Source organism: Daucus carota, chromosome 2 (assembly GCF_001625215.2).
Source record: "Daucus carota subsp. sativus chromosome 2, DH1 v3.0, whole genome shotgun sequence".
Classification (NCBI taxonomy): Eukaryota; Viridiplantae; Streptophyta; class Magnoliopsida; order Apiales; family Apiaceae; genus Daucus; species Daucus carota.
Window position 1 is genome coordinate 12,629,067 of NC_030382.2, and position 144,179 is coordinate 12,773,245.

At 35.3% G+C, this 144,179-nt stretch overlaps 7 protein-coding genes and 1 long non-coding RNA gene across 14 annotated transcripts; 2 read left to right on the forward strand and 6 right to left on the reverse strand.

Moving 5' to 3' along the window:
- Positions 1-14,942: 14,942 nt before the first annotated feature.
- On the reverse strand, positions 14,943-17,870 carry LOC108207088 (probable disease resistance RPP8-like protein 2). The gene is made up of 2 exons (XM_017377554.2): positions 17,372-17,870; positions 14,943-17,046 (listed from the first exon to the last, which is right to left on the reverse strand). The coding sequence occupies exons 1-2, from the start codon at positions 17,742-17,744 to the stop codon at positions 15,146-15,148; spliced, it is 2,274 nt and encodes a 757-aa protein (XP_017233043.1). The 5' UTR covers positions 17,745-17,870; the 3' UTR covers positions 14,943-15,145.
- A 2,021-nt stretch (positions 17,871-19,891) lies between these two features.
- LOC108208825 (transcription termination factor MTERF15, mitochondrial-like) lies at positions 19,892-25,273 on the reverse strand. 4 transcript variants are annotated; one of them, XM_064086473.1, is made up of 5 exons: positions 23,152-25,273; positions 22,174-22,301; positions 21,960-22,068; positions 21,530-21,883; positions 19,892-20,747 (listed from the first exon to the last, which is right to left on the reverse strand). In XM_064086473.1, the coding sequence occupies exon 1, from the start codon at positions 25,124-25,126 to the stop codon at positions 23,750-23,752; it is 1,377 nt and encodes a 458-aa protein (XP_063942543.1). In that variant the 5' UTR covers positions 25,127-25,273; the 3' UTR covers positions 19,892-20,747; positions 21,530-21,883; positions 21,960-22,068; positions 22,174-22,301; positions 23,152-23,749. The 4 variants fall into 4 exon arrangements, with proteins under 4 accessions (XP_063942543.1, XP_063942545.1, XP_063942544.1 ...); XM_064086475.1 differs by having other exon boundaries at positions 22,174-22,333; XM_064086474.1 differs by having other exon boundaries at positions 22,174-22,333; positions 22,424-25,273.
- Positions 25,274-27,385: 2,112 nt separating this feature from the next.
- On the reverse strand, positions 27,386-37,622 carry LOC108208824 (protein transport protein SEC16B homolog). Of its 3 annotated transcripts, none has more exons than XM_064086477.1 (14): positions 37,458-37,620; positions 35,458-37,348; positions 35,014-35,334; positions 32,340-32,468; positions 32,140-32,262; positions 31,863-32,009; positions 31,542-31,667; positions 31,317-31,451; positions 30,341-30,468; positions 30,151-30,259; positions 29,760-30,074; positions 29,488-29,631; positions 29,036-29,334; positions 27,386-28,234 (listed from the first exon to the last, which is right to left on the reverse strand). In XM_064086477.1, exons 2-14 carry the CDS (start codon positions 37,237-37,239, stop codon positions 27,727-27,729), a joined length of 4,266 nt encoding a protein of 1,421 aa, XP_063942547.1. In that variant the 5' UTR covers positions 37,240-37,348; positions 37,458-37,620; the 3' UTR covers positions 27,386-27,726. The 3 variants fall into 3 exon arrangements, with proteins under 3 accessions (XP_063942547.1, XP_017234870.1, XP_063942546.1); XM_017379381.2 differs by having other exon boundaries at positions 35,458-37,360; XM_064086476.1 differs by having other exon boundaries at positions 35,458-37,622.
- Positions 37,623-46,031: 8,409 nt separating this feature from the next.
- LOC108208155 (WAT1-related protein At5g47470) lies at positions 46,032-48,584 on the reverse strand. The gene is made up of 7 exons (XM_017378651.2): positions 48,250-48,584; positions 48,101-48,166; positions 47,604-47,720; positions 47,222-47,465; positions 46,948-47,115; positions 46,439-46,593; positions 46,032-46,359 (listed from the first exon to the last, which is right to left on the reverse strand). Exons 1-7 carry the CDS (start codon positions 48,438-48,440, stop codon positions 46,242-46,244), a joined length of 1,059 nt encoding a protein of 352 aa, XP_017234140.1. The 5' UTR covers positions 48,441-48,584; the 3' UTR covers positions 46,032-46,241.
- Positions 48,585-61,922: 13,338 nt separating this feature from the next.
- LOC108210169 (uncharacterized) lies at positions 61,923-76,400 on the reverse strand. The gene is made up of 13 exons (XM_064086632.1): positions 76,113-76,400; positions 75,670-75,999; positions 74,904-75,131; positions 74,458-74,788; positions 72,191-72,284; positions 68,841-68,968; positions 66,843-66,950; positions 65,449-65,855; positions 64,099-64,609; positions 63,816-63,966; positions 63,471-63,693; positions 62,289-62,582; positions 61,923-62,171 (listed from the first exon to the last, which is right to left on the reverse strand). The coding sequence occupies exons 1-7, from the start codon at positions 76,398-76,400 to the stop codon at positions 66,886-66,888; spliced, it is 1,464 nt and encodes a 487-aa protein (XP_063942702.1). The 3' UTR covers positions 61,923-62,171; positions 62,289-62,582; positions 63,471-63,693; positions 63,816-63,966; positions 64,099-64,609; positions 65,449-65,855; positions 66,843-66,885.
- On the forward strand, positions 62,052-62,856 carry LOC108210167 (uncharacterized). The gene is made up of 2 exons (XM_017381446.2): positions 62,052-62,173; positions 62,261-62,856. Exons 1-2 carry the CDS (start codon positions 62,084-62,086, stop codon positions 62,633-62,635), a joined length of 465 nt encoding a protein of 154 aa, XP_017236935.1. The 5' UTR covers positions 62,052-62,083; the 3' UTR covers positions 62,636-62,856.
- Positions 70,053-71,437, forward strand: LOC108210168 (uncharacterized). Its single transcript, XR_010288581.1, has 5 exons — positions 70,053-70,305; positions 70,404-70,487; positions 70,690-70,761; positions 70,850-70,885; positions 70,981-71,437. It is a non-coding gene; the product is annotated as an uncharacterized LOC108210168 (long non-coding RNA).
- Positions 75,161-85,744, reverse strand: LOC108208672 (uncharacterized). 2 transcript variants are annotated; one of them, XM_064086478.1, is made up of 5 exons: positions 85,243-85,739; positions 83,261-83,456; positions 82,199-82,405; positions 79,304-79,396; positions 75,161-78,664 (listed from the first exon to the last, which is right to left on the reverse strand). In XM_064086478.1, exon 5 carries the CDS (start codon positions 77,710-77,712, stop codon positions 76,624-76,626), a length of 1,089 nt encoding a protein of 362 aa, XP_063942548.1. In that variant the 5' UTR covers positions 77,713-78,664; positions 79,304-79,396; positions 82,199-82,405; positions 83,261-83,456; positions 85,243-85,739; the 3' UTR covers positions 75,161-76,623. The 2 variants fall into 2 exon arrangements, with proteins under 2 accessions (XP_063942548.1, XP_063942549.1); XM_064086479.1 differs by lacking the exons at positions 82,199-82,405; positions 83,261-83,456 and having other exon boundaries at positions 85,243-85,744.
- Positions 85,745-144,179: the final 58,435 nt, after the last annotated feature.

Consider the following 144,179-nt stretch of genomic DNA (forward strand, 5'->3'; position numbering starts at 1 on the left):
TGACTGAAAGAATATTCCTATGTAGAATATTTTTTTATTTTAAACTTATGAATTCAGAATTTGATGTGTAACTAAATCTTTTTTTAAAAAAATTATAGATATAAGGATAGTGACAATACATCAAATTTGGTGTCGGAAAATATATCTAAATGATATAATTTTGATGATATATGTATTTGAAATACTATAACTTGTGATATGAAGGTGAATTTAAGGAAATTTTATATTGTTAATCAAAAGTCAACCACATAATAATAAAACGCGTTTACGAGAACTACTAAAAAAATTTGAGTTATAAATTTTACTTTGTTAAATAAAATAACACAGAGAAATAAGTTATATATATTAAAGTCTTAAAACTATAATTTTTAATATGCCATCATCCAATATATAACATACCAGTTAAATAAAATGATTCAAACTACAGTTAAATTAATCATTTACAAATTAAACTAATAAAATATAATTAATTCTGAACCGGATAATCTGATGCGATACGGTGAAACTAATATCTGGTTAAACGGGACTAGAACAAGAATAGTTTTTTCATGATTCAAAATATCGAATATATAACTTGATCTTTAACAATTGAACATGATATGCCACATTGATCACTCCTAATAAATACGAGTATCAAAATATTAAAAATGTGAGTTTGCACAAAGCTAAAAAAGTAACTACACGACTAATTGAACTAAATATTTTATGGTTTTATGAACTTCATGATGCCTAACTCATATCTACTCTCTTTTTGCTATTTGAAATTCCATAAAATCATTTGTTTGAGATCTGTTTTATAACGATTACATGAAAAATCATTAAAAGTCTTAATAGACAAGCTCAAAAAACTAATTATAGAAAATTAAAATTTTATAACAAGATAATGTTATAACATACTGTATCAAAGTAATATTCATCAAATATTTTTAAATTAACAATAAAAATATAATACATTGAAGTACTATATACTCCCTCCGTCCCAAAAAGAGTGAGCTGGTTTGACTTTCACGGAGATTAAGAAAAATGTAGTAAGTTTAGTTGAAAAGTGCGTAAAGTGGTGGGACCTACCAATATTTAATAATAGATTTGAGATAGTGGAGGAAGATAGTGGGTGTAATAGTGTTTATATTATTATAAAAAAGAGATAGTGGAAGAAAGTAGTGGGTGTAATAGTGAAAAGTAGTGTTCAAAAATAGTAAGTATTGTAGGTTCATTCTTTTTGGGACGTCCCAAAAAGGAATAAGGGTCACATAAAATGGGACGGAGGGAGTAATTGATATGAAAAATAAAAGGATAAGACACATCAAAGGTGTCACAAATTTTTGGGGTGCAATTATATGGTTAGTAGTTCAATTGATACTTTTATAATAAAATAAGGTACGTGTCTTTTTACGTACAACACATGTTTCAATTTTTATTTATACAAAATGTGTGCAACATATGCTAAAAAGAATGTGTTGATGATCTGCTCCATCATGTATCACTTTAATAATTATGCAAACGTACGCTCAAAAAAGAAGAAATAAATGTAGGGCAACGCGGACCACACATCTTCATTTAATCATGATTTAGGATATCGTAATTCACATATCAAAAACAGGTTTTTATCAAAATCATGGTATATTAGTTGAAATAATTTAATAATTTCAACAATAAATTGCAGATTCTTTTAATGAGGTATAATATATTTAAAATTTAAAATTTCAGTATTAATTTCGAATATAATTTTGAACATTGATAATATGATGATGGTCTCTATATCCTAACGAATTTGAATATAGAAATATCAGTTCAAATATAGTTTTTGATCTATAATTTTTTTTAAAAATATACTCCCTTCGTCCTATTTTAGGTGACCTTATTTGAATTTCACGGAGATTAAAAAAAAATAGTAAAAAAGAGGAAATTTAGTTGGAAAGTGGGTAAAGTGGTGGAATATATCAAAATTTAATAATAGATTTGAGATAGTGATGGTAAGTAGTGAGTGTAATAGTGTTTATTTGATATAAAAGAGTATAAAATAGAGAAGTAGTATGTGTAATAGTGATAAGTAGTGTTTAAAAATAGTAAGTATAGTAAGTTCATTATTTTAGAGATGTCTCAAAAAAGAATAAGGGTCATATAAAATGGAATGGAGGGAATAGTACTTATTATTACTATTAATGCTATTAGCTTGCATATATTACATTTTTCATGTTTACATATTTTGTCAAAAAGTAAAACGTAATAGTTACGCTCGAATCAATATGATGACACACGGATATTATTTAAAACATAATACAAACTCAAGGTCCGTACAAGAACAATATAATGACATATGAATATTATTTAAAATACAGCAAAAACTAGAGCCCCGTGCCTCGCACGGGCTTTTATGCTAATTTGAAACATATTTCTCATATTCACATCCGCAATGTTATGGCACATAATTGAATTTCGGAGATTCTTGTCATATATTCTATTTTATCTGCATTATCAACACATATCTCATCACTCATCTCATGCAAAAAATCAAAGAGCAAGTGCAAAATGAAGCTTCTCGGAAACTTCATTAACCAGACTCAAGCCCCACTACTAGTTCGTCTTGTTTCACAGTATGATTGCGATGCCTCGTTTGTATTGTTCAAACACATTACACATTGTATCGATACATTTCGCACCTAAAATTCAATGGTAAAGAAATCTAGAGCCACATTTTCGTAATTTGATGATTGAACATGAATTTGGAATGAGGCTGCCTAAAATCAGACTCAATCAGTACCCCGTGACGTATTAATTAACCTTGAGTATGTTAACTTTTCATGATTGCGGTGTAAAATAAGTAACTTATAAGCCGAAAGCATGCAATTGCAATGTGAGCAATGAAAAAAGACACTATAGGCTTACATTCTCTCTTTGTTTTTGAGTGCATTCCGGACCAAAATACAACACAAAAATCGAATACTCCCTCCGTTTCAAATTACATGTCCACTTTTAAGAAATTTTTTTGTTTCATATTACTTGTACACTTCAACTTTCAATACAAAATTATATTTCTAACATATCTCATATTTATATTTCTTAAATCAATCTCACTCCACATATTTTGATCATTTAATGCAATTAATTTATGAACATCCACTTTTCTTAAACTGTGTGATTTTTTTAAAGTGGACATCTAATTTGAAACGGAAGGAGTATCATTTTAATCCTTTAATTCTTTTGGACTTGCATGCACTACACTCTTCTTATCCAAACACAAGAGGGAGTAACAAAATTTGATATTTCATGGTTAATATTAATAGTGTCCCCATTTTTAAAAAAAAAATAGTAAAAAATCGATATAAACTTAAAAGTTTATTTTCTGATTTTTAAAAGTTAATTGAAACTGTAGTCTAGACTGACTCTTAATTCCGCCTTGTATTCATTTTATTACCCAACAGTTCGTGTTTATGAAGTTTATTTATGCTTGTAGTCATTGCCATTTATCTACAATGACTTGTAACAGTTTCTTTAACACTCACAAAACCAAAGAATTTATCTTCTCAACTTCATTAACACTTAAACAATCCATTGTCAAACTCAATCTTCTCCGTTGAAGTTTCTTGATGGGATTACCATTGTTGGCCCTTCTGAAACTCAAGATCCTGGCCTCGACTTCCCAGACTCTCTCTTTCACTCCATTGATCACCTGTCTAGTAGGTCCATTTGTGCTCAAAGTGCTGCTCAATCTGAGAACCATTCCTTCGGTTTACGACGACGTGTCGCATGCCTCGAGGCTGTTCTTGTTCCAGGTGAACCAGATTGTGTTCCATATTAGACGAGAAGATCTCGGGGATCGGAGCAGATGGGAGAGGGCTATTCGGTTGTTGTCTGAAATTCTTGTTAGTAGTCGAAGATCGACACCGGCTGATGAGGCTCGCAGCTTGCATGATCTCTCCATGATAACACTCTGATCATCAAGCAGTAGGCACATTTGTACGTTGTTTTCGTGTTTGTTATGGTGCAAGTACTCGTTTTGATTGCGAATTTTCGGACTTCATGTTCGTCAGTTGATACTTGATATTGCTGGTTCGGTTGTAGTTTTCGAACTTGTTTATTTTTCTGTTCATCTTTGTTTCGAAGTGAAAATTTCTAGTTCGATTTTATTACTGTGTTGTAGTACTAATCGATTCCAAGAAGAAAATTCCACTGAAATTTATATAATCCTTCAGTTCTTAGCAAGAGATATTGAATCCGAGAATTAAAACATTCTGCATATTTACCTATTACTCAAATTCTTTCATTCTGATCGAGGACGAGAGGGGTATCTGCTAGACTAGCTATCACGAAGATCAATATATATATGATGTTTCGGTACTTACTAAAAGAGATCTCAAGTGAAAGTTGATATAGATCAAATTTCGAAAGTATGTAATATGCAAAGTGTTGCATGGTGCTGTACAAGAACAGCAAGAACTTGCGCAAGTTTTTAACGTCAGCAAAGTGCGATTTCTGAACTAAATTCATATGATGTCGAATTGTCGATTACATGATTTTGGACCCTGAGTCCCTGACCATTCAAACAACATTTATAAAAATTATTAAAATACACTCGTGTATCGCATGAGTTGATAATAGCATATTTTATTTATGACAATTAGAATTAATAATAGCATGCTTACTATTTTAAAAATATAATTAATCATTATATTAAATCTCACAGGTGCACAATATACCTTTAAAGTTTAGTTTAAATAATCGGTATTTATATCATTTTAGCTAATCATTATATAATCAGTTTTATAATATTTTAATCGATTGTTTTAATCAGTATCATCGAAGATGCTTTTTTTTAATTTTTTGCTAAATCGTCGAAGATGATTTTAAAACCCATTAATTTGATTTTAACAGCTAATAATCAAATAGTCAGATTAAGTTCCAACTAAAATTTGTTTAGAACTCAAAATTTTGGTTAAATATGACTTCACCAAATTTCATCAACTACTTGAGAATAATTTGTCAATAGTAAACAAACACTTCGCAATTAGCTTGCACATGAAGATGATTCATATCATATAACCTTGCATAATTTTTTATAGCACTGGTTCTCGAATTTGTTTAAAATTTATTACATATCGTGCAGCTAAAGCCTAAATTTGATGCATAAATCATAAATATTTGTAAGCTATGTGTTTATTTGGTAAAAAAACTTCTGTATACGAGCTGTTGTGGGCCTGTGGCCCATTTCCATGATGGGCCTTATGCACGTTCACCGTATCATTGTATTTGTATGTATGGATTAACAAACTACTCCCTCGCTCTTTTTTTTAGCTTTGTAAAAAAAAATTGCCTGTAAATAATTGTCACATTTAGAATTTTAAAGCATCTTTCTAAAGATTTTTCCTAATCTTACTCCTGCACTCCAAATTTCAATATTATACTTTATTACTTACTATCACCCATCTATTCAATAAATATGAGCAAATATAAAAACAAATTTTACAATTTAATACTCCTCAATATATGTGTTTTTTACAAAGTGGACAACTAAAAAAGTACGGAGATAGAATGTGAAATTGGCCTGATATGTGGTTTCAGCAGTGAGGTATTGTGTAGAATCTCCTATTAATTGTGCTTTATAGGGATGGGCACTTCGGGGTCGGCCAATGTTATCCCCGCCCAGGATCTCCGAATTCAATACATATCTCCGCCCCGCCCCGAACCCCGAACGGGGATATTTTTCCTCACCGATCTCTGTCCCGAACGGGAACGGGCATCCCCATGGGAATTCGGTGAATTTTATTTTTTAGAAAAAAATTATAATTTTATAATATATAATATCCTTTTTTTTAAAGATAAACTACTAACTCGTAATATACTAATAAAATGATATTATCTCATATATTCAACATTAAATCATATTAAAAGTGATTTATAATATCAATAAAAGACAATTTTAAAAAATATTATATTACAATATAATTATAATCGACCAAAAAAAATTAAGATTATTATTTTATTTTAATAATATTATAAAGGATATATATTTTTAATAATATTTTTAGTATAATATATATAAATATTATATATATATATATAAATATTATATATATATATATATATATATATATATCCAAACGGGGTCGGGGATCGAGGCGGGGAGACACGAATCCCCGACCCCGCCCCGATCCCCGAATTTTTTATAAAAAATTCCCCATTCCTCGCCCCGCCTTCCGAAAATTCTCTGAATTCCCGATCCAAACGCGACAGGGATCGGATTGGGGTCATCCGATGGGGAACCATGAGTGGGTTTTTGTTGACGGGTATGTTTGCACACATAGGCTGGTAAAGAGAGATTTTCATCGAATCATGAACTCTTATTATCTTTGATTTGGTTTTTTTCCAGCATAGATTAGATATGGGAAAAGGTTATTCTGGGTCTGCTATATTCAATTTGAACAGAAATATTGTTGGAATGCATACGGGGATATCACCTGATGATTACAATGTTTTGGTGAGCGATAAAATGGTTGAGGCTGTTGAGGCAAGAGAAAAACAACTTCTCGACGAATATAATGCATTGAAAGAAGTTGAAAAGGATCTCACTGTTTTGGAGCAAAAGAGGGAAAATACATATATAGATATTAAAAATGGGATACGGTTAGTTCCGCAGATTGGGAATATGGAAGTCAAGCAGAGGCGGATCCTGTTACGGGCAAGAGGGGTCAGTCGACCCTCCCTAAATTTTTGTCCTTAATACTACATAAATCTATAATATTGTGTAATGGTAAAAAATTACATAATCAGAATATTACTTTTTTGTTTTGATGTGCTAAAAATGATTTTGAAATCAATCGCAAGCGCGCCATCAACGTGTTAATATTTGAGATTCGATCCACCAGAGATTATTATTTCATTTTCTCAACCTATTATTTCTAATCTAGGCGAATTAGAAAATAGTTTTGGGATTAGAATTTTTTTCGATACCATTAGTTTTACTTTATAAATCGTGATTTTAGAATTTAAGATAATAAACTTTATTAAATTCAATTTGGTAGTTATTATTATAGAGTTTAAATGAAAGATTAATTATAGTGCACAAGGTCAATTCACTTAGATATTTTTTATTAAAATTAATCAGTAATATTTTTATACAAATGAATTAATTAGAATAATTTTATAAATGGGATATTAATGAGAGGCAAGAACTACAATCAATATAAATATTTATTCTGTACATAATTTATTAATTAGTGCAAATGTAATAATTATTTTAATTGCTGATATTTCTGTAATTATGAATTAGGTAAAGGTATAACTGAAATTTCACGACAAATCGTTTCGCTCATTTTGTCCTCTATTCTCTTTTGATAAATAGGAGTCAATATCTCTTTTAATCATTCACATGCAAAAAATGTCAATATCTATGTATTATATTTTAAAATTATTTTTGAACACACACAACGATGAAAAAACTTGAAAAAACATGTATTTAGATTTAGATCCTACAAATCAATTAAAAATTTAGTGTTCTGCAACAGAACCTTAATGGTTCTATTGTTCTATTTTAAGGACTGGTTCTCTATTGAGCACGACCCTATATATATATATAGGCCAACATTCCAGAGAGGGACTCCTTATATGGAGTTACATAGTGCGCCACTATAAATTATCAATTTTATTATAAATTCTGTTATAGAATACACATAAAACGTGATTCTAATATAGAATACTATAAAATATATCTATTTTAAGTAATTTAACACTTAAAATTTGATTAAAAAAATATATTTTCGAAACTGATTCTACAACAGAATAATTCTGGATGATTATTATTCTGTTATAGAATCATGTTGAGATATTGCATAATTTTGGATGATCTTTGGAATAAAAAAATTGTATAACTTCGTTTTCGGTTTAATAATCAAAATTTGCAATTATATTTCATAAAAAATATAATAGAATATATATTATGTATATATTTATAATAATGTGCTACGTAATTCCATATAGGAGGGTATGCTATGGAGTGCTACCCTATATATATATATATATATATATATATATATATATATATATATATATATATATATATATATATTACATGTTACAGTACAACATCAAAATATACAAATTTAAGATGATTAAGTTATTATATTGGATATTTATTTTATTTAAAAGAGTAATTTACACTTTGCCCTCATAAGTTTAAGCGCTTTTTCGATTTGGTCTTAAACGAAATTTCTTGTCAATATGCACACTAATGTTTAAAAAACACTTCGATATGCACCCCGTTGATCATATTCCGTCAAGTTGACTGTAAAAGTCAACGGCTAAGGGGGTAAAACAATAATTTTGTATGAAAAGAATCAGTAGAAGTAAATCTACAAAATTACTATTTTACCCCTGCAGCCTTTAACTTTAACGGTCAACTTGAAATAACATGGTCAAGGGAGTGCATATCGAAGCGCTTTCAAAACATTAGGGTGCGAATTGACAGGAAATTTTGTTTAAGACCAATTCAAAAAAGCACTTAAACTTATGGGGTGTAAAGTGTAAATTACTCTTTTAAAAACAAACATACTTTTTCAAGTTAGCCAGAGTTTGACTGAAGTTTTGTCAAAGTGAACAGATTTAGACTCAAATAAAGTATGTGACATCCGAATAATGTAAAATCAGTTAAGAGAATGGTCTGAGTTTGGGTATCGATTGAGTCGGCTAAAATTCAAAATATTGATTCATATAAATGAATGATAAATAAATAATTTTCATATGAATTGTCTAAAAATAAATTAGAATGTAATATATAGATAAGTTTCCATCAAATTGATGGTAAGGTAACAATAGAGTAGCAGATGATTGACCAACTGACTATCGATGTATCGTCCAATAGACGAGAGACAAACTGTCAGTAAATATATGTATATATGTATGTATACACATTTATGTATGTATACAAACCTTAGTATCAAGGAGTTGAGTTGTGTGTTAATTGTTCTAAAAGTCGGTGATTATTCACGACTAATCACTGATTAATTCTGTTCCGTAGCTCGTCGTACTGTTAAATCTCCAATTATTCAATTAATTATTCGAATAATCTCGGATCAATCCGATTAATACTTGTTCAGTATTTTTATCGATTAAGTCCGATTCTCGTTTTTTTATAACACTTGTGTCTGTGAATTAGTGGAAATAGTTGATGACTTGATGGGGTGGTGGTTGGAAAAATCTTTTAAATTTTGTATTGCAATTGGGAAGTAGAGAGACTATTTTGGGATTTTTTTTTTTAGACATGTAAAAGAGGACGGACTGAGTATTCGAATAGCTCTTATCAGTTAGAAAAGCAAATTCTGCTAGATTACTATATTCGCTCTGTCTTTGTGCTTCTGCATAACTTAGCTAGACCTGGCAAATCGTTCGTGTCGTGTACTTTCGTGTTTCGTGTATCTGGTGGGTATACACGAACACGACACGAATTCAATTCGTGTACACGATTGTAAACACGAACACGACACGATTTAGAAACAGGTAAAAACGACACGAACTGTAGTACACGAATTTTTTCATGTACACGAAAACGACACGATACGAAATAGTACACGAAAACACGAAATATACACGAAAAAATACACGAAACTGGTAACGAATTAGTACACGAAATATTAATATTTTACAAATATTGTCCAAATTCAGGCTTAAACATAAGCAAAGTTACATAAAATAAAGGATAATTGGGAAATTTTGAATTTGTCCGCGACCAACTCTTAATCTGAAGGGTAAATATATATATATATATAAATATAAATATATAAATATATATATATATATATATATATTTATTTATTTATTTCGTGTACCTCGTGTCGTGTCGTGTACCCGAAGGGTAAACACAAAACCGACACGACTTTTCAGTCGTGTATTTCGTGTCGTGTACTCAAAATGCAAACACAAATACTAAATTTTCGTGTCGTTTTCGTGTCGTGTATTCGTGTCGTATGAAAATTTGCCGGGTCTAAACTTAGCTCAGCTTTCGTACTGTCCTTGGCAGCAGAGATTAGTTTAGATAATTTTCATAGACTTGTACAGAGACTAATGTGAAAATTAAAATACCACTGTTAATTTTTTTCAAAGATGACTGAATTGTTCTTAGCAGTTGGACAAACAAATTGTCCTTGATTACTATTTTTCGCTCTGTCTTTACCCTTCTGCAGAACTTACATCAGAGGTCCATACAGTAATCCTACTAACCATGGGGCCGTTTGGCCGGATTTGAAAGAAGTGACTTATTGCTTAAAATAGAGAAGTGGATTAGAAGTGATAAGTTGGTTTGGATTTATAAGTTAATATAAGTGTTTGGATACCGTGACTTATAAGTTATTTAAGTGTTTAGATAACTTAACTTATAAGTTTGGTATAGTTTTGTAGTTTTGTAATATAATAATTTGTTTGTTTTAAAAAATAAATTACAGTAATATAAGATATTTTATCATTAATACATGAAATATTTACGGATACAAATTTTAAACTGTAGTACTGTACACTAAAAGAAAAAAATTAATAAATGCAGATCATACAAGTAAAAAAATACATCTAGCGAAGTGTTCTTTTCAAGCAGCTACAAGGTTCACAATCATCAATCATCAATATACTTATATAAAGGAGAAGCGAGGGGCATGTAGGTGGCGCTCTTACATCGCTCCGTTCTATTTTTCTAATTTTTTGAAATTTTTGGATGAAAAATATCAAAAATTAGAACTACCATTTTAAGTTTCAGATATATTAGAAGCAAGTTTCAGAATCTGATTTTGTTTCAGATTATTTATGGAATGTAGTAGCTTGAAAGTTTTAATCTGATTTTGTTTCAGATTATTTAATTATGGGAAAGAGTGACACACAAGTCTCTCTGCACCTATAAATACCCCTATAGTTTGTAGGGTTTTAGATCATTTAAACACAACATACTCTCTCAATACCACAACCCTACCTCTTTCTGGTGATAGTTCCCTTACTCGATTTCTAACTCGGTTGTGTCGTTCTTCTGCAACAATAAGTGAAGGCTGTTTATACATTTTTGAAAAAAAAAAAAGGTTGTTGCAAGCAAAGGTATTTATAGACCGCTATGTGAGAGTCGACAAATCCAAACACGGGAGAAGAATATAGTCTTGACATGATATTAATGGATGATATCAATAAATTAATTATTAGTGATGTATGTTTGTTGGTTATTCTTTTATAATATTTGTTTTGTTCATCGAACATGTTTGTTGTTTTTAATTTTTATATGATTTACTTTGTACATAGAAAAATATTATTCATGCATTATCTGTTTGCTCCGTTTAAGCAACTTTTAAGTGAAGACTGTTCATACAATATTAAAAAATAAAGGTTGTTACAAGCAAGGGTCGTTATAGACCGCTATCTCACGGATTTAAGTTAGATATTTTTGTGCACAATCAATCCAAAAAAAATTGAAGGAACGTGACAATGTAAGAACATGATTACTTTTCAAAAAAAAAAACACAAACAAAATTAAGATTCGTCGTGCTTTAAATTGTTAATTACGTGTAGAAATTTATTTTTATTTTTTCAACATGAATTATAGTACAATTTTGTAATTTTATATATTAGTATTGGTATTACATCAAGATTTTTATAATACAAAATTTATTTTATCCTACAAATATTAATTTTTAATCAATAATATACTTTTTATAAACAGCCACAAAATTATTGCATTCTACAAATATTAATATTGAATCATTAATATAATTTTTATAGACTGACGCAACGGGCGGCTTCTCAACTAGTTGTTGATTAAACAAGAATAGAAGAGTATGTGCAATATGAGATGGTGAGATATGAGCCGTTTGTGATCATACCGGAAAATATTTATTAATTATCCTTGGCACATTGTAACACTTCAATAACAACCGAAAGAAGTTGAGTCCCAAAAAAAACCAGGATATGTAGCTAATTTAAGTACTCCCTCCGTCTTATTTTAACTGCTTTTGACTTTTTTACACGTATTTTAAGATGTTAAAAAAATCACATCTAGACATAATTATTCTTTATAAAATTTATATTAAATAAAAGTTTAGATTCTAAACTTTTATTTGATATAAGAATTGAATTTTTTAATTGAGTATAGATATTATTTTTTCACATCTCAATATACGTGTCAGAAAGTCAAACATCAGTTAAAATGGGACAGAGGGAGTACTTCACGGGAGTTGCCAAACGGGCATGAAATGAGAGGAAGTGGGCTTCTCCGGCTTTTAAGTCCAGAAGCACCATACCCAAACACCCACCATGTCCTTTGCAAGACACAGAATTTGCTACGTCGAAAGAACTTAAGTTTTCTTTAAACTAGTGTACTACGTACTGGCTCTTAGCACTTTGAATACATCAGAGCTGTTTTGGTTAAAGAAGAAGATAAAGAATTTCAAATGGTCGAAGCCCGATATATGGAAACAAGTTGTGTTCTTTGTAATTTGTGTTATGATATACTTTTATGTATTAAAAAATTATATAATGTAGTGAGACGATCGACTATGTACTTGTGGCATGTGACGAGACAGATATGTCAGAGTTGGAATGGTGAACTGAATCTACGGGATGTGGGTTTGGGGACGTCACAATGTATTAGTGTTTGGAAGTTATTCTGCTTGAAAGCACTTCCAAAAACAAATAACTCTGGTTCAACAACAGATATCTTAACCATGTTTTTGAGTGCTCCCCGCATTCTGTGTCTTTCACTAGATGAGTCTTTTAGCAGAAAACTTTCAACAAAATTTTCAGCAGCATACAAAAAAACAGCACATATATATTTCCAAAGTAGAGAGCCAGTACAAATTTTTTTATATATTTATCAACTTTGAAGAAAAACCAGGGTAAGTTCCCTGTGCACATATAGCATAAGATTCAAAACAGAACTGTTGATTAGTCTCTTATTACAATTATATAATGCTGCATGTTTCATGCTTCATCATTATAGCTTTTGATTTAGAAATATTCTAGATTACTAACTGGGTAACTGCATTCATTATATTACAGATAAGACTAAGCTGCTGTATGCTTATTTTTAAAAGCTGTTCCAAATTTTTTATCAGAATCCATTTAACCTGTTGTAGCTTTTTGCTACAGAAACCCGAAACACAAGCTAACGACAAATTTGAGGAGCGCAAGTGGATGCTTAATTAAATTTGATGTCCATCTGATGGATCAAGGAAGAAGGGGGAGTTTCACATATAGCTTTATAAGAGATGATACCTGTCGTTGTATGATGCTCAGAATTCCTAGAGATACAACTAGGCCGTGCTATTCGAGTAACTGCAATTATCCCAAGTTATAAGAAGGTTTGAAATACTATTGCATATGGCATGTCAGCTCCATAGCTGTTGAACATGAGGCATAGATTAGAAAAATATCAGATATATTAATCATGAATAATCCATAGAAAAAATCACCAAGGAATTAGTGCATCGGAGAATAGTAACTAGCGGGCTGCTAATATTATTTCTTGGTAGCTGAAAAATAGAAGGAATCTGTTTACAATATAGAACCGCTGTTAGAGTTTGCTAAAAGAATCTCATTTGTTACTCTATAGTACAATCTTGTGACTGTTACAGATGTGATATCGAGAATGTGGTAATTGAGATTAATTGTAGAAGATGCGTTCTGAATTGCTTCCGTCAACCATGTGAAATAGAACCAGCAGAAATTTTCCATATTCAGATATTGAAAAACTGGTTTGACAAATTCAAAGATGATTCTTTCTTGGAGAGAATGGGATATTTAGAACATAAAAATGAGATATGTTATAAGTCGACTTTTACCTAGATAATCTGTTCTTTCAAGCAGAGTGTCTTCACTTTGTTCTGCATTGAGAAGAATGGGTTTGTGAATTAAGCATTTCAAGTTGACATTGGCAGCAACTCATAATCATTCTATTCAAGGGTCTCTTCTATTTTCTCTAGTATAAGATTAAAAAGAATCGGCAAGAGCACAGCTCTAGGTTGCCACTTCTGCGTAATGGTGACCCAAGCCAATCCCTCAAAGGGGCTCTTAATGGAGGAAGATCATATATTTTGTTAACCAGAGTTTCTTCCCTAGTCCGTCCATTCCACATATGAAGACGATTGGGTAGCAATCATGCTGACATGAACCAAATAATGCACCAAACTGGCAACATTGTTTTTGAAATCCAACATATATATCTGGTTCAACAACATAGGAGTAAAGTCACTTTAGTCTACCCTGAAGTGTGTCACTTGATTCTCGTGCTCTTTCTAATGTCGATAGAAATTTTTAATCACAAAAGAAATTTGAGAGGTTTTCCATCCTTGTCTGTAGATGTTTAATCTCCCTACTAAACTTATGACAAATCCGAGCTTACTTAATCCACTATACTGGCCTAGTTGAAAATATTTCTAGCAATTACTCCATTGCAATGTTCTCTTTTGCAATGGAGAAATGTAGATTGTTGCATGAATAATTTTGGAACTAAGACTGCAGAGTCAATTTGAAGAAATGTAAGTGTATGCGTATCAAATGGATATTTACTGAGCAGGTTCTGCTGGATAATGAGAAATTGAGAATTGGTTGGCTCAAAACTAATCAGCTTACACATTCTTTGAGGGCATTTCTCATCTGCCAAAGTTGGCCACCCTTTTTAGGTATAACTTTACAAATATGTGATTAATGTTGTCATTTTTAATGTAAAAGGAGACGGAGGGAGTAGATGTGATTCATATTCTTAAGGTGGTATACGTGGTTCCGGATGTGTGACCTGGGAGAACCCATAGCTGAGCATACCATTTCATCCGCCCTGAAGTGTACTCTAGCCAATTTGAGTTTACGCAACAGGGAAGGTTCTCCAGTACTTGCTTTGGGTCGTCCTCTAGATCAAATCTAGATAAAGTCAGGAAGAGATTATTAATATGATTATGATGCACTAACTCCGGGATTTTGGAAAGATGAAAAAAAAAAAAAAATCAGTATTCAGACACAGATATGGCAAGTTAACCAAGTTACCCAATGCAATTCCAGGATTTACATAGAAAAGAAATGACTGGTGGTTCCTAGTGATTTAAGAAACCACTGGGACACTCTTGGAGCATTATTTTTTTACTCTATTCCCTAAACTATAACTTACCATGTCTATATATTTCTTGGACGTATCCAATCAAATTGGATCTTCTGAAACAGAGTTGATCGGCAAAAGAGTCATGCTCCAATCAGTACAAAATGCGTTTGTTCTTGACCAACCCCTGAACACCGCTGCTCTATCCATATTCCAATAATTTTGGGACATATACAGCAACTCCACCTGTTGAAGGTGCTTGAGGAATTTTAGTCCCTTGGGAAACTCCTCCAACGAGCTTAAACGGCTCAATTTTAAATAGGAAAGATTGGGAATGCTTCCTTTTTCCACCCTCCATTCTTTAAGGGAGTATAAATTACACATTTCTAGATGTGTGAGCTGGAGGAAACCTCTGGCTGTGCATATCATTTTATCCCCCTTGAAGGCCCCTTTTAACATGAGTTTGCGCAACGCAGGAAGCTTTCCCAGTACTGGCATTGGGTCGTCATCCAGTTCAGACTGTAATAAGGTCAGGATGGTGATACGACTTGAAGAGAGATGGTCAATATGAATATGAAGCACCAACTCTGGAATTTTTCCCTCTATTGATAATGAATAAAGGTTGGGACTATAAAACAATTGTCTCAAGGTATGTGCATCATATTGCAGATCACAATAACTGATATCAAGGAACACGTTCAAGAGACATGGGGTAGAACTATCAGAGGATGATGATGAGGGCGGGGCTATGGCTTGAAAGTATTTCATCATTTCTCTTACATCTTCACGACTATACAATACACGAACTGTTAGTTTCCGAAGATTGGTTAACTTGGCCAGATCCTTTACCTCACACGAACTTGTATTAAAGTTCTCAAGTGTCTCCAACTTGCTCAACCCATCAAATCTCAACTTTCTTTCCGTTGGTCCCTCAGAAAGTCTCAATGGAAGATACAGATGCTGCAGTCGTCCCAACTTCCCGAGAACATTTGTTGACGTCCATGGTGCAACACGTGCCCAATCATAATCACCACTAACCTGTAACTTCAGAGTTTGTAGTAGCTCCAGATTTTGTATGGATGGAAAAAACAAAATGGGGGTCTTCAGGCTCAGATATCGCAAGTTCTTCAAGCTACCTAATGCATTTCCAGGATTTGCATAAGAAATACAACCGCTCACACCAGTAAACATTGTTCCTTCCAGAACAAATATCCTCAGGAACCTGGAATGTGCAACATTCCATGCCAATTTTTCTGAATGACGAGGAACCCTCATTGTAGTAGGACTCTTATCATGAAAATACATAAGTGATCTTAAACGTCGTTTACTTGCTTTGTTGACCTGGATACGATTATCTTTGATACTTGTAAATTCTCTTGCGCAACTGTAGACTACAACTTGTCGTGTATAAGCCAACTCCACTGATGAATCATAATGAACATCATTTATTTTTTGAAGATTAATAACTTCAAAAAAATCTTCTCTCTTAGCTATGTGCAAAGAAAGGTCTCTCATAATATCATGAAGCCTACATGATTTAAATTTTCTTAATAAGTCTGTTGCATCTCCAAATTTCACTTGAACCATACTCTTATGGACCAGTTCCCCCAAATACGATTCAGCAACTTCCATCATTGTTTCTTCTCCACTTTTGTCACTCGATAGTACCATGCCTTCTGCTATCCATAACTGATACAGTGTCTCTGCATCTATCTCTTCGTCTTCTTTAAATTTACCCAAATAAAGGAAGCACAATTTTAATTGAGCAGGCAAAGCATTGTAGCTCCAAAAAAAAATGTGAAATACTTCCTTCTGATAACCTTCTCCAAATCCTTTCCCTCGCTTAAGGGAGTATAGACTATCGTAATACACCTTTTGCCACTCTATGAAGGTTGGTTTTGTTACAAGGACTCCCCCCAAAACCATTATAGCCAGTGGAAGACCTGCACAGCTTCGGACCATTTCTCTTCCCCAATTCTCCATCTCTTTTAAGTCTCTACGTGCTATAATATGTAATAGCCACAAAAGAATAAAAAAGATCAATATATGATAACTAAATCCTAAGCCACGTCTGATATCCGAGTTGGTTTCCCTCATCGACTCAGCTATTTGAAATTTAGAAATTTATTTAATGAAATGGATGTTTGTTTTAAAATTTATAATAATTGATGTTGTGTACTACTAAAACTTCGAAGCAGTGAATATAATTTTTTTTATACTCATATCTGATTCTTGCAGGAAAAGTATATTCTAAAAGGAGAAATTTATTTTCAAGTCCATGGTCTGTATAACATAGAAACTGGAATGAAATAAAGAGAAGACCTTTACCTATATGGTCTGAATTTGGAAGTGCTTTAGAGAAGAGTAGTTCCCAACTTTGATCTGCATTAAGAAGTTTCGGTTTGTGAATGAGGCATTTCGTGTTGACATGGGCAGCAAGATCTTCATTACGACTTGTTAGCAACAGTTTGCTTCCGGATGTCTCAGTTGGGAAGGCTGCTCTGATAGAATCCCAGGCATCATTTGTCCAAATGTCATCAAGAACTATCAGACATTTTTTCTGTTGCTGGATTTCTAAAAGATTCTCCACTAGTTTCTCCATACCCCATTTAAGGATCTCTTCTTCATTAAGAAGATGAACTTCTTCATTCAACAAATCAGTTAACCTTCCCACAACCATCGACGCAATTGCTTCAGCCATTTGAATTTTTTTATTTCCACATTCTACAAAAAACAGCTCAGAAGTAATGTTGTTTCTTTTATATAGCAACTTTCAAGAAAATTCATTATAAATTTTGTTAAAAAAACCACTGCAAGTGTCCTATGACACGGCTAACGGCACATATAACATAGGATTAGTCCCTTATCACAATTATATAATACTGCATGTTTCATGCTTCATCATTATAGCTTTTGATTAAAAAAACCTTGATTACTTTAAAAAAAACTACTAATTGCATCTGTTATATGAGGACAGGAAGTGGATGATTATGACAAATTTCCAGTGCTCCCATTATGGCGCTATTAATTTCCAGGAAAATCTTCTCCTTTAGCTACACACAAAGATACTATTCCTCCTTTCTTGAATCCGCAGGAGATACTCCCTCCGTCTCTCCCATTTCTTATCGTTTGGGTTGGGCACGGAGGTTAAGAATTATGTATAAAGTAGCGGAAAAGAGAAAAAAAAAGTGGGTGAAGTGGTGGAACCCATTGATTTTTAATTTTTAATGTATAAAAAAGAAGATAGTGGAGTAAAAGTAGTGTGAAAAGGAAAGAAAAGTGAGGAAGTGGTGGGATCCATTGACTATTTTGGGTAAGTTTTGAAATGTTAAGAAATGGATGGGACATCCAAAAAAGAAAGTGTAAAGAAATGGGAGGGACGGAGGGAGTAGGTCTTTCGTAAGATATATAACTTCGAAAAAATCTTCTCCTTGAGCAGTATTCATAGTCAGAAATATTTTCAGATGATTGTTTATTTAGCTAAAACCTCATTTACCTATGACTGTGTTAGGATCGTCAGTATCTTAGTGATATTTAACGATCGACTCCTTCTTAAAAGCTTCCTTCCGATCATTATTCTATTATTTTTAAACTCCAGCCAACTTTTTGCAAATTTGGAAAACTCCACCACCTACTTGATATTTACTCAGATTTTTATCATGTTTTAGTTAGCAAATAAACAACTAGTCCATTTTTATATTATCAGCAAAATACATGTAAATAAAAATTTTAATTTAAGCCCCGTCAAATTGTGACAAAGACGAAGACGGTGATGGCAACATTGTCCGAATACGCAAGCTCCCTAAGCCTCACTGTTATCATAGAACAATATCGCCATGTTACAACATTAAAATGATCGACACACAAGATATTGTTAGAAAGTTTTGATAATAAATTAATTTTAAATTAGAGTTATTTAACATAAAATTGAGTTATACTTCTATATTAATTTATCAAATAACTATTAAAACAGATCTAGAAGAGCTCCGACGAGAGCGTTATACATAACATTTATCTATTAAACTTCTAAAACAAACACAAATTAAAAAATTTAAATTTACAAACGATTAAAAACTTTAAAAATCAACTTATATGCTAAATATTTTTTCATCGTTTTACAGATCATAAAAAATACAATGATTTTACTAAAAATAAAATATATCATTCTGAAACAAATTCATATCATAACATGTATTTGTATACAATTATTTTAAAAAAATCAAAATTTAAAATAGGATCAAAGGTCAATACATAAAAGTTTTATATCTAAGCAACAATAATATAAATAAGTATATCAAGAAGATGATAACATAATCAAATATAAAGACATTATAATTATGATAAATAAAAAATTTAAAAATTTATTTAAACCCGAGCTTGACACGGGTCATGAGAAAGTGTTAGGCCCGCAACACCCATTAATTCTGCATTACAGGCCAAACAGGTCTGGTACTATCAAGTGACATAAGCCGAGAAGAAACAATGATGGAAGTTGCTGAATCATATATGGGGGAGCTGGTAAATAAGAGTATGGTTCTAAGTTAAATTCGGTGATGCAACAGACTAGCTGAGAAAATTTTAATCATGCGGGCATCATGGCCTTATGAGAGACCTTTCAAAGTTAGTGATCTTCAAAGGCTAAATGATATCAATTATGATCCATCGGTGGAGTTAGAAGAGCATACACAACAGGTACACTCGATTGGGAAAATATACAAGTATCACAGATAATCCTATCCAGATGAACAAAAGAATTAAACGACATCTGAGATCACTTTGGTATTTTCATGAGGAGGCTCGTGGAACAGTGGAAGTTTCTTATTATTCCTCGAGTATTTAAAAATGTACTCATTGAAGAGATCATCCTCACTTTAATAAATGACAAAATTGTGTACTGTACAGCAGAGGGCTAACACTCCTTTGCTATAGTGTATAACCATCAGGCTCTGAGTGCCGATGATGCAGGTATTTCGACAAACAACATAACCTAAATACTAAACATACAAGACGGAACTAAGTAAGCCGTGTGAAGTTATGTATTGCACCAGGGTAAAACGGAAACAAAAATATCTTTTCTTTTGTCTGCTGCTCGTCTTCATAGTTTCAGGGCTTTATTACCATCTGGGATGTCAAGCTGGTATCTGCAGATTTGTTGCAAGGAGCAATACGAGCTATATACATCATCCTGTTTATAGTTCAACTTCATGAAGATCATCCCCGTAGCTGCCACCATTTGCTGACGAGTGTACTAAGGCAGGACTAGGAGGCATGTACAGTGAGGGAGGCACTCCTAGCACCTCTCCTAGAGGTTTTTTTCAGTGTCACTGGGAGGACTATAAGAATCGGCGATGCTGCCACTCCATGATGCTGTTCGTCGGGAATAAGCAGGAAGGAATTCATTGTCAATGCCAGGAGTTGCTGCCCTCCTCTTTGAGAGGTCAACCATACTTGCATTCTTTTGCATGTTCATAAATGATGATGGGGCAGAGGACTGAACTGGGTCGCTGAACGATGCTAAATTACCAGGAGTGGTTTGTTCACTTCCATCAACAGCAGAATCCAGCGTCTGTAACTCTGTCCGGAAACTGGTGCAGGAACAAAAATTTTTGGGCTAGCGTTGCTTTTGGCCTTAACTGAAGGCACAGATGGTGACTGGAACATGTTTGTTTGATTTCCACCACCTTTGTTAAAGGTGTAAACATACCTAAAAAACTCCAAAACCATGAAAGTCAGAAGGTAAATGGAAACTGAAAGAAATAAAAATTTCTGCTGCTTCAAGTTACTCTTTAGAAAAACTTTAATGTAATACTTTCAGGGGGGGTAAGCATTTACCTACCTCAAACTAATTTTTTATTAAACATGAAGCCAAATGTCTTGCCAGATAGTACAATGCAAAAGTCTAACACAAGTTCTAGATACAATGCCATCGTCTACCAGATGTTCTAAATACAGTCTGCAGACTGAATAACTCCTTAACTAACAATTGATGTATCAGCAATTCACAACAATCCACCATATTTGCCAGGACTAGTGATTCCTTAAGCTCATCAAAAAAACACCATGTTAGGCTGTTCTAACTGTGTTTAAGTTACATAAGAATCACTTAATGATACAAATACCTGACACTAATCTCATGCCTATGATCTGATCACTATGTTAGCCTCCTAGCCAGAGAAAACTCCGCAAGTACTTGTATCCAGGACTTATTTACGTCTCCTTAAAGATATTGCTAACTATTTCATATTGTTAATGATACTAACTCATCAATCACGACAGCAAATCCATTAAGGTCAAAAGACTAAAAATGCAGGTGACAATACTGGACTTAAACCATCCAGTCTTACAAAGTTAAGAACTATATTCAGGTCAAAGCCTACTTGAAAGAAATATCTTCTTTAACCGACTGTCTTCTGCTGCTCAACAGTAGCATACTTAATAGGAAAATTTAAAGCATATAACATACATTTCAATTGAACTTTGAGTTACCTTGATCTAACTCCCATCCGTCCGCGAGCTGAAAACTGGTTTGAGGTGGGTGGAATTGGTGGAATTCCTGAACTATGTACCAAAGAAGTAGGGCCTCATTGGTCTGGGCTTCCATTACTGCGGGGTCCTTCATTTTTCAAGGCACTATTCAGGTTGTAATCTGATGTTCCATTTGGGAAGGCTGCAGTGGTAGGTGGAGGTGGTAGTGCAGCTTCCTCTGCTGCCGTAATTGCTACCAGATGTCGATGATGCAGGAGGTGGTAGGGTTCCAACAACACGAGAAGCCGTGCTATCAAATAAATTAAGCAATTTACCTACTAACTTTGCAGGAGCCAAGTTTGTTGAGAAACCACCCTGCACAAAGAAAACCGCTTACTAAGATATGTAAAAGTAAACTACTGATAAAAAAATTGAGAAGACAGAGAGTTGCCTGTTGGTGAGTCTTTATCCTCTCCTCAAGAGATGATGCCAACTGTCTCCACGTTTCCACTTCAGGTGCTCAACCAGTTTTCAGAGATTTCAGTACTGCTTGACAGTACCTAAATTGATATATATATATATATATATATATATATATATATATATATATGAGCTAGAAACCAAAGGAGACTTTAAAGAATCTTTAAAAAAAAATGAGAATGTACTTCAATGAATCTGATACTCTTCCCACTTCGGGCACCATGTGTGCATATACAAGCTTATATGGTTGAAATGGTAGCAGTGTGAATTGGGAGTTCCCAAGCAACCTTGAGTATTCATATATCTCTGTCCTCTGTACATGGAAACAGAGCTAGTATGCTGTCCCTGAAACAGTGATAATCATATATGAATGAGTAAGCAACTCTTCCCTCGAAGAGAAAGAAACTAGAATTTATACAAACATATATCAACAACCTGAAATGTTTGCATATCATTGCAATGGGATCTGAAATTTGTAAATTGGATTCCCATAGCAATCTTTCACTGTAGTCAGTTCATACAGTGGTTCCTTATGGATGTTCTCACACTTTGCTATCTAAACCCTCAATATATTGTCACACTTTGCTATCTAAACCCTCAATATAGTTTTCTAACATATCCTTCAATTTTTATTGCAGAGGGAACCTACCATGATCCTTTAAATTTAGTAGGACCAGTGTTCAAGAAAGCAGAAAAGGTGAATCAGATCTAAAATGCTTCGAATATCCAGTTATCGCTTCATTGGACTGTTAAGCTGTTAAGAAACCTATTAAGCTAATTAAGCAGTCAAAAAAATCTTAAGCAGCACCGACCGCTATTTTTTTACATCTGAAATATAATAGCGATAAAGAACTGTAAATCGGAACGACCTACATTTGTTAAGAAACTGTGTGTTCAGATTGTTGTTAATTACAATTTGACTTTGCTCTTGCATAGATGGTATTATATTTCAAAAATTCCAAGTATGTAGTGATGATCAGATCAAAAATCTGCTTAAGCACTCAAAGGCTCTCCGCTGCTTAGCTCTTTTTAGAGCATTGAGTATGACCAAGTCAAATTCAAAGGCAAGTCAGAAATCCTGATGACAGATGATATCAACTTACAGACGGGAAGAACCTAACAGAGGAAACTGCTGTATACTAGTAAGAGAAAGGAAGATATACCGAGTCAGGGAACTGAATGGAACCTTAATAGCTTCTGGACTAGCATATGTTCATGGGAATTTGAAATGGTCCGCACCAACTATCCTAAAACCATAAACAAAGTAAGACTAATACTAAAATAGCCTAGATAACACCGTATACATATATGACTAAGAAGAGCTATTGTGACTACATCAAAGGAATGTCTCAAACAGGCTTCCACATACTTCTCCTGTCAATTGTTAGCTTGAATCACCCAGCTTGGGAGAACAATCACAAAGTCATCTGTAATCCTCTAAAGAGAAATTTCCTCCTCCATCGATAATCTTTCTTTACAGCTTGCTTGCTTCATCACCAAATAAAAACTATGGATAGGTTGCATTTGTTTAGTACTGAACTAAAGATATGCACTATGCTGTCGAGAGTACTGGATTTCATGATGAATTTTGTTAGCATGCTAATAATGATCACTTGCAATATATGCTAACCGTCACCACTAATTAGCAGAATAGTAGCGGTGGCAAAGCTGCATTTTCCCAGCCACTTCATGCTGTAAACTCCCCTTCAAAATGTTGAACTGAAGCTTCCATGAGGCATTTGTCCCTGGAATTTGGAGAGACTACTTTTCCAGTTTTCCTAGTGGTTCCATGAAAGACCTTATGTTTTTTGCAACTTCCTTAGACTGTGGATACTTCTGTGGTTTAAAAAGTTTCGACAACCCGACAGGATGCTGATTTTTTAGGTTAACTTGTTCTGCAAATCTTCCATATATTTTTTCACACTCAGGGTATGGCTTCACATATAAATTGTGAAACTTTAATCTAGTAAGCTTAATTAAAGACTTCAATCCCACCTCTTCACCAAGCCCGCCTATTGATCTCAAATACTCAATGACATTGTGCCGTGGAACAATCTGTTTCTCAAAACTAATTCCCAGATACTCTGGAACATCCAGCAGCCACTGAACATCAAGTTTCATCTCATTTAACAAAAAATCAATCTTCCTCTCAATTTCCTTTAAATCATATAAAATCATCCTTGGTTCCCTCCAAATAATACTTAAAGCCTCTCTGCGTATCAATCCATATTTGCATAGGCAATCAACCCTCAGTTTCACTTCATACCCGGCCCTAAAAGTTCCTTCCTTCAAAATCTCCTCTTTTACTGAAAGTCGACACTTTAAACTCCTCAGCATCCTCAAACATTGAGAAAGCTCTCCTACTTCTAACCCAATAACTCTCGGGTCTCTCACAATCCCTTTCTTAACCTCACCCCGACTATAACCCAAATCCCTAAATTCACTCATCAACGGTATCAACCTATTTTCCACCCCAAACGACAGAAACTCGGGAAACTTCCCTAAAACCCAATCAATACCCCTCCTCTCGAGTCCCATTCTTTCCAAGAACCTAACTTTATCCAAAATGCTCTCCTCACCTGCCATAATCACCATCGGATTCACCTCCAAAACCTTCTCAACAGTATCACTACCAAACCCGAAATTCCTAAAACTTTCCACGCAACGAAAAAAATCACATGGGCTTAGCTCAAATTTCCTAGAAATCGCAACAACATTCTTAACAGCCAATGAAGAAAAATCAAAAACCCCACTTTCCTTAAACCCCATTTTCCATCTCTCAAGAAACTCAAGTTCAAGAACATTAGGACAACTATATACAACTGAAGCAACAAACTTGGGACATGACTTCAAAGATAACAATATTTTCAGTGACTTCTCAATATCAGAAGAGCTGTAATTCAATAAAAAATGATTCTTTTTCAGAAAATCAGTGAGCTCAGAAGCTTGAAACCCATACCTTTGAAACACATGTAAATGTGATTTCTGTGAGAGTTGCTGAGAACTATGAATTGGGTCATTGGATTCGGTTGAAAACGAGACGGGTTTTGAGTTTGAGAGTAAAAAGATTGAATCTTGAGATGATACTATTAAGCTGTACAAGAATGAATTGGGCTTCTTAAGAACACTTATCGCCATTAATCAGAAAATAGACAGGCACAATATGAAAATTATGGGTGTCTATATATCTTTTTGGTGTTCGATAGGAATAGGAAAATAAGAGAAGAGGGACTTGCAGCAAGTACAGGAGTGTCCCGGTGTCTAGTGATTGCCTTGACACCATTTTCTTCCGACTTCTTTGTTTTATTTCGTATTTTCGTAAGGGAATTGACAAATAAACTTCACATTTTTCTATTTAAGTTCCAATTTCAAATTTTATAGCATGTTTATCAATACATTTTTCACATTTTTCAAAATTAAATTGGAGTTTCAATAATAAAATTTAGAGTTTATTTATCAATTTCCTTTGTTAATTGACTCATGAAATCAGATTTTACTAAGAACAAAGAAAGCGGGAGGTTTTAGTAAAGTCACATGTTTTAGAAAAGAAAACAACAAACAAAAAAAAGCATTCAAAGAAGACAATATTTAGAAAGTATCAAAATTTGGTTGTTATCATATAAATTTTTATTTAATAATAAGGATTGTTATGCTATTTTGTTCAAAAAAAAAAAGATTGTTATACTACTAAAAAAAGATTGTCATATTACTTTATAACGTACCGATTATCCCACTAACGAACTACATTACCAACAAAAGATTTTGTTTTTGTTTTTAAAACTCAAACAATTTAATTTGCAAAACAACTATAAAATTTATATCATTTCAAAATTTCAATAAATAAGAAGTCTACATTAATATTATTAGACAAATCAAGATCAATACAAAATTTAATTTAATCATTACTTTCATAATATTTCGATAAAAAAATAAGATGGAGTAACAAAAACACAAATTTTGTGAGAATGAAATGAGTGTCTTTGATATCATCATCAATTAAAAAAACACAACTCCAAAGAGGATCAAGGTTCGAAGACAAAAACTTCACTTAAAATTGTAGAGAATAATTGTTGATGACTGATGTAACTATTAATTCCACTTAAAACGAGGAAACAACTTAAACACAACAACCCAATCTATTGACAAACTGCCCTCACATGGTCTCCACCTATAACTCCAACAGCCACTGAGCCATTTTTATAAACTCCATTGCAATTAAACTTCTTCTTACTCAGAAGGGGAGGGATAGAGGGATCCACTATAATAAAGAATCGACACTCAAGTTTCTAGACTCTAAACATGATGTTTATAACAAAGATACAAGTTTTGTCTAAACTTTCACACTAGTCTTGATCATCGAAACTGGACAAACTAGTCTTGATCATCGAAACTGGACAAACTAGAACATGTTCTTAAACGAATTTATTTTTAGATACTCACACAGACCATTCCATAAAAGCAATTTTGAAAGAGAATACAACACATTCTTCTTGGACTCAAACAGAGATATCATATCATAGAAGATAACCACTATAATAGAATTTGAAGGTAGGGAAGATCGTAAAAGACTTAAGGGAGATGAAAACCAAACAGGATGTGTCCAATCAGGCAATCACACTCAAAGAGCATGTACTCCACATTTGCATCCTTATTTTTACAAATTGAACATAAACGAGGAGAAATTTTCTTCTAAAAAGATTTTCTTTTGTCGAACAAATTCTCCACAAGAAATATTTCAGTTTTGGCGGAGCAAAGATGGATCATAAAAACTTCCAAAAAGATTTGTTTGGATTCGAAAAAGAAAAAGCATGCTGAGTAAAAGATTCTTTAAGGTTTAGAGTAACATAATGACCAGATTTGACAGTATAGTTTCCATTACAGGAATCTGACTTCATAAGAAACCATGATATGCATATATTTGCTTCTGAAAAATCTTGCACCAAATTAATGTGTGATCCATACATACTAAATACTTGTATGAGCATCATGATTCACGATCAGACTAATGATTCAAAGAACTAACTTATATCCCATCTTTGCAAGGGCATGAAAATGAAAACAAATTCTTCTTTGGCTATGGCCTTGAGAATTTGCTTTAGCTGATACACATCAATCTCTCTGAGTACTAACGCAAACTTCTTCCAATCAAGAATGTCATTCAACGGGGAGATGATAGTAATCAGACAGTATAACAGAAAAGATAGAAGATGAGACACATTAATTAGAACCATGTTAAAAAATGATTATATGTAGTGAATAATAATTCTCCACCTAGATTAAGCAGAAGCAATTTTTAATCTCCCTATTTGTTCATTCCAAGCAGAAATCTAATATAAAACGCAGCAAATGAAGAAAACTCTAGGCAGCTACATTATTCCTCAAGTATTTATGCTGTACTCATTCAAGAGATCATCCTCACTTTAATAGATGACAAAATTGTGTACTGTACAGTGTACAGCAGTGGGCTAACACTCCTTTGCTTTAGTGTATAACCATCAGGCTCTGAGTGCCGATGATGCAAGTATTTCGGCAAATAACAAAACCTAAACACTAAACATACAAGACGGAACTAAGTAAGCCGTGTGAAGTATGTATTGCACAAGGGTAAACAAAAACAAAAATATCTTTTCTTGTCTGCTCGTCTTCATAGTTTCAGGTCTTTATTACTATCTGGGATGTCAAGCTGGTATCTTCAGATTAATTGCATAGAGCAATACGAGCTATATACATCATCCTGTTTATAGTTCAACTTCATGAAGATCATCCCCATAGCTGCCACCATTTGCTGACGAGTGTACTAAGGCAGGACTAGGAGGCATGTACAGTGAGGGAGGCACTCCTAACACCTCTCCTAGAGGTTTTATTTCAGTGGCACTGGGAGGACTATAAGAATCGGCAATGCTGCCACTCCATGATGCTGTTCGTCGGGAATAAGCAGGAAGGAATTCATTGTCAATGCCAGGAGTTGTTGTCCTTCTCTTTGAGAGGTCATCCATACTTGCATTCTTTTGCATGTTCATAGATGATGACGGGGCAAAGGACTGAACTGGGTCGCTGAAGGATGCTAAATTACCAGAAGTGGTTTGTTCACTTCCATCCACAGCAGAATCCAGTGTCTGTCCGGATACTTGTGCGGGAACAAAAAATTTTGGGCTAGCATTGCTTTTGGCCTTAACTGAAGGCACAGATGGTGACTGGAACATGTTTGTTTGATTTACACCGCCTTTGTTAAATGTGTCAACATACCTGAAAAACTCCAAAACCATGAATGTCAGAAGGTAAATGGAAACTGAAAGAAATAAAAATTTCTGCTTCTTCAAGTTACTCTTTAGAAAAACTTTAATGTGATACTTTTAAGGGGGCAAAAAGTAAACATTTAACTACCTCAAACTAATTTTTTATTAAACATGAATGCAAATGTCTTACCAGAAGTTCCAAGTACAATGCAAAAGTCTAACACAAGTTCTAGATACAATGCCATTGTCTACCAGAAGTTCTAAATACAGTGCAGACTGAATTACTCCTTAACTAACAATTGACGTATCAGCAATTCACAACAATTTACCATATTTGCCAGGACTATAAGTGATTCCTTAGGCTCATCAAAAACACCATGTTAGGCTGTTCTAACTGTGGTTAAGTTACATAGGAATCACTTAATGATACCAATACCTGACACTAATCTCATGGGAAAAAACCTATGATCTGATCACTATGTTAGCCTCCTAGCCAGAGAAAACTCTGCAAGTACTTGTATCCAGGACTTATTTAAGTCTCCTTAAAGATATTGCTAACTATTTGATATTGTTAATGATACTAACTCATCAATCACGACAGCAAATCCATTAAGGTCAAAAGACTCAAAATGCAGGTGACAATACTAGACTAAAACCATCCAGTCTCACAAAGTTAAGAACTATAATCAGGTCAAAGCCTACTTGAAACATATATCTTCTCTCACCGACTGTCTTCTGCTGCTCAACAGTAGCATACTCAATAGAAAAATTTAAAGCATATAACAGACATTTCAATTGAACTTTGAGTTACCTTGATCTAACTCCCATCCGTCCGCGAGCTGAGAACTGGTTTGAGGTGGGTGGAATTGGTGGAATTCCAGAACTATGTACCAAAGAAGTAGGGCCCCCTTGGTCTGGGCTTCCATTACTGCGGGGTCCTTCATTTTTCAAGGCACTATTCAGGTTGTAATCTGATGTTCCATTTGGGAAGGCTGCAGTGGTAGGTGGAGGTGGTAGTGCAGCTTCCTCTGCTGGAGGGTCAACGCCTTCCTCTACCCATCGCTTAAGTTTCTCATCATAATAGAACTTATTTGTTTCGCCCAGTTTAGCCTGTACATAAATAATGAAAAAAACAAAGGAACAAGACGACATGAAATCCCAAAAAAAAATGCACACCGGAGTAAAAAAAAATCTAAATTTACTAATCCATATAAAGATGATCACAAAAACATATTTCGAGCCATCAGAACAATATAAATATACCTGTTTTTCTTGCCGGGGTTTCAGTATTTTTTGTATAAACTGGGAGCCAAATCCAAAGCGCCCAAATCGAGATGTTTCCCCAGAAACTGATGCTTTGCCTTGTGTATTGGTAGAAGATTCTTCTTTTGATGAATCAGTCTGGTCCTATATAAAGGTGAGACTAATATTGGATCCATATCATAGATAAAAGAAACACACGGATATAGCTATTGCCTATCGGATGATTACCAATCTTTTTTTCTCTTTGATTTTTACAGGTATAGATAACCAACCTGTCTAGGAGTCCTACTGAAGTCTGGTTCTGAAGCGCTTCTGCTGTGAATTGTCCTTCTATTCCCATCGGCAGTCAATTCATTAATATGCTCCATTGAATCTGAAGGAATTAAAGATGACATTGCCATTGTTGATTGACTTGTCAACACCCTAGGACCCGATGATTGATTATAATGTCCGTTTCCGTAATTGCTACCAGATGTCGATGATGCAGGAGGTGGTAGGGTTCCAACAACACGAGAAGCCGTGCTATCAAATAAATTAAGCAATTTACCTACTAACTTTGCAGGAGCCAAGTTTGTCGAGAAACCACCCTGCACAAAGAAAACCGCTTACTAAGATATGTAAAAGTAAACTACTGATAAAAGAATTGAGAAGACAAAGAGTTGCCTGTTGGTGAGTCTTTATCCTCTCCTCAAGAGATGATGCCAACTGTCTCCACGTTTCCACTTCAGGTGCTCGACCAGTTTTCAGAGATTTCAGTACTGCTTGACAGTACCTGAATTGATATATCTATGAGCTAGAAACCAAAGGAGAATTTAAAGAATCAAAAAAAAAAATTAAAATTCTAAGAATGTACTTCATTGATTCTGATACTCTTCCCACTTCGGCCATCATGTGTGCATATACAAGCTTATATGGTTGAAATGGGAGCAGTGTGAATTGGGAGTTCCCAAGCAACCTTGAGTATTCATATATCTCTGTCCTCTGTACATGGAAACAAAGTTAGTATTTTGTCCCTGAAACAGTTATAATCATATATGAACGAGTAAGCAACTCTTCCCTCGAAGAGAAAGAAACTAGAATTTATTCAAACATATATCAAACGAACTGAAATGTTTGCATATCATTGCAATGGGATCTGAAATTTGCAAGTTAGATTCCCATAGCAATTTTTCAGTGTAGTCAGTTCATACAATGTTCATTGTGGATATTCTCACACTTTGCTATATAAACCCTCAATATATGTTTCTAACATATCCTTCAATTTTTATTGCAAAGGGAACCTACCATGATCCTTTAAGTTTAGTAGGACCAGGGTTCAAGAAAGCAGATAAGGTGAATCAGATCTAAAATGCTTCGAATATCCAGTAATCGCTTCATTGGCCTGTTAAGCTGTTAAGAAACCTATTAAGCAGATTAAGCAGTCAAAAAAAACTTAACCAGCAGTCCAGCACTGACTGCTATTTTCTACATCTGAATAATAATAGCGATAAAAAATTGTAAATCGGAAAGACCTACATTTGTTAAGAAACTGTGTGTTCAGATTGTTGTTAATTACAATTTAACTTTGCTCTTACATAGATGGTATTATATTTGAAAATTTCCAAGTATGTAGTGATGATCAGATCAAAAATCTGCTTAAGCACTCAAAGGCTCTCCGCTGCTTAGCGCTTTTTAGAGCACTGAGTATGACCAAGTCAAATTCAAAGGCAAGTCGGACATCCTGAAGACAGATGATATCAACTTACAGACGGGAAGAACCTATACAGAGGAAACGGTTGTATACTAGTAAGAGAAAGGAGGATATATTGAGTCAGGGAACTGAATGGAACCTGAATAGCTTCTGGACTAGCATATGTTCGTGGGAATTTGAAATGGTCTGCACCAACAAGACAAAGTCGTGCACTGTCTGAATATGGCTCAAAGTTTGCTTCTGCAACTAAGTAACATATATGGGCAGCGACTATCTAAGCCATAATATTAACGGAAACCAATGTCAAGACTACAAAAAATTCGAAATATGAAATATCTTAGAAAGATTATAGTGCTAAACATACTTCGCTTCTTTCTTTCCACAAGCAATCTCCAAGATGAATAAGGACGAGTTCGTCGTCTTTTGTTCTATTTGCAGTTATCACTGCCAAATTCTCTTCCCAGTCATCAAGCATTCCATTAGCACCAAGCTATGGATAATAACAAATAAAAGTGCTGATTAAATAGGAAAACTTTGTTTTAGTCAAAGTTGCAACTATTACGTCTAAGCTTATTCTTATGTTCATCACTTATATGATTGATGAGATCTCATACAAAAGTTATCTCACAAGCTACAAGTGATTGTCAAAGTAGGATTTCCACAGCAGAAAGAATTTAAGAAGTACCTTAGTATTGGAAATATTACCATTGGCGCTACTGTCTGCAGAAAATACCTCTGCTGGTTGACCAGCAATGAGCAGGCACAATGTTCGTAAAGGTGATCCTGGTACTAGCTGGTGGAGAGCCATTTGCTTCACTGTATCAACATAGAACTGCAAACAGATACCATTACCAACACTAGTAATAAACAAACAATATGAGAGTCAAGCATGTGATATGTTTTCTCATAAAGCATGCGTTGCAGCTTGCATCAACAATAAGTGTTACATATATACTAATAACCTGATCGCCAAGTTGTGCAGCAAGTACGAGTGCAGGTCCCCACATATGACCTTCTTGGGCAGAAATCAAAGCCTCTTTTTTTCTTCCAGAAACAAGAAGAGTTTGAACCTCTGAGGCTGTTGCCTGAAAAAGTGCCGGTGGCAATTAGGAGAATAAGGATTTAATTTTAATAGATAAAGAACGTTATTAATGATGAATACCTGCATCTTTGCTTCAGAAGGCAACTTCTGCAAGCAGTGGGCAAGAGCACCATACTTACTGCTGTCTGAACCATGCCCCTTGGCCGATGCAAAAAGTCTGGCAACTGCTGATTCTGGAGTATCGGTTTCCTATTAAAACACAGGACAAACATACTTTAATCAGATAACAGACATGGGACAATAATATATCACATAATTAAAATAACATTTTAATATGATATTAGATCATTCTACTGCATGTCAGACAAATGATAAAGTCATATGTTTTGCCTATTCTGACGCAGACGATACAGAGTTAGGCAGATAGACACTAAAGTCTACAAATATACTACTACAGATGATTAAAAGTAACTTCATTTATGGTCAAGAATGTATGTGAAATACCTAATACTCCTAAATTTTATTTAATCCTCCTATATATTATTACCAGCTTATATCCCTTGCGATGCACAGGTGACTATTAGTATAATTTTATTCTAGAGATGTATTTGTCGTAGAATCGTATTAATTGGCTTATAGATGTCTTTGGATATTGGACTAATATGTTTTTTTAAGACCTGTTCAATATAAGGTTTAGTAGTTAGGTCCGTCAAAACATATTTCAAACATATAGGCCCATCAGATGTATTTAGATAACAATATTTAAAAGTTTTATAAATAAAATCGGTCAGTTAAAATAAGTTTTAAGATAAAAACTCAGTAAATCAGCCCAAATATGATCGACCAACGGACCAGAACTTTTAATATCTCGGATTTAATAGTATAGTAGAATATATGTATCTGTTAAATAAAATTAAAACTAACAAGGCCCAATACATATATTTAAAATTAAAATTTTTAAATGTGCTCTGATTAGAATAAGTAGTCCTTTAAATATGTCTTAAATTGAGGATGCTCATAAGTTAGTCCAAATAATAAAAAGACCTAATACAAAATATATTTTAATTAGAATAGATTAGGGCTGTTAAAATATGTTTTACAGAGACCCGTAGGTTGGCCCAAATACCGACTGACAACCGACCAAAACTTTTAAATGTTTCAGGCTATGTTACTCCGACTCGACAGGTCCTGCAACCGTACTCGTGTCGACACGACACGTGACACACGCGGGACCAGATTCGTGTGTGCGCAATAGGATTCTTCATCATCGTCATTGGAAAACTTCTACAGGTCGCTGGAGAGAGTTTGCAAGTTGTCAATGAAAATTGTATATGTTTTAACATACTCGACAGTGTCCCTATCTCTGAATTTTTTGTAAATGCCGAATCCAACACTCCGATATGTGTCGTGTCCGACTCTCCATACCCGAGTTTGATAACACAGGCATCACGTGTAATAGTATAGTATAGATATAGGCATTAGTTGATTAGCACCTATCTAGTCACCGGAAAAACTCTTGCTTAACTTGGAGAACATGAGCGATAAATGAGATTACATCGAACAATAGAGTGGGTATGCCAACTCAGGTTAATTGATTGTTATAAAATTTCTCATGGTTTTGGAACCATTGTGCAAAATAGTTATGGTTACATAAATAGTGTAGGATAAAAACCATACACATATTTGGGGTAGATAAGAATTTGCATATCAACGAGCATATAAAAGTTAGGTAGCAATGTGTAATACAAATAAGATAAGTATACCTCCCCTTAAATCACATCCATAGCTAATCTCCTCACTTTCTGTACATAACTTCATTCATACATTTCACAGTAATGTCATTACAAAGCAACCACTAAAATAACTCAATTTCGGATATTAAAAAACTTTAGAGGACAAGTACTTTTCTCAAGTATCAACATAAGATCTCTCAATCATCTAAACAGATTAAAGATCACCACATTCAACAAATACAATCAGAGGCCCCTTTATGAACTTACGCACCAAGAGATCCCTACCCTTTGAGCAAGCATCCATTTTGTATTGCAACTTAATTGAACCCGATATAATTCATTTTAGTGTCTTTCTCTATATTGTTTACCATAAATTGTTTTTTCCTGTAAGAAATCCATCATTTTTTTGTATGGACCAAAAATAAGATACCACAATAAATAACTCCCTGTCCCGACCAATTCTTTACATTTCCCATTTTTGGATATCCCTTTTAATCGTTAACATTTCAAAACTTCTATAAATAGCAACCTATCTTAATATAAAAATTAATTAAACCCACTTCTTTCATCCACCCGGCCAAATCTATCAATTAAATATTGATCGGTCTCACAAGTTACCCATTTCTCTTTACTTTCCCACTTCATTATACCATTCACGTAACCTCTGTGCCAAACCCAAAAGTAAACAAATGGGTGCGAAGGAAGGAGTAAAACTTAATATCACTTTGAGAAACGGCGCAGGTCAACATGATACTATTATAGCTCCGCAACACAAAAGCAATTAATACTGTTACCAACTTATAAGTCAGGCAGGACACTTGATATTTAAAACACAAATCAATTGTAAACAAGAATGGGCGATAACATATAACCAGCATAGCAACACATGACCAGGCAACAAGATATAAAGCTCATATATGTGCACGAAGCTTAAAGCATTTTAGGACTATTCTAAACCATGTTACTTTCAAATACAGCCAGAAAAGGTTCAACAATATAATAAAGACACTATGATTTTTATTTTAGCTGTGAACAATATATGTAGAAGACAGGTTACTAACCTTTAACGCCTTATCGGTGCCAAAAGGAGAACGGAGCTTTCCGTAGTGCTGAAGAGATATTTTGAGCAATGAGAGAAGCAGCCTCAAAACTTCTGCTTTCCTATAATCAATATCAGGAGATTCACAATTTGCAATTCTTTCATCAGTCCATCTATACAACTCTTTAGCACTAACATTCCCACCAGTGAGCGGACCGGGAATTGATTGTCTGCAAAGGTTATTAAAGTAATCAAAGACGCCTGATCTGGAGTTTATAGCATCAGGCCTTCCACTTACAACTTCCATCAAGTTGAGAACAGATATTGATCCTCCTACAGTGACCTTCGGACATGAGAGACAAGTAGTTTAGTATTAGTTAAGCGTGACTAGTATAATTAAGATATAAGTACCAAGCAACAATATAAGTTAAAGTTAAATGCTAACTGTCTAAAGCCAAGGAAAAACCTGTCCTGCGGAGGATAAATTTCCAGGTGGACTGTTGCCATCTTTCATAACAATAATTTTTCCTCCAAAGCCAAAAGAAACTAAAGCATGCGGGGGACGTCCATCTGATGATCTCACTGCAGTTGAAGCATTAGAAAACTGGTTTCCACTCTGATACTGTTGCTGAAAATAATTTGATGCAGTCTGATTGTCGTAGTAGTTACTTGAGGTATGCATATGTTCATTTTCCTTGATTTGTGGCTGATTGTAATGCGGAGTGAAGTTTCCCCCAGAAATGAAGCTTTGGTGCTCAGAAATAGTTGAAAAGTCATTAAGACCCTGACTTGCTTTCTCATTGTACGGAACTGATCCTTCATAATCATAAGAATTTTGCTGACTAACCTGGTTGGTTAATGAATGCTTGTGGTCATACTGATTTGCTGATTTTTGGTTCCCTTGGAAACCTGAATTTGCAGAACTAGGTTGCCACGTGTTTGAATCCTGCTGGTTGTAATTAGTGAAAGACCCAGACCAGTTATAATCTTGACTTTGATGACTAAATCCTCCAGCCACATGATTACCAACTTGCCCATATAAGCCCGGTGTTTTCTGATCATCTATCTGGGATGTACAGTTAGAAGAAAAGCCATTTTGATTCAGATGATTTGCAGACTGAACAGCTGACTGAGTGGATGGTACGTATGTGTGCAAAGAACGCCATTCTTGAGCAATAGTGTCATAATACCAACCAGGATATTGAGGATCAAAATACATATGGGAAGGATACCCATTATTACTTGTCGGAACCTGATTCCAATTTGACACACTCTCAGTGCTGTCAATTGTTTGAGATATCTGATTCCACTTAGATGCCATTTCAGTAGCCTCTCCCATACGAGAAGTTTGATTCCAACTAGTAACACTCTCAGTTGTACCGCTTTGCGCTACTGTCCCCACGCCAGACTGAGAAGTTTGTTGCAAGTAAGAAACATCTGTTGTTTCATTAGAAACAGCAGTGTCAAATCTCCCTTCTGCACTTGAGGTTGCATCATAACCATTAACTTGATACCATTGCCCTGTAATATGGTCATACTTCCACCCAGGATACAACTTTTCCCAGTACTCGGTACTATTCACATCCTGCCCATCCGCACTATATACAGCTTCAGCAGCATTAACCTGACCGTCTTGATACTGACTGCAACTCTGACTACCATCCATATATGCAGAACAATGTTCATCGCTACCATATACAACTTTCGACTCACATGCCAAACTCTCTTCCATTTTCTCCCGTTCTCCAAATTCACCAAAAATATCTAAATCATTAACACCATTCTGCACCACAACAGCATTAAACGCACTCCACTGCACCTCCTTGATACCCGAATTCCCCAATTTATCACCCTCACTTGCTGCCAAATCCACCCCCACCACTGTCCGTTTATCACCCTTATCCAATATACCGACATCCTCACTAATTTCCCCTGCCAAATTCGCCTCTACCACACTCCCTTTTTCGTCATTATCCAACTTAATAAGATCATCACTAAATTTTCCCGTCAATTCTACAAACTCCATTGCTGTCAAACCTTTATGTGCACTACTCTCCTCTACTCCTTTACTTAAGTTACGAAACACATTCACCTCATCTACCTCATTCCCACCCCCTACTTTCGCACCTAACCCCAAACCTGATTTCTTCAACGATACGGCATTAAAATCATCATCATCATCAACCAACTTATTGAAAAAATCCTCATCAGTCTGATCCTCCATTCCAAATGGAGGACTCGCTGCCATGGTAACAAACCCTAACTACTCAAATTCAAATCTTCCACGCCAAAATCAACCCAAATATCCTCAAAAACCATCAAAAACTCGAGATCCAAATGAATAATCAATCAATTAACTACGAAATGCACTAATCACACAAAAACACAAACAATCACACAAACAGACAACATCTAGGGTTTCACACAATTTAATTGAGTAAAAACATAATAAAACAAAAATGCTACCTCAATACAGCAATGCACGTGTTGATTCATATGTAAACGAGCAAAAATGAAGATCACAGCGAAAATTTCGGGGGAATTGGGAATCTATAGATACAGATTTTGTGTGTATATGTACTTGTTTGAAACAGAGGCCTGAAGGAATGTGCACAAGCTTTGAGTTTTGATAATTTTGTGTTCATGGTTTTATTAATTATTAATTATTAATTATTAATTACGATAAAGTGTTCATTAGGGGTTTGTTTTGGAAAATAACAGTTGCGTGATTTGGGGGTGTATTGTATTGAGGTTTCATGAGATTTTTTTGGATTCTTGAAATCCGAGGATATTCGATTGGAATTTGAAAAAATGCTTTAAAATCTACAGGTATTCGATTGGGATTTGAAGATATGCTTTAAAATCCACAGGTATTCGATTGGGATTTGAAAAAATGCTTTAAAATCTGCAGGTATTCGATTGGGATTCTTAAAAATAATCAAAATCTCGAGGTATCCAAATATTCATGGATTTTATTGCATCGCTGATTTTGAAGCATTCGGAGAAGATTTTATATGTATAATTTGCATCATCAAATCAGGCATTAGAGCATCTCCAACCATCTAAAACCCTTGGCTAAAAGGTGAGTTGGCATACTTAAAATAAAAAAATTTAGCCAAAAACTCCAAAAACTCAACTCCAACCATGCTCAGCTGTTGTCTATAAATTTAGCCAATCTCCTATGGATGGCTAAATTTGTCGAACCTCTACAGGTCTGTATGAAAATCTGTAGGAAGATTGTACATCATTTATTACCATATTGAACTGATATATTCTATTTTAACAATTTAAAATATTAATAACATACTATTTTTAAATTATAGCCAACCAATATAGCCAGTACCATTGAAACAAAATGTCTTACAGGTTCAGCAAATTTTACATAATATCTTACAGGTCCAATTTAGCTAACGGTTATAGCCAACGCCGTTGGAGATGCTCTTAGGAGGTGAGATTTCGTTGCATTGACAAATTAGAGGGATTTCTAATCAAAAGAAAAATATAATCAAAGTACAGAATCACTATATATATATCATGTGCTTCTCATCACTTTCACTACGGGCTTTTCAACGGCTTTTACTATCTCTCCACCGGCTTTCTTCTTTACAGGTACATGTAAATACCCTACTATCATATCATATGATCGTGTCTTTTTGTATGCTTTTTGTATATATTTGTTATAAATAACCCTCATATACATGTTTGTCTATTTGTTTGGTATTGTTGATAATGCACTAGTGTTATGGATGATGTACAAGATGATGTACAAATTGTTAAAAAACGAAAAGGTTATGGTCAATGGACTCAGGAAGAGAGCAACGCGCTACTATAAATTATGGTTGATGCCGCCAATCGAGGATGGCGTGACAATAGCGGTGTCTTTACCAAACAAATTGTGGAAGATAGAATTCTTCCCGCGCTTAACGCAAAACTTGGCTGTAATAAAACTTATAACCATTATTATAGTCGATTAAAATGGTTTAAAAGCCGATGGATTGCTTATTCAACTCTTTTGAAGTTTAATTCTGGTTTTGGTTTTGGTTATGCATGGTTGTTGGACTTATTTTTAGTCGTTGATTGTAGGTGTCTGCAGGCTGGTGATCTGACTCTGCAAGTTTGAGGCCAATTTTGTTGGCACATAGTTGCTTGCTTGGTCTATTGTCAACCTGTTGCGGCCATCAGGGAGTGAAAAGATGGGTCTGGAGTTTTGGGTGCATTTCCTGGTCTGATGTTGATGTTAGTGCATATTTTGTTGAAAGTAGTCTGGTCATATTTTGTGAAGTTTGCCTTGTTTTTATTGCTTTATTTGCTTGGCTTTGTTTCATTTCTCTGTTAGAAAATCTTATAGAATTCCATAAAATCCACACAATATAATCCAATAGAATCCACATAAAATGAAAAAGAATCCATAAGAAATCCATATGAAATGAAAAAGAATCCATGGATTTTAAAAATCCCATAGAATCCATGTGCTTTTAAGAATCCAAAAAAATCTCATGAAATCCCAATCCAATACACCCCCTAAAAACAATATATTAAAATCTCAATCGAATACATAGATTATTTGTCAACGCTAGTGATTGTATATCTGTAATCAGAGATGACGAAAATCAAATAAAATTGAAATGAAAAACATTAGACATCTTAAAAATAAACTCAAATTCTTTTTTGTATTTAATATTGTTTGATTGATTTCATTCAAAATTAATAAAAATGAGATGTTCTGTGTGCATATTGACAATCCAATAAAATTAATCGATTTGTTTTTATGTGAGGGAAAAAAAATGAGATTTTGAAAATAGGTACAATTATAATTAGAAAAACTCTCTGACATACGGGAGTTACAAATCGAATCTCTTTAGAAAGAGGAATTTTTGTTCTAATTTTTTTTGCAAATCTTAGTTGTTATTATTTAATTGGTTCGACTCATATTAATAACATTAAAATTTATATATATATATAAATCGTTTAATTAAAATCAATCATATTCTAAATGGAAAAAAATTGAGACGAAATTTGGTACACTTAGCATTACTCCCACAATTAAGACAATTAAGATGAGTGTGATATAGCTATTTTGAAAAGTGAATATATATATGATTTTCATTTCAGTTTCACTTAAAAAATTGAATTAGATCGATACATGGTTTTCTTAATTAATGAATGTTTCTAATTACTTTGTTTCTAAATTTATTTATTTTATTTGATTTTTTGTAATTAAATTGATCAAGGTTTATTTCTTAGTCTAAAACGCTACATGAAATTGAAGAATATGAAACTGATTTTTTTAATTCTTGTTGCTCTAGAAAAGAGATTACATCCATATTTATAACAAACGTACTTGACTCCTAACAATACTCTGCTACTTCTAATAAATCTCCTAAAATAAGATAGACTCAATACCTCCTACAAACTCTCTATAACTCCAACAATCATCCAACTACTACAATCTAAAATTAATCCTCAAAATAAATAACTAAACAAATAATAATAATAAATAAATTTAAGATTATTCCACCAATCACCCCCATAATCTTAAATTTACTTAACAGAATTTATGAAGCACTTCTCTTCATTTTGTGATGCACTTCTCACCACCATCAATTTTGTTGATGCACTTCTCATCAACACCAAATTCACTGGAGCACTTCTCTCCCGGTGCACATAATCACCCATCACTCTAAAGCAAAGGTTCTGCCTCCATCAGTTGTGCCATGATTTCTTCATCACCATGAAATCTACAATTCTTTGCCAAGTGTCCATATCTCTTGCATTTGAAGCATTGTGGCTTTCCTTTGTTCCAGCAGTCCTTTTCTTCGTGACCAATCTTATGACAGTGGTTGCATTGAACTTTGTTACTTGTGGCTTTTGAAAAGGAACTTTTCGCTAATAGGAGTCCTTCAGTTTTTCCTCCATTTTCTTCCTCCCTCATTAATCTCCTTTGATCTATGGCACTAAGAGCATTGACTAATTCCACTAGAGTTATTTTGGATAGGTCTTTGGAATCTTCAAGTGAAGATATTTTAGACTCATATTTTTCAGGAACACTCACCAGAATTTTATCAACAACCCTCTCGTTGGCAAATGATTCACCAAACAACCTTATTTGATTAACAATGCTCATAAGCTTACTCACATATTCCTTAATAGTTTCGTTCCCCTTCATCCGCTGCATCTCGAATTCTCGTTTGAGATTCAAAACTTGCATCAACTTTGTTTTAGCATTTCCTTCAAACTCTTCCTTTAACGTGCTCCATGCCTCTTTTGGTGACTCACAAGTCATGATACTTGTAAAGATTCCATCCGACACCGCCGAATGAATACATGAGAGTGCCTTTGCTTCTCTTGCTGCTTCCTCGTCACGTTTTTTGATTTGAGCTGCGGTTGGATTTTGTGGAAGAATGGTTAATTCAACATCACTTTCAATTGTTTCCCACAGACTCATAGCTTTCAAATAGGACTAGCTAATAACCCGTGCAATGCACGGGCGGTTAACATATTTGTTATTTTATTATATATATTTTAAAGTTACCTAATTTTATTGTAAAAATAAAATTATGATAGAATAACATGGTTTAATAAATTTTTTACTTAACAGTTGGATAAATTCTTCATAGTTAAGTCCGTCAAATGGCTAATTGAAAATTAGGTCGAACATATATATTTTAATGAGAGACTTTTGGCACACATCTTTACGTATAAAAATGTCGCCCATGTCCGTATTAATTGTAAAAGATTAATTTTTTAGTTGGAAGATTTATAAAAAGATAATATATTTTAGTTAGAATAGTAATTACCATGTTTCTCAATGTTATAAAAAGATAATATATTTCAATTAAAAGGATTATCTAGTTATATAGATAGGCCCGTATTTTGACCCAAGTACTGACCTACCAAGCTTTTAATGTTTCAGTTTTAAAAGGATTATTATTAATTGGTTATATAGATAGGCCCGTACTTTGACCCTAAGTCCGTCAAATGGCTAATTGAAAATTAGGTCGAACATATATATTTTAATGAGAGACTTTTGGCACACATCTTTACGTATAAATATGTCGCCCATGTCCGTATTAATTGTAAAAGATTAATTTTTTAGTTGGAAGATTTATAAAAAGATAATATATTTTAGTTAGAAAAGTAATTACCATGTTTCTCAATGTTATAAAAAGATAATATATTTCAATTAAAAGGATTATCTGGTTATATAGATAGGCCCGTATTTTGACCCAAGTACTGACCTACCAAACTTTTAATGTTTCAGTTTTAAAAGGACTATTATTAATTGGTTATATAGATAGGCCTGTACTTTGACCCAAATTAAAAGGAATAATTATTTATATAAATAGGCCCAATAATTGGTTATATAGATAAGCCCGTATTTTGGCCCAAGTACCGACCGACCGACCAAACTTTTAATGTTTCGGCTTTAATAGTGGTTATATAGATAGGCCCGTACTTTGACCCAAATTAAAAAGAATAATTATTTATATAAATAGGCCCAGAATAATTGGTTATATAGATAAGCCCGTATTTTGGCCCAAGTACCGACCGACCGACCAAACTTTTAATGTTTCGGCTTTAATAGTATAGTATAGATTTCATTTTGATAGCCCATGAATTATAGTGATCTCCTTTGAATGTAGGTATCGAAAGGGAAAAATTATTTGACGCCATTGAAAAAAAATACAAAGATTGCTTATCTATATATGTATTTTCATAACTTCACAAGCACTTTAAACCTAGCTCTGATGCCAAGTGAAGAATATAAAACTGATTTTTTTAATTCTTGTTGCTCTAGAAAAGAGATTACATCCATATTTATAACAAACGTACTTCACTCCTAACAATACTCTGCTACTTCTAATAAATCTCCTAAAATAAGATAGACTCAATACCTCCTACAAACTCTCTATAACTCCAACAATCATCCAACTACTACAATCTAAAATTAATCCTCAAAATAAATAACTAAACAAATAATAATAATAAATAAATTTAAGATTATTCCAACAGAAATAGCGTTTAGGACTTAGAAAAACTTTAGATGATCTGGACTTAAATACAAGGTTCCATGATCTTGGCATTAAGAACCAAAGAGGGATGAAATGGTGCGCAATGTAACGTTTTAGATCTTAAAATGATATAAATGATGCACGATGAATGATGAACCGATGCTGACATATGATATCGATTTTATGAACACTAATATCAAGTCCAAGAATCGATTTCTGCAAAGAGCTGATTTTCTGAAAAATAAGGAGGATGATATTACACTACTTTGATCTGCTTTATATGTATTAAGAACTGCTGCTGTTATTTTGCTAAACAAAATTGCATGGAACATACAAAAGGCGTAAGATACATGGTTTAATGATGAAGATGGAGTGCGCAAATCTGTTGGTTTACCTTATAAGCCTGCTGGTGGATTCCGAAAAGCTGGAGAGCTACTGGTATGTGGTATATGTGTCGAAACTTATGTTTTTGATGTTAGGTTTGAGAGGTTTGCAGTTGCAGAGTTTTGTGGTCATGGTTTTTGTAATGCATGATTGGAGACTTATGTTAGGACAGCTATCTATGATGGTCGTGGATGCTTGTTTTACGTTGTTCGGAACCAAATTGTAATGCTGTTACTGGAGAAGATATGGTTGAGTTTTTGATGTCTGGTGCATGTAAGAAGAAGTATAGAGAGTTTTTGTTTAGGTCTTATGTTGAAACTAAGAAACTTCAGGTACTAGAGGAAAAACTTTGTCAGAGGAGAGAGCGACTGAAATTTATTACTGAAGCTTGGGAACAAATTGCTGAGTGTAGGCTAGTGTTGAAATGGACGATTGCTGAGAAAGCTTCTCCGAGGAAAGAGCTGTTTGAGTACTTACAGGGTGAGGCTGAAATGGCTTTAGAAAGGCTTCATGATAGCGCTGAAAATACACTTAAACAGTAATTTGAACTTGATGGCGTTACACATAAATTTGATACAGAGTTTGGTACCAAGCTCGCGGATCTGACTCGTGTAACTAGGAATCATTTTGAAACTTTGTACAAATCAGAAACTTTGTAGAAGTCAGGGGCTCTGTGACTAATCAGAAACAAGAACAAGTAGGCTGAACAAAGGCTAGAGCAGGCCTATGGGGCATTTAGGTATCTGCCTGTTAGATTATTAGTGTATGTCGTATATTTATTAATTAAAACTGCAACATACAGAACGCTATCCTGAATTTAGCAATATGTGTGTTCCGTGAGACATGCCTGCGTCTTTTGTTAAAGTTTTACATAATCAGATTTCTCTTATTAGTTGATGGATTAGCCTGAATTATGTACAGGATGGCAATCAGGTTCTCTTCAGGATCAATAGAAGTGCTTAACTAAAGAAACTTATGCCGGAGCCTTGTGTTCATTCTCAGACGATAAATTTATGTGTTTGACTTGGAGGTAAAAAAATTTGAATTCTTTTTATATTGCTATAAGTAACAATTAAGTTCAGAATAATGATTCTGGCTATGGAACTAAGCTTTCAGGTGAAAGTAGACAAAAGGTAACTATATCGACGTAATACCCTATTGATTTGTCTGATAAGTAACTTATAAGTTACTGATCACTTATATAGCCAGCAAAGAGGACCCTGAGTATTAAGGAAATTGGTGAAGCAATCAATTTATGGCTGAAAATTTGGGTCCTCGTTCTGAAAGGCACACTGCTTTTAGCAGCACACCAGACAGAGCTGTATCCTGCTCTTTTATTCTAACACACTTAGTGGCGGAACCTGGAATTGGCATGACTCGAGACTAAAATCTTAAATAACAATTTTGAGCTGATTATTCAAGATTAGTCGGGGCTCAAATGGATAAATTATAATGAAAATAATATAATTCATTGATTTTTCTGGCTTAGTCGGGACTTAAGCATGTGTTAGCCTCATTATTTCCGCCCCTAAACACACTAATGAATTCAAAGTAGTGCTAGTTGTTTATTCAGACTCATCCATTTGTGCCTTGCTACGGTTCAACTGAATGGGACTGGTTGAGGGGCGGTCTTATGTACTGTCAACTGGATTCAAAATAAGGTGTTCCATAACGTGTGAAATGCTCATGTCTATCACCACATTTTCTCCATGATCCTGCATTACCATAGACTTGAAGCAACAGAGGCAATGAAGCCTGCTTTGGGTGATTATTACCAATATGATGGGACCCGATTCTTAAGGCCGTGTACAGAGAAATGAAGGAATGCATATACGTCGAGAAAGATGAAGGCGAGACTAAGGGAGTCTGCTGGTACAGAAAGGAGTTTTAATGTAACGAGCTAAATATTAGTGCTTTGAGGAGAGTTTAACTCTGCACTTGTCTTAAAGCAAGAGAGTTTACAACCAAGAGAGGCAGAAGCCTTGAGTCTTAAAGCAGCATTAGAATGGGTGAGAAATTGGAGGACTCAGAGATGTGTATTTGAGCTGGATGCGAAGCTGGTAGTTGATGCAGTACATGAGAATAGAGGAAACTCTAACTTTCATACCATTATAGAGGAGTGTCAGGAAATTCTTAAACACTTTGAGGAAGTGTTAGCAGTGTTTGAACATCGATCTGCGAATGATGTAGCCCATTTGTTGGCACAGGCTGCTTATTCTGTGTCTGTTCCTACGGAGTGGTTAACTGTTGCTCCGGATTTTATTATTTGTAACCTTATATCGAATGAAGTTTAATATATGCAAGTGCGACATTTTCAAAAAAAAAAAAAAAAACTCTGCACTTGTCACTGCATTCTCTTCCCTTAATTCCTTGTCAATTTGGGTGTTTGTATGTTAATGTTTTATAACAAGGTTTTAAAGAAATTCTGGTCCCTAATAAATCAGGGAATCAGCAGCCCAATCACGAATGAAGGTTCTGATCCGAGATAAAGAAGCAAGGACGATACAGTTAGAGCTTATGGCATCTTGCCCTCTTTTGTGCTGATATGTAGAAATTACTTTGTCTCAATGCCTTCTCTATGCTGGGAGTATTGCATTTCTTTTCTGCACTATTTTTTTTACTAGGTTGATGACAGGATGAGTTTCGAGACATTTAAGATTTGTGACAAATGCCTACGGCACATCAAGACAGTTTCAGACATCATAAAACCTCAGTATAAAAGTATGCATAGTATGTATATCCAGCTAGTGTTTCCTACTGTACAAAGGTTGTGTGCTGCCTAATCATCTTCCATATTTTCCTTGTCTAACTAATTACAAATTTGTACAGATTAAACAACTACAAATTTAAGATGCTAAGACAGCAGAGGCTCAGTTGCTGTCGTAGGGCTGCATAAAGTAACGACATTTTCCTCCCCTTTAGCCCATAGCACAAAGTAGAGGCCGGTGATCATGAGGGACATTCCTATAATGCTGCAAAGATAGAACAGATGAAGCCATGATTTCTGATACAGTAGGCTATGCATCATAGGAACAAGTTTTTTTGAAGTACCTTCCAATTCCAAATGTAACGGGATCTCCAACGATAACTGAGTGTATGACTGAGATTATTGCACTAATTGGACTAAACATAGATACCATCACTGGCCCTCTTTTGTTCATCGCCCAAGCATTGAAGCTTACAGATGCTCCGCTAATCAGGCCTGCCTGTTGAGCAGAAAGTTATTTCTGATTTCATCACTCACTTGTATCAAGTATTACAAAGCTAAAACCTGGGATATGATACATGCTTTAAAATGCATGCCTCAATTTATTGTGTCCGAGGAGAGTCACTACAGATGCATAATAATCGATGCTCAGTGGTGCTAAAGCCTTTACAATTGGATATTGAATATCATAACAGAAACTCCAATTAAGACTACTTGGAAAATTAGACAGTAGAGACTGACAACATTAAAATGGCCATGTATGTAATTTATTTCAGATCCGTAAAACCACAAAATAATATGCAAACAATATTAAATGAAATGGGGAACAAAACTAGGACTGGAGTAGGTATACCAGAAGAGAATAACCGATCAAGTCTGTGGATCTAAGATTCAGCAAGGGCCATTCTTCAAGGATCTGATCGGCTTTAAGCAATTCTCCAGCTACAGTTAGTAAAACCCCTATTAAAGATGTAACTGCACAGAAGGATAATGGTGCTGGAAAGTCACTCAACGTTGTGGCCTACAGAACATGTTGAGAAGGAAAATTTCTTTTAAAATGTATATAAATAATTGAATAACAACTTATCAAGTATTAGAAACCTTGAATATGTATTGTAGGCAGGTACCTGTAACACCACCATGCTTGATAGAACAAGTACTGCAGCCATGAGATAAATGCAGCCGGCTACTTTTTCTTTATCAAATATATTGGTAGTGGATGGAGAAGGCGAAGAGATATCGGTGTCTTCTTCCAAGTATGGACTTGCTGCACTCTGCGAGATGCTCATAGTAACCGCACCAATCACACACATTAATGTTCCTAATATTTTCACTCTGCTGTACATGCAACTTAAGTCTACTTTCTCTAATCTGCACAAAACACAGTAAAGGTAAACTTAACATTCTGCAACAACAGTAATCTCCATTGTGAAGAAGAGATTTTTTCTTTACTGAACTGTATTTATAATGTTTCGGTGAGAAATAATACTGGAAGCAAAAGTTCTCTACCTAAAAATCCAAGCGATCACAAAAATGAGGCCGGGAGCAAGATTTGGCATAGCTGTTGCCATCGTTGGGGAAGTTAGCGTTATACCTTTTAGTAGCAAAGACTGGAACACGGCCACCCTAGGAGGAAAAAACAGAGGGCACTGATTACATATGTTTAATTATGCAGTGATTCTAATCATTCTTATCAAGTCTAAACATAATGCTACAGTATACAAGAGAAATTTATGCAAATGCATCTGCAATATTGGCAAGGAAATGAAGAATTAAACAGACAAATAAAAAACCATACTATTGTGATATTTGACTCTGCAATCCCTACTATAAGAGAGCACAGAATGATAGAAACAGTACTTGCCCCTTGCCTTTCAGACCCGGAAACACAAAAATTAAGACCGTGTCTCAACCCAATCAGACACATACTTTACCAGCAAAATAGTACTAATACATAATAAAAACTACAAGGAATTACTCTAATAAACATATAATTCAATACTTACCCGCCAAACGAAATAATAACCAACTGGAGCAATAATTTTAACTGGAATCTCCTAGGCCATTTGTCCCTGCAAAGCACAAAAATATATTATCAACAACTCCCTCTGTGAATTGCAAAGACAATTATGATTCATCCATGTTTGTGATGTACCTTTCAATGAAAAAAGCAAGAGGAGAAAGAACGACGAATGTGGCGAAGCTAGAGATGATGATAAGAGAGGCAGGATTAAAGCCTGAAGACATAAGAGAACTCAACACAAGATTGTATCCTGCAAATACAAATTGCACAGCAATCAATCCTCCTATTATTGCAATATCTTCAGCAAGTTTCTTGTTTCCCATCTCGACCTTTATTTTCAAGAGAGGTTCTATGTCTTTTGAAACAAAAGACCCTCTCTTTGATTTCTTCCCTCTGTGTTTCCGTGATCCCTCAAGGCCTCTTCTTTACTGTATATATAAACCGTGCACAAGACTCTCGCATCAGCTATGACGGCTTCTCGATAATAAAGTCATGCATGCATGATGCATGTGTGTGACATTTCCTTCCCAATCCAAACCCTTTGTTTATTTGGAACCCAGTGAGTTATAAGTTTTGTAACTGAATTTGCAGTTTTTTTATTATTAGTATCTGCATATATCACATTCTCCATGGTTGTCTGCTGGGCCTGGACATGAAACGCCTTCTTCTCCTGAAAATCAGGGACACTAGACACAGTCACGTATTTTTTGCATATACCGAATGATACTTTTCGACGTCTTTTAGGTGTTGAGTCTATCTCTAAGAAAATAAGAGAGGGACGTTTACGTTGGTATGGACACGTTCGGCGTAAATGTAACTTAGCACCGGTTCGGAGAGTAGAACACATATCGGTTCGGGGTAAGAGAAAGAGGGGTCGGCCTCGTCGAACATGGGCTGATCAATTAAGTTTGGACATGGGAGCCTTAAATCTCACGGGTGATATGACATTAGATAAGAATGATTGGAGACGGCGTATTAGAGTGGTTGAGACTAGGTCTCGTGGCTCACACAGATTATGAGGGTTATGGTGTTATGTTTTAAGGGAAGTGTTCAGCTCAGTCATTCCCAGATGCATTCGTGCCAATCAAAACCGTTTGGGAATCCAACTTATGACAACAATGTTGTTTTGTTAAGAGAAATTTTTTTAACCATTCTAGACTAAAATCTTATCTTCATCCTGATCATGTCCCACAAATATAACTTTTTAAGAGTATTTCTACCAGATTACATATATAATGTCATATATTACAATTTTAAGGAATATGTTACCAAAATTCACTCTCGCAGATTTTTAATCATTCTCTACATTCCCTGTATACAGGTAGGATTGTCAAAAAATTCTGAAAAATCTCATATACATCCGAAATATTTACATTCATATCCGAGATAAAACGAATATTATTTGTATAATGCGAATATCATTCGTTTTGAATCCGAAGATTCAGGATAAGAATACAAATATAGGCATATTCATATTCAATAATATCCAAATCTAAAATTAAATATATATGGGGGCCGTTTGGGCAAACTTAAAAAAAGTGATTTTTTGCTTAAAGTGCAGAGTGGATGAGAAGTGAGAAGTAAATAAGTGAATAAAGTGTTTGGAAAAGAAACAGAAGCTCTGAGAGAAGGTAGCATTCTCAGCTTCTTAAAAGTGCTTTTGCTTATTTACACAAACAGGTCAAGAAAAGCAAAAGTCAAAAGCAGCTTCTACTTCTCGGAAACAAACACCCCCATGTTATTTAGATTTTATGTATATTTATTCTATAAATTTTATAGTGTGTGTATTTATATATTTATTCATAAAACAATATATTTATACATATTTTACATAATTGTAAAAATATTATAGACATATATCATAATATCTATTACTCCCTCCGTCCCCCTGAGTAGTATACATTGGGGGACGGGGACGCGGCACGGACTTTAATGCTCTTATAAAATGTGGTTGTGCAATCTATTTTTAAAATTTTTCTTTTCTGAATTAAAATTTGGATGTTATATTTTTATACAGAAAAAGAAAATCTCAAAAATAAGTTCCGGAACTATATTTTATAAGAGTATTGAAATGCGTGTCGAGCAGTGAAAAAGAAACGTATAGAATTAAATGGGACAGAGGGAGTAATATTTTAAAGATAACAAATTTATATTGAGCGATAAATAAAATGTGACACCCTCAGATCCGCATCCTGCAGATCTGGTCCGTCACTATGCATCTGATTCAAAATGATACTTGCATTATATTAATGTTATACAAGTACAACTCTCGTCCCACAAGTCCACGGTCGAGCGTATTACAACATTACTACCAAGTCTCACTTGATTACACAATAACAAGTCTAATGACAAACTATTATAATTCCTATAGTTGTACTACCAAACGGCATAATCTAGCGGTCTCAGCTTGGGTGATGCGCCTTTTTCTTGCATTTGCCAAACCTGTTTCCGGGCGGTTCCCTTGAGTCGTGCCATACTCACTCTTTACTGCTCAAAAAGGAATAAGTAGATGCAAGAATGAGCTATTGAATGCTCAGCAAGTCCACATGGCACAGAATAACAATTAACAGAATATGCAAATAAAGCATAGAAGACAAATCAAATTAAAGCAACAACATAATTACCATCATAAGACAAAACAATTTTAAGTATAAAAAAATGCTGGTCTTCCACCTCTCGATAACACTACATGGCTCGATCAACATCACTCGTGTTTCCCGTTCTCCTGTGTAGTCTTAGTAGTCTCACCGTTACCACTGAAGACACACTAACCATTCTCTTTGCTAGCAACAGGTTTAACACTTGATAACCCTACTATCTACCATACCAGATAGTAAATTTCAACCCTACCATGAATTTAAATATTCGTGTTGACCAGCTTAAACAGATTCTTCCAGATAGAAAGAATATTCTTCGAACAAACACTTTTCAATCATTAATACTCATCGAAGTGCGAACAATGCACCTTTTCATCATAACAAAGATTACCTGAAGGTATAAGTGAAAGACAAAATAAAAGAATTAGATTCCAAAGGATATAATGATCTCAAAAAGAGAATAAGTTAATTGTGGTGAGGTCATCACTGCAGTGCATTCACGTCAAATTTCGAAGATTCAAAATATCATAGTTATTAGGATTAGCTCATTCCCGAATAATAGGAGGACTCGAATTATAAAAAGTAATATATGAACAATATTTTTAAAGTTTTCAAAATGAAACGTAGATATCTTCTCAAATTCACAATGGTACTGAATGTAATATATTCACAATCAACACTTTTCACAAAATTATTAAATAGGCACAAAAACTACACATTAAGAGAGGGATAGTGAACTTGTCTGTCGTCCTTAGCTTGATAAGACTTTCCAAATTTAATACTTATAAACTGGTTCCGCTTTTCCCAGATATTATATTCTAAGTCATGCTAAATAACTTAGTTTTCTCAAAATAAAAATCCCAAAATAATTTATAATTATTTATTTCTGATAAATAGTGACAAGGACTTTGATCGGATGACTCTCCTCTTTTAATTTGAATTCAGATATTATATCCACTATTTTCATTCTTTAATCAACCCATAACTTCACACTATTGTACTTGTACAAATTTTGAATTATAAATTACATAAGGCCGGATAATAATCGATTCCTTTTTATTATTCAAATAATTATATCCGCTTAACTCATACGTCATTTCTAATAATATCCTTTTATTATGTTAATATTGATTATTCACACATAATAAATTCAAATTATTAAATTGTCTCTAAATTCTAAATCTCCTTTAAATATTTTACCCAAATTTGTTACTAAATTCTTAAATCCCTAAAACTTTACCACCCCAACAATTAATATTTAACTCCTTCTCTTTCTAAATAATTCTAACTCCTATCAATATTAGCCTCACTTCCTTCTTCAATTTCATTTATTCAAATAAAAATTTACTCACTTAATACGAGATCCTACTTTCCCTAAATTTTCCTTTTTTTTTTTTTGAAACAAAAGTGTTAATCTAATAATAGAAAGCCATATCTACACCAATGATCGAGTCGAACAAACTGTAAATTGCAATCGCCTGTTCTCATGAATAGACAGTTAAACAATATTTTGAAGCTAAAATATATACAAATACAAATACCCACTTCATGCATCCTCGTTGAATCACAGGTACCCTCTTCATCATGCCCCAATAGAGCTATTGTTTGAGCTATCGACCTGAACTGTGATTCCATGCAAACTTTCATCATCAAATCAAGAGACCCGCTTACAATGAAGAAGCGAAAACAAAACTCTCTCGAGGGAGAGAAAACAACAGAACCACAAAAATAAGAGAAATCAGACTAAAAATCCACCCGATTGAAACAGAGAGGAAAGACAGCGAAATTTCCGATGGATTTAGATCAAAGAATCTTCCCGAGAATAGATCTGGAACACGACCACAAAAATAACAGAAATCGGACTGAAAACCCACCCACTTGGAAGAGAAACAGCGAAATCTCCGATGGTTTTCAATCTAAGTTTTCAGAGAAGAAGTATTATTCGAAAACTATAAAGAAAACAAAGTAATTAACTGATTTGGAGTTTTACATCGGTGAAAACCGATAGAAGCCCCAGGCGGCTACGACAAAGCTTCTAGAGACAATTAGGGTTAGATGAGGGAGGTCACAAAGCTCCTAAATTTTCCATTTAATCAATAACTAATGAATACTCATAAATTATTAACTAATCTAATTATGAAATATTCTCTAAATTCCGTAAGTTACTACCAAATCACAATCTTCGCTAACTCCAAATCTTTATAAATCCATCTTTTTATATATTCTTACCTCGAAATATTATTTTATTAACCATATCATTTCTAAATTAACCTTCATGCACTACATTCTCAATTAAAGTCTTATCACCAAATTCAATATTTTTTTTATAACCCCAATCTTTTATTTTTATATATTTATTATTATCTATTTTTTTCTTTATTAATATTACCATCTCTAATAAATTTACCATTCCACCCTTATCCCTCCCAATTCTCCTTTCTCCCTCAGCCCCTTTCTCTTTCTTCCTCAACCCTTCACTACCACCGCCGCCCGGAGAAGGCTCCCGCGGCTCCCCAGCTTCTCCTCCCTTACCATCATCTCTCTCTCTCGCTCCACCAAACTCACACACACCAAACTCACACATTCAACACACGCAACCCGCTCTCTCACTCGCGTTCCGATCCTCTCTCTCCTTCTTCCCTTGCGGCGGTCGCCGGCGACAGCCGCCGGACTACGCTCCGCCCTTCCTCCTGCCAACACCTCACTTCAATTACCCCATTTCAATCTCTCACAAAACAACACAATCCAATTACAAACTTATTTAAAATCACAAATTTAAGTATATCTATACATGGAACCCTAGTTTATAGCAATTTTAGGCGAAACTCCCAATTGTTTGTATGTAAATGTTTATGAGTCTATGAGTCTAGTGCTTGTATGTAAACTCCCATTGCGTTCAACCACTTTTCAAAACAACCAATTTTTTTTCGAGTTTTTAAAATTAATTAGCCTAATTGTTTTGACCCAAACGAAAATTTTGACGCGCTACACACGGGCGACCCATACTTCATGTTTTGGCAGTATGATCACCCTACACACGGGCGACCCATACACTATAAAGCATGAGACTGATTGTGAATTGTGATGCAGCAGCAGGAGGATAAGTGCTGCTAGTAAGATAAACATCGTGTATGTATGCAATAGTTACATCAGTTGTATCCCACGGGCTACATCGTCCGTTAAGAAACATGACCTGCTCATTTTTTTATAATTACACGCACAGTAAAAGATTAGTCATTTTAATTTTTGTACGTGAGTACAATATGGTTTTAATAATTATGTTTTATGATTTTTTTAATAAAATTAAAATGATCAGTGTTTTTTGTTCGAGTAATTATTTTCGAAACATAACATATTTGTATAAAAGTGATTGATATATTAAATTAAATGATTAAATTTTATATTCATAAATCAAAACACATATAGTTATATAAATTATTTTTATTTCAAAAAATATAAGATATATAATTATTTCTAAATTTTTACCAACTCAAAATTAATTTATATATATAATCAATAAGATATATTTTTTTTAAGGTATAAGTTGGCCCGGTTTTTGTACCAAATATAACATACGTTCTTCCGTGCAAGGAAAAACCAATTTTGTATCAGTCCAGGGCCTCAGGCACGGACCGCCCGTGTAAGTGACGACCCTTACTTGTTACCAAACAAGTTTGGGTCGCTCTTACAAGAGGCGCCTCTCACTTCTCCAAAAATATAGTTTGGGTCGCCCAAACACGAAACAATTGGACTGGTTAGTTTTGAAAACTCGAAAAAAAACTGGTTGTTTTTGAAAAGTGGTTGAACGTATTGGTTAGCAATGAAAGGAAGCCAAATAAACACAGACCCAGTAATATATACATGACTTTGACCCAATAATATATACATGGATTTAGTGTTATAGAATTCGGAAATCGGACATAATCGGTGAAATTACACACCTAGAGGAGAGGGTGAATAGGTGTTATGACTAATATGACCGATTTTTAATAGTTACCGAATAGTTAAACTGTCACAAACAGCTTGCTGTTAAATTTCAGAGTAAACTGTCAGCTAGATAACAATGCAGATGCAATGCAAAACAGATATAATCATTAAGCTAGCAACACATAGAATTTTAGCCAAGTTCGACCCCTAACCCTATTGGTCTACGTCCTGGTCCCCTACCAACTGGTAAGAGATTATATTATTAATCAATAATGTCAACAATTACAAGATTCAATAATATAACTCCCTTTAACCCTTGTTCCTGTTATCAGCTTGCTGAAACCCCTGAACCACGAACCAAAAGCTCTCCAAGACCTATACTTCCCAAGTATACTCTTCTAGCTAACTAGTCCCCTTATTCCCTTGTTTCACAAGCTCGACACACAACAACAAAACTTTACACTTTGAACAATACAATGTATGAGTGTAATACAACCAAAACTATAAACTCAATATAGATATATGAATATAAGTACTAGAGCTCAAGTAAAGATTTTGCAATGAAAGTGTTGTATTTCTAGAAAACTTGAAGTGTGTTCTTGTTTTTAAAAACCGCAACCTCACTTCAATATTTATACCATTGTTCCAAACAGTCATAATTCAACAAATCTCCAACGTTCTTGATTTAACAATCTCACGTTTCATTTGCTTGAAAGATGAACGTTTGAACAACGTACTTTTACTGAGTAAAGTCATAAAGAACGTTGTGAAAAGTCTCAGTAAAACCGTTTATATAAAACCTGTAGTTTGAAACTGACTAGGAGTCTATAGGATAAGAACGGTTTGAAATATCAACTCCTATTAATTAGGAAAACGTTGTTAGATAAAATTCTTGATAAAAACTGAGCTGTAATATTTATATACGTCATATATAAACATTAAAGTCTTTACATATCGTTTCCTAACAAATCTCCTTGATTTTAGGACTTGATCTTTATCTGTTTGCTTTCCTGTCAGTACACTGTAAGCTTGCTGATAGTCTGTGAATTTTCATGTAAGCTTGCTGACAGCTGAATATATAACTGAATCCCTGTAAACTGTTAGCACAGATATAATAACCTTTGATAGCTAGCTAACATGCATTAGTTTTATGCTATAAGCTTGCTGACAATGTGATCATCAAAATCTTAAGAGTATCAATCGGTTGGGTTACCGATTCAGGGATTAATCGAAAATTAGGGATTAATCGGAGTGAAAATCGAATTTCTTTAATATCAAAATGTTATTTAATATTTAGTTATTACTCCCTCCGTCCCTCCCATTTCTTATCGAATGGGTTGGGCACGGAGGTTAAGAAATACGAATAAAGTAGTTGAAAAGAGAAAGAAAAGTGAGTAAAGTGGTGGGACCCACTGATTTTTAATGTATAAAAGGGAGATAGTGGAGTAAAAGTAGTGTGAAAAGGAAAGAAAAGTGGAGAAGTGGTGGGACCCATTGACTATATTTGGTAAGTTTTGAAATGTAAAGAATTGGATGGGACACCCCAAAAAGGAAAGTGTAAAGAAATGGAAGGGACGGAGGTAGTATTATATTAGCTATTTAGTAACTAATATATTTACTATATTAATAAACTCTATAATTATTCATATTTAAAGTAATATAGTATTTTTATTTTAATAATTAACCATATATACTTCGATTAAGAAATATATATAAAGATTAATCGAATTTCAAAAATCGAATTGGTGATCGATCTTGCATGGGGATTAATCGATTAAATCAGAGATTTTTAGAACAATATTACTCCCTCCGTCCCACCAGGTACTTTACGTTACTTTTTGGCACGCATTTTAAGCTCCTATAAAATATACTTACATTATATATTTATTTTTATAAAAAATCCTGAAAAAAAGTTTGAGATTGAAATTTTTATTCAAAAAAAAATTAAAAAAATCATTATTGAACTATTTTTTATAAGAGCTCCAAAATGCGTGCAAACAGTGAACGTAAACATCCTGTGAGACGGGGAGTATATAATCAAAAAGTTAAAACATATAAAGGAGCGCGGGAGGTATATTCATCTCCCTGCTATTAGCCACGTGTAGCGCAGAAGACAAAGTATATTCAAATATTTGTGGGTTCCATTTTCGGGCATGCGACTGTTTTCATCATTCATTAATATTATTGATTTTTTTTTAGAATTTAATATTATTGATTTTATTTTTCATTAATTTTAATAACACATGTATTATATTAATCAGTTGGGGATAACATTTTAATCGGAAAACATTAATATACGGGATTAATAGAATTAACCGGAAGTAAATATTTTCCTGAATAATAAATATATTTTAGTGAAAGAAATTATTATTAACAACATATAATATATCAAATATACTGATAAAAATATGTTCCGATTTCATTTATTTATGTGAAAGAAAAATACTATAATTTGATTCCACCTTTTTGGATTGTACACACATTTAGTTAGCACACACATTATTTGTATTTATGTAAATATTTGTTACTAAAACGATATTACCGACTTTCAAATCTAAACTATATTATCAAAGTTGAATTTGAACTGTCGGTTGGTATGTACGTGACCGAATTATTGGTGTACATATATAATATATTCGATCCGATTCAAACTCATATACACATCATATTTTAATATTTTATATTTGTAAATAAATAACCATCATTTAATAAAATTTAATATCTTATCTAAGTTTAAATATCCACAAACATGATTTATTCATAGTGATAATGCATGTTATCTTCGTATATATTTTTTTAACAAATTATATATAAATGCATATGTTATAATTTATAATTATATTTTTGTATTATTATGTTTATTTAGATTATAGGACAATTATTTGAATTACTGAAATAAAAATGATATTTAATATTAGTGGATCATATACGACTCATATTTAGTGAATTATAAATTATCCAGTTAGAGAATATAAAATATGATACTTGCTGATGTTCAGTTTAGATTCTGATCCCAATTCTGAATTTGTTTATATCTTAATAAAATAATTCTGACCCAAATCTGAACAACCTAAAAATAATATTATCTGATACTTGAATAGAAAAGTGTTTGGAATTATTTAAATCATTTTACATCCGTAATTAACACCGGCATATTATTACATGTATGTAGAAATTCATGATTTTTCTACTTAGAGATGGTTTATCCTGGTTTAAAGTCGGGACTTAAAACTGTTTACAACTTTAAATTGAAAAATATCTACGTAATAAATAAGAAGCCGACTTAAAATCAATAAGCTGGAAACTGTTTTAACGCCAGAAATTAGTTTGAGTTATTTTTTTTGAGTGAATTACTTTTTCTAAAACATTTTATAAAAAAAACTACTTATAAGATATAAATTACCTATAAATTATTTTTATTTTTATATTTTTAATGACTTATAAGCCACTAATAAGTCTCAAACATAGTGGGTGTTTGGTTAAACTTCTTATAAGTGCTTCTGAGCTTTTTTTAGCACTTTAAGCAGCTTCTACTTTTTACGTGGTGTTTGGCAAAAATAAGCAGAAGTGCTTATTTTGGGTTTTTAAGCCAGAAGCTGGAAGCTAGACATGCTAGCTTTTTTTGAGCTTTTCCCGTGATTTGCATTTATTATGCAGTTTTAAAAATTTTAATATATAATAAACTTTATTTATTAATAAAGTTTTTAATATTTTAATAATTTGATTTTTTTTAAAATTTATACATTTAAATTACCAAACACTCAATTGACTTATAAGAAAAAGTTATCCAAACACTTTTAATAACTTATAAGTCAAGTTCACTTATCAATTATAATCCACTTCTTTATTTTAAGCAATAAGTCACACTTTTAAGTTAAGCCAAACGCCCCCATAAATTTGAAACTATAAGCTTATCACATAAATTTTGTTCAGTCATAAGAGTATCGCGGAAGCCCAAGTCATGCATCGATCCACGTAAAGAGGACATGGCCAGAGAAAATAACATTGGAATAATATTAAAAAAGTGTCCAGGCCCTCTACGGTGTCCCCGGCCACTTCGATCAGTACTGCAGTTTTTATATTAATTTATTAACATTTCAACCAAAACAAGCTGTGGTATATGTGGAGCGGGTCCCACTCAAATGGAAGAAGTGTCCTCACCCGCTGGAGTAAAGAAACCACTTACCATCTTCTGCTTATGTGGCATGATATTGGATCCCAAGAAAATGAGGTAAACGGGCTCTTGTTGTGGATGCTCTAACGTCACGTTAAGTCAAAAAATGTAAACGTAGCCAAACAGGCTCTTAATCTTCGGTAATTATTGGACCGATTTCATTTTCTACATCCCATTAATCGCTATGTATTACTGTTTCTGTCTCTTTTTACATGTTACTTTGACTTTTTGTACGTAATTTAATGTGATTAAAAATATAATTCCGCTCATTTTTTAAAATTTTTTTGAATAAAAATATAAACTATAAATTTTAGTTCAGAGAAAAAAATTCTAAGATAATAAATAGAAGTATGTTTTATAATCATCTTAAATTACGTGCAAAAATCAAAATGAGAAGTAAAAAAAGCCGAAAGTAGTATATTTTAATGTATTATATAATCAAAAGTCAAACATATAAAGCAGCGCGGGGAGGTATATTCATCCCCCTGCTATTAGCCACGTGTTAATCGCGCAGAAGACAAAGTATATTCCAATATTTGTGGGTTCCATTTTCGGGCATGCGACTGTTTTCATCATTTCATTAATATTATTGTTTTTTTAGAATTTAATATTATTGATTTTATTTTTAATTAATTTTAATAACACATGTATTATATTAATCAGTTGGGGATGACATTTTAATTGGAAAACATTAATATACGGGATTAATAGATTTAACCGCAAGTAAATATTCTCCTGAATTATAATATGTTTTAGTGAAAAAAATTATTATAAAAACATATAATATATCAAATATACTGATAAAAAATATGTTACGAATTCATTATTTTATGTGAAAGAAAAATACTATAATTTGATTTCACTTTTTTGGATTTACACACATTTAGTTAGCACACACATTATTTGTATTTATGTAAATATTTGTTACTAAAATGATATTACCGACTTTCAAATTTAAGCTACACTATTAAAGCCGAATTTAGATAATCAGTCGTATGTAAGTGACCGAATTATTGGTGTATATATATTATATATACAATTTGATTCAAACACATATACATATCATATTTTACCATTTTATATTTGTAAATAAATAACCATCATTTAATAAAATTTAATATCTTATCTAAGTTTAAATATCCACAAATATGATTTATTCATAGTGATAATGCATGTTATCTTCACATATATTTTTTTGACAAATTATATATAAATGCATATGTTATAATTTATAATTATATTTTTGTATTATTATGTTTATTTAGATTATAGGACAATTATTTGATTAACTGAAATAAAAATAATTTTTAATATTAGTGGATCATATACGGCCCATATTTAGTGAATTATAAACTATCCAGTTAGAGAATTAAAAATATGATACTTGTTGATGTTCAGTTTAGATTCTGATCCCAATTCTGAATTTGTTTATATCCTAATAAAATAATTCCGACCCAAATCTGTACAACCTAAAAGTAATATTATCTGATATTTGAATAAAGAGGTGTTTGGAATTATCTAAATAATTTTACATCTGTAATTAACACCGGCATATTATTACATGTATTTAGAAATTCATGATTTATCTACTTAGAGATCGTTTATCCCGGTTTAAAGTCGGGACTTAAAAATGTTTACAACTTTAAACTGAAAAATATCTAAGTAAGATTCCGACTTAAATAAGCTGAAAATTGTTTTAGAGTCAGAAGTTAGATTGAGTTATTTTTTTCCAGTGAATTACTTTTTTAAAACTTTTTATTTAAAAATATTACTTATAAGATATAAATTACCTATAAACTATTTTTATTTTTTATATTTTAATGATTCATTAGTCAAAAAAAAAAATCTCAAACATAAATTTTAAACTTTAAGTTTATCACATAAATTTTGTTCAATCATAACTTCACGTTAAATCAAAATAAAAATTTAGCCAAACAGCTCTTAATCTTCAATAATTATTAGACCGGTTTTATTTTTTACATCGTTGGACTGACGCACCATTTCACCACCACTTCTAACAGACTTTGGCGCCAGTTTTTTTAGTGTAAACTGTATAAATAGTTTTGTATAAGCTTCCTCAGCTCGCTCGCATTCGCAGTAAAGCCTGTAAGGTACTTCTCCATCTCTTCTCTCGATGTATTATAATCTCTCCTCTCATTCTCTCTCAAATTCTTCGATCTTCTTCATGTGTTCTCGATTAACTTTCTTGCGATTTTCTGATTTTGTTGTGTTCTTGATTTGTCCTCTTTGCTTGTGTTTAATCTGTTTTGGATCTTTGTTGTGTTTTGGTATGGATTATCTCGTTTCGGTGTTGTTGATATTCCATGGCGGATAGTAGTAGCAATGCTTGGAATCGTACTTGATCCATGTGTTCTCGATTAACTTTCTTGCGCTTTTCTGATTTTGTTGTGTTCTTGATTTGTCCTCTTTGCTTGTGTTTAATCTGTTTTGGATCTTTGTTGTGTTTTGGTATGGATTATCTCGTTTCGGTGTTGTTGATATTCCATGGCGGATAGTACTAGTAATGCTTGGAATCGTACTTGATCCATGTGTTCTCGATTTACTTGCGATTATATGTTTTGGATCTTCGTTGATCCATGTGTTCTCGATTTACTTGCGATTATTTGTGTTGTAAGTGTTTGAGTCCAGTTGCGTTGTTTAAGTTGCTTCTTGTTTTCACGATTTTGAGCTGCGTTTGTTCGAGTCTGAGACGTGAGACCTGGGTTCTGTAGTTGAATGTGTATTGTAGAGTTTTATGTTTCTGTTTAAACCAAGTGCTGAATCCTTCATTCGAGTTGTTAAATGATTTTGAGTCACTGGCAATTTCTATTTCTTTCTTTGGCCGATTGCGTTTGGTTTTGTACCTTAATTCCAAGTTTGATCTTCGTTGTGTTTTCTTGATTAAAGTAGTCAGGATCCGAGTAGTGTGTATTACATCCATCTGTCTAAACTCAGCTTGTGACTGTCAAATTCAATGGAAATGGTTTTGTTAATTGGAAACGCTCTGTTTTGCATAGTCTCTCTACTAAGAATAAGCTAGGGTTTGTGATGGTTCTTCTGCTGATTTTAAGTAATGGGAGCTTTGTAATGACTTAGTCTGTTCTTGGTTAATAAACACAACGTAGGTGATTTGTGTGTATATTGTTGGATTGCTAATGGTAATGGATACAATAAGTTTACATGCACGAATGGTGATTTCTGTGTATTTTCAAGACTTTAACTACTGTAATTAATTATGTGCATCAGTCTAATTCCCTTGGATTGTTAAATGGGTGCCAACTCCCCAAATAACTTGCAGTTGTTGTGCACAGCAGTAGAGATGACAACAGACACCACCGGAGCTGATCTCACTGATCCTGTAAGCCAGAGCCACACATTAAATCTAGTAGTAAATGATTGCACCATTATGAATTGGTATTGACATATGTAATTTACATTGTTGCAGGACAATGAGGAAGAAGAGGAAGAAATACCTGCTGCAGTGGCAGTGGACAAATGTGGAGCCTGTAAAGGGGCCAGCCGCGTTTGTAAGACCGAGTGTCCATTCAGGCCGTTCTTTCCGGCTGATACCGCTGACATGGCACACCTCATATCGAGTTTATTTCACAAAAAGGGCATTCTACGCCTAATGAACGCATGCAAGACTGCAGAAGAAGTCACAAGCTGCCGAACCAGACTCTTTAACGTTGCAGTTTCTTTGATCAATGGCACAGCACGTACGCATGAGGCGGAAATTTCCGAGCTTAAAGAACTAGTGAAAACGCAAGCTGCTTCAATTGGTGTGCAATCAGAGTCAGTGAGGAAAATGCTACCCAATTGACAAATTGAGATTAGAAAGTTTATAGACCTATAAATAGAGCCCCTGTGCCTATCCAATCACCAAAGGTACAAACATTTGTTATATGAGCAACTAATCCAGAGATGGATTTACTTGTTTTCCATGCATACTGGCACATTTTAACCATCTTAGTTACCATATGGTGTACCATATGCTATCTGGTATATATATTCTCCACAATTGTATTTGCAAGTAAATAGAGAAAATCCTTACAAGTTGATATATGTCCATTAGCTTTTCATTCAGGGAAACTACTAAATCTTTAAATAAGGGGAAAACCTCACTCCCCTGATAAATCAAAAACCCCTAACAAATATCAAACTGACATTTTTTTTTCCTTTGTTAAATGACATTTCTAATTATATGCTACAAATTTGGTGACCTGGCTACCTTATACTAACAATCCTAATAAAGAAAATTTGGTGTTTAGTAACTTAACAACTTTGAAAATGTAGGCATAGATGGACAAATACAAAACAAAATCTGAGATGTGGTTTAATGTTGGTGATAACAACAATGTTGAGATGTGCTTTAATGTTGGTGGTAATGTGCATCAACAATGTAGGTCATGAGAATTGCTGCATAAAAGTGAATAAGTAATGAGATATGCAACAGAAATTGAAGTGTAAATCAACAAATTGAAATATCAGAATTAATCAAGGATTTTGCAGAAAAAAACAAAGCAACTTTCACAGATTTGCAGTTAGGCAGAGCTCAAATTTCAAAAGGTTGTGCACAGGCCCGAAGCAATTAAACTTGATTTTACCTTAAAATAATATAAACACTAATACTAACACACTACAGAAAGGAGACATACATGGCACTTGATGATAGAACAAAAAACGATGACAAAGAGGTGTGAAGAATTGCCTGACCAGCTGGCATATCAATATCACCAGTCAAGTTCACAGCTTCATTATATTCGCACAACTCAGGCTCTGAAACTTCCTTTATGCTATCAACTTCATGCCAAGGGCCACACAATTTTTTTAGTTGAATGACTTCCGTAGCGAGGTAACCATTTGAGCCAATATACTATCCTGTGAAGATAAAATATTCTAGTTAACTTAAGAGAATGTAAAGCTCCAATCTTAAATGAGAAGTAAAAAAACACTGTGACACATTAATATTACAGGTCCTGATACAACATACAAACACTTACAATAAATTGCACTACCATTTAGAGGATCAGATGAAGCTGGAACATCAATTCGGTTAAATGTGGTTAGTCGAGATAGCAGCGCTTGTTAATTTTCCGCCCAACTGACAAGGAGTGAAATAAATTTCCAGTAATCTTCCTCCCGTGAAACCTCCTGTAAAATGAAGACACACACAGACACACACACACACACACACACACACATATATTGGTTTTAAGATCATATAATAAATAAATAATAGTTTCATTAGCAACATAGTTCAAATAATAAGCAGTCTAAACAAACCTTTATGGGTATCCCTCTGTCAATTCAGTCAGCAAAATGAAGGAAATTAAGGTCTGTAGTATGATAAACTTCGTGATTATGATTAGAAACATGTTGGTCTTTGCCTTCGTCCAGTGTCAAGCAGAATGAGAAGCAATGTTTTCTCCCCAAAGTTCCTGGCACTCGAAGTACTTCATTTTCAAAAGTCCTAGTAACCTTATCGTCAATGTCACTAACAGAAAAGATATTGTATACTACAGTTTTCTCTTCAAGAAGAATCTACTGCAACATCAGTTCCCACGTCACGGGCAACCTGTTGGTTTGACAGATGTTCTGCTACAAAGTTCTTAGCTGCCTCTTTGTCAATATAATTTCCACTTGCTGCCTCAAATTTCATCATTGTGTTAATCCACTGATCATGATTGGCTTTACCACCTGCTGCTGTCAAAGGAAACACATGTATTTCTAGATGCTTGCCTTCCAAGGACCCCAAAGAATGGTGATAAGCTTTCTTACGCTTTATACAGATGGCCTATAAAACAAACATATGAGAGTATTATAGGAATCATAGTAGATTACCATGACATGTACTTGTAACTAATTAAGAAACTGAATTCATGCCTCCCAGCTGGAAAATAAGTAACGTGTATCTGTTTACATTTCTTCAATAGAACATGCCAGAAGAGGTAATAATATAACCCTTAAAAAATAGGAGTTTAAGCTAATTGTGATATCATCATAAATATTGCAACTATAATGCTTTGCAAATGCACCGATGTCATACAAATAATTAACTTCAGTTTTCAATCAATTCCATTACAATATACTTTGTTTGTTACTGTTGGACTAAGCTCGAGTTGTATAAACTTTATCATAACTTACTCGCAAGCTCTGTCTTTATATGAATGGAAATGGAGCTTTTACAACCGTATAATGTAGATCACTTTCAGGAAATTCTCATCAAACACATGAAGGTCACTAAAGATGCATATAAGCCTAATGCAGATAACTCTCAGGAAACTTTCATCAAATACATGAAGGTCACTAAAGGAACATACAAGTTTTGAAAACACCTCCTATAAATCGTGACTTCAATAGTTCATTATGATACCCTATATTATAATCTAAAATTACAAGACTACAATGATTAGCCAATGACACAATTTGAGGGTGTGCATTTTACTACCTGAATGCTATAGTTTATTATCTTACAAGAAATGAGATTAATGTTAGTTTTTTTATTTTTCTGGCAGCTCTGCCATCACCATTTTTAGGAAGAAGCTTAAAAGACTATTTACAGTTCATGTACAACTGGACGGGTCAAATGTGCAGGCACAAAAAATTAATCAAAAAATTGGACAGGAGACTTGCCTTTTATTTACCCTAAGGTGATGAGTTTGTTCAAACAATCTCGAAACTTTGTGAAGATAATTCTTTCTTATTCAACATAGGTTTCTGTTACGCTTTCGCCTTGTGGCAACTGAGAGGATGCATTACCACCATTGCCCAAACACCCACTTTGGGAAGCAGCAAACACAATCTCTTGTTCATCACACATCAAAGCCAGTGTTCCGGGAGACATTGGCCTTCCATTTTGATGCATCAGCACCATCAGGACTGGGCGCATCAGGTATGACTTTTTCAATTTGGTTAGCAATGGAACAATCATCAATCACAGATCTTTCAGCATCAAATTCCCTCCGGCTTTGACACCATTCTTGACTCAATGAAGGGAATTTTCTTTACGATCTTCTGCCTGCTTTTCATAGCACTTCTATCTGAAATTTATAAAGTACAAATTAACAGAAGTAAAGATACAGTACCATGACAATACACATCGTAGGGACAACATAATAATTGCTAAATCACTGTTGATTCAAATTCTTGTTGAAACTTGAAAGTATAGATGTTTTGCTGTTCAAAAAATAGTGTTAGTGATATATACTTTTTTGGTCCTTGCTTACAGATGCTACATCCATGGAGTAAAGATGTAGAATGCACTCTCTAGACATGGTGAAGTTAGGTAGCTTTTGATGCTAACTTTCATCTGGAATGAAATGTTTGTTATATTATTGAAAGTATAGATGTTTTGTAGTTCAAAAAATAGTGTTAGTGATATATACTACAAAAATCTCACATTGATAACTATGATAGAAAGGTACACTCAAATATAACAGAAGAGGAGCAACTTACCTAAAATTAGTTAACCTAAACCCTCTCACAACCTTGATTACAACTAATATAACACAAGTTTTGATGCACACTACAGAGTCACAAACTCATAGCTAGAAATCACAATAGTAAATTATGACAAAATAGATGCAAAAGCATAAGATAATGAGAACTGGATGTAAAATCTAATCAGCATTCTTTCCTTTTAAAAAATTCAATGATCAACACAACTACACAAGTCAGAAGTGCGTGATGATAAAACACCATGATAGTTTTAATCTCTAATGACCCAAAATCAACTAATCTGATTCCAATTGAACAATCTATAAATAAAAGAACGCTTAAGATAATCCAACAGAAGCTGAGAAATCTAGATCAATTGACCAAGAATGCCTAAGAATCTGAGAAATCGATGCGGGTCGATAAGAAGGACTCCAGCCATTTTGCATTAAGAACTGCACTTGCTCTAAGAGATATGGACACTCAATACAGGAACATCATACCCCAAGATCAAAAAGAAGGATCACTGCTGTAAGAAAAAATCTCAGTTCCACACTTTCAAGTTTCAAGTTTATAGTTTATTCAAGGTATACCTGGTAAGTGATGCCCTGATCCGTTTCCTTATATGGAGCTCCTTCACCCTCCCAAGAGACCACACCTCCAAATGCAGGAATCACAAAAAGCAAGGACTCTCTTAGAACCTGCACAAAATCCCCCAATTTTATAGTTCAGACATGGATAAAAAAAAACTCAAAATCAATTTTTTAAGCAGATGACAGATGAAATTAAGAGTTCACCCACATACTATAATCGTGAAGTTTTAATTGTAATAATATTTTCCCTAACTATAACAATTATTTTCCTGCCAAAGTTTAGTGTTTGTTGTTGATCTCTTAATTTCTTTTAATTATCTATATCACACATTTGTCCTGTGATTGTCATGCCTATCGATCATTTACTTTATCACAATTTCCCATTGTACTCTCAATGAATATAAAAAGATAAATGTGATGAGCATTCAAGGCCATGGATAAAAAATATATATAAACCTAATAAATGGTGATTACGACCCATAACAAGAATCTACTATTTCAGTATTACTTAATTGAAAACTAACCTCGCGACTCAAGAAGAACTTCATATCTTTAAAAAGAGTTTTACACTCATTATGTCGTTGTTATATTAACATTTGCCGTATTGTTCATAAACATTATGATTATATAAACTAATAAAAGGTAAACTTACATATTAATACTTTTAAGAATAATGAGAAGGATTGTAGGATCAGTGATGACCGATAAGACCTGATAGGGTTAGGATGAAGGACAGTCACAGCAAGATGGGAACATGTCTACACTCTAAACTCTTGAACTATCCAAAGACCGTGAAGGATGTGTCTAGAGTGTTAGCCATGAAATTTTTAGGTTCAAATAGGTTATCTAAGATAGAACTATAGCAACCTGTTCTGTGTATTCTAAATATAAGAGAAGCTGGATAACAGGTGCAGCATACAACTTTTTCTACGCACACACATATACAAACACATAGCTGTTCTATGCCATTCTGCATATATACAGATTTTTTTGTTTATAAGCTTATTTAGTATTTGCAGTAATATGATGGTGATGTCAAAGAACTCTATCTGGATTTTAGCTAAAACCTGGTGGAAAGGATGTGTGTGTGACGAATTAGAACAAATAATGAGGGGCCATTCCTGTGTCAAAATTATCATGCGATTCTTTTCTTTTTTCTTGCTACCCAGGGTCAAGCAAAAACAGTGCAGTGGGATCCTACTGGTACCTTGGTTTGTATCAAAATTACATATTATCTGCACTTGCTTGCTTTTCAGGAATAAAGAATATGATCAAAGGAGGAGGCAGAGAATACAAAGTTGAAAGCATGACTTCAGCAAACGAAATCCATTCCAAGAAATAACAACCATGAATGCCAAGGTAAAAATGACAGAGCTGTTTCTTATTCATCTGGATCCAGAGAAACCAGCATGCTGCTCTATGAGTGTGCATCAGTTTAAATATATTAAATATTTTTTTAAAGATGGTCACCACACAACATGTATTTTTTTAGTACTATATTTATTTATGCTATAAACAAATTATCCATATATTTTATATATAAATATATGTGAATGTACTTAACATAAAAAGGAAATTTAACTCAAATCTATAAATATCAAGTTTTGATATCTAAACAAATTTGGAACCTATGAAAACATATCTTGCAAAAACACGATCCTCGAGTAACCAGTAATATGTACACCGGTTGAGGTAGAAAACCAATCATTATTGGAAAATGATTGTAAATTATTTTTTGTTCATTTAAGAAAAACATGTCAGAAGAAATAACAATAAACTATTTCCAAATATGTGTAAAGAAAGTATGCATGAGAGATGTCCCACTTCTGTCAATTTGGTGTGCCAATTTTAGTTTTGCGTCTTTGACGCTTGTTTTTGTAGTAACTGCATTTGTGGGGATACGCAACAGCTAACAGGAAGAGAGGAAATTCTACCTCTTGATTCAGATACAAGGGTTTGTTGATTTAGTACAGCTCTACAACAACTTCGAAGACGTACCTGACCCACGATGAGCGGCATTCTGCAATCGCTTCAGCGCCCTACGCTCCTCCACAACCTCTTTGGTGAGGCACAGCTTCGGCCGGCCACGCTTTTTTAGGAAACTATCCATTGGGAAGAAGGGTGTGCTGCGCAAATCAAATTTATAAACACACTAATATTGAAAGAAAACGTTTTCCCTGAAACCCAATCCTGGAGTGGGAATCCATTACAGAATAGAAATTAGAAATATATATTGGATTTTGGAAACACGCAAATTCTTTTAAATCTGTTTTGTTGAAGAATCCATTACAGAATAGAAATTAGAAATATATATTGGATTTTGGAAACACGCAAATTCTTTTAAATCTGTTTTGTTGAAGAATTTACATTGATCAACAAGGAAACTACAAATTACAAAATGGATCGCATTACATTTTTTAACATAGCAATATTATCAGTGGCAGCACAATCAGGCTGATTATCCTGAAAATTACAAAAGCGTGAAATGAGATAAAACGTGTATTTGTATCTAAAAGCACCCCGAGGACTGCAGAAAGCATCTAGACTAGCTATATATACCAAAAATCAATATACTGACAGCAGTATAGCCTAAGCCAGACAAGTATCTACACAACAATATATGTCCTCTACCAGCTAGTCACCTATAAAATATGAGTACAGAAGATACTGGAAGTTAGAATTTTTACAGAAGTCACATGTGAGATTCACTAATAAATTTTGCGGAGGACATCACTACAGAACATTGGGCGTGGCAAAGAGATACTTCAGCAGAACTTGAAAAATCGGTAAGGAAATCACATACCTCCTTACGCCGAGTATTCAAGAGGTGGCGCTTGAGCCGAACTTCAACTACAATCCCTTAAATCATAAATCCTGAATCCATTTTCAATGGCTTTTTACACCCTCTACCCCAATTCTTCATACTTAATTACAAAAATTGCCATCAAAAACCTCACTTTTAACTTTGACCGTTGACTAAAGAAAGGATCTCCTTTCAGTACACTTACTACTTCCGGTCTAAAACTGAACAGTGGGTTGAATGTTTTTGCTATCACGTGATGCTGTCTACACTATTTCTGCACCGAGTAGCTTTCCTATACTTTGGTTTATATTGTTTCGGCAAAGAGACAATTTTCTCATGGCTGCAAAGTCTCCAGGAGCTGTATCTTTTCCTCTTCAATTCATTTCTTACAGGTCAGTTTGAATTTCATTGCAATTTGAATTCAAAAGCCCAAATTACACACAGCACAAAGCATTCCACACTCACTCTCCCATTAGGGCTGCGATGAAGGAGGTTCTCACGACGAGCTTTTGTTCTTATGTTTCTTATTTCTATTTTTTCTTACTACTCGGTTTGTAATAATGATTTGTTTTTTGATATTTCTTCTGTTTATCTGTTTCTTTCATGGATTTTAGGGGTTTTTCAATCATCTCAATCTGGATAGTTTTCCTTCATCGAAAGGTGATGGTTCTGGTGAAGCATGGCCTCTGTTTTATGTTTCATACCTTCCTTCATCTCAATCTACTTTTGACTGTTTTCAATTTTTATGTTATTCTTAGGTTTCAAATGGAAAAGAAGAAGGCAAAATGTGGAAACCAATAAAGAAAACATAAAACCATCTGAAGAGGGAAATCCTAGCACTGGTGAGTTTTCTTAATGGCTGTTTCTTGGATTCACATTAAATTATGAACATCTTCATAAAAATGTAACAATCATTTTGTGTATTGTATTTGTTTTGTATCTTAATGCTGTTTTAGGTGGTCTGCTTACAATTTATTCATTGTTTTCATTAAAAATATTTTTTTTCAAGTACAAGGATTAAACCGAGTACTATTGTTTTGTTAGGTAGTCTGTTAAGCACAACCGAACAGAATTATCAAACTCCTACAAGGCCTCTATCTGCTCTATCAAATCAGAGTAAAAACAATAACTTCAACTTTTAAGATAGATAAATTTTGTATTATTTCATATTGTGGGTTTTAATTTGATGCTATTTTACTCTTAGGCTCTGTGCTGAATATTTGTCCACAGAACGGTGATGGTAATTTTCTTACTAAATTCAGTTTTGAGCATTTGTTCTTATCCATCTTTGTAATTTCAGTGGTATAAATTATAAAACTGCTATGGTTGTTTTAGGCTCGCTGCTAGAGGCATGTGCCAAGTTGAAGCTTTAGATCAGATGGCCTGGATTGTGTCACATTGCCTACTTTTCACTTTCCGCATTGTTTGCAGCTGCAGTGTACATCAAGATGAAGAAACCAAATACTGCTATAAGAGATGCCAATACTGCTTTAGAGGTAGTTCATAGTCTCCTAAATGTGCTCACATTGTAATTTTATATGGTCAATATTAATACTAAAAGCATATATCTCTCAGTGCAATTTGTTAATGAAGTTCCCCCTACAGACTGATCGGCTTGCATGATATACATAGTTTACAAATTTCCGGTATTAAATTTATTTGCTTTGTGTTTAACTGTTACAGAATATTGTATTTGATTATGTGAGAGTTATTGGAGCCTTTTGTTTTACGACTTGAGGTTAAAAAATGAAACCCAAGAGCAAGTAGTTAAGGCGTGTAAGTATTTGAGTTGGTTATATGGCTGCTATGGCTATATGTGATTTTCCAGAAAGTGCAATTAGAACAGATTGATAAGTATGTGTAGAAAGAATGAACACAAGTTACAACTATATATACTCAGCAAGGTTTCCTATTTTAGTTCCTTAATGCTATTACAAATGTAAATGATGGTCAAACTATTCCAAGCTGATTTCCTCTTTTATTTTGTATAATAAGGCTGTGAAAAACTGAGGGACGTTGTTTAATAACTTAGAAGATGAACAACACAAGAAAAAGGTGCGGCTAGGTAGTCAAATAAGCCTGTGGATTTTAGTTTACAATGCTATTACACCCCGTACCCCAGGGTTTACATTGGATGTGTAAGAGGTACCTCAAGGCTCTGGTTCTGGATTCGTGTGGGATAAGGGGGGAGTCCTTGGCTAGGGCTGGTCCTTTAGGATTGAGGGAGAAGGAGAGTTGTTATTGGAACAGAATGAGAGAGAGATTGTTTAGAAAAATAAGAAACCGTGATTGGTCGAATTCTAATACTGGACTAGAGTGTTCTACTATATTTTTACTAGAGACTCATTTGTCCCTACTATAAAGAAACCATGTGTAGCAGGCAAAAATTACTAGTATGTGTATATATATAACATGCACACTAGTATTAGCATTATTGGCAGCGATTGTCTCATCATTAAGTGGGAGAAGCGATTCACTAAGCTATGATTATATAAAAGTTTATGAGAAAGAAAGATGTATTGTTGTTTAGAAATATAAAATGTACCTGAGGGAGAATTTGCAGCTCGAGAAACAGCGGCCCCTAAATAATACAGGTCGAGACGTCTCTGCAACTACTTGATAACCTCCACCTTGATTACCTGAAGAAAATACAACTCAATAATATATATTGCAAATGTGGATCAGAATAAACTTTTAACCTATTTCTGCCCAACTCTTTGTAAGATGCCAAATAAAAGCAAAACCAAAGATCATATAATAAATCATCCACATAAATCACAAGAAAACAAATATGAGATGAAATAGCAAGAAACAATCAGAACTCAGGAAAACATTAACAGTGTAATTCCAAATTAATGCATCAAGACTCAATTGGTTACCCGCAAAGAATCAAGATCCAACCTTTTTGAATAAAGATCGAACTTTTACAATCAAATCACAAGAAACAATCAAAACTCATCCCCAGCCAGAAAGATCAAACCTTTACGATCAAATCACAAGAAATAATTAACCCTTCCGAATCTAAATCGAAACTTGAAAATCTATCAGTAAATACAACATATTTTATATCTCATAGTTCAAATATAAGCATATTTTATATAAATTTATTATAAATGATAAATTGAATAATTGATAATAATAAAAATTAATATGATTTAAGCTTATATTGTTCTAAATTAAACGAATAGACCCCATACAATAATCCTAATTTTGAAAAAAAATACTTAATTATCATAGTTTAGACAGGTTTATAATTTTTTAAAAGATATCCGTTTGAAACCCGAATCCGATCCGAAACCCGAAAAAACCCGACGGATTGGATTTGGATTTTACATTCTAATATCCGAACCCGAACCCAATCCGACCCGAAATATAACGGATTGGATATGAATTTCATGAAACCCGACCCGATCCGATTGCCATCCTAGATTACCTCAACCCATCGTACGAGGTTAAACAACTGTGTTTTGAGATGAAAAACGGCCTATTTTATAGATATGTTTTAGAAATAGAGTAAATTACACTTTGTGTACCTGTAGTTTATGTGTCAGACCACTTGAGGTACTGACTTTCAAAAACTATCACCCGCAATACCTCACTTTGAATATACATACAGTTTTTGTGCGCCCGTCAAATCCATCTAACTCCGTTAACTTCCATGGGGGTATAGTTGTATTTTCGCAGAGGCAACAGCTCTTTTATCAGTCTTCAGCTATATAACCCCCCAAAATCAGTTTGCAGTTTTCTTACAAACCCTAATTTCTCCATCTCTCAAACAGTTCTCTCAACCTCAAAAACGAGCCGCACGCTTGAAGAATGTGATGCAATCCTCGATCTCGCTTGTGATTGCGACCAAATGAGCGTTGTGAGGACTAGGTGGTACGGGCCCAACGCAGTGTGGAGGTTTCGAGAGTGTCGTGACGAAGAGTGTGGCTTCCACAAATGGGTTGATGAACCACTGAGTGATCGCACACTGGAGAGAATCTAGGAGCTGAAGGAGGGCGATTCAAAGCACCTGGATCAGGCTCGGCGTCGCCGAGATCGTTTGGTAGCTTGGTACGAAGCTAGGCTGACTGCTGAGAAAGAGAAGCACCAGAACACGCTTGCTGGCTTGCTTCTTTTATGTGATGTGGTGAAGGAAATTACTCTTGAAATACAGGTGCTTGAAAACCCAGCTCCTATATACAATGGAGATTCGGAGGATTCCGACTTGCACTGCTGGTGATGGGTATGGTGGCCACTGCTGGGAGGGCTTGGAAGAAGAAGATTTTGTTAGGTCCAGATTCGATTGTAGAAGGGGGGGTTGAATACATTCGATACCAAATAATCGCGGAAGTGAATCTGATTGGAATATGACTTGTTAATCATATTATAATTAATTAAGATAACAATGTTTGAAGTCGTTATATAATTAATATGGTTCAGTTTTAATGTCCACTAATGTTCGTAGAATAAATTCGACAAGGTATATTCTAGATTAGTGATTAAAACAACCAGGTTATCAAAGCACAGAAAACTGTGGATATAACGATCAAGCAAGTTATGAACAACTTGAAAGCTTTACAAATGCTTTGATTTACAAAGTGATGAACACTTGAAATGAAGAATGGAATGCCATATATATAGGCAACCATATGAACTTGTAAGACAAAGCAAAGGAAAGACAATTACAAGCTTGCAAAGACAAAACAAGAACCTTTTAGGAGCTATCCAGGTATAAACATGATATAGAAATATCAGTACAAAATTTTGGCCCTATTAATGCTAATTATCTTGCAAATATAGAAATTATCGTGCTTGTACATTAATTACCTGGTTCGCTTTCTTCAACTTCATTTGGTAAACTTGATTCACCAGCATCCTCAATCCTTGGGTCAAGTTCCAGATTTTGCTTTTGACGTTCGCACAATGCGACATAGGCAGCAATAAAACCACTTTGAATATCACCACACTGTTTTAACAGTTTACTACATGTCGGATTTAGAAGCTTTGGAGCAGTTGAACTTTCAACTCCCTCCTTGGCAGGGACCTTTTTACTTGCTTTTTTGCGCGTAGCATGCAAGGGATCCTTCTCACATAAATTCGCATCATTTGCTCGGGAACGGAACCTGGGGCCAGGTGGTATTTTCTTTTTCTTCGGAGACTAATAAAAGTAAAATTAGTACAAATTGTAAAATGCTAAGTGAATAGATGCAACAATAATAATGATGAAACAAGGCTATCAGTTCTAACCATAATAACGATGAAACAAGCTTTACCTTTGATGAATCTTCACTATCTTCTTCCTCGCTCTCATTTTCCAAGATATATTCATCTGATTCCTCTTGGACTTTATCTTTTTCCTTGTTTATCTTTACTGCTGGTGGATTAGGATTAGGCAAAAATTTATCCAAGCCAAGTTCTTTAAACTTTTCTCTGTTTTCGAGCACTTGCTTGTTTCTCCTTTCCTCGTAAGGATTCTTTGTTGGTGTTGTTTGTGCTGGTACCTGCAAGAAATAAATAGTACCAATTGAGTATACTAGACATCATTATAACCACTTAAAAAGCATGCTAGCATGAAAAACACAAAGCAACTGATAAAATATTTATCTATGCAGGGGCATTATTTTGGTTAATATTGTAAGCAAAGTTTCACTAATGTGCAAGTTCTGGTACATTATATGAAAGATATATACTAGACATCATAATTATTAAAATATTATTATCTCAACATCGGTGTCTTCATGTAAATTCAATTTTCTCCTCGCTGAACTATTTTTATTGACCACCGGTTCTTTCTTTTCTGGAGTCCCTGCAGCTTGCTTTTTACATTGTCGTGGTGATAAAATCCTCCTCGGCGGCTCAGGTGCTTTTTTATTTGCCTTCTTTTTCTTTTCTTGTTGCTGTTGGAGCTGGTGAGTAGTCACGAATGGGCGCTTCACTCCCTCCTTGGTTGGCCCTATAATACCTGTAATAATGCTCTTCCTCGGTCGTACAATTACATGTGGCTGCATTTGTACCGAGGGCTCGACTTCTTTTATCAACCACAGTGTCCACATAGAGATCCATCTCTCCATCATTTTCGCATCGATCAACAAGCTCTAGCAGTTCTTTATCTTTGGTCAAAAGCCTCCAACTATTGCCATCTCTCGTATATACCCCTCCAATTTCCGTCAAATGCAAATAATCCTTGACGTATTCCATAAGAACTGAATAAGAAAATTCTTCGGTTGGTACTTTCGCTACTGGCAAGGTCTTTCCAGGGGAAAATCCACTTCTCCTGAAGATTCCATCATAGTGCAGTACTATAGTTATCAGTTTCTCGTCCATCCTGTGCAAATTTAAAAATGAGCTTCCACTAACGCACGGTGATCCCTAAGAAAATATTAGGTGAACAATTAATTCAAATAGTTTACGAGGAAAACAAGTTCATATATACTAGTACTCGACAAATGAAGGACGGAGTAAATAACTTACTAGATCAATGCCTCAATTTCCTTATTACCGCAATTGACAAGGATGTAAGTATGACAAGCTTTCCAAACTGAATCTGCTAGATGAATAACTTTGCCATCTTTATTCTTTCTGCCTCCAATATGATATTCCGCATTTGTTGGACATTTTGAAAAATCATTTAATGGTTCACCACCCAAAAATCTTGAACAGAATGTAACGCACTCCTCTGCCAAATAGCCTTCTGCAATTGAACCTTCGGGTCTAGACCTATTACGGACATAGTTTTTCAATTTACAAAGATATCGCTCAATAGGATACATGTAGCGAAGGTGCTCGGGTCCACTGTATTCAATCTCTCTACACAAATGAACGGGGAGGTGCACCATGACATCAAAAAAAGCAGGTGGGAAAATTATCTCAAATTCATATAAGATGTTGACAATTTCGTCTTGCAGCCTCCGGATATCATCCAAGTGAATGGCCTTATTCCACAAACCTCGAAGAAATGCACTGAATTTTATCAGCGGCTTCGCAACAGCAGCTTTAATTGACTGATTTCTTCACAGCAAATTGCAACAAGTAATGAAGTATAAAATGCGCATCATGGCTCTTATACCCCAATATCTTCCCCTCGTTTGTGTGCACATAACGACTAATATTAGAGGCACAGCCGTAAGGTAATTTTGCATTCTTTAATACCTTGCAAAATATGTCTTTCTCCTTGTTTGACATGTCAAATAAGGCTGCATTAATTTCATAAGATTTCCCATCAGCAGATTCCATCGGATGAAGGGACTTCCGTATTCCCATTTCTTGTAAATCAAATCGAGCTGCCAAATGATCTTTTGACTTCCCACTAATATTAAGCAAGGTACCTAATATACTATCGCAAATGTTTTTTTCGATGTGCATGACATCGAGGTTGTGTCTTAATGGATTATTCTTCCAATAAGGTAAATCGAAAAAAATAGACCTCTTTTTAAAAGGGATGCCACTTTCACGCTTTCTTTTTTTATTTTCTCCAAACTGATTTTTATACCCAAACAGCAGCTGTTCAACCTCTGTTCCCGTCAACGGTTCTGCACTCTGCCTCGTCTCAATTGCCCCGTTAAAATTTTTCTTGTCAAACCTCCATTTGTGGGAAGGATCAAGAAACCTACGATGACTCATATAGCACATCTTACGGCCGTGTTTCAAATATTCTGAGCAGGTTTCATAATGGCACACCGGGCATGCTAACTTGCCTTTTGTGCTCCAACCAGACAACATAGCATAGCCCGGAAAGTCGCTAATGGTCCAGAGTACCCCTGCCCATAAATTGAAGTTCTGATCAGTCATGGCATCATAGGTTTGGATGCCATTATCCCACAACTCATTCAACTCAGCGATTAATGGTTGCATATATACGTCGATACTATTTGAAGGGGAATTTGGACCCGATATCAACGTCGAAAGAATTAAATTTTCTTGTTTCATGCAAATCCAAGGTGGGAGGTTGTAGTTTACTAGTACAATAGGCCATGTACTATGAGAAACACTCATCGTACGATACGGAGAGAATCCATCAGCAGCTACACCTAGTCTTACATTTAGAATTTCCGAAGAAAATTCAGGATAGTTAGCATCCATCATCTTCCAAGCTAAGGCATCAGCCGGATGCCTAAGCTTACCATCTTCTACCCGTCCCGTTGCATGCAAGTCATGAGTTTAGAAAACTCTTTGCACATGAAAATTCTTTGCAACCTAGGTTTAAGGGGAAAGTATCTCATGACGTTTGCAGGTACTTTGCTAATAATTCTCTCTGAATCATCATTAACAGCAGACCCTTTCTTTTCTTGTAAAACCCACCTCGAAACCCCACAATTATCACAAACTATTTTATCCTTATTATTGCCCCAATACAACATGCAACTGTTAGGGCAGGCATGTATTTTCTGATAATCAAGACCTAAGTCCTTGATTATATTTTTAGTAGCAGTGAAAGATATAGGCACATTGGCTTCAGGAAAGGCTTCTTTAATCAGAATTAATAAATCACTGAAGCCCGACTCGGTTATACCATGGACACACTTCAAACGGTAAAGACGGATGATAAAACTTAGCATAGAAAAATTTGTGCAGCCCGGATATAGTGGTTTTTTCCCCTCCTCGACAAGGCGATAAAATTTTTTAGCCTCCGCATTTGGTCCTACTTCTACATTCTGAAACCTCCTACCCGTACAATCGAACATATCTTGTAAATAATCCCCGAAGGCAGCCCCCGCTTCACAGTCCTTAAAATCTGTCGTATCTCTTATTTTGGCTCCTGAAATCCTATAAATCCACTGGACATGCGACATAGAAGGTCCCCTGCAAATTAGATGATCATAAATTACATCTGCACGATGCCACTTACGATCATCACAATCTTTGCAGGGGCACTTTAATTCATCACCAACAGAAAAAAGGGCAAATGCCTTCTCAACAAAAGCTTTTATCCCCTTTTCATATTCTTCGTGGTATCGTGGAAGTCCTATCCAGCTTTTATTACCATAATCACTTTCCATTTCTAAAACTAGTCGGTAACAGATTCAACACGTTGCACCTATAAAGTCAGCGTAATATGAATATACTTGTCTAGGTGCCAATCTCGAAACCATTTGTTTAAACTAATACTCAGCCTACACAATTATTTATGAGATTATAGAATGTACAGATTCACTAACAGCACAGTAATCATCAAAGCAGCGCGAAAATGACATAACTACTGGATTTCAGCACATATCATCAAAATATAGAGTCAAGTCAGCATAATATTAATATCCACTATATCATCAGACACCAAAACTACTGGATTTCAGCACATTAAACCAGTCACATGTCAATTATATAGCACATGCTAACATAAAAATAAAATATAACAGTTGTACCATATCATGTAACAAAAAATTAGAAAAAAAATTAGTGTATCATGCATAAACAGAAAAACCTATCATAACACATGGCAACCACAAAATCATAACAAAGAAGGCAGTCACAAAATTTACAAAAAAACATAGCATATCATATCACTATATTAACCCATACACAAATATCATGCAAAAACCCACTGATACTCAAAATAAACCCAATCGAAAACAGAATAGCCCAATCGAATACAAAATAAACCCAATCGAGCAAATACAAAAAATTAAAATTAAACACATAAACATATAAAGACATAAACCCAGTGAAAGCTTTTTACCTTAATCAAAGCAGCTGTTTACCCAATGAAACCCCTAAAATGTATGAAACTTCAATCCCTCAAAAAGTTAATCCCCTCAGAAACTTCAATCCCCTGAAATGCATGATATGAACTGTTAGTAAACAGTTTATACTAAATATACAACTAAATGCAAGATTAAAAACTGAAAATAGAATATGTATGACCAGTTAATCGAAGAACCCCCAAATCGGAGTACCCTAATTACCTACAACTGAAAAATCGATGTGTTAGTAACTAAATCGAACAAAGTGTGTGTGTTTGTGTATTCAGGTACCTAATCGATGCTTGAATCCATGCTTGAATCGAAGAAGAAAGAGTGCCGAGAGAGTGTGTTCGAGAGAGAAAGAGAGGGTCGAGAGAGTGTGTTCGAGAGAGAGAGTGTGTTTGTGATGTGAGTGTATCTTGACTTAGGCTTTTTTTTTCAGTTGGGGGGAAAACTACCGCCCAGACAATTCACCTCGGTAATAGCAATTTAAATTTACTTTATATTAATAAATAACATATTATTTAATTATTTAATTAGTAAAAACTGTCTTTTTTAATTTTATATATAACCATTTGTTTTTTAAATAAGATGTAATAATTTTTAAAAAAGTTAAAATATTAAATATAATATTTTATAGTAATGAATAGTCCAGAATATAATTTAAAAGGTAATTTTATGATAAATATTTACTTTAATCGGAAAAAAATAAACATAATATCTATTGTAACACTAGATGCTAGTGTTACATATCGTGTAACACCGTCATATTCATGTAACACTAGGTTAACGGCTATTGTAACAACAATTTCAGGGTGTTACAATAGACCTCGGCTTTCTGAGCTACCGCAACGAAATGCTTGTAACACTTATGAAATACCATTGCAGTAGCCCACTTATGGCGTAGTGTCATTAATAGGAATAATTTATAATATGATATTTGTTAGTTTAGATTTAAAAAATAAAATGAAAACAAGTGAAGATGTGTGATATTGACAGATTATTGTAAAGACTGGGGTTGATGTTCGAAATAAATTAATGGGGTTATCATTTTGACGTAATCAGAGGATGTGTGAAAAGATTAGCAGATGGGGTGTTATTTCAGACTCCATTCAATACAAAATATTTAAATCAAACAGAGTCTAATCCGAAAGCCACGCCAAAGGTTTATATTCAAACTATACTAAATATATGTTAAATATTTGGTGCCACTTAAATCTAAATCAAAATGATTTAAGTTTGTGTTGAATAGTTTAATATATATTAGAGTATTACTCCACTAGAAACCATGATTAGAATAGAAACTAAAAACTTAATATTATTTTTTTTAAATTTCGTCGAAACATATCAAATATGGTATGCAAATTGATCGTTAGGAGATATAGAAAAATATGGTAAGTCGGATTTGAAAAAAAGTTCACCAATTAACGGGAAAAATCATTTTAAAAATGGGGGGAATAGGTAGGATCGTGTGCGGAAGGGTGTACAGAGCTAGTGTGTGGTGCCCCTGGCGGGGCCATATCAGATTGATCTAAGGGTCTGTATTGGTTCCTAATTTCTATTTTAAAGTTAGTTTCTATTTGATCAAGAGCCAATACACACACACACACACACACACACACACGTATTTGTACAGATCATATATATAAGGATAGTATATCAAATTTTAAAATACAAATTCATTCTACTTTTAATAACACTTATTGGAGAAAGATTCCTTCCATTTATACGGATCGTGTAGTGTTGTGTCTTTACATATTAAATATATAATTATTGGAAAGATATTCCTTCCATATTTACAGATTTTGGAGTGTTATTATGTCTTCATATAATAATTATATTAGTAATCAAATTTAAATATTTTCTAAGATTTTCTTAGATTCTCTTAAATGTTTTACTAATTTAAATATATTTGAGATTTTTCTAAGATTCTCTTAAGTGTTTTACTAATTTAAATTAAATATTTTTTAAGATTCTCTTAAGTTGTTTATTTATTTAAATATATTTAAGATTTTCTAAGATTCTCCTAAGTGTTTTTAAGATTCTCTTAAGTGTTTTACTAATTTAAATTAAATTTTTTCTAAGATTCTCTTAAGTGTTTTACTAATTTAAATTACATATTTTCTATGATTCTCCTAACTATTTTACTAATTTAAATATATTTAATTTTTTTAGAGATTCTCTCAAGTGTTTTACAAATTAAAACAAAAATAATATTCATATTTCAATTAAAAGAAAGATATGAAAGAATTATATACGCCATAAGTGCTCATATGCAACATTTCGTGTTCTTGCATTATACCACATATAATGTTGCCTTAGACAAGAAATCAATATATCCAACACTTTGTGTGTGTTGCGTCTGCGGCCGTTGCCTTTGACCTCTAATGCAACGCTTCTCCATTCTAATGCAACAACAAAAATATATTGCTTTAGAAGGATAATGCAACACCAAATGCTTATAAATGCAACACATTACAGTGTTGGGTATTAGGGGATGAAAGAGATGAAACTTGCATGGTCAGCAGTGGGGCCCACATTGCCACATCAGCAGGGGCACTGTGCCACATCATCTGTGGGCCTCACATTGCCACGTCATCTGTGAAATAGACTTTTCTTACTACATGTGTGACGGTCCGAGAATCCGGGGGCCTGGATTCTGACGTCACCACACAAAACCTTTTAAAAACACCCTTGAAAACCTTTTTTTTTTTAAAAAAGATAATTAAAACCAAAAGAATTTAAAACGTGAAATTCAAAGAATTTAAAACCTGAAAACTTTAGTAAGTGACTTGAAAGAGAACATTTGAACCCCCTAAAACAACATGATCGCATCCAGGTTACAGTATTGAAATTAGAATCCACCACTAATATTACACAACTTCTCTTACCAAATCAGATCATCTTCGATAAGAAGAATCACTGTCAACTTGTTCCAGCCATGACTTACATCTGAATCTTCATCGCATAACTCTAGCTAGCACAACCCTTATCAACTTCCCTGAACACTACTCGATCACTGGATCCTCAACTCTGTCTCCTCGCCTAGCATTAGCCTTATCCGCAATCACAGTCTAGCCACTCATCTTTAAGCCTTTCTGAAATGGTTAAAAGAGAATAGCAAGAGTGAGCAACAATGCTCAGCAAGTAATAATAACAATGAAAGTTCTGAAGTGATATAGCAGAAATTCTCGAGTTCAAGATATAAAAAGATTCAACCTGAGTTCACAAATTCAGGTATTGTATAAAAGAATCACAATACCTTGCAGCAATAGAAACCTGAGGAATTCAATCCTTCACAAGAGAATTATTGAATTGGACTATCACATTTTAATTAAAAACCAAGGTTAGGATGCTGATCAGTCATACCTAACCCCGAGCAGGCCCCGCCATGCTCTATCACTGGATCCAAGGCACTCATTGGCCTAACATGACCACTCATCTGGTCCACAGGTTTATATAAAAACAATAATCCAATTCTCTAATTCAATTCAAGAAGCCAATGTAAATCAACAGAACATCATCATAAATATCATCAACAACAGAATAATTCCAAATCAAACTTTGATAATAATCTATTCATAAATCATGATTCATCATTTCATAAATCACAGTTCAGGAAATCCTCAACTATTCAGTATCCTCCATTATCGGATAAGCAACTGAATTTAGCCTGCTAAACCAGCATGACAATGGCGGGTTGAATAATCAAGAAGATCCCAATTCATTCAAAGCTCTAACTATCACTGAGCAACACATGCTTCAATGACAATCTGAACTTCGAATTAATTTGTAAAACGGAAATTTTCTAGAAAGTGAAGATTTGAAAGAATGGGTTGGAATACTCGCACTTTCAAACATAGAAAAGAAAGGCATGAATACTTGAAACATATACCAAAGGAATGGATCAGAATATTTGCAATATATCAAAGAGAAGGGTTTAGGATTCTTGCCTTAAATCTGACTCCCGTCTCACAGCTCATTCTCCTCTTTCCACTTTCACAATCTATGCATCTCAAAATCTCTAGACCATCTCTAGCTATACTTAATTCGCCACATCGCTTCGCTTACTCGATTCATCCCTTATTCGCTCTGCAATACCATTCCGACTTTCTGAACGTCTTCGGGCATACACGTCTCGTCCAAATCCTTTACGAGAATAAGATAACACTATAATCACTAATCGATTTATCGCATATACATATCACGTATATCGATACCCACTTATATACCCTTTTAAACTTATCAGATACCACGTAACACATAAGCATGCTTTGACTCTAACATATAGTCAATCATATTCCACATAACATATCACCAATCAATTGTCATATAAATCCTATCGATAATTTGACAGCGTCTCGTCTATTTGTAGGACTATCCACATGTTATCCTATTTTGTCCAACAACCAATCAACCAATTCCAATTCCTATAATCCATGTGTCCTTATCCAATATTAATCAAATCATGACACTATGTCATATAAGTCATTTATCACGTATATAATATCAGGAATAGACATATATATCACGTAGTCATCAATTAATAACAATCCAATAACATATAATCACATTCGGCACATTTAACAACAATTATTCACATTCTCGACTCCATCATATTATTATGTCATATTAAAATAGACTTTATAAGCTTTCATCTCTCTTTCGTTTCACTCGATTCCGACTTACGGATCAAAAGATATGTCCAAAACCGTTTTCTGACTCTGCTCTCAACATATAATACCTTACACCGATAGCAGACAACACATTACACATTAAGTCTCCCATCCCAATTGATGTCAAATCAACTCTTGGGTTAAAAATGATTTTTCGGGAATTTTCTGGAAATTTTTAAACATTTTTCGGAATTAAAATCGATAAAAGAATCACTTTTCGGATAAATAATCAAGTCCCAAATACTTGAAATTGGACTTGAAATCATTCATACACAATTATCGAGCCTTGAAAATAATTTGGAAAAATATTTTAAAGCTCGAAACTATTTTTCGAAATTTTTAAATCAAAAAGGATTAATTAAATCCAATTAATTAATCAATTAAAATCAATTAATAATTAATTAAAATAATTAATCAATTAATATTTAAATTAATTGACTAATTAAAATAATTAATTACTAATTAAAATTAATTAACAAACTAATTTAAATTTATTTTTGAATAAAGAAATAATTAAAACTATTTTTGAAGTTAAAGAAAATAAGTATAAAAACAATTTTTAAAAGATTTAAAAATAAAGGGTTTAATCTGCTAGTTTTGGAAACTTCTAGCAGGGTTTGATTTGCAAAACCAGAAACTTTGGGGGTTGATTTGTAAAACTGCGGTAGATGGGTGATGAAATTGAAATTTCACCACCATCTCTCCCAGTTGCCGCCGGCAGCCATGGCTGCCGCCTTGGAGCTCGCCGGCGGTGACTCCCTCTGCCCAGAACACACCCAAATTCACACCACAGCAACACTACACCACCAGGAACTCGAATATACTAACCAATTAGACCGAAGATCCATAAATCGGCCGGAAAACCAAGTCAAAGGTTCGTCTCCGGCGAACCTTATAATTTCCGATCAACTCGAAAACAAACTCCTCCACCCTCAGTGATCACATACGAACGCTCCTCACAACCATACAAACACAGTGGTAACCTCTGATTTTTCCCAGATTTAACGGATCGAAAATCCGGCCAAAACTCAAACTTTTCCGGCAACAAGCTCAAGAACACCAAGAACACTCAATACTCAAAATCAAACCACTGTTTCTATATGATTCCGAACTCCAAATTCGACATATAATATACCAAAACGACGAGAAAAACACGCTCTACAACATGGCATCATCAAATCAATCAAAAACAATCATCTACGAAAATTCATCATTTAAAAACAAATAATTCGAATTTTATAAAATTAATAGTAATTTACCCGTTGAATCTGCACCGAAACTAATGATTGTAATAGATTCTACGCGTCGAGAGCTTCGTTTTGACTATTCATACGCCTCCATCGGATTCCAATAACACCTCCAAATCCTCGTTTGATTACGAAGAACACGAAGAACACACTTCGGTTTCTCTCGGTATTCGTGAAAAGAAACTGGTGAAATGATTTTACGGTTGAAAATAAGCTCTAGAAGGGTCTATTTATATTTACAAATAATTGGTACCCCTTTGGATCGTTTATGACATGAAAATACGTATTTAATAGCTTTATATTAATAAAGCGGGGTCCAATCGGTACCGGTTTTCGAGATAATCATCAAAACGGGGCTTTTAAAAGCAATGATTAGTCTGCGGGTCCCATTGCACGTATTTCGATAAAATAATATAATAATCAAAATATCTGACTTTCACGTATATCGAGACAAACTGGATAATTATCGACAATTAAAATACCCACAAAACTCCGCCGGACCGACTCCGGGGAAAACCGTACTCCGGATCGAAAAAGTCAAAACACGAAAAATGTCCGGAATATTCAAATTAGGCTAAAGGTGAGTTTTCTCAAAACTTCCGGGAAGAAAATTTGCTACACCGTTACGAGTGAACGGTTTCCAAATAATCAAATAATTAATAATTACATATAAATATACGCAATTAAATCCGTAAATTGATTATAAAATCATCTAACATTCCATAAATCGATATGAAAATGTTCAAATAAACTATATTTTCTCCTGAGCATATAGAAATTGAAATCTCTCAAATACGAACACATATGAGCAGTTAACGCGATAAACCAGATAATATAAAATTCACAAAAATTCATATATTAATCATATAATACTCATAATTAACCATAATTAATTAACCAACAAATCCACCAATACCACTTACTCATATCACACATATATTCACATAATATTCATACAGAATTTTCAAAACAATATATGAAAATCAGTTTTGAAAGTACAATTATTTATCAATAACACAATAACCCGGGGTTTAAATATAAAACCTTGAAAACTCATTAAACTGTAATAAAATATTAAATCTTATTCCCTTCTTTGAAGAAAATCACTTTTAATACTAATAAAAATATTTTTAAAAAAAATCCGGGTCATTACAACATGTGTTATTTAGACAATGCAAACAATAAGTTAGATTGTAGAAAGGGGGGGGGGGGGGTTGAATACAATCTACAAAAATTTGAAAAACTCTTGCACAACAGATTATATTCAAACTACAAAAGAATATAAAAACTAAAACAGAAATTTAAAGAACAAGGATCTTAAAAATTTCAGGTGGATTGTTTGATCCACCTGAGAGATTTTTATATTAAGAACCTTCCAAGTAAAAATACTTGGCTGCTTACAAAAGAATGAAGAGCAGAAGCTTACAATTTCTTGCTAACTTTCTCTAGTGCTTTGCTCTTCAGTTCTTGGTGTTTTGATACTTTGAAATGTAAATTACAAAGTGAATATATACTACTACAAACAAAACTAGTCTGTAAAAGTATTTTCCTACTCACTTTCTAGCTAGTACAAATATAGAATTTTCTTGGACTTGATACTGCATTTGGCAGCTTGAAATTCTTGTTGCTTTGCCAGAAATGGTAGGCTTCGAGGTTCTCAATATTTGACTAAACTCCTTTTGCTTTAGCTTCCAAAGCTGGTGCAGCATCTGTCACATCAACCCATGTGCTCTTTGTCTTTATCTTGATTTGTTGCTGTCAACTGCTAATCATCAACTGCTAATATTACCAGTTGATACTTTTCTGAAATAGCGGTTGATAGTCTTCTTTGAATTATGGGATAATGGTGTTGATGTAGCGGTTGATAATCTTTCTTCCAATTAGCCATTGATACTTCATGATTAGCGATCGATCTTCACTTCACTTGAATAGATTACATGACTTCTCATATTTACAATTATGTCACCCTATCTACACATCCATTGATAGATCAACTGCTAATCTAAAAGTACACATTATTATTACATCAACTGCTAAAATACTCCAGCTTTGTTATAGTACCTCATCAACCGTTGATGGGTCAATCTGATCAATTGATACTGCCTTAGCATGCCATCAATTGATCAGCTACATGCAATTTTATTCTAAGTAAGAATAAAATACTTTGTATCATCAAGCATCACATAATCCTAACAATCTCCCCCTATTTATATCTGTAGGAATTTCAGATATAAATTTGAGGTGCTTGATGATTACAAAACACACAATAAAGAAAACAAATATCTTTGCGTTAAGAAAAGAATTTTAATTACTGAAAGATAAGAGTTTTACAAGGATTGGATTTTTGCTCCTCTAGTCTGAGCAGATATTCATTGTTTCCTTTTCTTCTGTCTGGACAGTTTCTTGTTTATCTCCCTCTCTAGATCTTCAATGAACTTGGCCTCTTCTGTGATCTTAGAATTGAGTTTGTTCTGCATTGCCCTTAAGATGTCTACATCAGCATTTCCATGATCCTTCAATCTAAAAAATCTCTTAATGCCCTGATCATCTCTAAAAGTCATCAGTCTTGAGGGGTGATTGTGAATGCAGCTACCAATATCAGTAAGGGACCATCTTAAGGGGAGATCAGAAGGTGCATTCCATTTCATCCTTATATCTTCAATTCTCTTAAGAATTTCACTTCTGATTCCTTGTGAATATGGGTTTCTGTTGTCCAGCTTCAAGTACACTGTCTTCAAATCATTGTAGTCTTGATCTAAGATCCTTTCTAGTGGCCATGCAATTCTTGCCTGAGATGAGTAGTGGTATTCCAACCTTTCTGGAAGTTTCTTAGTCCTTGTCAAGGCCTTTACACTTAGCAATTCATTCATATACAGATTAATTGGAGGCTGTTCACTGATATATGAAATGCATAAGCATAAGTAGATTTAGGGACCTTGACAATTTCTGGTACAGGAGGGATCACCACTTCTCTTGAGGGAGACTTAACTTGAACAGGCCCAACTGGATCATGCCTTCTTGGATTTCCTCCTTTCTTCTTGATGTTAGTAGGCACATGTTTGGCCTTGCTTCCAGTCATGCTTTTCTTTGGCCTCAAAGAATCTGCTAACTCATCCTCTTTAGTCACAAAGATTTTTGGAAAGTTCATGGATGAGATGTCAAATTCTATTGGCTCTTCTTTTAGTTCTTCTGGATTTATAATTGGTTCTGGTTGAGCAACAGAAGTAGGGGGTGGATCCTGTCTTGGAGATTTGACTTTTTCTTCTTCATGTACCACAGTCAGATTTGGTACATTTTTCTTCACACCAGCCCTAGTCTTCTTTCTGGCTTTCTTTTCGAGATTCTTTTTGGCTTCATCCAGGATTTGTTGCTGAATACCAATGTTGGACTCATCAGCCAAATCACCAATTTCTTCATCCAGTTCTTGTAACAATTCTGCAGCAAATCTTTCAATGTCTGCATCTTCATTTGCAGAAGGCCCTTGGGTTATTTCTTGTTCTTCTTTGGCCTTAGCATACAAGGGGTGTCCAGGAGGCACACAAATAATTTCATTATTCCTTGTAATGTAAGCAAATTCAGATCTCCACATAGAGTCTTGATCTAATTTGCCAACAATTAGCTTTGGCTTGACAGGCTTTCCTTCTGCAAGATCTTTGGCTTCCTGTTCAGCCCTTTCCTTCTCAGCCTTCTCTCTCTCTCTCTCTCTTTTCCTACTCAGTTTCATCCCACTTCTTGCCAAATTTACCCATGTGAATGGCAAGACCAAGTAGCTTAGATTTATCTGATTTTGGCATAGGGAAATCTATAGCCAACTTGTTCTTACCATGTGGCTTTCTTGGAGATGGAGGATCAATCAGACAAGGTCTGAATTCATTGACTGAAGATGACTCACCTTGACACCTTATACTCTTGACTGTGAAAGTCTTAGCTTTCCTTGGTGGCCTCTTCTTCTTTGCAGCTGGAAGAGCCTTAGATTTTGAAACAAGAGCAAGTTGCTCCCCCTTAGTTGGTGACTCCCCCTCAGATGTAGGCATTTGTTCTTTGGAAGGTAGAGAAAGAGTTGCAGGAGGGTTTGCAGAAATGGTTGATGGTAGAGCTGAAGAGGTGGCAATGACAGATGTAGATGGAGCTGATGTTGGTGGTGTAGTAGAAATCTGTGGTGGCAGAATAGAGGTTGATGCAGAAACAGTGGCAGTGGTAGCAGCTCTTGCAGACTTCTCCCCCTTTTTGGAATCAGCAAGCACATCACTAGGAATAGGAATGTTTTGAGCTTGGAGGAGAGTGAGAAGTAACCTCTGTTGAGTGTGTTGATTGATGAGAACCTGATTAAGTTGACACTCAACATCTGATACTCTCTTGTCTAGAGCATCAATAATAGCAGCCAATTGAGAATTTTGATGCAATTTGGATCTGATGTTGACCATAGTGTCATAAGACATTCTAGCTTCCAGATTTTTCTTGTTATATTCTTTGACATCAGACACAGCATTGTGAAGATCCCCAATTTCTTGTCTGAGCTGGGTAAGGTGAGATTTATCAAGTCTCAAGTTATCCTTCACAAACATGAAGAGAGTTTTCTTGATGGGATCTTCATCTTCTGCCCACTCCATGGCCCTCTTGTACTGTCTCAAGATCTCCATCTTGGTGTCTCCAAAATTGAAGCTTTGACTGAACACCCAATCTGGCATCTCAGAAGGCCCAGCCACTTCTTCTTCTTCATCATCATCTTCATCAGCAAGGGAGTCATCATATTTAGTTACACCCTGTGTAGAGAGCATGCCTTTAGGAACAGCAGCATGTGCAAGTTGTGCTCTCTCCAATGCTTCAGATGAATGAAGCAACCCCAAAGTTTCTTTTGCTTGGACATTGGATTGGCCAGCCATAACTTGATAGGCTGACACTGGATGAACAAATTGAGAGGCATCCAAGAGGTCCACAGCAGTTTCCATCCTTATTTCTTCTGTACCTGCATTTCTCTCATGATCTCTATTTTCTTGCATCAGGGTCTCACCCTGGCTCACCACACCCTCACCTTCACCATCTAAGGTGGAACCCACAATCTCTCCTTTTGCTTGGGAGGAAGAAGTTCCCAGCCTCTCACTCACATCCTCTCCTTTTGCCTGCCTGCAAGACAGCCTCTCCTCTATCTCACTTTCTCTCAATCCTAAGAGTGCAGTAACAATGAAAAATTCTTCACTAGCAGCTCTTGTGACAGCAAGATGATCTAATTGAGTTGCATCTGCTAGTGGAACTTCTTCTATCAATGGCTGAGGAATAGCCATTGATGCTACATTGTCATTCATCAACGGCTGATTGCTGTTAAGCACACCCGTTGACAGAACTGCACTTACCGATTGGTGAGAAATACCGATCGATGATGTGAAAGGATTAGCAGTTGATGCATCAGCAGTGACAACTAGTGAATCTGTGAAGAGTGAGGGAGTTGGTAATTCCACAACTTCACTAGTAGTCATAGAAGAAATTAATTGGTGACCCAACAAATCCTGTGAGGGATGATCACCAATTTCAGAGATTGACTTCTCCAAGAACAGAGGTCGAGAATTTGGATGGGGGATGTTGTATAGTAAATCAACTTCCTCCATATGGAAATCTGAGATTGGAGAGAGTGTTTCAACCTGAGAGGACTGTGACTCCACATTTGTTGGAGCCACATCAAACTGAATTTGAGAAGTTGTTTGTACAGTCACAAAATCTGTGATTTTGGACTGCACAGAAGTGTGTGTATCAAGTGCCCTTTTCTTGGTTCTCCTAGAGAAGGTTTTGGGAGGTGTTTGGTCAGTGTCCCTTCCCCTTTTGTTCTGTGCTCTTGGAGGAGAGCTCTTTTTAATAGTGGCATCTTGTTGAGAAGATGTCACTAGAAATGTGTTTGATTCCATATTAATCACCACATCTTTTTGGGAAGATGTGGGATGGCTTGGCTGGACCTAACTTACCTCACCTTCCTTATTATGGGGGCTTCTTTGATGATCACCCCTCCCCTCACCACTTACCTCCTTCACACTCCCCTCAGGCTGTGAAGTAGTTGTTACAACTGGTATCTTTTGGGAGACACCAGAGGTGGGTTTCTTAGATTTGGATTTAGAAACTTTCTTGGTTTTGACAGCTTGGGTAGGAAGTTGGGGGTGTTCAACTTCCATTGTTGTACTGGAAGTAAAAGAAGATTGAGGATTGGAAGAAGTAATGGGTACAGAAAGTACCTGCATCAGTGATGGAAGTGACAAGGGTACTTGCTCATTTGCAAGTATTCTCATCAAGTCACCACAGACCCTCTTGCTTTGCACCCAGCAGTCCATCTTGTTATCTGGCTGTGAAATTACTAAATCCTTGACTAGATGATTAGCAATGATCATCAAGAATCTAGCAAAATAAATATTATTGGGTCTTCCTTCATGAGGACCCAATTTGGCAACAATTTCATACAGAACTAAATTACCAATGTTAAAGTAATCATCAGTTAATAGCATGTAGAACTTGGATTGCATAGACATGGTGAAAGCATCATAGTTAGACACTTTACCAAAAAAGACCTTAATAAAGGAATCACAGAGAAAACTCCACTCTTTGCGTATATGGCGCCTAAGAATCTGTCCTAAGTTAGATAAATCACCATTGTAGTGCATATTTCTAAGCATGCTAACAATTTCATTATCACTAGGCAATCTATTAGTAGAATTCCTAGGAAGATTAAGAGCAACCCTAACAGTTTCACCATCAATATTGTAGCTAACACCATTGATAACAACAGACAGAGTTTTGGAAGTTGAGTCATACCTGGCAGATGTCCACATTTGCTCAACAATCTCGCAGAAGATAGTTGGAGCATGAAGCATGGCATAAGAGAACTTATATTCTTTGATGAAGTCCATCATGGTATGAAAGGCTTCAGTATTCTTCCCATCTTTGTCTACATATGCAACGTGATTGTTTTGCTCATAGATGAACCCAGTTCTGCTTGTGTTCCTGACAACAGGCGCCATTGATGAAAAAGCTTAAGAAAGGATTAGGGCTTGTAGGAGTTTGAGAGAGAGGAGAGTTAAGAGTTTGCAAATGCAGGTGAAAAGAGAAATAAACTTAAAGACAAACTATTTATACTCTCAGTAAAAAGTAAATGAGGTAACCGTTCAAAAAGTAGCCAAGCGCCACCAATCGATATATACACATATGTATGTATATATCGATCGATAAGTTAATTGGGAACTGGCGGTTGCTATTTTAATATATCAATGGCTAAATAAAAGAGCCATTGATATCTTAAAATTTCATTTACTTATCCAGTGATATGTGACACACTATCAATTGCTAAAATAGCGATCGATAGTGGACATTTAGAGAAAGATAACACAATATTCCATCTGTCACATATCACAGGCTGCATAAAATAAAGCAGAAATTAACTAGAGAAATTTAACATACTCAATTCACTTACTAATCTTGTGAATGTAGATTCATAAAGTGGTTTGGTGAAAATATCTGCTAGTTGCTTTTCACTGGGAACAAAATGAAGTTCAATTGTTCCATTCATCACATGTTCCCTAATGAAGTGATACCTTATGTCAATGTGCTTTGTTCTTGAGTGCTGCACTGGATTCTCAGTTATAGCAATAGCACTTGTGTTGTCACAGAAAATAGGAATTTTGGAGATTTTCAATCCATAATCAACTAATTGATTTTTCATCCATAAAATCTGTGCACAACAACTTCCAGCTGCAATATATTCAGCTTCTGCAGTTAATGTAGTAACTGAGTTCTGCTTTTTGCTAAACCAAGAAACCAGCTTGTTTCCTAGAAATTGACAAGTGCCAGTGGTGCTTTTTCTGTCAATTCTGCATCCTACATAATCAGCATCTGAAAAACCAATCAAGTCAAAACCAGAATCTCTAGTATACCAAATGCCAAGATTTGAAGTACCCTTGAGATATCTGAAAATCCTTTTAATTGCTATCAAATGAGATTCCCTAGGATCAGCTTGGAATCTAGCACAAAGACAAGTGGCAAACATTATATCAGGTCTACTAGCTGTTAAATATAAAAGTGAGCCAACCATGCCTCTATAACTTGAAATGTCCACTTTCTTTTCCTTAGTGTTCAATTCAAGTTTAGTGGCAGTGGCCATGGGAGTTTTAGCAGTTGAGCAATTTATAAGATCAAACTTTTTCAATAAGTCATAGACATATTTAGTTTGACTTATAAATATGCCATCACTTACTTGTTTGACTTGCAAACCAAGAAAGTAGGTCAATTCTCCCATCATGCTCATTTCATATTTACTTTGCATTAGCTTGGAAAACTTTTTACAAAGATTCTCATCTGTAGACCCAAATATTATATCATCCACATAAATTTGAACAAGTATACTAGAACCATTAACATTTCTATAAAATATTGTTTTATCAACAGTACCTCTTGTGAAGTGATTCTCAAGAAGAAACTATGATAGAGTGTCATCCCAGGCTCTAGGTGCTTGCTTCAGTCCATAGAGAGCTCTCAAGAGAAGATACACAAATTCTGGAAAATTTGGATCTTCAAAACCAGGTGGCTGGCTTACATAGACTTCTTCTTCAAGCTCACCATTTAGAAAGGCACTCTTGACATCCATCTGATAGACTTTGAAATTGGCATGAGCAGCATAGGCAAGAAAAATTCTGATTGCTTCAAGTCTGGCTACAGGGGCAAATGTTTCATCATAATCTATTCCTTCTTCTTGACAATAGCCCCTAGCAACCAGTCTTGCTTTGTTCCTTGTCACCACACTATTTTCATCCATTTTGTTTCTGAATACCCATCTTGTACCAACAATTGCTCTATCTTTTGGTTTGGGTACCAGCTTCCACACTTTGTTCCTTTCAAACTGATTTAGCTCCTCTTGCATAGCTAGAATCCAGTCAGGATCAAGAAGGGCTTCTTCAACCTTTTTAGGTTCTTCCTGTGATAGAAAACTGCTGTATAGACATTCATCCATAGTTGCTCTTTTTGTTTTGACACCAGCAGCAGCATCTCCAATAATGAGCTCAAAGGGATGATCGCTTGTCCATTTTCTTTGTGGGGGAAGGTTTGATCTGGATGAACTGGCTTCATTTGTAAAATCAGTTTCATTTTGAGAAGCTCCCCCTAAGTGTATGGACCTTGAACTACTAGCCATTGATGGGCTAGTAGTGGATAAATCATTAGCCATTGATGTGGACTGAGTTACATCAACTGCTGTTCTGGTATTGGGTAAATTATTACCAATTGATGGAGGAAGTGCACCAGAATTCATATTTTCAACACAATCATCATCATCACTTTCCAGTTCTATTACTCCTTCAGATTCATTTTCAAATTGAAGGACATCATGAAATCCTTCATCATCTAAGCCTTGAATTTTCTTGTCATCAAACATTACATGGACAGATTCCATAACAATGTTTAATCTTAGATTATAAACTCTATAGGCCTTTCCAACAGCATATCCAACAAATATTCCTTCATCTGCCTTTGCTTCAAATTTACCAAGATTTTCACCTTGATTTCTTAGTACAAAACACTTGCATCCAAAGATATGCAGAAAGTTCAATGTTGGCTTCTTTCCTTTAAACAATTGATAGGGGGTCATTCCTTGTGCTTGGTTTATCAAAGAGATATTTTGAGTGTAACATGCTGTGTTATAGCTTCAGCCTAAAAGTAAGCTGGCAACTTTGATTCTTCAAGCATTGTTCTAGCAGCTTCAATAAGAGTTCTGTTCTTTCTTTCAACTACACCATTTTGTTGAGGAGTTCTTGCAGCAGAGAATTCATGGTGGATGCCTTTATCTTCACAGAAACTCTTCATGATAGAGTTTTTGAACTCAGTTCCATTATCACTTCTGATCCTTGAGACTTTTCTTCCTGGATCAATGTTGTCAACTATCTTGATGTGATTGATGATGATTTCACTTGCTTCATCCTTGGTGTGAAGAAAATAAGTCCAAGTAAATCTTGTAAAATCATCCACAATCACAAGACAATATTTCTTCTTTGAGATGGACATGATGTTGACTGGTCCAAACAAATCCATATGAAGAAGCTGTAGAGGTCTATCAATTGAGGATTTCAGTTTGCTTTTGAAAGAGGACTTTCTTTGCTTTCCAATTTGACAAGCATCACAGAGACCATCCTTGGAAAATTCCAACTTTGGCAGTCCTCTAACAAGATCTTTTCTTACAAGATCATTCATAGCCTTGAAATTCAAATGTGACAATTTTTTATGCCACAGCCAACTGTCATCCAAACTTGCTTTGCTGAATAAGCAAGTAAGAGAATCTACACTTGTAGAATTGAAATCAGCTATGTAGACATTGCCTTTCCTATTTCCAGTTAAAACCACTTTGTTATTTTTCTTATCAGAGATAACACAGGCTTCTGTTGAGAACCAAACTTGATGTCCTCTGTCACATAGTTGACTGATGCTAAGCAGATTGTGCTTAAGCCCTTTCACTAATGCAACATTGTCAATGATGACATTCCCTTTTGAAATTATGCCATATCCCAGAGTAAATCCTTTGCTGTCATCTCCAAAGGTTATACTTGGGCCAGCCCTTTCCTCAAACTTGCTGAGCACGGTAGAATCTCCAGTCATGTGCCTTGAGCAGCCACTATCAAGATACCAAAGATTCTTTTTTCCTCCCTGCACAGATTCAAGATAATTTAAGTTGATTTTGGTACCCAAGCAGTCTTGGGTCCAGTTTTGTTAGACACAACCTTTGGTTTAGAAGAATTGTTTTCCTTGGATTTAGAAGGTTTAGAAACAACTTCATCCTCAGAGTTAATCTTCTTAACTTTAGGCATCACAGCAGAATTAGAGGAACCAACATTTGTGGAGTTCACATAAAATTTATTTGCATAAGCATGATTCATGTTATCATGATAATTGGGCATAGCAGACATGTTAAATGCACTAAAGTATGGATTAGGCATGAAAGCATATTAGCATATTGAATGGGAGCATGTGGAAACATAGGCAGATAAGACAAGTTAGAGTTCATCATAAGATTAGGCATGCAATGATCAGATAGAGCATTTTTGTAGTTAACAGCAAGATGATTAACACTACCACATTTAGAACAAGTTTTTCTGACAGCATTCTTGTCAGGTGTGTAATCATTCTTTTTGTTGATCCCAACTTTTCCATTCCTAGAGCTCTTCTTCTTCCCTTTTCCAGCTTCCATTATTTCTTCACTATGACCAATCCCTTCTCTTTCAATTTTCTTGGAACTACCAGATTCCTTCACAAAGTTCTTATTGATGGGCCCATATTTCTTATCCAACTTCTTGAGTTTGTTTTCATCAACTGCTGTTTGATTCTTTGATGGATAGCTTTCATCCGTTGATTGAGTATCTATCAATGGATGATCACTATCCACTAAGATATCAGATCCATCTAACAGTTTTTTGTTCTTTTTCCAGGAATTTTTACATGATTCCTCAAGAACTTGTGTGGAGCACATGTTCTCAAGAACATTCCTAGAATCCTTCCATTTAGCAATTATTTCTTGTTCCCTTTCCAATTGCTTTTTGAGAATCTCTTCTCTTTTTAGAACAGCCAGCAACTCATCTTTGGCAAGCTCAGAAGCCTTTTTGAATTTATCCATTTGGATTAATTTAGTTTCAAGCTTTCCATTTCTTTCAGCAAGCAAATCATTAGTCCCTTTAATTCTAACATTTTCTTTTGTCAGAGATTTAAGAGAGACTCTAAGATTATAGATTTTATTAGACATTTCATCAATGATTTGTTTGCATTCAGATTTAGTGAGATCAGATGTGTTGGTGGTTTTTACCTGTCCATTGCTGGTGGTGGAAGAATCAGCATCATCTCCAATTGCCATCAAGGCAAGATTGACATGCTCCTCATTGTCAGAATCACCTTCATCAGCAGCCCAGTCACCATCCTCAGTTATGATTGCCTTTTCCTTGATTTGCTTGAGTAGATCAAAATACTTTCTTCTGTAATCTATATTTTCTGAGGAGGATCCTTTCTTTTCAGCAGAAGGTCTTCTGCACTCATTAGAAAAGTGTCCAGGCAGACCACAGTTGAAGCACTTGAATTTTGATCTATCAACCATACCAGATGGTTTGGATTGGTTTCCTTTGTTGAAAGGTCTAGAGCTGACAGCATTCCTTTTGAATTTGAGCTTGGAGAATTTTCTGGCAAGAAATGCTAGATGTTCATCAAGATCATCTAGCTCATCTTGAGCTGAAGGTTCTTCATCTTCCTCAATGATTTTTCCTTTCTTCTTTCCATCATCCTTCTTTCCTTCAAAAGCAGAGCTGCTTGAGGCCTTTCCAGCAATCACAGACTTTAATGCCTTCTCATCTTCCTCTTCCTTTTCTGCTACAAGAGCCACAGTTTTCTCCCTCTTGGAGTTCTTTTCCAGTTCTTCATCTTGCTGTATTTCAACCTCATAAGTTTTAAGAATACCATATAGTTTGTCAAGAGAATATTCATTAAAATTCTGAGCCTGTTTTAGAGCAACAGTCATAGGCTTCCAATCTCTAGGCAAGGCTCTCAAGAATTTGAGATTTGAATCCTTGACCATGTAGATTCTACCATACAGCTTTAGTCCATTTAACAGTTTTTGAAATCTGTTAAACAGATCATTTAGAGATTCTCCAGACTTAGAGTGAAAGCTTTCATACTGTTGAACAAACAACTGCATTTTGTTTTCCCTAACTTGATCAGTGCCTTCACATAGAGTTTGAATAGTGTCCCATACTTCTTTTGCAGTAGGACAGTTGATAACACTATCAAACATGTCATCATCAATACCATTGAAAAGAATGTTCATGGCCTTGTTATCCTTGTGCACTTCTTTCTCATCTTCTTCAGTAAACTCAGAGAGGTTTTTGGGCACTTCAACATCCTCTGCTTCACTTCCATCAAGTCTTAGGGCAGTGTTGATTTTAACTGGAACATGTGGTCCTTTCTCAATACAGTTGATGTAGCTAGGATCCAAGGAGAGAAGATGCATCCTCATTTTTACTTTCCAATGAAAGTAGTGTTCTTTGACCAGCATTGGAATCTTGACTCCTTCATCTCTTCTTCCCATTGTTGATTGTCTTTAGGATCTGAAAACTTCTTGTATGTTAGAAGCCTGGCTCTGATACCAATTGTTATTTAGTAAATGCAAACAATAAGTTAGATTGTAGAAGGGGGGGGGGGTTGAATACAATCTACAAAAATTTGAACAACTCTTGCACAACATATTATATTCAAACTACAAAAGAATATAAAAACTAAAACAGAAATTTAAAGAACAAGGATCTTAAAAATTTCAGGTGGATTGTTTGATTCACCTGAGAGATTTTTATATTAGAAACCTTCCAAGTAAAAATACTTGGCTGCTTACAAAAGAATGAAGAGCAGAAGCTTACAATTTCTTGCTAACTTTCTCTAGTGCTTTGCTCTTCAGTTCTTGGTGTTTTGATACTTTGAAATGTAAATTACAAAGTGAATATATACTACTACAAACAAAACTAGTCTGTAAAAGTATTTTCCTACTCACTTTCTAGCTAGTACAAATATAGAATTTTCTTGGACTTGATACTGCATTTGGCAGCTTGAAATTCTTGTTGCTTTGCCAGAAATGGTAGTCTTCGAGGTTCTCAATATTTGACTAAACTCCTTTTGGTGTAGCTTCCAAAGCTGGTGCAGCATCTGTCACATCAACCCATGTGCTCTTTGTCTTTATCTTGATTTGTTGCTGTCAACTGCTAATCATCAACTGCTAATATTACCAGTTGATACTTTTCTGAAATAGCGGTTGATAGTCTTCTTTGAATTATGGGATAATGGTGTTGATGTAGCGGTTGATAATATTTCTTCCAATTAGCCATTGATACTTCATGATTAGCGATCGATCTTCACTTCACTTGAATAGATTACATGACTTCTCATATTTACAATTATGTCACCCTATCTACACATCCATTGATAGATCAACTGCTAATCTAAAAGTACACATTATTATTACATCAACTGCTAAAATACTCCAGCTTTGTTACAGTACCTCATCAGCCGTTGATGGGTCAATCTGATCAATTGATACTGCCTTAGCATGCCATCAATTGATCAGCTACATGCAATTTTATTCTAAGTATCATCAAGCATCACATATTCCTAACAACATGCACCTCTCATGTTCCAACTAATAAAAGAAGGGTCATGTTCCCTAGCAACCGCGTGTTAGATAAGGGTTATTTAAGAAACTGTACGGGGGCCGTTAGATCTATATTCCAAGGGTTCAGATCCAATCTTGGGTTTTTAATGTATCCGTGGATATTTTCCGCGGAAGTGAAAACTCTCTATCCGCGGATATTTTCCGCGAAAGGAGTTTCCCTATCCGCGGATATTTATAGCGGATACATTAAAATCTCAAATTGGATCTGGGCCCTTGAAATATAAATCTAACGGCCCCCATACAGTGTGTTAGATAACCCTTATATAACACGCGGTTGTCAGAGAACAGGACCCATGGAAGAGTGTGTATTCATTTAAAACAATAAGATTGAGAAAATGGGGAAATACAAACCAGCCTAAATATCTAGATTCTGTCTGATCAGTTGGAGCGAAGCCTCCTTTGAATTAACGGGAAGGAGACCCATCATAACCTCCGTTTCAACTTTCAAGCCCCAAAATAAGCTGGTTTTCCTAACTTTCTTTTTAGACTTGTGAAGTATTAATATAAGGGTCTTGTTCCCTGACAACTGATTGTCAGAGAACATTTACACAACACATTGTGTCCCAGACGTTGGATCAAGGATCCAACGACTGGAACAAAAAGAAAATTTTTTAGGTATCCGCTATAAATAACCGCGGACACTAGGTCTTTCTGCGTGTTTTTTACGTGGACACACAGGGGTATCCGCTGAAAATAACAGCGGACAACACAGAAGACACATGTATTAACTGCCGAAACCCTAGGTCTCTCCTATTCCATAAAAATGAAATTATAATCTCCTTTTTAAATTTATGGATTTAGATGATTATTCTGATTAAACTAATTTTATTTTGAATAAATAACAATTAACTTTATTTTATATTGTATGTTTAGAATTATTTGTTTATATATTTTTAATAGTTAGTCGATTATTATTAAAATTATCATTATTACCTGTACATTCTTATGTTAGTATTTTATTATAAAATTTAATTCTTATTCTTTTAAGTTTTTTTTATTCATTGACTAATTTTTTTGTGAATAAATAATATATAATTTTTATTCTTGTCACATATTATATATTATAAGTATTATTTATTTTTTGTGTTATATAAAATATATTTAAATTTAATTTAGTGACCAAAAATATAAAATGCTACTTAGACAATGTATGTTTTTCAGACGTTTTTCTTGTTTTAAATTTTAAATTAATTCATAAGAGAATAATATTTATGTGGTATATATACCACATAAATAAGAATAATATTTATGTACTTAAATATTATACCACATAAATATTATTCTCTTTTAAGTACATAAATATTATTCTCTTTTATGTGGTAATATTTATGTGGTATATAATTTTTTATTAAAAAGTCCCCCATTCACTTTTAAATTAATTTAAAACTTAAAAACAAGAAAAACGTCTTAAAAACATACATTGTCTAAGTAGCATTATAAATTTAATTTAAATATATTTTATATAACATAAAAAATAAATAATACTTATAATATATAATATGTGATAAGAATAAAAATTATATATTAATTATTCACAAAAAAAAAAAGTTAGTCAATGAATAGAAAAAACTTAAAAAAATAAAAATTAAATTTATAATAAAATACTAACATAAGAATGTATATGTAATAATGATAATTTTAATAATAATCGACTAACTATTAAAAGTATATAAACAAAGAATTCTAAACGTACAATATAAAATAAAGTTAATTGTTATTTATTCAAAATAAAATTAGTTTAATCAGAATAATCATCTAAATCCATAAATTTAAAAGGAGAGTATAGTTTCATTTTTATGGAGTAGGAGAGACCTAGGGTTTTTTTTTTTGACAAACAAAGGATTTTATTAATACGAATCGCAAACCCAGCCGGGACAAACCCCCGAACTGTCAACTACAATCTGATTGTGAAACAAAGAACGAACTAAACAAATAGTCGTTTTTTTTTCCAGATCGCTTAACAAATAGAATATTCATATTCTTTGATCTAAAAAAGTATTACAATGATATCTCGAGCAATCCAACCTACATCAGTTATGAAACTAGTAGTCTCGCAATTGACCTTCACATAAGCATCATCTGTAGCCCAATGTTCAGAACTATCAGTCAAATCAACTGATCCTGGAGCACCAAACGTCCCCAAAACATGAACAATTATTTGTTGTGAAAGGTGAGCTCTTGCGGTATCCACCATCGTTCCGAAATCGATGCGAGTCTTACCGATCTCCCAAAATACCGTATAAATCCTTTTCAGATTGATAATCGAACGACACATCAAGAGACATAAAAATACGAAAACATAATACATTGACATCCCAAAAAGATGCGCACACACTGACATCCCAAAACGATGGGCACACAACCTTGATAACAAGGTACTCAAACAAGATTAGATCTTGGTTTTATTGAAAAACTAGTAAAATAATAAAGGGGATGAGAGAGCGAAGGGGTTAATTGATGAGAAGATGAAGATCTTGGAGGCGGAGAAGTGACGGCTGAAACTCTAATACGGGAGTCGACTCTCAAGATGAGAGAGAAAAGAAAACCCGAACCCTCTTGAATATAGAGACCTAGGGCTTTGGCAGTTAATATATGTGTCTTCTGTGTTGTCCGCTGTTATTTTCAGCGGATACCCCTGTGTGTCCGCGTAAAAAACAAGCGGAAAGACCTAGTGTCCGTGGTTATTTACAACGGATACCTAAAAAATTTTCCTTTTGTCCCAGCCGTTGGATCGGCTAGGACACAGGGAGAGGGGTGCCTTCGGGAACGAGGACACAGGTGGTGCATGGCTGTCATCAGCTCGTGCCGTAAGGTGTTGGGTTAAGTCCCGCAACGAGCGCAATCCTCGTGTTTAGTTGCCATCATTGAATTTGGAACCCTGAACAGACTGCCGGTGATAAGCCGGAGGAAGGTGAAGATGACGTCAAGTCATCATGCCCCTTATGCTCTGGGCGACACACGCAATCAGTTGCAAGGGAATAGGACCCTTAATATAAACGCTTCTATCGACGAGCCCACTTCTCTTGAAAAAAGCCTATAAGCCCAATACCCAAACACCCGCTTTGTATCTTCATTTCTCTCTGTATATAAACACATCTCTCTTGCCTCCGGTAATTTTTGAAGCTTGTGGACCAAAATAATGAAAGGTAGCATCTCTAAGAGCATCTCCAACGGCGTTGGCTATAATTGTTGGCTAAATTGAACCTGTAAGACATTATGTAAAATTTGCTCGACCTGTAAGACATTGTACTTCGATGGTATTGGCTATATTAGTTGGCTATAATTTAAAAATAGAATGTTATTAAATTTTTAGTTTGTTAAAATAGAATATATTAGTTTAATATGGTAATAAATGATGTGCAATCATCTTACAAATTTCTTACAGACCTGTAGAGGTTCGACAAATATAGCCATCCATAGGAGGTTGGCTAAAATTATAGACAACATGTTCACGTGGTTGGAGTATGATTTTTTCAACAGGTTGGCTAAATTTTTTATATTTGGAATGACAACTCATTTTTTAGCTAAGGGGTTTGCATGGTTGAAGATGCTCTAACCACACTTTTCTCTCTTATTCATTCTATAATTTTATGTCAAATTATTGTTCTTCTGCATATCCTTTGGAGTTTGGATTGAATGTGTTTTAAGAATTTTTAGGTATAACGAGCTTAAGAGAAATGAGGGCGGTCTTTTCTTTTTAATGGTCAATTACATGAATTTTACTACTTGCCATACCGCCGATTAGGCTCGAACCCTCGACCTTTTGTTATCGAGAGAAAAAGAGGTATCTTGTACAATGTGATGAGTTATTGAGTGTTGGTTTATTAAGAATGAGGGGATTCTGTATGCTTGTTTTCGATATATGGCAAGCGAATTGCTGTGCAGTGCTAATATATGAACACGGAGTGATTAATGTGCTTGAATATGTAGTTTTACTCCGGATAGCGGAATAACATTGAACTTCACTAGGATAGAAATTGAGACATTTAAATGCAGAAATCATAGAGAATATGAAATGATGTTTGTTTGGGAGTGGGGACTAATATCAATATGTACTCGTAAGAAAGATTATTGTTGTGTGATTGATACTATTATTGATAAGATGGTTGCAGTTTATCAGTAATGTCTTGACCTTTTTTTTTTTCTGTCAAACAATGACATGCTTTCAGAAAGTAAAACTTTTGCGAGTTGGTTGAGGATAAATGTTGTTCTCGTACACGAGCCATTACTGATTCCAAGCATAGGCATCTATCCTCTACTTTCTATTTTCACCATTCCAGTCAGTATCGTCCATGGTTTATTACCCAAGACCAAGAGAAAAGTTTCTTGGCTTCCATCAATTTTCTAAGTCTGTTGGAGGATGGACATCCTCTTTCCTGATATGTAAGTGCAATATTTGGCACAATTTCTTAAATATATCACAACTTTTCTTAACTGATATAAGAGTTTTCATTGTTCTGTTTAGCTTATCTTTTCTTTTCTTTTTTGTTGTTGTTGCTTATGTCTTGTGCATTGCAACTTTAGTTCAAAATATATTTTGTCACACATTACAACTTGAGTTTGGCATTCTATTCGGTGCCATCAATTGCAATATAAATTAATTTCCAATCGAGAAATGCAAAGCTGACTCAGAGTAATAAGAATATAAGCATTTTTTTTGCATGTTCAAAGCTACAATACGGGGTTCTAGATTCCAAATGAACAAATTTCAACTTGGAAATGATCTCATTGATTCAAAAAGAATGAGGGGAAAAGAGATTGATCGAGAAAAATCTCATGTTCTTATTATAAGATCATGATTGGATACATATATGTTTAGTAAAGAAAATTATCTTCTCCTTTGAGTTTTAACCAATAAATTAGGAATGTGCATCTCTTTTTACCCACTGATTTGTCTCTTCATAACGAGAACATTCAGCCGAATATACTCTTCTAACACGACGCAATTTCATTCTGTCTCTCTCGCGCTGCACTATGGTATGCCCCAAATTTTACAACCCTTCAATATTTAGAGTTTAGAACTTGTAAATTATCTCCAACCCGACTCTAAAATTTTCATCGGATTTGGTGTCACGGAAAATCACACTAAATCTAGAGTTTTAGTAAATTCCAACACTACACTTGTACGTCTTACCTAAAACAGTTTGATTTCATTTTATATTCTGCAAATTTTACTAATTTAATATTTTAAAAAAGAAAATGACTTATATAGTACAAAGAAAGACCTTTGACTTAAATTTTGGCGCACTTGGATCGGAGAGATTTTAAGTTTGGCATGATTTTTACATCAAGTTTGATGTAGAAACTACCCCTAATTCGGTGCACAGACACTAGAACATTTTTCAGAAATCTCCTATTGTAGTGACTTTATACAACAGAATGTAGCTTTTGTAACTATGCTTACAACTCATTTTAATTTCGACCATGTAAAATACAGTGTGGTTAGTATTATGTAGCGCAAGTATTCACTCCACGTCGATGATAAGATATGCAATACAGTCTATCTTAGTTATATTTGTTATCTTAGGACGACCAACCATGGTTTTTTTATTCACACTTAACATCTAGAGGCATGCAACTTATATGGTATTTAAGTTTTAACAAAGCTAACATACCTAAAGAGTTTACCTATTCAATATTAGCAAATCATAAATGTAGCAAGACTGCAACTTTTATGTAGGTCTGAATGAGATAACATTTAAGTACAAGGTCAAGCACCAATATTTTTATGGACGAAGGACGGGGATGATCGTGAATTCAGCAAAGACCTAACTTGGGGGAATCAGAATCTTTCCAAAAGTAAAATGTTGAGTTTAAGTGTTTAACGGGGGACGCAAGTGGTAAAACTGGATCAGTAACCACACAAATATTAGTTCAGCTGGAAATGCTTTAATCAAATATATGCATGAAAAAGTAACAGTAGACCTTGGTGCATGTGAAGTCAAGAATATGCAATCCTGTTTTTGTTATTAGATACATAGAAAGAATAAACCTATGCTTGTTAAAATTGCTTAAGTTTCTAAAACTGTTCGATGCCCATATAGAAAAAACAGTTTAATTAGTTCATACTTGTATGTCCTATAACAGATTTCAATGATGTAAAAATTCTATTAGAATTAAAATCAAACAGTTTGAGTGCTCGAAAATGGCCGGATAATTTAAGAAGTTAAAGAACAAATTACAACCAAATAAAGAGATTACCTGATTGCGCGTCTCAATCATCACATCACATATACCCTTGCTCAAAGACAGAAAGTCTATTGATGCACCGAGCGCGTCTCAATCACCGTTTAAAGTGCATTCCACTGCTCGAACAGAAGTGAAGAGGCGTTTCTCAATTGTAAAGGGTTTCGGCACAGTCAGATTTGTATTTCCCGTAACCTTGTATGGGGAAGCAGGTTTTGAATCAGGTTCGGAAAGGGCACGACAGTCTTTCTCTGTTGATAAAATTTATTTCAATGAACGAGGATCAGGGGGTTTTAATCAGCAGATTTGAGAAGTAGGTCCGGAATGACCGAGCCAGAGAATTAATTTGCTCAGGTAAACAACCTGTTCTGGTATAATAGATATAGTAGTTGAGGGGATCCTGTATGCTTGATTTCGATATATGGCAAGCGAATTGCTGTGCAGTGCTAATATATGAACACGGAGAGATTAATGTGCTTGAATATGTAGTTTTACTCCGGATAGCGGAATAACATTGAACTTCACTAGGATAGAAATTGAGACATTTAAATGCAGAAATCATAGAGAATATGAAATGATGTTTGTTTGGGAGTGGGGACTAATATCAATATGTACTCGTAAGAAAGATTATTGTTGTGTGACTGATACTATTATTGATAAGATGGTTGCAGTTTATCAGTAATGTCTTGACCTTTTTTTTTCTGTCAAACAATGACAAGCTTTCAGAAAGTAAAACTTTTGCGAGTTGGTTGAGGATAAAGGTTGTTCTCGTACACGAGCCATTACTGATTCCAAACATAGGCATCTATCCTCTACTTTCTATTTTCACCATTCCAGTCAGTATCGTCCATGGTTTATTACCCAAGACCAAGAGAAAAGTTTCTTGGCTTCCATCAATTTTCTAAGTCTGTTGGAGGATCGACATCCTCTTTCCTGATATGTAAGTGCAATATCTGGCACAATTTCTTAAATATATCACAACTTTTCTTAGCTGATATAAGAGTTTTCATTGTTCTGTTTAGCTTATCTTTTCTCTTTTTTTGTTGTTGTTGCTTATGTCCTGTGCATTGCAACTTTAGTTCAAAATATATTTTGTCACACATTACAACTTGAGTTTGGCATTCTATTCGGTGCCATCAATTGCACTATAAATTAATTTCCAATCGAGAAATGCAAAGCTGACTCAGAGTAATAAGAATATAAGCATTTTTCTTTCATGTTCAAAGCTACAATACGGGGTTCTAGATTCTAAATGAACAAATTTCAACTTGGAAATGATCTCATTGATTCAAAAAGAATGAGGGGAAAAAAGATTGATCGAGAAAAATCTCATGTTCTTATTATAAGATCATGATTGGATACATATATGTTTAGTAAAGAAAATTATCTTCTCCTTTGAGTTTTAAAATAATCTGAAAAGGAAAATGTTCAATTGGAACATGGAAATGTATTTAAATTGGTCTTAGTTACTCTTCGGACGGAGTCATGGAGTGGAAAAGAGGAGGGAATTCTCGAATGTGTAAAAGGATCCAATGACTTCTAAAAGCGGCGAATCCATGTTGAACTTGCCATATTTAATAATCCTTAGTTAGAATATATCTCAGAATTTTCTTGTTCCATAGTTTTAAGGATTTTAATGTAAACTCTCTTGTAATATACCAAATTAATGATATGATAAGAAGTTTTTAGTTTATGATTATTGGATCAGTATGTGGATTTATTTGTTGTTTCAATAAATGCGGGAAGAGGCTTTATCAATCCTTTTCCTTAATGTCGTATTGTCGTCCGACATCATGTGGATTGTAATGTTTAAAGTATACCAATGTTTCCTCATTGCAGTGGTTGAAATAGTGGTGTTGGAATTTTTACCTTGATTAACCTAAACCTAACTTTAGTGTGTTCTTTATTTTTTAATCTTGTCCTACATCAAAGATCTTTATTGTCAACAAATAAATAAATAAACAAAACTTTTTAATATATGATTATAGTTATTAACTATACATTATTATGTCAACTCAATTGATGTTGGAACTTGGAAGCTATCTATCTATACTATACTTAAGCAGAGTAGGTTTTATCTGGTTGGTTTGGCAGATTGGTTAACAGTGGGTTCGAAATTATTTCAAAAAAAAAACAATGGGTTAGAAATGATAATGACCGTTAGATCTTATAATAAATTGATGAGAACTGTTAGATCTAATACTAAGGAATAAATATTACCTATTTATAATTTAATATACTTGGTTCAAGTCCCCTTCATAACATATTGAAACAAATATTTGTACTCTTAATTTTAAAATATACAAACAAATGTGTAGAGTTCTCATTTAAAACACATACTAGCATAATTTCTTTTATTCAAATTTCTTAACAATCATAATTTCTTTACAATGGGCAACTGATTTAGAGCTTGTTAGTTTACCTGAATCTGAACAATGCATCTTGACTGTGCTGCCTAGATACCACAGGAGAGTTGTACAGTCACTGACAATTTTAGTCATGTAATGCAGATTGCAGAGCATGCAGCAGCTATAGGGTGTTCCACTAAGGTGGAAGTGTGTTCTGTTTTCTTTGATTCAACCGTTAAACAGGTCCATGGTACTGCAGCAGCATGTAAAAGCCTTGAAGAAACAATATAGTAAGACAATGCTGAAGTGGCATCGCTTCTGGTTGCAGGTTACTGAGTTTGTATGTAAAGCATAATGTAACGTAACTGTAATTACGATAACTCAACACAACGAAAGACAGGAAACAATACGTAAGTATTATACAGGAATCTACAGGTTGGAGATTCGATACGAACAGACAAAGACAATCAAGATATCTGAGACGAGCATCCGTCCACTGGAAGAAGTTCATTAACATGTTCAAGCCTCAGTGAAGAATAAAGTTCAATATGTTTCTGCTATCAAGACTGCCTGAAGATCAAGTATCAAAGACCAGAAGATTCCAGTATATTTAATTTGATTATTTATAATCAAATCTATCGAAGCAACATCTAACCCGGAATGACTGATCAAGTATATTATCAAGCAAAGGATTCAAAGAATTATTTCAGTTCGAGTCGTTCGTGAACCAGACCAGTGCACAGGACGTCAGAACGTACGAAAGTATTCAATGGATTCGATCAATGAATTATTGATCAAGTCAATCGAGCTGCCTCAGAAATACCCTCAGAGGTTTGAAATTAATAAGATATATATATGTATATATATATATATAATTAATTGATAATTACTTGAATAAGAATTTAATTCAAGTAATTAATAAATCAATTAATAATATGTATACACATATATATTCATACCTCTGGCGCAATGTTTGACCTAAGAGTCAAAGGTTTTTCTCACTTAGATTTTTTCTAAGTCACTCGAAGTGTACACAGTAGTACATGGCGCAAACTTTGACTCAGAAAGTCAAAGTTTGCGCTACATACATTGGAGGGTCTAAAGCGCAAGTTTAAGTTTTGTTTCTAAGGACAAAAGAACTCTCCTCTCCTGTGAACCATGTGGAGCGCAACCTTTGACCCAGAAGTCAAGGCGCAACTTCCATCTCTCAGAATTTGTCTAAGGCACCCGTGTATACACTCTACAGGCGCAATGTTTGACTTGGTCAAACTAGCGCATCATTTGACCCTCTACAGGCGCAAAGTTTGACCAAGTAATTTCTGTTGTGTTTCTAACTTAGTTTTATCTAAGTCACAGACACTATGGAGTCATATGAAGCGCAAGTTTTGACTGTGTGGTCCTGGCGCCAAGTTTGACTTTCTGGAGGCGCATCTTTGCTATTTGGGAGTTAGTTTATTTCTGATAAATCGAATCCGTCCAGGACGAACTCAAGTCGTCCAGGACGAACTCGTTAACCATGGTTAGATGTTGAGAAGCCTATAAATAGAGCTTGATGTTTTCATTTGAAAACAACTACACACTTTGTAAGTGCACACACTATACACGTTCTCGAGAGTTCAATTAGAAGATCGTATTTATCGAGAGTTTGTAATAGAGTGATTGTAGTCTCTGCAGCCGACACTTGTGTTGGAATTTGTAGCACCCGAGGATTATTTCTAATATAAGAATATTCCCCGACTTGCTGGAGTTATTTATTTACGATTGATTTAACATGGACTGAAACAAAGATTATCCGCAATTAAATTAAATCGAAGAAATTGGTACGACGTATTCAACCCCCCCCCTTCTACGTCTGATTGGACCTAACAATTGGTATCAGAGCTTAGCTGATCGATATACAGATCTGAGATCCGTAACCAATCTGAAAAGCTAGCTGTCCGTACAATCGTAATTTTATCTGATAACAATGTCGACACACAAGTTAGGAATCAAAGTACCTCCATTTGACAAGGATGACTACAACAACTGGAAGATGAAGATGTTGCTGTACATCAGAGTTGCTAATCCCATGTTCATTGGGATTCTGGAAAATGGTCCATTTGTGCCTATGAAGATTATTCCTGAATCTGTTGAAAATGGTGTTCGTATTCCACAGAAGTCTGTTCCCAAAGAAAAAAGTGAATACACTGACACTGATAAGGAATATGTTGCACAAGATCATAATCTGCAACTCATAATTGTTGAATCAATGACCAAGACAATGACACATCTGATACTAAGTCTGAAAACTTCAAAGCAGATGTGGGACACTATTGAGGCATTGATGGAGGGATCTGAAGAAGTCAGGGAAAACAGATACGATATGCTAATTGCCAGATATGAAGCATTTCAGGCAATACCTGGAGAGAACATTTCTCAAATCTACGAGAGGTTCATGTTGTTACTGAATGAACTCACCCTGCATGGAAAGACTTATCCACAGAAAGAGATAAACAGAAAGTTCTCATTTGTGATGCCACCCCATCTAGTTGTAAAGACAGAGACCATCCGGGAAAGAAGCGACTTCAGGACTATGACTTTGGAAAAGCTGTTTGGAAAACTGAAGACGTTTGAGATGGAACTTGAACAGAGAAAGATTATATATGGTGGTGGATCAACAGAATCCAAGAGTATGGCCTTACAGAAGACCACTGCACTGATTGCTGATCAACCATACTTTGGTTATCAACAATTAGTTGAATATGGTATCAATGATCACACTGTTGCTCAGAGTGATTGTTCATCCATCAAAGCTGACTATCCTTCTACCATTACTGAGATTGTAGAAGCTGAAGTTGATGAAGTTTCTGAAGAACCGGAGGATGAGTTCTATACTCAAGAAGAGCTGGAGCAGCTGGAAGATAAGTCAATGGCTTATATGGCTGCAAGGTTTAAGCATATCAAGTTCAGAAAGAACCCCCGGTACAAGAAAGCTTCAGGGAACAAGTTTCAGGGTAAAGGAGGATACTCAGGGTCAGGGTCAAAGAGTACTGGCAGTTTCAAACCAAACATGTATGACAAGAGCAAGGTCAGATGCTACAACTGCAATGACTTAGGGCACTTTGCAACAGAGTGCAGGAAACCCAAAGCTGCTCCTGTCAGAAGCAACTCATATGATAAGAAGAATTCTTATGAGGATCTGAAGAAAGAAAATGAGAAGCTAAAAGCTAAGTTGGAAGCAATGGTGGCCAAGCACAAAGGAAGGGCTTACATTGCTGAGGGAAAAAGCTGGGATGACACAGATTCTGATGATGAACCTGTCCAGAGCAATTATGCATTTGCATTAATGGCTGACACTGTCGAGGAATCTCCATCTCAGGTATCTCCTGAAATTTCTGTTGATGACATGACTACTGCTGATTATAAAAAGACTATAAATGAACTAGGTCAAGAGATGTATAACTTGCACACTAGTTTATTAGCTTCAGAATCAGATAACAGTAGTCTTTCTCTAAAGATAGCTAAACTTGAAGAAAGAGTAGATGAATTAGCTTTAGAGAAACTCATAAACACTAACCTTAAAGATAGAATTGAATATCTAGAGAATAAGGAGAAGTGTAGTGCAGAAATTGAGGAGTCCCTTAGGTCTCAGATTGCTGACCTAGAAACTAAGCTTAGGGCCTATCAGAATTCTGCCTTTCTACAGAAAGAGATCTTGGATAGTCAAAGGGTTGATAAAAAGGTTGCTATTGGCCTTGACTATAGTTCTTTGGAAAGAGCTAAAAGGAAGAAAAGAAAAGAGAATGAAGGCATATTTGTTTCAGCAGGAACTGAGAATGCTCCTGAAGGAACAAATATACCTAAAATTCTGAAGAACACCAAGACCCCTATCTTTAGAATGGCACAAACAGAACCTCTGATAGAAGAAGATCTTGTAATCAAAGAAGAGTTGAAAAATGAGGAAGTTGTTAAGCCTCAAGTAAAACAGGAATCACAAGATGTACCTTCTAGTTCCCAAGTCAGAGATGACTCAGATAAAACTGGATTAGGAAGTACTAGTTCAAACAAAAAGAAGAACAACAGGAATGGCAAGTTAGATCCTAAGAACACCAATTCTAGGAATTCTAATGCTAGAAAGGTTTGTAATAATTGCAATTCTACTAATCATCTTACTCATGCATGTAAAGTGATTAAAGTAGATAATTCTGTTTCTAGCATGCCTAATACTGTTAACATGAATGCTGTTCATTTGCCATGTGGTAGAGTAGGTTGCATGCTATGTGCTATGAATATGATGTCTGCATGCTTTACCATGTTGAATACATCTTTTTCTGCACCATCTACCATGAATATGAATATGCCTGCACCTTCTGTTGCCCCTGTGGCAAAGACTGCTAGTCCTTCTAAGAAGAAGGAAACTCCCAACTCCAAGTCTAAAAGCACTTCTGCTAAGACTAAAAAGGAGAAGAGTCCAGTCACCCCTGAACAAGCACATGTTAAATCAGTTTCTGTTGATAATCCTGTTTCTACTAAATCACCTGGACCCAAGAACGTCTGGGTACCAAAGAAAGTTTAATCCATTTGTGAATGCAGGGCACAGGAAGGAAAAGTAAAGTTGTGTGGGTTCTTGATAGTGGTTGTTCAAGACACATGACTGGAGAAAAGTCCCTGCTCACAGATGTGGTGATGAGAACCGGCCCAATTGTAATCTTTGGAGATGACAGCAAAGGATTTACAACGGGATATGGTAAGCTGAAAGTTGGAAATGTCATCATTGAAGATATCTCTCTGGTTGAAGGACTTAAGCACAACTTACTGAGTATCAGTCAGTTCTGTGACAAAGGATACGACGTAATCTTTCAGAAGGAAGTTTGCTTAATCCAGAACCGGAAGAACAAGGATCTTACACTCCGTGGTGTAAGAAAATCAAGTTTGTTTATAGCCGACATAGACTCAGCAAGTAAGGGGGAGGTCAAGTGTTTCTACACCAAGGCCTCTGCTGATGATAGTTGGTTATGGCATCGGAAGCTCTCACACTTGAACTTTAAGACTATGAACTCTTTAGTCAAAAGGGAACTTGTGAGAGGTTTGCCACAGAAAGAATTCTGTCAAGAAGGATGTTAGGAATCAATAATTTTTGATGATAACATAAACATTTTTGTAACATGTCTTACTTAGAATCTTCATCAAATTTCAGTTGTAATTGTTACATTTCTTGTCTTTGGGAATTATCAACGGATGGGTAGAATAGGATGGCTAATTGTAAATATCCAATGCCATGTAATTTTATCTAAGTGAAGGATATTCAACTGATGAGATGTAACTGTTCAACTGATAAAGACTGGATGATGTTTCAACTGATGAAAATCAAGCATTCAACTGAAGACAAAGTGTTCAACGGATAATGCTGAGGAATTCAACTGATAAGACTGGAACAGCATTCAACGGATGGAGTTTGTAATTCATTCAACTGATGAGCCAGGCATTCAACTGATAAAGTCAATAGCAGTTGAAAGCAACCAGAACCTTCAACTGATGAAGCAAAGAGCAGTTGAAAGTGACTAGAGCTTAAGTCTGACAAATCACATGGATCGAATTACACTAAAATAGACATGGAAGCCTAATTAGGAAAATAAAGAAGAAGCAGAAACATACTTATCTCATGCAGAGCAATCTGGATCAAATCAAGATGATGGTCAAAGATGAAGACATCTCAGAAAGCATGCATAAGACAAAGTTGTGCAGCATTGTTTTTAGATTAGAGTGCATTTTGTAATCTAGCTAAAAGCTTTGTAAAACTTGGAGTATATAACCAAGTTAGTAGCATCAGTTGAACTTGTTCAAATTACTTGAGAGAAAAATCTGAGAGTTAGAACTTGTTGAGTGATGAACCAGCAGCTGTGCGAATTGTAAACAATCCACAGATTCTTCTATATAAAATCTCACGGGTGGATCATTCAATCCACCCGTATTTTTAATACTTGGTGTTTTTCTGTTTACTGTGTTCTTAGTGTACCATTCTTGAATCTTTTAAGTTTGTAAAAGATTGTATTCAACCCCCCCTTCTACAATCTTTCTCATAGTTGGTGTAAAATAACAATTGGTATCAGAGCCAGGTTCCCAACAAACAGGGAAAAAGATCAACACTGCTAGAGAAAGATGGGAAAGAAGGATGCTGGAGTGAAGATTCCTGTTCTTGACAAAGACAACTATTTTCACTGGAAAGTGAGAATGCATCTGCATCTGTTGTCCATTGATGAAAGCTATGTGAACTGTATTGAAAAAGGACCTCATGTCCCCATGAAGGTCTGCACAAGTATGGGAGCTGATGGTGAAGACATGGTAGGTAAGATGATTCCAAAACCTATCCATGAATATTCTCAAGAAGATACTGAAGAAGTGCACAAGGACAAGAAAACCATGAATCTTCTGTTCAATGGTTTGGATCAAGAAATGATTGATAGTGTTATTAGCTGCACAAGTGCCAAAGAAGTTTGGGACACCATCAGGACCATCTGTGAAGGGAATGAGCAAGTTAGAGAAAACAAGATGCAGCTTCTGATTCAACAATATGAGTCATTCCATTTCAAGGCTGGTGAAAGTTTGAGTGATACATTTAACAGATTTCAAAAACTGTTAAATGGTCTAAAGCTCTTTGGAAGAGTATATCAAGTTAAGGATTCAAACTTGAAATTCTTAAGGGCTCTTCCCAAAGAATGGAAGCCCATGACAGTCTCTCTCAGAAATACACAAGAATTTAAAGATTATACTCTAGAGAGACTGTATGGAACCTTAAAGACTTATGAGCTTGAAATGGAGCAAGATGAAGAGATTGAGAAAAGCCAAAAGAAAGGGCATTCATCTGTGGCTCTAGTTGCATCTCTGGAGGATACTGTCAAGGACAAGGGAAAGTCTCAAGTTGAAGAAACTGAGAAGTTGGTCAAAGAGGAGAGCTCAGAGTCAAGCAAAGGAAGAAGAAAGGAGAAAGAAGTAGCTGACTCTGGTGAAGAAAGTGATGGAATTGATGAACATCTAGCCTTCCTGTCAAGAAGATTCTCCAAACTGAAATTCAAAAAGAATTTTAATTCTGCAAAATCTTTTAAAGGCAATCCCAAGTCTGATAGAAGCATGGTAGACAGATCAAAATTCAAGTGCTTCAACTGTGGGAATGCAGGTCACTTTGCAAATGAGTGCAGAAAGCCTAAAGTTGAGAAAAAGTCAAGTGAAAACATTGACTACAAAAAGAAATATTATGAACTTCTCAAACAAAAGGAAAGAGCATTCATCACAAAGGATGACTGGGCAGCTGGAGATGATTCTGATGAAGAGGAGGAGTTTGTCAATCTAGCTCTAATGGCCAACTCCACAGATCAAGAAGAAAACACTGGAAGCAGCAGTCAGGTATTCACTACAAACTTAGTTGAGTTAACTAAAGATGAATGCAATGCTACTATTAATGAAATGTCTACAGAATTGTATCATTTGCATGTTTCTTTAAAATCTCTCACTAAGGAAAATAGTAGGATTAAGGAAGCTAACACCTTTCTTAGTGATAGAAACAGTGTATTAGAAGCTCAATTTATTGAGTTTGAGAAGCTTAAAATTGAGTGTCAGACAGCCAAGGATGATCTCTTGGTTGTTCTGAAAAGAGAAGAGATCATAAGAAAGCAGCTTGATAAGGAACAAGAGATTATTGCCAAATGGAAGTCTGGTAGGGATGTTTCCACCAATATCATCAACATGCAAGGTAGAGAGACCTTTGTAGAAAATGAGTGGAAGAGGAATAAGAAAGTGCTTGAGAAATCTGAGAATAGTTCAGGTGATGAGAATACTGATGATGATCATCAGTTGAAGAACAAAGACTCAACTGATGAGAGTCATCAGTTGAACAAAAACTCATCAGTTGACAAGAGTGTTCTCAAGAAGCTTAACAAGAAATATGGTCCTGTTAAAAAGAATTTTGTTAAAGGTGAGAATAATTCTTCTGAGACCAGTGATAGTGTTAATAACACTCTTCATTCTAGTAACAAGAACAAGAAGAATTTGGATACTAATGAGCATAAATCTGAGGAGACTAAAAAGAAGAAAGGAAATAGAAATGGCAAAATAGGAGTTAACAAGCACACCAATTACACTCCCAATGCTAGTGCTCTTAGGAAAACCTGTAGCAAGTGTGGTAGTGTAAATCATTTATCTGCTAATTGTAAAACTGTGGTTGCTCCTAATTTATCTTTGCCTATTCCCATGACATCTGTTCCTCACATGAATTTATCTGCTATAAACATGATGCCTGGTTTATTGCCTCACAATCCTTATTCTCAGCCTAACATGCCATATATGTTCAATCCTTATTTTAATGCCTTTAACATGCCTCAATTTCATTCAAATTTGCATGGAATGAACAATTTATGCATGTCTCAAAGGCCTGTGTTTGAAAACAGAGTTGATATTCCAACTTCTCAACCAAAACCAAAGATTGGACCAATTCAATCCAAGGAAAAGGTTGAGAAAGTGGAAAAGGCTGCTAAGACTAACAAATCTGGACCCAAAGCAATTTGGGTACCAAAATCAACTTGATCTGTTTGTGAAATGTGTGCAGGGAAACCACAAGAAGAATTTGTGGTACTTGGATAGTGGGTGCTCCAGGCACATGACTGGTGATTCCTCCCTGCTCACAAAGTTTGTGGAGAAAGCTGGCCCTAGCATTACCTTTGGAGATGACAGCAAAGGATATACTATGGGATATGGCTTGATTGCAAGAGAGAATGTCATCATTGATGAAGTTGCATTGGTGTCTGGTCTTAAGCACAACTTGCTTAGCATCAGTCAGCTCTGTGACAAAGGTTACAAAGTAAATTTCACTTCTGCAGCCTGTGTTGTCACCAAAGGAGATGACAACAATGTGGTTCTGATTGGACAAAGAAAAGGAAATGTGTATGTAGCTGACTTCAATTCTGTCAAGTCTGAATCTATCACTTGCCTTCTCAGCAAAGCAAGCTCAGATGACAGTTGGCTATGGCATAAGAGATTGTCTCATCTAAATTTCAAAACCTTGAATGAGTTAGTAAAGAAGGACTTGGTAAGAGGTCTACCAAAGCTGGAATTCTCAAAAGATGGACTTTGTGGAGCCTGTCAGCTAGGAAAGCAAAAGAGAAGCTCTTTCAAAAGCAAAACTCTTTCATCAATTGTGAAGCCCCTTCAGCTCTTGCATATGGATTTGTTTGGACCAGTTAACATCATGTCTATTTCAAAGAAGAAATATTGCCTAGTGATTGTTGATGATTTTTCAAAATTCACTTGGACTTTCTTTCTGCATTCTAAGGATGAAGCTGGGAAAATCATCATCAATCATATCAAGGCATTAAACAACAATCCAGATGTCAAAGTTGGAAGGATAAGAAGTGACAATGGGACAGAATTCAAGAACTCTGTGATGAAAGAATTTTGTGAAGAAGAGGGAATTACTCATGAGTTCTCTGCACCAAGAACTCCACAACAAAATGGTGTTGTTGAAAGGAAAAATAGAACTCTTATTGAGGCTGCAAGAACCATGATTAATGAAGCTCAACTTCCAACCTATTTTTGGGCTGAAGCTGTGAACACTGCTTGCTTCACTCAAAACATTTCACTAATTACCAAACCTCATAATCTAACTCCCTTTCAACTCTTCAAAGGAAAGAAGCCAACAATTAGCTTTCTTCATGTATTTGGATGCAAGTGTTATGTTCTAAGAAATCAAGGTGAAAATCTTGGAAAATTTGAGGCCAAGGCAGATGAAGCTATTTTTGTTGGATACTCTGATGGAAAATCATTTAGAGTATATAATCTGAGAACCAACATTGTTATGGAATCAATCCATGTGGTTTTTGATGATAAGAAGATTCAAGGATTCTCAGATGAAGGATTTCATGATAATCTCAGATTTGAAAATGAAGGTGAAGGTGATCTGTATGACAGTGATGATGATGATGACATTATTCAAAATGTTGGAATTAATCCTGGAATTAATATTCCAACTGATGACTCTCTAGTGCAAGGAACAACTGCAACTGGAAATTCAACTGAAGCATCAGTTGAAACTACATTGGAGGGATCAGTTGAAACACCTCAAGGATCATCAGTTGAAAGAATGTCTCAAAGTTTCAATCAGTCTAGAAATTATGAGATGTCAAATTTAGGGGGAGCTTTCCAACATGGAAACCTGAACTTCAATAATGAAGCCACATCATCAAGACAATCACTTCCACCACAAAGAAAGTGGACAAGGGATCATCCTTTTGAGCTAATTATTGGAGATGCAAATGCATCTGTACAAACAAGAAGAGCAACTCAAGATGAGTGTTTGTACAGTGCATTCCTTTCACAGGATGAACCTAAAGTCATAGAAGATGCTCTCAAAGATGCTGATTGGATTCTTGCTATGCAAGAAGAATTAAATCAATTTGAGAGAAACAATGTATGGAAGCTGGTACCCAAGCCTAAAAATAGAACAATTGTAGGAGTAAGGTGGGTATTCAGAAACAAGGTGGATGAGAATGGAGTTGTCACCAGAAACAAGGCAAGGCTTGTTGCTAAAGGATACTCTCAATCTGAAGGAATTGATTTTGATGAGACCTTTGCACCAGTTGCAAGACTGGAAGCAATAAGGATGTTCCTGGCTTATGCTGCTCATGCAAATTTTAAAGTTTATCAAATGGATGTCAAGAGTGCTTTTCTAAATGGTGAACTGGAAGAGGAGGTATATGTCAGTCAGCCTCCTGGTTTTGAGGATCCAGAATTTCCAGAGTATGTTTACTTTTTATTAAAAGCACTCTATGGACTAAAGCAAGCTCCAAGGGCATGGTATGACACTCTGTCTCAATTCTTGTTAGATAATCATTTTTCCAGAGGAACTGTGGATAAAACACTATTTTACAGAAATGTAAATGGTGCCTTTATTCTGGTTCAAATTTATGTAGATGATATAATTTTTGGTTCTACAGATGACAAACTTTGCAAGAAGTTTGCTAATCTAATGAAAAGTCAGTATGAAATGAGCATGATGGGAGAGCTCACCTACTTTCTTGGTTTACAAGTTAAACAAGTAAAGGAAGGTATATTCATAAATCAAACTAAGTACATCTATGATCTACTTAAAAAGTTTGATTTATTGGATTGCAAAGAAGCTAAGACTCCCATGCCAACAGGCAACAGCCACCAAATTAGAGTTAAGTCCTAATGAGAAATCTGTGGACATCTCTAATTATAGAGGCATGGTTGGTTCTCTTTTATATTTGACAGCTAGTAGACCAGATATTATGTTTTCTACATGCCTCTGTGCTAGATTTCAATCTGATCCTAAAGAATCACATCTTATTGCTATAAAAAGAATATTCAGATATCTTAAGGGAACACCAAATCTTGGTATTTGGTACCCTAAAGACTCTGGATTTGATCTAATTGGATATTCAGATGCTGATTTTGCAGGATGCAAAATTGATAGAAAAAGTACAACTGGCACCTGTCAATTTCTTGGTGACAGATTGATTTCTTGGTTTAGCAAAAAGCAAAACTCTGTATCAACCTCTACAGCTGAGGCTGAGTACATTGCAGCTGGAAGCTGTTGTGCACAATTATTGTGGATGAGAAATCAATTACTTGATTATGGATTAAATCTCTCAAAAATCCCAATATTTTGTGACAACACCAGTGCTATTGCTATAACTGAAAATCCAGTACAACACTCAAGAACCAAGCACATTGACATCAAATACCACTTCATAAGAGAACATGTGATGGCTGGTACTGTTGAAATGCATTTTGTTCCAAGTGAAGAACAGATTGCAGATATTTTCACAAAGCCTCTTGATGAATCCACATTCACAAGGATGGTAAGTAAATTAGGTATGTTAAATTTCTCCTAATTTAGAGTGAATTTTTCTGTAATTTGGCAGCCAGAATTTGATTAATTTTGATTTATCAAAATTGAATTAATTATAATTCTGGATAAAGTCTATAATATTTCAACTGATGAACTAGTGAAATTGTTTCAACTGATGCTTGAAACAATATCCTCTTGCGTTGTTTTTCATTCAACTGATGACACCAGTTGAAGACGTCTTCAACTGATCTTCATCAGTTGAATAGGAAGTTTAAAGAGGCGCTTATCTCATCCGTTGAAAGCATTATCAGATCTGAGCCGTTGAAATTTCTTTTGTCTCTCACTTACTTTATACACACGATCGTGTGTGTAATTTTTGTAGAGATAAATAAGAGTAATTTCTTCTCAACGGTAATTTCTCAGCCAATCACAGCAATTTTCTGAGAAAGTATTTAAGTGTTTTAATCTATTTTCATTTCTTTTCATCTTACTCTTTCGAATTCTCAAAGCTCTCTTCTCTCTCTGTGCAAAAACAAGTTCTAATTCTTCTTCAAGCTTTCTCTGTAACTGCAATGGCACCAATGAAGAAGTACACTGCACCAAGTGGGTTTATCTATGAGAAGAACAACTTTGCGTCATTTGTGGATACCAAGGCTGTGGAGGAGAAAGAGTATCACAGGATGATGGAGTTCATCAAGTCAAGCCAGCTCTCTTATGCTATGACTGAAGCTCCCATCATCTACCATGAAATAGTTGAGGAAATGTGGACCTCTGCAGAGTTTAATAGTGAGCATGAAACTCTAACTTTCTCTGTCAATAATAAAACTTACTCTGTTAATGCTGATGTTATGAAAGCATGCTTTAAGATTCCTGAAAATACTGTTTTATCTTTGCCTAGTGATAATCAGTTGGTTAATTTACTTTATGCCATGAATTATGTTTTGCCAACTGATGCCTTAGGTAAAATAGAAAGAAGGGGTCTTAGGAGAGAATGGAGTTACTTATGTGATGCATTTATTAAAGCATTTTCTGGTAAAATTAGTAATTTTAATGCCCTTACTTCCCAGATCTTACAAATGCTTTACATGTACCTGACTAATGAATATTTCAACTTTGGTGGTTTGATGATCCAAGAAATTGGGGAGAAACTAGGTGATAAAACTGATAGACCTAGGAATATATATTATGTCAGATTTCTTATGATGCTAGCTAATCATCTCAATGATAAGCTAGTTATTACTAACAAGGAAGCCAAGCTTCCCAGTTTTGTGCAGGAAAAGAGAGTCTTTAAAGACCTCTTTAGGATGAATTTATACCCCTCCTTGGAGGTGGTGTACCTGCCAACAATGGAGGCTGGAAAGCACAAAGAGGTACATGGCTTTCCTACTACTCTCTCTCAACCCTCAACTTCTTTGCTTTCTGCTATCAGGGCTGTTGAAGAGGCACATCAACAGCCTACACAAGTAGCAAAACCCTCTAAAACCAAGTCTTCTAAACCAACCTCAGATGCCTCCCAAAAGGCATCTGTTGTAAAAACTAAGAAACACAAGCCTGAGGGGAGTGTGATTGGAGGAAGTGAGGGGGAGGGAAAGGGTGATCATCAAAGAAACCCTAAGGATAAGGATGGAGAGGTGAGTGCTAACCAGCCTAGCCACTCTGCAGTCTCCCAAAAGACTGTAGATGTTAATATGGATTTAAGCACATCCCTAGCAGCATCCTCCCAAAAGGATGTTGTTATTGAAAACAGTCCTCAGCCAAGGACACAGTCAAAAAGGGGGAGGGACACCACTTCTTCACCTGTTAAAGCCTATGGGAGAAAGAAGCTAAGAAGTGATAAACTGAAGCACTCTGCACACACACAGGCATCCACTCTGGACTCTATGCCTTTATCTTCTCAAAGTCAGATTGATGTGACTCCAATAAATGTGGAGTCACAGCCCCCTTCTTCATCTCAACCAATCACTCATGTTTATGATCTTACCATCTCTACTACTCAAACACAATCCCCAACCTCTTCTGTGGATGTGGAATTAATTCACACCACACTTGTAAATTCTCCATCTTTGGATTTCATGGAGAAGCCCCCATCTGAGATTGATCATCATCATTTTGATGATTTGTTGGATCTTTCTCTTCCATTTCCTTCTTCTGTGACAGTGTGTTCTGTGGATTTTCCTTTAAAATCAATCACCACAGACTCAACTGTCACAGCCTCTAAACCTATTTCTTCATTTTCTTCAACTGATCTTTCTCATCAGTTGACAAGTGTTTGTCCTTCAACTGATCTGCTTAACAGCTCTCATCAGTTGAATGCCTCCTCTACTCATGTTTCAACTGATGTCTCTCATCAGTTGACAACTGCTACTACTTCAATTACTTTACCTTCTTCTACAGCAGTTGATCACATGGTAGCACAAACACTTTTAGGATTGAGTGGAGTGAGCTATGGAGTGGAGAGGCAGCCTAGTGAGCTGGCAAAAGGAGAGGGTGTGGAGAGTCTGGCATTTTCTTCTAGCCAGGAAAAAGGAAAGGATCAGAGTGACCCTTTAGTAAGGGTAAGTGAGGGAGAGGTGAGTTGTGTGGTGAGCCAAGGGGAGCCCTTGATGCAAGAAAAGAGAGATATTGAGAGAAATGCAGGTGTCAATGAAGGGTTTAGTGAACAAGAGTTTCAAGCTGAATATAGATCCATTTTGGATAGTGTTTCACTAGACCCTGAGACTTTTACTCATGGGATGTCTTCCATTCAAGATTTTGCAAGATTGGATAATCAAGCAGCTGAGAGGCACCTCAATCTGATTCACACTACATCTTCTATGCTTAGAGCAAAGGAGGCACTTACAGCTCTGCCTGCCAATGCTGGAGATGATTTTCATTATGATGATAGTGATGAAGACCTCAATGATGCTCTTGAGGAATCCCTTGTTGAACAACCTACAACTTCTCTACCTTCATGGCTCTCCATGCAGTCTGCCAATGCAATTGTTGTTAGCATGGAGCTGGAAAGGCAAGCCTCCACTATTCTTCAATCACAACCTGGAAGCTCATCCTCCTCTTCAGCCATCTCTGCCACCATTGCCAGTCAAGCTCTGGAAAACCTCAAGCTTCACAAGTATCAATCTCTCCACTTTCAGAAAGAGATAGAGCATCTCAATACTCTCATTGCCTCTGTTAAGACTGATCTGACCAAACAAATTGATGAAAAGCTTCCAGCTCAGGTCAAATCAGCTCTTTCTGGATCTGAGCAAAAACAACTGCAATTGGAAAAGCAAGTGGAAGCTCTGGAAGGCAATGTCTATATCTTAAACTCTAGAATGGATGAGATGTTGCAGCATCAAAGAATTCAGACTGGACTCCTTCAACATCTTCTTCTTGCCTCTGGTGTTTCTCTTCCCAGTCCATCCCCTGCACTTGCTGCTAACAAAAAGGGGGAGAAAGAATTACCAACTCCTGCAGAATTGATCAGCCAAATTCCTCCTCCTTTCCACACTGAAAGGGAAAAGCAAAAGATTGAAAGGATGAAAGAATTGGACTCCATTGCAAAGAGAGTGGCTCAACTGGGCAAGAAATCTTCCACATCTTCTACAGCCACTACAGCTCAAATCTCTTTTCCAACCACAACCACAATTCTCAGGGTGATTACACCTGAGATTGTTATCCCCTCCAAGACAGAAAAGGGTGAGCCATCAATTGTGAATGAATTCAAGCCCATTCTGTTTCCAAACAATTGTGGTTACTCCAAGCCTGGGAAAGACTCAAGCTCAATCTACTTTCCACTAGCCAGGCCTGACAAAAATGAATACAAGCTTTTGGGCCAAGAAATCAAAAGTTATAAAGACTGTGCAGATGTGGCCTTAAAGGCTCATTTTGCCATCATCTATAGAGAAGGCCAGAAGCTGTTTATTGGAACTGGCCATCCTCACTACTCATTTGCTAAAGCTGAAGAGGTGGCCAGAGAATGTGAAAAAGAGGAGTTTGAATCTCAACTCTCTCTAAATCAAATAGAGGTTGATGAAAGGTATGCTATTGAGCTGGAAGAGGAGTTGGCAGCTGAGCTTTTAAATGAGGAAAGATTGCCTCTTGAATCTTCTCCAAAGAAAAAGAGAGTCAAATCTAAGACTAAGATGCCTGAGGCAGCCAAGAGAAGAGAAGAAGTGCCAGAAAAGCCTATCTCAAAGCCTTCTTCTCCAATCAAGGACACCACAGTGGTACATCCAGATGTCAACTTCCATGATGAGCCAATAATGCCAAAGGAGGAGCCAGTTGACTTGGAAGATATCCCAATTCCAGCTTTTCTTGTTCAAGAACCTTCCAAGCCAAAGAAGAAAGTCAAGTCTGTTGCTAAGAAGATGGCTAACTCTCCTAAACCTCCAAAAGAACCTGAAAATCCTGATGACTATCTGATCATTGCTAACATTGAAGAAATTTCTGAGTTGGAGCTGGAGCTGGATGATCTTCAAGAAGTAAGAGGAATAGAAGCAACTTCAAAGTTACCTGAAAGATTGGTATTCTCTTACAAAAACAAGGGTGATGTCATCTGGCCTCTTCACAGAGTTCTGAATTCTGAGGGATTCAGTTCTCTAACAAAAATATATGGATCTATGAAGAGGACTGGAGGATTTACACCACCTGCAAAGCAAATGGTACTAAAGAGAATCCTTGAGATCAGGAAGGAATGGAACTCAGATGCTAGTCTACAAAGAAGGCTGAAAATTCCCTACACTGGAAAGAAAATTCATCATGAACCTACTCCAGTTATGGAATTTAGGGACAATCAAGGTGTTAGGAGATTTTTCAGACCTAAAGATCAACTCAAGGTTGCTAGCTTGAATACTCTGAAGACTCTCCAATCCAAGCTCAACAGACAAGATAGTGATGAAGAATGGTTCTACAGGATCTTTCAGAAGCAAATTAATATTCTTGAAGAAAAACTTAAGTCCAGAAGAAGAAGATCTTCTAGGAACAAGTAACTGCTCAGTCTAGAGGAGCATAATCATCTGTAATCTTTTCTAACTCTTGTATTTAAATTCTGCATTTTATTTTATTAATGTTTTGTTATCATCAAGTGTAGAATTTATGTCTGCATCTTCTCCAGTCATAAATTGGGGGAGATTGTTAGGAATCAATAATTTTTGATGATAACATAAACATTTTTGTAACATGTCTTACTTAGAATCTTCATCAAATTTCAGTTGTAATTGTTACATTTCTTGTCTTTGGGAATTATCAACGGATGGGTAGAATAGGATGGCTAATTGTAAATATCCAATGCCATGTAATTTTATCTAAGTGAAGGATATTCAACTGATGAGATGTAACTGTTCAACTGATAAAGACTGGATGATGTTTCAACTGATGAAAATCAAGCATTCAACTGAAGACAAAGTGTTCAACGGATAATGCTGAGGAATTCAACTGATAAGACTGGAACAGCATTCAACGGATGGAGTTTGTAATTCATTCAACTGATGAGCCAGGCATTCAACTGATAAAGTCAATAGCAGTTGAAAGCAACCAGAACCTTCAACTGATGAAGCAAAGAGCAGTTGAAAGTGACTAGAGCTTAAGTCTGACAAATCACATGGATCGAATTACACTAAAATAGACATGGAAGCCTAATTAGGAAAATAAAGAAGAAGCAGAAACATACTTATCTCATGCAGAGCAATCTGGATCAAATCAAGATGATGGTCAAAGATGAAGACATCTCAGAAAGCATGCATAAGACAAAGTTGTGCAGCATTGTTTTTAGATTAGAGTGCATTTTGTAATCTAGCTAAAAGCTTTGTAAAACTTGGAGTATATAACCAAGTTAGTAGCATCAGTTGAACTTGTTCAAATTACTTGAGAGAAAAATCTGAGAGTTAGAACTTGTTGAGTGATGAACCAGCAGCTGTGCGAATTGTAAACAATCCACAGATTCTTCTATATAAAATCTCACGGGTGGATCATTCAATCCACCCGTATTTTTAATACTTGGTGTTTTTCTGTTTACTGTGTTCTTAGTGTACCATTCTTGAATCTTTTAAGTTTGTAAAAGATTGTATTCAACCCCCCCTTCTACAATCTTTCTCATAGTTGGTGTAAAATAACAAAGGACTCTGTGATGCATGTGAAAAAGGGAAGTCAAAGAAAGCATCACACAGGAGCAAAGGCATGACTGATATTGGTTCACCCCTTCAACTGATTCATATGGATTTGTTTGGACCAGTCAACATTCCTTCTATATCAAGGAAAAGATATGCTCTTGTGATCGTCGATGACTACTCAAAATACACATGGGTATTATTCTTACATTCAAAGGATGAAGCAGCTCTCGTCATCATTGATCATATCAAGAAGATTGAAAAGGAAGCAGATCTGCCAGTAAGGGCAATCAGATCAGATAATGGAACAGAATTTCGTAATGCTGTTCTTAATGACTTCTGTACTGATAAGGGCATCTCTCGTCAGTATTCAGCTCCAAGGACTCCACAACAAAATGGTGTCGTAGAAAGGAAGAACAGGACCTTGATTGAAGCAGCAAGGACTATGATTAGTCAATCAAGACTTCCAATCTATTTCTGGGCTGAAGCTGTAAGCACTGCTTGCTACACTCAAAATCGTACCCTGATTAACAAGGATTTGGATAAGACTCCTTATGAAGTAATGGCCAACAGAAAACCATCACTGAGTTACTTTCATGTGTTTGGTGCAAAATGCTTTGTGTTAAAAGAAGAGCATCTGGGAAAGTTTGATGCCAAAGCTGAAGAAGGCATCTTTCTGGGTTATTCTTTGGAGTCTAAGGCCTACAGGGTTTATCTGATCAATGACGACAAGCTGATTGAAAGCATCAATGTAAGATTTGATGATACCAAACTCCCAAGTCTCCAAAAGGAAAATGAATCTGATTCTCTGGAATTTGAGAATTTAGAAGACATCTACTTAGGAGAAGATGAACCTGAAGCTGATATAAGAGATCCTAATGCAAATGAAGAGAATGCTGATCCTGAACCATCTGGAGGAAGTATTGGCAACAATACAAATGATCATCATGGTCACAGTGGTCAAAGTGGAGGATCATCAAATAGGATATACATCAGCTCAGGGGGAGTAAGTCAAAGTGGATCTACTAGTCATCACACTCAACACAACTATGATTTTGGTGAATCATCAAGATTGAATCTGCCAAGACAAAGGGTATGGAGTAGAGACCATCCTGTTGAACAAATCATTGGTGATCCAGACACAGGAGTGCAGACTAGAAGAGCAACTCAGAATGAATGCAACTTTGCTGGATTCTTGTCTCAGACAGAACCAAAGAAAGTTGAAGAGGCTCTAAGTGATCCAGATTGGGTATCTGCAATGCAGGAAGAACTCAATCAATTCGAAAGGCAGAAAGTTTGGAAGCTGGTGCCAAGACCTAAAGGAAAATCTATAGTTGGCACCAGATGGGTTTTTAGAAACAAACTGGATGAAGATGGTATTGTTACGAGGAATAAGGCAAGACTGGTTGCAAAGGGTTATTCACAAGAAGAAGGAATTGATTACGATGAAACCTATGCTCCAGTTGCTAGGCTTGAAGCAATCAGGATGTTCTTAGCATTTGCTGCACACTCCAACTTCAAAGTATATCAGATGGATGTGAAAAGTGCATTCCTGAATGGTGATCTGGAAGAGGAAGTCTATGTTGAACAACCCCCTGGGTTTGAAGACAAAGAATTTGAAGACTTCGTATACTTTCTCTTCAAAGCACTCTATGGCCTGAAGCAAGCCCCTCGAACCTGGTATGACACTCTTTCCAAGTTCTTACTTGAAAATGGTTTCACCAGAGGTATCATCGATAAAACTCTTTTCCATAAAAAGCATAAGGATGATATAATTCTTGTACAAGTGTATGTCGATGACATTATATTTGGTTCTACTAATGATCTTTTGTGCGAGAGATTTGCTAAGTTAATGCAGAGCAAGTATGAGATGAGCATGATGGGAGAATTGTCCTTCTTCCTAGGACTTCAAGTTATTCAGAAGCCTGACGGTATTTTTATCTGCCAATCTAAATACATCAAGGATCTTCTGAAGAAATATGGAATGGAAGAAGCATCTACTGCCAAAACCCCTATGCCCACTGCTGTCAAACTTGATCAGGACAAATCTGGTAAGTCAGTTGACATCACGAAGTATCGAGGTATGATTGGCTCTCTCTTATACTTAACTGCTAGTAGACCAGATATCATGTTCGCAACTTGTTTATGTGCTAGATTCCAGGCTGATCCTAAAGAGTCACATCTTATAGCTGTTAAGCGTATTTTTAGGTATCTTAAGGGAACCCCCAATCTAGGGATTTGGTACCCTAAAGATACAGGTTTTAATCTGGTTGGCTATACAGATTCTGACTTTGCAGGATGTAAGATTGATAGGAAAAGTACTTCAGGAAGCTGTCAGTTTCTTGGACGAAGGTTGGTGTCATGGTATAGCAAGAAGCAACACTCCGTGTCTACGTCTACAGCGGAAGCTGAATACATAGCTGCTGGAAGTTGCTGTGCTCAAATCTTGTGGATGAGGAATCAACTACAAGATTATGGACTCATGTTGGATAAAATTCCGATTCTGTGTGATAACACGAGTGCCATTGCCATTGCCAACAATCCTGTTCAACACTCCAGGACAAAGCATATTGATATCAGGTATCATTTCCTTCGCGAGCATGTCATGAATGGAACAGTAGAGTTACACTTCGTACCTACTGATCAACAAATTGCAGACATCTTCACTAAACCACTAGACGAATCCACTTTCTCTAGACTGGTTGGTGAACTTGGGATGTTAAATATGTCTAATTAATTAGACAAGAAATAACTGCAATTTGTTCGTAAGTTCACAAGTTTTAAAATGTACATATTTTCAGGACTTGTGAATTTACAAAGAGCATCCAGTATTTTACATAATTTTCTGATAATTAGTTTTAATTATTTGCCATGATTTATATGATTTGCATGATTTATGTGATTATGTGATTAATTGCTAAGTGGTAGATATTTAGAATTAATCTTCTTGAATTATTTAAGTGCTTATATTCAATTAATGAATATTAAGTGCTTATTTGATTTATATTTTAATTATATTTGATTAATGGATTTGAAGCAATTCAAATTATTTTAAGTTGTCCATTAATTAAATTTTAATTAAAATAATTGCAGCACAATTTATTGTATATCTTTTAACTAAATCTCCATTTAGTTCAAATTTATCTAATATTAATTGTGATATCAATTCGTTAGAATATTTTGATTTTATTCAAAATAAGTTTGACAAATTTGATATGTCTTTGAGTGAAAAATGTCGATATTTTTGATCAAATACATGTATACTGTTAATATATAACAGGCGCAACATTTGACTAGTCAAATGTTGCGCCCCAGGTTAACGTATATATATACTTGTATCTTCAATATTTTTCTCTCTTTCACTCTTAATATACTGAATACCGTTATGGGCGCAACATTTGACTTTTTAGTCAAAAGTTGCGCCTCTGAGCGTTTTAATGTATATATATGCCGTGTAGAATTGAGGTTCCACTTAGAAATTCGTCTAAGTGTCGGAGTTGCGCTTCTTGTACACAGTGCGTGTATGAGGGGCAAAACCGACTTTTCAATCTTTGCGCCATATATGTACACTGTGTATAGCATAGGGGCTGTTCTCGTAATTTCATTCATTGCGCCTCTTATCTCTATATGTGTATAAGTATGAGACTTAGTCGTTTTCCTTGTTTCATCCTCACAATACACACGCCAATATACACACAATTTAAAACCCTTCCCTCTGTTCCAGAATTCTCGAACTCGAACACTCTCAAATCCACAAACCACAACGAAACTTTGTCCATTTTGTTTTCTGAGACCAGAATCGTGTTCCTCTCGTCGAAAGCTTTCAGTTCATATAAACCTTTTTACGATCCATAACCGTTTTTCGTAAGGGTTTTTCGAACCTCTTGGACTTCTAGGCTAGTTTTGAACGTGAGTTTAGCATCGAAAATTTGCGAAACCGAACCTATAATTCTTAGAATTTCAAGGAGTACAACATACTTGAATTTCATTGAATTCTAAAATTCTTGAATTTAGGGTTTTTCGGAGCGTTATTAATTAATTATTTTCGTGACATAACGTGAATATTTGTTCGTGTTTATTCGTGAAACGAAATTTATAATCATTTTTAATTCTAATTAAAAATGGCTGCAAATTTTGATATTCCGAAAACAAATTTCACTATTGTTGAAAATAATAATTTAATTACGCAAGCGAATTATCGACGCTGGGTTCGTTACATGTCAGAATTTTCATTTGCTAGATTTGCTATGACAGAATCAGTTTATCTTAACAAATCTCTACTTCGAGATTTTCTGTCTTCTATTTCTGTTGTAAATGAAGGACAGGTATTTGGACTTAAGTGCGTCATTCAGGGACGAACACTGATGATTACTGAACAAACCCTGAACACTGCACTCCAATTGCCAACTGACAACTTTGAGGGTGTTCCAGACAAGGCTGAACGAACAAATTTCTTCTTTGCTATCCATTGCCAGAGGGAGAATGGTGATCTTCCAAGCAAAATGTACGTCAAGCATTTACCTCGAGAATGGAATTTCTTCTTTAATTCCATTTCTCATGTATTTGCACCAAAGACTGGAGGGTTCCATGGCATCACAACCTTCAACCAGGAGATTGGAATTGCAATAGCTCAGAATACAAGGATAAATCTGGGACACATGATTATGGGTGCTTTTCAGGACTCCCTAAGGAAAAACAGAAACATACTCCTCTATCCTAGGTTTTTCCAGATTGTGCTGAATCAACTACTGACTCCTGCTGAAAGAGCTGTCTATCCCAATATAGACAATGTTATATGCTCTTTCATGTCTACCAGGGTCATCTCTATGCTGGAAAACCATCAGAACTACACCAACAATGAAGATGTGGTTCTTCCGGAGGCAATGCAAGAATTCCTGAACAATCCAAATGTGCCTCCACCCCACATTCAAAATGTTGCTGATCCAGTGGTTCAGGAAGAGGAGGCCCCTGCAACTCAAAGTACTGAAGTCCCTGAGTCATCTCATCAAGCTGATATCCCTGAGACTCAAACTTCACAAATGGAAGAAGAGGTGATAGTGGAAGATGCACAGACATCCTCAGATGACAATGCTCAATCTGAAGGAGAGGATTCACTGCAAGACAACTCCACAGATTCTGAAGATGAAGTGAATACTCCTGTTCAAACCACTGCAGCTGATGTAATGGTGGATGTTGATGAACTTTTCTCTAACACTTATAATCCACTGCTACAGTCAGGTATTCCTTCTGACTCTGACAACTTGTCCTTTGATGCACCTGATTGGGTTCAGAATCTTTTGGATTCCAATCAGCTTTCACCACCTCTCACAAGTGCCAATGAATTTGAAATCCCCCAAATTCATAACCAAGGCACCACTTCACAAACACCTGAAGCAGAAACTACTCTACCCCTCAGCCAACCACTTATTATTTCTGAGAGGGAGGGAGAAAGTGCCTTAAGTGCACCACACAAGGAGTCTGTTTCTGAAACTGCAGCTCTGTCTCCTAGTCAGGAAAGGAGAATAGAACCTGAGACAACTGCAGATATGTCTATTTCTTCACCACCTCAGCCAAATACTATTCCAATGCACAGTGAGGTTGCACACACAGTTGAAGAATTGACGGTTGCGAACACTTTGTCGTCCATGTCAGGGATAGACACTGTTGTTTCTGATCCTTTTCAGGGTCAAATGCCTTCACAGGCTTCTGGGGGAAACTTGGATGAAATGCCCCTTTCTACATCCTTGTCTACCCCCCTGGGAGGAACATTCCCAGATCCTTCAAAGGACTCTTCACCTCTCGAAGGTGAACGGCAATCTGTTTCTGAGCCCTTCATATCAGGAAGTGTGCCAGTTACAGAGGACTTGTCACAAAGTCTTTCGCCGTCAAAGGCAGTTGTGGGAAACCAGGGTGCTTCGCCAATTCAAGGATCACATCCTTCGAGCCCTGTGTCTACCCACCCTGAGATTCCAACTCAGGATCCAACAAAGGACTCACTACTTTCTAGTAGTCGGCAACTTGTTTCTTATGACTCAGATTCATCTGACGAGGAAACCGAGGACGAAGGCTTACGAACCTTCATTGCACCTTCTGTGACCTCTCTAGAAGAGGCTAAGAAGATTTCACTTGCAGGTACATCAACAGATGCTGGAACTTCTTTGAGTGAGAGGGAAACACTTACAGAACCTGTCATACAGAAACCCTCTGACCCACTGAGTGTTCTGGCTTTGAGTGAAACGAGAGAAACACCTGCAGAACGTATTAGTGAGAACCCCTCAAACCAACCTACAATCGAATCTGCTATTCCAACTGTATCTGTGACAGAATTTGAAGCTCTGAAATTTAAAGTTCAACACTTAGAAGCTGAGAATCTTGTTCTACGGGAGGAGTTGGTAGAAATCAAAACAACAATGGAGCAAAGGTTGGCTGCCCTGGAGGCTAAGTTGCTGGCATCTCAACCTTCCAGAGAGGATTACTCAACTGAGGGGGAGAGAGCAGCAGAAAAAGCAAAAGGGAAGAGGGTGATAACAGGGGTGTCTGAAGAACTGATTGATTCTGCTCTTAGACATCAATTCAGTTACAGTCATGATGAATACATCCCTGAGTTTGTGGATGACAGGGTGATTAGGATGGTTGGTGCTGAGAATGAAGATCTTGAAGAAGGAGAAATCCCAGATGCTGAAGTCTTTGCTGATGAACTTGCATATCACAATGACATCTTTCCTGCTGAAGAGTTTGAAATTGCAAATCCACAAGACATTGCTAATGTTGCTAGGGATTATGCTGAGCAAAAGAGAGCAAGGGAGAAGTTAGAAAACCAAAGACGGATTCGAAGGGAAAGGAGACTTGCCAACTTACATAAAGATGGAGCTGAATGGGATGCTGCTAGATCTGTGTTTGATTTTCCAGAGGTCACTCAAGACAATGATGATGACGAAGTAAAAGATATCTTTGACTCCTTCAGGAACAACTACAAGGATTTACATGATTATCACGAGGTGTTAAATGATATCATTTCTACTGTGTCTGTTGCTGTTCTTCCCAGGAGAGGATGGATGGTGAACATATCATTTGAGCTACAGAGAGAAGGCCATGGACTCAAGCATGTGTCAAGTCAGTTTCTCAGAGATCTTTCTTTAACTGAGCTGTTTGTGGTAAGAAACAAGATCATCTCAACCGGCAGAAAGCATAATGAAATATTCAGAGATATGGTGGAAGGTTGGATATCTGATATTGGAGTTGAAATTCATGACAAGCCTTCAGTTATCAAGTATTTCAAGGATGGTATGATTCAGAGTATTGGACTCACTGATGAAGCATTATCAACATACAATCCTCGTATACTGAAATATCTGGAAGCTCAAGTCAGGGAGAAGTGCTCAAGGACTAGCAAGGGAAGATTAACTGCTGAATTGTTATATGCTTATCGTCTGAACTTTGCTGCTCTGAGAGATTTAGACTTATCAGCCATCAATCGTCAACCACCATATCCACTGCCTCCACTCAACCCTGAAATTCCTGAAAATCCAAATGCACCTGTTGTTACTTACAATCCTACATCTGTAATATTCAAGAAGAAGAAAGACTCTGAAGTCACTGCTATACCACTCACAGAGATTGGGAAACTCAATTCCAAAAGAATCACTCGTGCAGTTGCAGCTGTTAAGTGGTCCGTGGTAAAAGAAGACAAGAGTGTGCTCAAAGATTTGGTTGATCTTCTGGAGATAAGAAAAGCTGTAGAGACTGTCCACAACACTTCTAGAGTTCGTGCTCATCCATCAAGGATCATTATGAAAATTGAAGGAATGGAGATGAATGTCACTTTCAAGAAGTTGAAGAAGATGGTTCACCTGCAAACTTTAGAGAAGATGAAGAAAAATCTAGAGCAACCTCCACCTGAGAATACACTGGAGCAAGTGGCACTGAGTACCATTACAGCAAGGATTGAAGAGATTGAAAACAAGCTTACTCAGAAGAGAGTAGAGGAAGCTGCAAAAAGAAAAGCTGAGCAGAAGCTGATTAATGCAAGAGCCAAGAAACCAAGGAAAGATTAGTTCAGGCTAGAGGAACAAATGGCTACTTGTATTTACTTTTGAATTCTGGAAATTGTAAGATATAATCCAGACTGTACTTAGTATTATTTCCTGTTTAAATTAGTATGCTTTTTCATTGTGTCAGTTGAGTTATCCTCTTAAAGGATTTGCTTGTCGAACTCTAACAATCAAATAGGGGGAGATTGTAAAGCATAATGTAACGTAACTGTAATTACGATAACTCAACACAACGAAAGACAGGAAACAATACGTAAGTATTATACAGGAATCTACAGGTTGGAGATTCGATACGAACAGACAAAGACAATCAAGATATCTGAGACGAGCATCCGTCCACTGGAAGAAGTTCATTAACATGTTCAAGCCTCAGTGAAGAATAAAGTTCAATATGTTTCTGCTATCAAGACTGCCTGAAGATCAAGTATCAAAGACCAGAAGATTCCAGTATATTTAATTTGATTATTTATAATCAAATCTATCGAAGCAACATCTAACCCGGAATGACTGATCAAGTATATTATCAAGCAAAGGATTCAAAGAATTATTTCAGTTCGAGTCGTTCGTGAACCAGACCAGTGCACAGGACGTCAGAACGTACGAAAGTATTCAATGGATTCGATCAATGAATTATTGATCAAGTCAATCGAGCTGCCTCAGAAATACCCTCAGAGGTTTGAAATTAATAAGATATATATATGTATATATATATATATAATTAATTGATAATTACTTGAATAAGAATTTAATTCAAGTAATTAATAAATCAATTAATAATATGTATACACATATATATTCATACCTCTGGCGCAATGTTTGACCTAAGAGTCAAAGGTTTTTCTCACTTAGATTTTTTCTAAGTCACTCGAAGTGTACACAGTAGTACATGGCGCAAACTTTGACTCAGAAAGTCAAAGTTTGCGCTACATACATTGGAGGGTCTAAAGCGCAAGTTTAAGTTTTGTTTCTAAGGACAAAAGAACTCTCCTCTCCTGTGAACCATGTGGAGCGCAACCTTTGACCCAGAAGTCAAGGCGCAACTTCCATCTCTCAGAATTTGTCTAAGGCACCCGTGTATACACTCTACAGGCGCAATGTTTGACTTGGTCAAACTAGCGCATCATTTGACCCTCTACAGGCGCAAAGTTTGACCAAGTAATTTCTGTTGTGTTTCTAACTTAGTTTTATCTAAGTCACAGACACTATGGAGTCATATGAAGCGCAAGTTTTGACTGTGTGGTCCTGGCGCCAAGTTTGACTTTCTGGAGGCGCATCTTTGCTATTTGGGAGTTAGTTTATTTCTGATAAATCGAATCCGTCCAGGACGAACTCAAGTCGTCCAGGACGAACTCGTTAACCATGGTTAGATGTTGAGAAGCCTATAAATAGAGCTTGATGTTTTCATTTGAAAACAACTACACACTTTGTAAGTGCACACACTATACACGTTCTCGAGAGTTCAATTAGAAGATCGTATTTATCGAGAGTTTGTAATAGAGTGATTGTAGTCTCTGCAGCCGACACTTGTGTTGGAATTTGTAGCACCCGAGGATTATTTCTAATATAAGAATATTCCCCGACTTGCTGGAGTTATTTATTTACGATTGATTTAACATGGACTGAAACAAAGATTATCCGCAATTAAATTAAATCGAAGAAATTGGTACGACGTATTCAACCCCCCCCCCCTTCTACGTCTGATTGGACCTAACATTGTATCTTATAATTTCTGTTACATACTTCTTTCCTTTTTCATCAACCTTTCGTCGTTGACAAGTTTCCTATCCATAATTTTTTTATCGTAACTTAGCTTCAGATGCAGTGCTTCTGTTAAGCCAAAGTGTGGTTCCTGCGCAATCTTTTTCAGTTTCCATGGTGAAAACATCATGCTATCTGATCAAAAAGGATAATGAAGTTCTAGTCGCATCCGCAAGTTAACAGGAAATCCTGCCACCAAAGGTTTACATCTAACTTGTGTTCATCCTCTATACTTAAGATTGTAGTATTATCAGTTTCCCTGTTTATGTGCTTATTTACATTCAACTTTCCACCTTAGATGTGTTTTTAATAATATGTTTTGCGCTACGTTTTGCAAAGCTTGTCTAGTTTTCTATGTTTTATTAGTTATTGCTCAAATTTGTAAACTTTATTGTTATGTGGTGTTGAAATAGAAGTCATGTTTACACTACTACTATGTCACAAGCAGCTGTTGTACACTAGCTTAGCTTAGTCACCTACATATAGCTTGTAATAGTCATAGTTGGTTAGGAGTTGTACGCGTTCTATTTATTTTCTTGTCTGTACTAGTTCCTATAAATTCCTCATCTTATTCTCATGTAACCACAACACAGTAATATACAATCTGCACTCCTTTGCACTACTGCCTCCGCTATCAACTTATTCGTTCTTCCTGTTATACACATATATATACACACACATCAGTATATATATACACATAACACATACGTTTCTTCATGGTATCAGAGCTTTAAGATCCTTACCTCTGTGTTTTTCCAGCCGCAATCATACTTTCCGGTGAAAAACTCTGTTAAACATTAAACCAAACAGTTGGCGCAACCCAGTTTTTTGGCGAGTCAACACAACGAGTTCCTGAGCTCGTCTCAACTCATCAAAACCCAAAACAAAACCCACAAGTTCAGCTAGTCACAGGGCTTAAACTCCAGCGAACAGCCATTAACTCCGACGAACATCCATTAACTCCGGCGAACCATTGCACCGCGTCTCTTTTGAAAGAAAGAAAAAGATCAACGTCCAAGTCCTTTAAATATCTTAACATCAACCATCAGAAAGAACTCCGCTGCTGATCTGTTGGTAATCTCAAATACACAGTAATAATATATGTTTTACATATATTTTATTTCCGTACGTGTTGTTTATGATATACTGATAGTTGTTGGCTAACTTACCTTTAAGTACCCTCAGTCCTAATATTTTACAGTTTTTACATTGATCTTTCAAGATATATACACCAGTCCCTGCTCTTTCATAACATACACACCAGACCTCAACTCCCAAAAGTTACATTTTTTTTTAAACCCCTGTATTTTATTTTATTTTTCCCAAACAAGTACTTGTGCAAATGGAAAAAGAAAATAGTTCACCAATTCAAACAATTTTGAATGGGTCGAACTATATAACTTGGTCTCAAGCTATGCGCAGTTACTTGAAAGGAAAAAGACTTTGGCGATATGTCAACAGAGATTTTACAATTCTTATCAGGGAGAAAGATGAAACAGATTCCAAATTTAAGGATCGCATTGAAGAATGGGATGTCAAAAATCACCAAGCAATCACATTTTTTAGAAACTCTTCAGTTTCTAAAATTAATTTACAGTTTGGAAATTATGACACCGCAAAAGAAATTTGGGATTTACTGGCATCAAGATACACTACATCCGATCTTTCTCACCAGTATCAGATCATGAGTTCACTGAGCAAGCAAAAGCAAGAGCCTGGTCAACCGGTTGCAGATTTTCTCTCGCAGATACAATCATTTTGGGATCAATTAACATTATCTGAACCAAAGTGGTTACATACAGAAGATGCTATATCGTGACCAACAACGGCTCATCCAGTTTCTTATGGCTCTCACTCAAGATTTCGAACCAGTTAGAGCCGCTCTTCTTCATCGAGTTCCACTACCCTCTTTAGAAAGTTCTATTTCTGAACTTATTTCTGAGGAAACTCGACTTGGCCATGAAAAATTCAAATCTGTGATTGATAATGTTCTTGCTGTACCTCCGGCACCTACTTCTGACAAACCATTTTGCAGGTTCTGTCGTCAAAGTGGACATGTCACAAAGGATTGCATAACATTGCGTAATCATACATGTCAACACTGTCATCAAAAGGGTCATTACTCAATGTCTTTCTATAAGAAAAAGCCATCCTTTCATTCACAAAAGTTTTCACATCCTTCCGCTGCTGCAACCTCTGAAACTACATCAGAAACTACACCAAACACATCTACTAATGAACTGGAAGCCTTGCTTAGACAGGTTTTATCTAAAACCAGTTCTCCCTCCACTGCATTCTCTGTCATTTCAGGTAACTCTTGGTATTTTGATTCTGCATGCTGCAATCACATGACAAATAATCCACACATTTTTACCTCAAAAATACAGAGCACATGTCTTCCAAATATTCAGACTGCTGATGGTTCCACCATGAATGTAACCCATATCGGAACTGTATCCACAGAAGATTTATCTCTTCCAAACACATACTATGTTCCTAATCTTTCCCTAAATCTTATTTCAATCGGCCAATTATGTGATCTTGGCCTGCATATAATCTTTACTACTTCTGGTTGTCATGTACAGGATCCTCAGACAGGACAGACACTTGGGACAGGGCGTAGGTGTGGAAGGTTGTTTGAGCTCACTTACCTTCATCTCCCCTCACTAACATCATCCCCTCATCTAGCTGGATCTGTTTCATCGACATCTACCATATGGCATTCTCGGTTAGGGCATCTTTCATATCCTCGTTTACATAATCTTATTTCTAGTGGTCAACTAGGTAGTGTGAGTGAGAATACAGTTGAGTGTGCCCCTTGTAAACTGGCAAAACAACATGTACTACCTTTTCCTATTAAATATGAAAAATCTTCAGCTTCTTTTGACCTTTTTCACTCTGATATTTGGGGTCCTGCCCCCACTCCAACTATGGGAGGATCTAAATATTATGTGATATTTGTTGATGATTTTTCCCGTTTTACATGGATTTATATTTTGAAAAATAGATCTGAATTAGGAGAAACCTATAGAAATTTTGCCACTATGATTGACACTCAATTCAAAAAGAAAATCAAGCTTTTTCGTGCCGATAATGCCAAAGAATACAAAGAATCAGAATTTAGTAAATTTTTGGCATCTTACGGTACTCTAGCACAAAGTTCTTGTCCTCACACATCACAACAAAATGGGCGTGCTGAACGTAAACATAGACACATTCTTGATACAATTAGAGCTTTGATTATTTCTTCTTCTTGTCCAGAATTCTTTTGGGGGGAAGCTGCTTTAACTGCTGTTCATACAATATATATGATTCCTTCTCGAGTCACAGATAATCTATCTCCTTATGAAAAATTATATGGAGAACCGCCATCATATGATTTTCTTAAGGTTTTTGGTTCTGCATGTTTTGTTCTTCTTCCTCCACATGAAAGAACAAAACTTGAGCCACGTGCACGTCTTTGTTGTTTTATTGGTTATGGTAGTGGTCAAAAAGGATATCGTTGTTGGGATCCTATCTCACAACGACTACGAGTTTCACGTAATGTGACATTTTGGGAACACAAAATGTTCTCATCTATGTCAGATTTTAAAATTGACACTTCGACCAGTATTTCCCACTTTACCGATCCTTTTGTTGATCTACACCCTCCTGATGAAAATATAGAAAATCCATCATCTTCTTCTAACATATTTTCAGCAGATTCTCCACTTGAGCTCACTCAACCATCTTCAACTACTAATGTTCCTCCAACAGAAGTTCAGTCTGAGGATTCTAATGTTGAGCCTGCCACTCTGCCAGATGAGTTTGTTCATCGGTCTACTCGAGTAAGAAAACCTTCTGTCCGACTTACTGATTATCATGTTTATTCTGCTATACAAACTTTACATGAGCCTCAAACATATAGAGAGGCAAATGTGAATCCTCTTTGGCAGAAAGCAATGGCAGAAGAACTTCAGGCATTAGACAGAACTCACACTTGGGATCTTGTTACTTTGCCCCCTGGCAAAGCTGCAGTCAGTTGTCGATGGATTTACAAAATTAAGACAAAATCTGATGGATCTATAGACAGATATAAAGCTCGTCTAGTTGCAAGAGGTTTCACTCAAGAATATGGGATTGACTACGAAGAAACATTTGCCCCAGTTGCTCGTCTCACATCTGTTCGAAGTTTACTTGCTGTTGGAGCTTCGAAACATTGGGACATGTGGCAAATGGATGTCAAAAATGCTTTTCTAAATGGAGACCTACATGAGGAATTTTACCTTAAACCTCCTCCTGGTTATTCTCATTCTCAAAATCAAGTGTTCAAGCTTAACAAGGCCCTTTATGGTCTTAAACAAGCCCCTCGAGCATGGTTTGAAAAGTTCCGCACAGTCATTGGTCAACTTGGATTTTCTTCTAGTCCATATGATTATGCTCTTTTCATTCGACGATCTGATCGAGGCATTGTTCTACTTTTGCTCTATGTTGATGATATGATCATAACTGGCGATGATACAACAGGTATTTCTGAGCTAAAAGAATTTCTCAGTCAGCAATTTGAAATGAAAGATCTTGGTACATTAAGCTACTTCTTAGGACTTGAAGTCTCTTCCGTCCCTACGGGTTACACTCTTTCTCAAGTCAAGTATGCATCTGATCTTTTATTGAAGTCTGGGATTAGTGACACTAAGATTGCCTCTACACCTTTGGAATACGAGGTTAAACTCAATCCCGAAGATGGTGAATTACTTACCAATCCTACTTTATATCGTCAATTGGTTGGAAGCTTTATTTATCTCACTGTCACTCGTCCAGATATTGCTCATGCTGTTCATATTGTCAGTCAATATATGTCAGCTCCTCGCACTCCTCACTATACAGCTGTTCTCCACATACTTCGTTATGTCAAAGGCACGATATTTCATGGACTTCATTATTCATACAACTCTTCACTTGAGTTACATGCATATTCAGATGCTGATTGGGGTGGTGATCCATCTACCAGATGTTCTACCACAGGATTCTGTTTCTTCCTTGGTGATTCACTTATCTCTTGGCGTAGTAAGAAACAGTCACTTGCTTCTAAATCAACTGCTGAGTCAGAATATCGAGCTCTTGCAGACACCACACAAGAGCTAATTTGGCTACGATGGTTACTTGAAGATATGAGTGTCGTTCATCCTCCTGCTACTCCAATTTATTGTGACAGTAAGAGTGCTATTGACATTGCCCACAATGATGTATTTCACGAACGCACTAAACATATAGAGATTGATTGTCATTTCACTCGTCAACAAGTTGCAAAAGGCACAGTTCGTTTACATGGTATTTCTAGTGCTGATAATACTGCAGATCTCTTTACAAAACTTCATCCTCCTGGAAGTTTTCGTGATTTTGTTTCCAAACTAAAGTTGGTTCTTCAACCATCTTCAGTTTGAGGGGGGGTGTTGAAATAGAAGTCATGTTTACACTACTACTATGTCACAAGCAGCTGCTGTACACTAGCTTAGCTTAGTCACCTACATATAGCTTGTAATAGTCATAGTTGGTTAGGAGTTGTACGCGTTCTATTTATTTTCTTGTCTGTACTAGTTCCTATAAATTCCTCATCTTATTCTCATGTAACCACAACACAGTAATATACAATCTGCACTACTTTGCACTACTGCCTCCGCTATCAACTTATTCGTTCTTCCTGTTATACACATATATATACACACACATCAGTATATATATACACATAACACATACGTTTCTTCATGTGGTAATAGTAGGTGTTTTCTTCTTTTCTTATTCTGATCACGAATTTTGCAGCTTAGTCGGCAGAGGATAAACAAAGTTCTGTTGCTGTTGCTTGTCCTTCAAAATCAAGTGCAGAATTGTAAATAATGATGAAGATACCTCTGCTAATCTGGTGAAAGAAAACCTTATCCTCCCTCCGCCATTAGTTTTGCAAAGAACTCATAAAGTGAAAATGAACAGCAACTGGGAACTAGCAAGGCGTCAGTTGGATGTGTCCAGCAATCTCAGGCAACACCTGGTGCTGGTGGAACGGTTGAGTATGTTGCATTGCACGTTCAACACGACGGTTCTGGCGAAGAGAGGAGTAATACTTTTGAGGTCAGTTCATCCCAATATTTTTCTGAAGGAGAAACCATTAGGGTTCACAATCTTATCCTAGAATTCAAGTGAGCTAAAATCAATTGTATGTATTGCCTATTCGCCAAATTGTTATTGTACTTTTTTTAATTACTTCCCTTATCCTCTCTCACCTAATGTTTTTCTTCTCTCTCTTTTTAAAATGCATTTATAATAAAGGATGTGAAGGAAAGTCCTTCTGAAGGTTCCCGAGTCTCCCTCTATCATCAGTTGTAAAAAGACTTCAGTCGCAACTGCTACATATTATCAACAGCCTTTTACATATTTGCAGCAAGTACAATTACAAGCACAGATATTTGTGCATCGATATCTAATGTGAGATATAAATGCATCTAGTTCATTTGTATCAGCTGGAGTGAGGAAAGTAATAAAGCTTAATAAGAATTAATTTAGGTTAATACTAAAGTTTAGTATGAATTTAATTCAGTAGTAATTAAATGGTTCATGGTAAGCCGATAATGCCTCTTTAACAATTGATATATTATCCAAAGAATAGAGTAGTTAGATATTGGCGTAATGATGACTTGTAGACCTTTCAGTAAGAATAGATTCGGTATTTCTGGGATTTAGTTTCTGAGTTTAACAAAAGAATATGGTTGGAAATATGTAGGGATAGGAGTTCTCATGAAAAATAAAACTCTGCTCCCACTGTTATGTAATTATGTCCAGTGAATCGTTTCCCTTGAACTTAAATATGAGTTGTTAGAGCATCTCTAATAAAGGCATCTTTGAGGTGCAAAACATGTCCAACTCATCATAGCTATCTATTTTTCATTTTCTTTTCCATCCATGTCATATTGGGCAACTTTTAACTCCAATCACTATACCATAGATTGGATTTAGCAACCACTCAAACAAAAATTTCTTCAAAATCGTTGCAATTGGAAAAATAAAATCATTATATTGCAACGCCAAAAAAATCATTACGGTAGAATCAAAATTTCGTTACAAATTTCGGAATGCATAGTCTATTGCAATGTTATTAAACAGCGTTGCAATAAACGTTATTTTTTGGGCCAAAAATTTGGCGGGCCTGTGAAAACTTAAGAGCGGGATAAATAAAATGTTTTGCCGGGTTAATCAAAATAAAGCGACAGAGGAAAAAAAACACCCTACTCAGAGGCACTCCCTCAACCTCCTCTTACACACACACTCGACTGAAGAGAAAGAAAGGGATAGAGAGAGATCGAGAGAGGAAGAGCCCGAGAAAGTTGATCAAAACATATTTGGGCTACATTTTACAGATCAATCAAGATGGGGACTTCAATCGAAATTGGGGTTTTTTTAGTTTAATTGGGGTTTTTTTGGTTAATCCTCTGCAAGAGTTTAATTGAAGTTCATTTTTTGTTTCAGGGCTAATTTGGTTGATATGGGTTTTAATTGAATTTTGCATCTTTCGCTTCTATAGTTCAAGGTACATCCTCTCCTTGATTTCATGTATATATGCTTTGTGTATCACCAATTTCTTTTGGGCTATTGTAAACATCATTGGCATATGTAATGGCTTAGATGTGTGTTTACTTGAGTTTGTATATCGATTATTTGTTATTATTTGGGTCTAATTTTTAATAAACTAGGGTTTATGTTCTTAATTAGGTCGTAAGTTTGTTTAATTAAGAGTTGGTAATATAGAGATTTTGTTTGTTTTTGAATGTATGCCCTGTTTATATGTGAGCCTGTTTTATATGTGTGCTATGTTTTACAAGTGGGAGCAGATAAACTGACACATTGTTGTAATCGCTCCATCTGATGAATCGGAGCTGCTACATGGGGTAAGTTTTGGTAGCCTTTTTAGACTATATACTGGCCTGCTCATAGATTGGTGATCAACACTAGATGTATTTTAAAATTTGTGCAAGGTGAAAGTATAACCGAAGATCAACACTAGTTATGAGTTATGACTATGAGCTTCCCCTAATCTTGTTATTTTGAGATTATTTGGTATGACAAGCACATGTTTGTGTTGGTTGTGTCTTTCTGTTTTGTTTTTTAGAGTCACTTAATTCTGTTAATGTTCTTAAAGTATATTATCTTATAATACCAGAACTAAACTACTTCGCTGAGCAGTGGATGAGTTTCAGTTACCCAGTTTTCATTTTGATGGACTGTCCCGTGTTTTTGATGATGTAATATATTTCACTTTTTCTGCTGATAACATTGTCGATAGTATGAAAATATGTAATATTGTATACCATTCCATTGGTGGAGCCAGATGTTAGCGGAACATGAGCAATCTTTCTGTATACACGTGTCTTAACATCCTGGAAACTAATTTAATACTTAATAATTCATGACTATTTTCTAGCACTTGATCATCTAGCTTAGAAG

Excerpts from the sequence above, each read along its gene's own strand:
- LOC108208825 (XM_064086473.1), bottom strand. The coding sequence starts at position 25,126 with ATGGCGATAAGTGTTCTTAAGAAGCCCAATTCATTCTTGTACAGCTTA.
- LOC108210167 (XM_017381446.2), top strand. The coding sequence starts at position 62,084 with ATGGGTGCCAACTCCCCAAATAACTTGCAGTTGTTGTGCACAGCAGTA. Across the intron at positions 62,174-62,260 it reads GAGCTGATCTCACTGATCCT|GACAATGAGGAAGAAGAGGA; the intron begins GTAAGCCAGAGC and ends ACATTGTTGCAG.
- LOC108208824 (XM_064086476.1), bottom strand. The coding sequence starts at position 37,239 with ATGGCAGCGAGTCCTCCATTTGGAATGGAGGATCAGACTGATGAGGAT. Across the intron at positions 30,075-30,150 it reads GGATAAAGACTCACCAACAG|GGTGGTTTCTCGACAAACTT; the intron begins GCAACTCTTTGT and ends TTCTTTGTGCAG. Across the intron at positions 29,335-29,487 it reads AACCCCGGCAAGAAAAACAG|GCTAAACTGGGCGAAACAAA; the intron begins GTATATTTATAT and ends ATTTATGTACAG.
- LOC108210169 (XM_064086632.1), bottom strand. The coding sequence starts at position 76,400 with ATGTATCCTATTGAGCGATATCTTTGTAAATTGAAAAACTATGTCCGT. Across the intron at positions 75,132-75,669 it reads ATCTCTATGTGGACACTGTG|GTACCAGCACAAACAACACC; the intron begins GTTGATAAAAGA and ends TATTTCTTGCAG. Across the intron at positions 72,285-74,457 it reads AGTTGAAGAAAGCGAACCAG|GTAATCAAGGTGGAGGTTAT; the intron begins GTAATTAATGTA and ends TATTTTCTTCAG.
- LOC108208155 (XM_017378651.2), bottom strand. The coding sequence starts at position 48,440 with ATGGGAAACAAGAAACTTGCTGAAGATATTGCAATAATAGGAGGATTG. Across the intron at positions 48,167-48,249 it reads CTTGCTTTTTTCATTGAAAG|GGACAAATGGCCTAGGAGAT; the intron begins GTACATCACAAA and ends TGTGCTTTGCAG. Across the intron at positions 46,594-46,947 it reads TGATCGGTTATTCTCTTCTG|GCAGGCCTGATTAGCGGAGC; the intron begins GTATACCTACTC and ends TCTGCTCAACAG.
- LOC108207088 (XM_017377554.2), bottom strand. The coding sequence starts at position 17,744 with ATGGCTGAAGCAATTGCGTCGATGGTTGTGGGAAGGTTAACTGATTTG. Across the intron at positions 17,047-17,371 it reads TCCAAATTCAGACCATATAG|CACGTAGAGACTTAAAAGAG; the intron begins GTAAAGGTCTTC and ends TACATATTATAG.
- LOC108208672 (XM_064086479.1), bottom strand. The coding sequence starts at position 77,712 with ATGATGGATGCTAACTATCCTGAATTTTCTTCGGAAATTCTAAATGTA.